Source organism: Chenopodium album, chromosome 8 (assembly GCF_948465745.1).
Source record: "Chenopodium album chromosome 8, dcCheAlbu1.1, whole genome shotgun sequence".
Classification (NCBI taxonomy): domain Eukaryota; kingdom Viridiplantae; phylum Streptophyta; class Magnoliopsida; order Caryophyllales; family Amaranthaceae; genus Chenopodium; species Chenopodium album.
In genome coordinates this window covers 10,244,056-10,388,234 of record NC_137841.1, presented here as the reverse complement: position 1 = coordinate 10,388,234, position 144,179 = coordinate 10,244,056, and positions in this window count along the sequence as shown.

The following is a 144,179-nucleotide window of genomic DNA, read 5'->3' as shown; positions in this document are numbered from 1 at the left end:
TCATAAAGTAGAGAATTTATCCAAAAAGTAGATTGGAGCCATAAATGCCACTAAATGGATCATATAGTCACACAACTCGTAGTTTTCAATGATGCTCCCTGTAGGGAATAATTCAAGCCTTTAAAATCCCACTAGCTTGAACCCCACTGTGATCATACACTAAAGTACGATGGCGTCCAAAAGGGAAGAAGATAGAGCAAAAGAGTCGCCAACAAGTTTTTTAAGGAACTTGTAAACCGTTCACGAGGTGAAGGTTACACCCCTTAACGATCCAAGAGATCGTCAACTCCATAAGGTCATGAACCAAATAAGGGTTCGGGGATGATGGTACAAATCCAACCTAAAAGAGATTGAACCTGCCCTAATAATAGGCCTCTACTTTATTCTGCTCGTATTCATGTGCGCTTTTTAATTAACATGCAATCAATAGGTTAACCCTAAACCTGTTTAATCTGTGTTGGTTGAATATTAATGCACAAATAAATCTATTATTGGCGATCACTTGAATTATAATCACATTAACCCTAAACAAGATTATTAATTATCTCATTAAGCGTGATTACAAGTACCAATTCCCTTTAACATGCATAAAAGGCGTGATCAAGCAATAAAGAAATAAATATCAAGCAACATAATAATAATCAATAATCAATCATTAGAATAAACATGAATAATAATGATCATCATAAAAATAATAATAATATTCATAATCATCATAAATTATAACAATTATAATCATAATCATGTTCATGTTAATATTAAAGCATAATAAAAATAACAAGATCCTAGGCATGATACTAACAAGATTAATAACAAACCCTAGCATGTCACTAAGCAATAAAAATCAAATCTTTGACCCTAACATGATACTAACAATCATAAATATTAGGAAGAAAATAAAAGACATCATAACAATCATATTTAATATTAAAATTAACCTAGACATGATACTAGGAATCATAATAACAATATAAACATGATTTCTACATCATAATATCAATAAATCAATTAAAGTACTTACTTTGATGCCTCGTACCTCTTTCTAATAACAAAATACACACGTTAGTAATTTCAAGGAAAATAATAAACAACAATTAAATTAAATAATTGAAATAGAGATTTGGGACCAAACCCTCAGAAATTAAAACCTTTCACGTTTAGGGCGAAGGCAACTTCGAATATGGCTAGGTGTTTCTAGATCTTGTGAATGCGGAATTTTGTATGAGAAAGCAAAGTTTAAAAAAGAGAGAGATGAATGATTAAGAGAGAATTAAAGAATTGGTGTAAATCGATGAATGATAGATGTAGATGATGAATGAAAACGGAGTTTTTAATACGATATTTATAGAGAAAATCAGCCAAAAAAGATAAATTAACAAAACAGAGTCTGACGCTCAAGAAACAGAGCTGGCGCCAACCCTGGCTAGCTGGCGCCAGGCACCAGCACTAGCGTTAGGCACCAATGGCTAGCGCCAGGCGCCAAGCCTGGTTCCAGGCGCCAAGGCCTGGGTTTGGACGCCAAGCTCGATTTTAACGCGTTTTCGAAAATCCGATAAGTTTACCATACTGGAGGATAAAATAATATAATTTCTTCGAAAATGCTATTTGATTTAAATAAAACTTTGAAAAGTCAACAAAAGTCAACTTATCAATGCTAATTGAATTAGGAATGAAAAGAACCTTCTAGAAGATTCTAGAAGACTAAAACCATTCCTTATTGCATTAGGAATGATAAATCATATTAGGCCCTCCCCTAGATCATTGGGCCGCATATAAAGCTCAAACCAGGCCCATTTTAGTAAATTGGCCATAACTTCCTCAATATTCATCGGAATTGGGCTTATAATATATCATTGGAAAGGTCTTTGCAATCCCCATCCAACTACACCACCATTGGACCCATATCATGGACCAACCAAACTGGATTGGCTATTTTCTTAAAATAAAGTTTTCAAAAACAGAGAGAAAAGAAAAGAAATAAAACTTTCCGCAACACTAGACCTTTCCACACTTTCGTTTCATTCGATTATGATTCGACGCAAAAGGTACTCATCACTGGGTTTGGTTTTGGGGAGACACAAATGGGTGTCTACAGAAGCCCCCACTTTGACTGAGTTTGGAGAAACGCAAGTTTCGAAAACAAAAGTCAAAGTAGCGATAGGGACGAAGAATGATTCAGAACGTTCTGCGATTCAGAATCAATCTTGTAACGTCGATACCTGCAAAACTAGCGTTAGTTAAACAAATAAAAGAGTTAAGAAACGCGTATCTTCCACCGTCGAGCACACGTCTCTGAAAGTAACCGATTTTCTGCCGCTTTACTGTTTCGATGACCTCCTGCAAGCTAGAGAATGCCATCCCGCTTGAAAACCGCTACACCTATAACTGCTTCCAAATTAGAAGATTGCTTCGCCTGAAACTATCCTCTCCGCAATGATAATATTCCACATCCTAGGGAACATTATCGAAGATTATTTCTCTTGAAACAATCCTCATCCGCATTGACAATATTCCACATCCTAGGGAATACTATCTGTAGACACCTATTTGTGTCTCCCCAAAACCAAACCCAGTGATGAGTGCCTTTCACGTCGAATCATAATCGAATGAAACGAAAGTGTGGAAAGGTCTAGTGTTGCGGAAAGTTTTATTTCTTTTCTCTTCTCTCTGTTTTTGAAAACTTTATTTTGAGAAAACAGCCAATCCAGTTTGGTTGGTCCATGATATGGGTCCAATAGTGGTGTAGTTGGATGGGGCTTGCAAAGACCTTTCCAGCGATATATTATAAGCCCAATTCCGATGAATATTGAGGAAGTTATGGCCAATTTACTAAACTGGGCCTGGTTTGAGCTTTAAGTACGGCCCAATGATCTAGGGGAGGGCCTAATATGATTTATCATTCCTAATGCAATTAGGAATGGTTTTAGTCTTCTAGAACATTCTAGAAGGTTCTTATCATTCTTAATTCAATTAGGACTCTTCAGAGTTTTAATCAGATCAAATAGCATTTTCGACTGAAATTATATTATTTTATCTTCCAGTACGGTAAAATTATCAGATTTTCGAAAACGCGTTGAAATCCGAATTGGCGTCCATCCCCAGGCCTTGGCGCCTGGAACCAGGATTGGCGCCAGACGCCAGCATTGGCGCCTGGCGCTAGCCACTGGTCCTGGCGCCAATGAGCCAGGGCTGGCGCCAATGTGTTTTTGTGGTCTTCAGACTCTGTTTTGATAAATTATCTTTTTTTGGATGATTTTCTCTATAAATATCGTATCAAAAACTCCGTTTTCATTCATCAACAAGCATCAATTATCATCAATTACCATTCATTAATTCTCTTCATCTACAAACAATTCATCTCTTTTCATCAATTTTCAATAACATTAATTCTTTAGAATTCTTTTCTAACTTTGCTTTTTTTAATACAAAATTCCGCATTCGCAAGATCTAGAACACCTAGCCATATTCGAAGTTGCCTTCGCCCTAGATGTGAAAGGTTTTTAATTTTTGAGGGTTTGGTCCCAAATCTCTATTTCAATTATTTAATTTAATTGTTTTGATTATTATTTTCCTTGAAGTTATTAACGTGTGTATTTTGTTATTAGAAAGAGGTAAGAGGCATCAAAGTAAGTACTTTAATTGATTAATTGATTTATGATGTAGATATCATGTTTAGATTGTTGTTATGATATTCCTAGTATCATGTCTAGGGTATTTTTAATATTAAATATGATTGCTATGATGCCTCCTATTTTCTTCCTAATATTAATTCATGTTAGTATCATGTTAGGGTTAAAAATTTTATTTTTAATGCTTAGTGACATGCTAGGGTTTGTTATTAATCTTGTTAGTATCATGCCTAGGATCTTGCTATGCTTTAACATGATTATGATTATTATGATTATGATTGATATTATTATTATTATGATTATTATTCATGATATTGATTATTTATTTATTATATTGCTTGATATGTATCATATTTTATATTGTTATTGCTTGATCACCTTTTATTGCATGTTAAAGGGAATTTGGTATCTGCAATCACGCTTAATAAGATAATTAATAATCTTGTTGGGTTAATTGTGATTATAATTTCAAGTGATCGCCAATAATAGTTTATTTGTGCATTATATTCAACTAACATAGATTAAACAGGTTTAGGGTTAAACCTATTGATTGTATGTTAATCCGAAAGCGCACATGAATACGAGCAGAATAAAGTAGAGGCCTATTATTAGGGCAGGTTCAATCTCTTTTAGGTTGGATTTGTACAATCATCCCCGAACCCTTATTACCACATGACCTTATGGAGTTGACGATCTCTTGGATCGTTAAGGGGTGTAACCTTCACCTCGTGAATGGTTTACAAGTTCCTTAAAAACTTGTTGGCGACTCTTTTGCTCTATCTTCTTCCCTTTTGGACGCCACCGTATTTTAGTGTATGATCACAGTGAGGTTCAAGCTAGTGGGATTTTAAAGGCTTGAAACTATTCCCTACAGTTTTTAGCGACTCCACTGGGGAGGATTTCTATTTTAATTCCTGAATTTGTTTCGGCAATGATTTAGAATGAGTGGATGAGACTCGAAAATTTCTAAGTATTTCATATGCGTAATTTTGATTAACATTGTGTCATATGCATAAAAAGGTTCTCATTGGAAAGACCATCCGTAATGAGTCAAAAACGTAGGATTTTAAACGTAGGAAATTTGAGAAATGTCTTTCACAACTAGGACTGAAATAACACCGCGCGAAACTGGATGATTTTATTGAGTACAGAAAGCTGCTGAGGCATGTGGGAAGTAGCGTCAGGGGCCAGAGCTTGGCGCCAAACTTTTAGCCGTAGCGCCAGACGCCAGTATTGGCGCCAGGCGCTACAGTTAAAAGTTGGCGCCAGTCTCTGTTTGCTGGCGCCAATTTCCCCCAATACCGAGCCAGAAATATGCGTTCTAATTTCGACTGGTTTTTCGTATTGTTTGCTCGATCCTGCTTCCTGATTGAATTTTTTCTCACTTTTCTGAAACCCATATGTGTTCTACATATGGACATAAACCTTTGGGAATTCATGCTCTATCTACCCGATTGAACGCTCCTGGCAACAAAGGGTACATCTGAGAGGTTGAATTCACCAAACCATGGAAGTGAGTTTTTTCTAAAACTCGCGGTGTTCTATCCACACGCGTTAACCCTTCACGGTTAGGCTTCTATGCGGTGCATTTGAACAATTAACCATGGACCCTGTTTGACTAAACCATATCCCGAACTTTAGAGAACTAGAGCCATGGTTAGGTTGCAAACTCATTGCATCATATTGTGCCTACTTGACTAATTGTGCATTATTTGTTGTGCATACTCTATGTGATTTTTCCTAACCGTTTGTTTGACTTGTGTTAAGACTAATAAACTGATTAATGACTAAAGAACTTTGTTTAATTAATTAATTAAATAATTTGAGCTAATAAATAAACATAAAATCGAGTCATAGTTCCTTTAAGTCAACCCGGATTTCTATTCCCGTATACTGCACAAGCGTCAACTTGTTTTGGTCATAGCCGGAGTTCTAGGAAGAACTACGAGTCGTAAAACCTATGGATCTGTAGCCCCGAGTTTTATCTTTAATTTAGCGTTGGTTTCATCTAAATCAAAGTCAGAGATCAATAGTTATGACAAAAATACCACAGTCTGTCCAGTTTAATGCATATACGTGAAGTCTTAATTTAGTCTTTGCTTGAGTCTAGTCTAGCCACATGGTCATGACACGAGTCTTAACATGTCACCTACACTCACTAGTCTTAGCACACACTTTGAGTACACATCACCATGACCATGTCGTAGGTCCATGCATGAGTCGGTCTTTCCGTCATTTGAGTTGGGGGGTACATTCTATTCCTAATTCTTCATATCCCTCTATCTAAATCTTTCTTCACATTCTTCCATCTTTCTTCACCTCCTCCATCCATTGCATTTTGAATAAAGTTTGAGTCAAATAATTAACAATAAGTATCCCCAAATTCCTTTCCCACAGTACTTGGTCGAGGAGAGAAGGGCGATTAATCAAGGACAACCTCTTTATTCAAGTCTCGCTTTTTGATAAACCGATTCGTCAAAAGAGGAAGGCTAAGAAGATAATGGCAACTCAAGAAGAAGTCAATGAGCTTAGGAATCAATTGGTTATCATGACTGAGACACTGAAACTCCTCACACTTAAGGTCGATGATTCCGTGAAGCAACAACGGATGGACCTCATGCAAGAGAGTCTGAGCAAGTTATCTAGTGACTATAAATTTCAGGGCATGAGCTCGCAAGGGGTCTCGCTGGATAAAGAACTTCTTCCGCATAAGTTCAATACCAACGACATCCCAAAATTCAAGGCAACAGATAATCCTTACTTCCATCTAAAAGCTTTCGAAACTATAATGACCATTAAGATCAGAGTATCGATAAGAAGGTGTTCCCCTCTCCGTTCCCACTATCTCTTGAAACCGTTTGCCAACAATGGTTCTTCTCCCTTGACAAGGAGAAAACCTCTACTTGGGAATCGATAGTAAACGCTTTCGTTGATAGGTATAAGTGCAATATCCAAGTTGAAACCGATCATAGACAACTTGAGATGCTAAGACAAAAAGAAAATGAAGGCTTTACTTCTTTCTTTAATAAGTGGAGGGAAACTTCCGCTAAGATGATTGAAGTCCCCACTGAAAAGGAATCTGTGAGGATGTTTTTCAAGAATCTCCAAGAAAAGTATTCGAAGCACCTAAAATATCAACACAATTTGAATACTTTCAAGGCCGTTTATGACATCGGAATTGAAATCGAAGATGACCTTGAAAAGCAAAAAGCTACTAATAATAGTAACCACGGTGGCTGGAAAGGAAAGAAGAACGACAATCCTTCTTCTTCCGAAAACGCCCACTCTAGTAACAATATTAGTACCTTTGATCTCAGTGAAGTTTTAGCCATGGATAACCAAGGATCTAAGAAGCAACTAAGGAAAGACTTCACCCCCATTGGGATGAGCTACGATACTGCCTTCGATCGACTCCATGCCAAAGGACTCATTACTCCCATTGGACCTATTCAAGATCCCGCACCTGAAAAGAGATTGCCTAGTTGGAATCCAGACGAACACTGCAGGTATCATCAAGGTAGGGGTCATACTACTGAGAGCTGTTGGAAGCTAAAGGAGGCTATCCAACATTTGATTGAAAATAACAAGCTTCCCATGCCTCCAGTTAACAAGAAGAGCGTGTGATGATAAAGGAAACAACACAAGACAAGAGGCGAGCTTCAACGACAAGATTTTATGACCTCTTTTTCTATTTCTTTTTCATTTTACCCCTTCCCCAATAAGTCTAGCATAGGCACCTTTTCTTTTCCTTTAGATTAATTTTGTAGATTTTTCCTTTTTCCCTTTTTTAATAAAATGAGCATTTAATTCCTTATATATGATCATTTCATTATATTGCATAAAAAAAAAAAAAAATTTTCGAATTAAGCACAAGGTATACTAATGATTTGAGGCACCCCTTGTAGCCACATCATATCTCCTTTCGCCTTTCTAAATTTACAAATCCTTTCTTCATAAACCACTTTGAGCCTTGTCTAATGATAGACCTTTATTTTTTCAACCTGCATCTACCTAACTTTGGGATGGGATGGTGTACAACTTATGCAATTTTCAAAGAACAAAGCTTGAGTGATTTCAGAAAATCAAAATAGCAAAAAATTAAAAATAGCAAAAAAAATGAAAAAAATTGTACAAAAGGGTAAGTGTTCCAATGTATTTGATATGAAAGTATCTTCGATAAGAACACGTCTCAGATTGCGTCTCTTATCGAGTGCTCGGTACCGTGCCTGAGAAACATGAATGCCAAGTGAATGATAGACCGCATGATCGAGATTGCTCACACTTATAAAAATGAAAAAAAATGCTAAAGCAAAAGATAAAAGAGAGCTAAACAAGAGTAGAAAACCTCAAGCATAAAAATACAAAGGTATACACACACTTGTGCGAGGTTCGGCTAGAGCTACGTTCGGCCTGATTCCTAACGGATACGTAGGCAATCTCACATTGAGGTGCGACCGTCATAAAAATGCATTCATATTCACATTCACATACTTACACCATGATCATATCAAGGGATCTCCAATGCTCATCCCTATTCATTTAGAGCTAGACTTGGGGGCTTGATCCCTACATTATTAGCTTACCTAGCCTAAGAGTCACCACCATTTGACTCTTTTTAATGATATATTTTCCACATACTTAGCTCTTGCGGCCTAACTTTAGTGTCACTATCACACACATCACAAATACATGACCGAATACATTTCCCTTAGGAACCCTTTGTCATGAAATCTTAACGCTGAAGCATGCTTCGTCAACATCACTCATCAATCGTAATCATCATTGCATCACGAAGTATGAAGTGCTTAGCCTCCGTGCCTAAGTTACCCAAATACTTTCATCATGGAGTCAACAGTTGAGATAGCCTAGGATGGATTAATCCTTGAATCTTGAGAGATAGTATCAAACAACATTTGACCAAGCTCATTCAACATGCATCTTCAAACTTTTGATTTTCTTTTTCACGTCTTTCTTTTTCAGGAGAAAGTCGGTACCCTCCACAAAATGACGGAAAATTTTTGTTTTTTCGCACGATCACATTACAATGCACACACGAGTCATGTACACATTGAGTTATGTCGTGTCATATCACTTTGATTTGAGTCTAACACATGTGTCATTACACTTCGAGTCGAGTCAACCTCGAGTCAGTCATATCGAGTCAAGTTTATGCCTTGAGTTGTGTTAAGTCAATGAATCAAGCAACGTTAAGCCTTAGGTCAACCCTAAGATAATTAAAAAGATTAGCAAAGTTCTATAGTCAAAATAAACACAGGTGCAGCAGAACAGGGAGGACCCTATCACAGCATTCGACGACAGAATCAATTCTTGGCTCTAGAGATATCTCAGCAACAACAGAGCTCGAAGCATCTCAGAAAGGTGATTTCGACTTCATACAGCAATTTCGGGTTCCTTGGTACGCCAGTTAGCCCCTATAAGAAATTTGACATGATTAAGTAGTCAGTTGGATTACAATTGCAATAAGTGATCGACCTGATAAAAGATCGTCTCACTTAGCTTAAAGCGTCTAGGCATTGGCTCAAAAGCAGAAAAGGCACCGACGTATAGGTTCAAAGCAACGAACGCGCCGACGTACAGGCATAGCGGAAGCAAAGTTCGAGCGAGCTTTAAAGATCGACAAGTGTTGGTCTTCGGTAATTTTCTTTGGAATATTATCGCAACAACTGAGGATGACTTCAAGTAAAGTTATTTTCGACGGCATTCGCTAAGATTGTGGAGGTTGTCACCCAAGATTTGAGAAGATAGCACGAGATGGGCGGTCTTCGACGGCATTCGCTAAGATTGTGGAGGTTGTCACCCAAGATTTGAGAAGATAGCACGAGATGGGCAGTCTTCGACGACTTTTGCTATGATTGGAAAGGTTGTCACTATGATTCAAGAAAAGGCTCAAGATGTAGCAACATTGATCGACGACGTTCCCTAGATTGCGGAAGATTGTCAAAACAAACAGCAAGATGGCGTTCCATAGATTGTGGAAAGTTGTCACAAACAACTGAAGGTAATTTCAGGGCGAAATTGTCTTCGATCATAATTCCTGAGGCATGGAAGATGATCATAATGCGGATGAGAATTATTTCTAAAGAAATAATTTTCAATGATATTCCCTTGGACGTGGAATATTATCACAGCGGAGGATAGTTTCAGGTGAAGCAATCTTCTAAGTGGAAGCAGTTACAAGGCGTAGCGGTTTTCAGGCGGGATGGCATTCTCTAGCTTGTAGGAGGTCATCAAAACAACAGCAGCAATAAATCGGTTACTTTCAGAGACGTGTGCTCGACGGTGCAAGATACGCGTTTCTTAACTCTTTTATCTGTTTAACTAATGCTAGTTTTGCAGGTATCGGCGTTACAAGATTGATTTAGGATTGCAGAACGTTCTGAATCATTCTCCGTCCCTATCGATACTTTGACTTTTGTTTTCGAAACTTGCGTTTCTCCAAACTCAGTCAAAGTGGAGGCTTCTGTAGACACCTATTTGTGTCTCCCCAAAACCAAACCCAGTGATGAGTGCCTTTCACGTCGAATCATAATCGAATGAAACGAAGTGTGGAAAGGTCTAGTGTTGCGGAAAGTTTTATTTCTTTTCTCTTCTCTCTGTTTTTGAAAACTTTATTTTGAGAAAACAGCCAATCCAGTTTGGTTGGTCCATGATATGGGTCCAATAGTGGTGTAGTTGGATGGGGCTTGCAAAGACCTTTCCAGCGATATATTATAAGCCCAATTCCGATGAATATTGAGGAAGTTATGGCCAATTTACTAAACTGGGCCTGGTTTGAGCTTTAAGTACGGCCCAATGATCTAGGGGAGGGCCTAATATGATTTATCATTCCTAATGCAATTAGGAATGGTTTTAGTCTTCTAGAACATTCTAGAAGGTTCTTATCATTCTTAATTCAATTAGGACTCTTCAGAGTTTTAATCAGATCAAATAGCATTTTCGACTGAAATTATATTATTTTATCTTCCAGTACGGTAAAATTATCAGATTTTCGAAAACGCGTTGAAATCCGAATTGGCGTCCATCCCCAGGCCTTGGCGCCTGGAACCAGGATTGGCGCCAGACGCCAGCATTGGCGCCTGGCGCTAGCCACTGGTCCTGGCGCCAATGAGCCAGGGCTGGCGCCAATGTGTTTTTGTGGTCTTCAGACTCTGTTTTGATAAATTATCTTTTTTTGGATGATTTTCTCTATAAATATCGTATCAAAAACTCCGTTTTCATTCATCAACAAGCATCAATTATCATCAATTACCATTCATTAATTCTCTTCATCTACAAACAATTCATCTCTTTTCATCAATTTTCAATAACATTAATTCTTTAGAATTCTTTTCTAACTTTGCTTTTTTTAATACAAAATTCCGCATTCGCAAGATCTAGAACACCTAGCCATATTCGAAGTTGCCTTCGCCCTAGATGTGAAAGGTTTTTAATTTTTGAGGGTTTGGTCCCAAATCTCTATTTCAATTATTTAATTTAATTGTTTTGATTATTATTTTCCTTGAAGTTATTAACGTGTGTATTTTGTTATTAGAAAGAGGTACGAGGCATCAAAGTAAGTACTTTAATTGATTAATTGATTTATGATGTAGATATCATGTTTAGATTGTTGTTATGATATTCCTAGTATCATGTCTAGGGTATTTTTAATATTAAATATGATTGCTATGATGCCTCCTATTTTCTTCCTAATATTAATTCATGTTAGTATCATGTTAGGGTTAAAAATTTTATTTTTAATGCTTAGTGACATGCTAGGGTTTGTTATTAATCTTGTTAGTATCATGCCTAGGATCTTGCTATGCTTTAACATGATTATGATTATTATGATTATGATTGATATTATTATTATTATGATTATTATTCATGATATTGATTATTTATTTATTATGTTGCTTGATATGTATCATATTTTATATTGTTATTGCTTGATCACCTTTTATTGCATGTTAAAGGGAATTTGGTATTTGCAATCACGCTTAATGGATTGAGGGTTTTGTTCTAGAGAGAGAAACTCTAGCTTCTCTTTAGCCCTTTGAAGAAGGGTCCTGGTGGTTGCCTTCATCGGATTCTTTCTTCAAAGGGTTAGATTGAGAAGCTTGTTTCTTGTTCTTCAATGTCAAAATACAAACCCTAAGGGCTTTTGGATCTTAGGTCTGTTTTTCGACCTTCATTCAAGGTTGAAGAAGTGGCGGCTGTTTTGGTCGGGTTGTGCTTAAAGGTTTAATTTTTCTCTTGCTGGGTTGTTTCTGGGTTTTTTGGTTTTGATTTCTAAATCAAACAAAGCTACTGGACGGTGCTGCGAAGTTTTTTTAGTTCCTTCTTCGATTTTCTGGGTTCTTTGCTCGAGATTGAAGAAGGGTCTAAGTTCGGTGTTCTGGTGGTTGTTCTTGTTGGCGCGGCGGCTGGGCGGTGTTTCATGCTGTTCTTTCCCAGCAGGCGGATTGTGTTTGAAAGTGGCGATTTTTTACTTTGCTAGGCTGATTCCGGTTGGCTGCTGGGCGGTGGTTTGAGTGGTATCTTTTTCCCAGTAGCTGGAGTTCGCTGGAAGCTCATTCGTGAGGCTGATTCTGGGTGTTTGGGGCTAATTTGAACCCTCGATTTTCTGGGTTCTTGCTCAACGAATGTTGTTGATTTTTGGACTAGTTCACCGGTGGCTAGGTCTGGTCTTTGTTGCTGGTGACGGGTCCAGTTCAGTGGTTGTCTTCAACCCTTGACTGGTGTTTGTCGACGGGGCTATGCTCTATTCTTTTTCGGTTGCTGGGCATCGCTGAAATGGGTGTTTATTTGACTGATTCAAGGCTGTTGGGGCTGCGATTCAGCCCTTGATTTTCTGTGTTTTGGTTTGTTTGCGGGTGGCTGGGTTTCCTACCTGGCTGGCGTGGTATTGCTAGGGGCTGCTATGTTTCCTGGGTTCTCTTTTTCGGGTTGGAGGGTGAACTCGAGGGTTGGTGGCAGCCTTCTTGAATTGCATATTTGTAGAGGTTGAGGTATTTCCTATTGTTCTCCATCTGTAAAAAGGAAGGTTGACTTTGTTTTCTACTTCCTTTTTTGTTATCTTTGTGTATTTTGGGAATGCTTCTTTGGTTGTAACTACTATCTAGGCATATTGTATTGCCTTTTCAGCTTAAGCTTCCTAGTGATTAGTATTGTTGGGTGATGGTCCATGGTAGCGATTCTTTGTCCTGGTTTATATTGTATGCTTGCCATGCCGTTGTCCTAGAAAACTAGTTTCTAGGTTATTATTTAGCTGTGATTTTATGATTATGCTTATTGATGGTGGATAGTTGCTGGAGGTTGGTTGTCATAGTTGAGTTTTGGTATTAGCTTGCTTGGTGTGGAGTGGGATGAGACCCTATTTTTATTGCTGTCCTAGCATGAGGTGCTAGCTGATGGCCTGTGTTGTATGTTGGGTGATTTTCCTATTGCTACCATGTTTCTTGCTTCTGCCTGGGCTCCTTTTCATGCCTCTTTCATTGTGGTAGTTGTTGCTCTTTTTTCTGTCTTGACATCCTATGCTTCATGCTTTGCTTGAGCCTCCTTGTGATTGTTTTGCTGGCTGATGGTTCATGGCTGCGATCCTTTGTCCTGGGCTATACTTCATGTATGCTATTGTTCTGTCCTAGCGGACTGTTTATGGGGTTGTTATCAAGCGGATTTTATGATGATGCAGGTGGAAATTGTTCCTTTGTTTTATTTGGTGGAGGTTGGTTGTATGGTTGAGTCTTGGTCATTTTAGCTTGCCTGGTGTTTGGTGGGTGAGGCCCATTTTTAGTGTTATCTCCTAGCATGAGGTGCTAGTTGATGGCTTGGATTGTATGGTGGGTAGTATCCCTCTCTCTACCTTGGTTTTGCTTTGTCCGGGCTTCTTCCCTGCCTCTCCTGCTCTGGTGGATGTTGTTCTATATCTATCTATGCATCTTTTGGTATTTTGTTGTACTTGAGCCTCCTTGTGTCTGTGTTGCTGGCTGATAGTTCATGGCTACGATCCTTTGTTCTGGTTTGTACTGCATGTATGCTATAGTTCTGTCCTGGCAGGGTGTCTACAGGGTTGGTATCAAGTTATGTTGATGCTATTGGATAGTATCTGCTTTGTTATTGCTTTGGTGTAGTGGAGGTTGGTCATCATGGGTGAATCTTGGTTTCTCTAGCTTGCTTGGTGTGTAGTGGGTTGAGGCCCTATTTTTTTAGTGTTGTTCTCTAGCATGAGGTGCTAATTGATAACCGGGATTGTATGGTGGGTGGTGTTCCTATTACTTCCTTGCTTGCTGCTTTTACCAGGTCTTCTTCTTATGCCTCCTCTATTATGGTAATGTTGCTTTACCATTGTCGTGGCATCTTATGTTTCTTTATTCTGCTTGAGCCTCCTTATGGTTGTGCTGCTGGATGATGGTTCATGGCTGCGATCTTTTGCTCTAGTTTGTACTGCATGTATGCTATTGTTTAATCCTGGCAGGCTGATTATGGGGTTGTTATCAAGCTATTCTTTATGGTGATGCTGGTGGTGGTGTGTTTTTCTGTTGTTGTCTTGGCATGGTGGAAGTTGGTTGTCATGGGTGAGTCTTGGATATTTAGCTTGCTTGGTGGGTAGTAGGTTGAGGCCTTATTTTTCGTGCTGTCTTCTAGCATGAGGTGCTAGTTGAGGGCCTGGATTGTATGGTGGGTGGTATTCCTATTGCTACCTTGTTTGCTGTTTCTCCCAGGACTCCTTCTCTTCCCTCTTCCATTGTGATAGCTGTTGATCTACCTTTGTCGTAGCATCGTATTCTCTGTCTTGCTTGAGCCTCCTTATGTTTGTGCTGCTGGATGATGGTTCATGGCTGCGATCTTTTATCCTGGTTTGTACTGCATGCATGCTGTTGTTCTGTCCTGGCAGGCTGACTGTGGTGTTGTTATCAAGCTGTTTTATGATGATGCTGGCGGATGGTGTATGCTTTCAAGCTAAGCTGATGCTTCTTTATATTTACCTTATTTGATATCTTTGGATGTATGGGTTGTTACCCACTTTTGGTTGTAGCTTTGGTTTTCTCTCCCTTTGGGAGTTAGAGGTTCTGTAGTTGTTATCTTTGTTTTGCCTTCGGGCTTTATTTTTGTTGCTTCTTTGGCCCAGAGGGCATGTACTGCACTTTCATTTCTTGTAGTTGCTACTTTTATGGGTAGTAACTCTTTACTTTTGGTAATAAAATTCTTTACTTACCAAAAAAAAAAAAAAAAATCACGCTTAATAAGATAATTAATAATCTTGTTGGGTTAATTGTGATTATAATTTCAAGTGATCGCCAATAATAGTTTATTTGTGCATTATATTCAACCAACATAGATTAAACAGGTTTAGGGTTAAACCTATTGATTGTATGTTAATCAGAAAGCGCAGATGAATACGAGCAGAATAAAGTAGAGGCCTATTATTAGGGCAGGTTCAATCTCTTTTAGGTTGGATTTGTACCATCATCCCCGAACCCTTATTTGGTTCATGACCTTATGGAGTTGACGATCTCTTGGATCGTTAAGGGGTGTAACCTTCACCTCGTGAATGGTTTACAAGTTCCTTAAAAACTTGTTGGCGACTCTTTTGCTTTATCTTCTTCCCTTTTGGACGCCACCGTATTTTAGTGTATGATCACAGTGGGGTTCAAGCTAGTGGGATTTTAAAGGCTTGAAACTATTCCCTACACTATCGAAGATTATTTCGCTTGAAATAATCCTCAGTTGTTCGTGACAACTCACCGCAAGCTAGGGAACGCTGTCAAAGATATCTTCTCTTGAAGCCATCCTCATTTGATGCGATAATTTTCCCAAAGGAAATTACCGAAGATCCACGCCTGTTGATCTTTAAAAGTTTGCCTGAACTTTGCTTCCGCTATGCCTGTACGTCGGCGCTCTTGTTCCTTTGAACCTGTATGTCGGTGCTCTTTGCTCTTGAACCTATATGTCGGTGCCTTTTGCTAATGAGCCAATGCATAGGCGCTTTAAGCTAAGTGAGACGATCTCTTATCAGGTCGATCACTTTATGTAATCAAGCCGATTACTAAATCATGTCAAATTGCTTAGAGGGGCTAACTGGCGTACCAAGGAACCCAAAATATGTTACAGAAGGCTAGCACAACCTCATCAGGTGGCTGGATGCTTTGGCGTCGCTGAAAAACCATCAACGCCAGCTTTTTGGCGTTAGCGCCAGGCGCTGATGTTGGCGCCAGGCGCCAAGCCCAACTTGTGACGCCAATGCATAGGGACTGGCGCCAGCACGGGAATCTCTTTAAATTCCCATTTTCTCTTCATTTCGCTGCTCTGTTCGTCGCGAAACTGCTCGAGGAAACCCGAAAGCTTCAATTGCTCATTGCTTGCTCGTTTTTCAACCGAATTCGCTTAAATTTGTTGCAAATCAAAGCTCTTCTCATCTATTTTCCCGATCTATGTAAGTTTTCCTCAAACTCACATTAGTTTTTATGAATTCTTAGCATGTTTATTCACGAATTTCATGAAAATTCGAATTTTATAATGCTCAATTTGCTTTGTTTGTCAAGTTTTATGCCATGAAATTGCTTGATTATGTTTGTATATTGCCTTGGGAGTAATTTGAGACTTGTTTGACTCAATTTGGTGAAGAAATGAGCAATTTGCCATTAATGGATCTCTTAAGGCCGTGAAGAACAATGTGACTCGTTCTTGATGTTTTTGCTAGCAATTCTTGTTCAATTTGTCACAATAATCACTATAGTGTTGCAAGAAATTGTTTGATTGCTTGAAAAAATGCTGTCATGCTCAATTTTAATTTGTGCTCTGTTTTAGTACTACGTACTCTATTTTTGCGAACATAGTATCATGCAGCTAGGCGAACCTTAGATACTATAGAACCTTAATTCATGATGATTCTGCACAATGTAGCATGGCTAGACAACGAGGTTCGGGTTCACGGTCCCGAAACACTAGACGGGAGCATGAGCCCGTGGAGGACGACACCACGCCGTCCACTTCGCTTGGTCGGCTTCCGGAGTAGGATGAGCGGACCTTGTTCTTCGCCCCTGTCCACCACATTTTTGAGAGGGTGAGACGGGGTACCGAGCCCGGGAGGACACGGCATCACGGCTCTGGCTGTGACGGTTTAGGCGATTTGTACAGGATGCACATCGCCAGGGATCTTGAGACGAGGCTCCTATGGGAGTCTTGCGGGCTAGCTACTTTGTTTGAGACCTCCGAGGCTATAGTCGCCTCCAGCGGGGGTCACCACATAGTGCGTGCTTTGGTGGAGTTCTTCTGGGACACCACCAACACCTTTCATTTCCCTTGGGGCGAGATGATGATCACCCCTACGGACTTCAGTCTCATCACAGGACTGGAGTTCACTTCTGTGTCACTGCCGTTTGACGGTGGGATCGACGTCTTCTCTTTAGAGGTCGAGGAGCTGTTGGGGCTGATCGCTATTCGGGCCCGAGCTGAGGTCGAGACGACTCAGTTCAGTGCTAGAGGGATTCGCCGCTCGACGTTGGCAGTGGCTCTTGATGACGATGCGACCACCCGAGAGCAGTGGGTGCGCATCTTTGTGCTGATGTTGTTGTCAGGGACATTCTCCCCTAACAAGGGTAGTAGGGCATTGCTTTACTATCTTCCTGCTGTCTGTGATCTCCAGCGGATCGGGACTTATGACTAGGCCAGCTTGGCCTATGCTGACTTCGTTCGTGCGCTGAGGGACTCGTGTCGTCACCGGTCCTTTAGGACGAACGTCGCTTTGTCTGCTTTCTGGAAGGTCGTAGAGGTAAACATCATTCCCTATAATGTTTAGCCCTACATATTAGTTAGCATTTATTCACACTTTCAACTCTTTGTAGATCTGGTTCTATGAGTACTTTCCTTCCGTTGCGCCGGCGAGACCATCGCCGAGGGGATTTCCGGTGAGCGCCTCTTGGGGCGGCCACCATGTGGACATGTCTACTGCACGTGTCCGGAGTTGGATCGTCTCGGTACGACTTTTAGTGTTTATCTTGCTTTTCCGCGGTGCTTTAGATATATGCTTGCCTGATTGATGCTTTCTATAGGGACCTGAGGTGGTATACCGACCGTGGGGCGGTTGGACAGTCCTTGGATTAGCCGCACAGTACTCTGCTGAGCGTCGCTATTTTCTGGGGACTTATGGAGCGGTCGCGTACTTAGGAGAGAGGGTCGCTAGACAGCACTCTTCTGATGTTTTCGTCGTTCCTGCCGCTCCACCACGTCATATGTTCGACGAGGCACGGTTGTCGAGCATGTCTGAGGGAGCTGGTACCCCTTGGCTGTCCCATGTGATCCTCGGGCGGTGTTATGCTGAGGAGCTACTACCTTTGTTAGCTCCAGCCCCTGTACCGGCTGAGGATGTGAGGGTAAGATTCTTAGCTTTATTTTTCACTACGTGGCCCCCAAGTAATGCTTTACTGATTTTTCTGCTTTATCAGGATGGTACTGCTGAGTTCGTGCCACCCCGTATGTCTATCCACTACCAGGGGATGTACGGGCCGATCAAGGAGATGATTTCTCCGGCTCCCGAGGGCGAGCGCTTCGTAGAGCGGTCGATTCCTCGCCACCAGACTCGAGTAAGCCTAGTTTTAATTTAGAATTTTGTGTTCATTTATCATGCATTTTCACTGACTTATTTTTCTTACAGTTTTCACGCAAGGTGGTTTCGGCTATGGCACGATGCATAGATGCCTTCCGGAGCCAGCTCGTCCGGATGAGGAACGCGGCCACCTGTCGTCGGGATGATGTCGTCCGAGAGGTAGTCTTTCTTTACTCATTATTTTTGCATTGCTTCTTCAATTTTACTTTGTTTCTGATTTAATTCTTTTTGCAGGGCCAGGCTATCGCTTCTCACACCCGCACGAGACCTGAGGGGCGGAGAGATCCGGCGAGGTCTAGCTCGAGACGTCGTCGTATCGTTAGGGGGTAGAGGCGGTCGCTCTGAGGATGCTCGAGCCGACGTTGCTGAGGGCTCGGGATCTTCTTCTGAGGGTGCTCCTGCTGCACCGGTAGGAGAGGCTACCTCGGCTTTCAGAGGTGGTGGGATGTACGAGGTCGGCTCGTCATCGCAAAAGCCTCCGCGGCCTCAGTCTCAGGTTGATCCTGGCTGAAGTGGTCCTATCTTGAGTCTTCCTCCTCCCACGGAGACTGGAGCTGGTGTTGACGCTGGAGCCGGTGGAGTGGTGACTCCTCGTACGGCACAATTTTATGGTATGATGGGCCTACGTCCTCTGGCGCCGTAGTTTGTTCCTGTATATATATATTTTATTTTGACTTTTTTATAGAACTTTGCCTTTGATTCATCATTTAGACACACATTTTGTATTTTTATGTTTATTATGAATTTATTATGAGTTTATTTGATTTATGTGTATGTTTGTGTGTGCAAGAAAAGTGTGTCAACAATTTTGCGCAAAAATTCCGTCATTTTTATTATTGATGGAGGGTATTATCCGACTCTCTCCCCCTAAAAGAAAAAATAAAAAGGAAAAGAAACGAATAAAAAAGTTGGTTTTTTGGAGTTTAAAATAAAGTCCAAAAAGAATAATATAAATTAAAAATAATAGCTATATTTAATTAATTAAGAAAAAAGGATAGAAAAGATGTTTAGGAAAATTAAACGGAGCCATAAAGTCATTAACCGACTCGAGTTTAATATTAAAAACGCAAGCTGAGCACGCGCGGCTGTCTTGGTGACTTGGCGCCAGCTGGCGCCACACTATGGCGCGTGGCGCCAGGCGCTACACTTAGCGTGTGGCGCCAAGCTCTGGCGGTTGGCGCCAATCTCGGGGGTTTGACGCCAATTGACGCTGACTCCGTGTTTCATTCTGATTAAAACTCTTCGCAATTTGTGCATAAATAGCCCCCTGCCCAGCCGATTCTTCTTATAATTCCAGCGAATAAAATTATTCTCTTCTTTAGAAAAAATAATAATCATGTATTTAGCCACTAAAACCGTCACCCAATACACTCATGAATGATGTCGATCTCTTAATGCTAGAGACAGAAAAAGAATTAGATTTATTTCACTTGGGGGGAATTTATGGCATCAAAGGGGTAGATCTAGACCTAGACTTCATACATACCGCTTTAGAATTTTGGAATGTTGATACACATTGTTTCAGAATAGGGTATGATGAGATTAGCCCTTTGCCAGAGGAATTTGGTGCTATCTTAGGCTTCCCTGCAATAGACCTCGTAGTAATCCCTAGAGTAGATGCATACTATTATAAGGATTTTGAGCGCTTCTTTAATTTAAAGGAAAGGGATTTATCAAAAATAGTAGATGGCAATATGGTTAATTTGAAAGAATTTGCACGCTATTATTTTGATAAACCTCTTTCTGAATCTTTTCATATATATAGAAGAAGGGCGTTCTTATTTTGCATGCTTCATCAATTTTTTCTTAGTAGTGGTAAAAATAATGAGGGTCAATCAATTATCACCACTGTACTAGAACAAATTGAATCAGGGAGGAATCCAATGCCATTAATAGTTGGAGAGACCATGATTAGTCTCGATGAATTGAAAAGGGACCCCAAAGCGCCTTTTCGCGGTTCTCCAATTTTATTACAGGTAGAAAAATAATATTTTTAATTACAAAAATCAAAAAATATATTTTTGTATTGTAATAATAATTTATTTGCATTCAATTTTTTTACAGATGTGGCTAATGGAGAGGCTAGGATTAATTAGCCCTCCGGATGACATTGAAAAATATACTCCCAATTGCTTCGTGAGAAGGAAGAAGCGCATCCCTAAAATTGGGCATCATGGGTGGAGAAAAGTATTTGAATCACGTGATTTTGCTATCAAGTGGGTCATCCCATGGTGGAAAATAGAAAGGATGGTTGGTGTTAACAAGCAACCTTTCCGCCGTCTTCCAAGCTTGTCTAGTGTAACCTATTATTATCCCTGCAGGGTGAAAAGACAATACGGCTTGCTTCAGAATATTCCTTCCGGGGATCTTCGTCCTCCCTATGAGTACCCTGTATCTCAAGAAGTAGATAGATTTGATGCTTATTGGAGCGGTAGACCTTTATGGGAAGTGATTACCCAAAAGGTTCCTCCTTCTTTGCCTAATGATGTGAAGAAGTGGTTGCTGAAGAAATCTTCGATTGATCAGGGTAGAATCGATGTGAAGAATCGTCTAGAAGACAGGGTGACTCATGCCAAAGAACGCTTAGGTGCAAGAGTAGAATTCAAAACACCTACAATGCCTAGGAAGAAAAATACTACCAAAGACAAAGGAAAAAGGAAAGCTAACACCACAGACAAAAAAGCATGGGTGGAAAAGAAGCATGGAGTGCTAGCTGAAGGAGAGACCATCTACTCCAAAATTGAATGTAGGTCCTCTAAAGGATACCTACTAGCTAAAGTAATGGATGAAGAGGAGGAAGCAGAAAAGAATTGGAAAAGAGCTAGAAAGGAAAAGAAAGATTAAAAGCATTGCTTAGCTTTAGATTTATTAGACTTAGATTGTTGTTTTTATTTAAAGTTAATTTATTTCAGCCTTATTTAAATTCCATCAATAGTGTAAATTTATTTTATTAATGAAATTTTAGCCTTCAATTAAATTGTTTACTTTAAATTTATTTTATTAAAGCAATGAAAATCGAAAAAATTAATTCTCCAGAAATTCTTCGAGTACGGAAGTCGAAAATTTTCCGAAAAACACCGAAATTCCCCCAGATTTTATTCCCAAATTGGCGCCAGTAATTGGCGTTTGGCGCCAACTTTGGGGTCTGGCGCCAGGCTCTGTTCTGCGACGCCAATAATTTGCCGATTTTCTGTTGACTTTTTTAATTGATCCTGGAACGCGGAGATGTCGAAAAAATAAAGTGGCCGCACCCGTAAAGGGTTGCCTACGTATCCTTTCTTAAGGAATCAGGCCGAACGTAGCTCTCTTGAGTATCCTACTCAAGTAATTATGGGTAGTATTTCTTAAGTTGGTCAAGATTGGTCATGTTTGAGAATTCATTGCCATCCATATCAGTTAGTTTTGCTGCAACTCCTGACAGGATTGTTTTGACAATGTAGGGGCCAGACCAATTAGGTCTAAATTTTCCCCTTGGGTCTAAAACATTTTTCCTTAGTGCTTTTAATACCAAATCCCCTACTTTGATATTTCTTGTCTTGACCTTCTTATTAAAATGTCTAGCCATACGAGTTTGGTAACACTGAGTGTGATGTAGAGCTTCTAGTCGTTTTTCGTTGAGTAGAATCAATTCTTCATATCTTGCCCTAGTCCATTCAACTTCATCGAGTTTACTTTCTAGCGCAATGCGTAGAGATGGTATTTCTAGTTCGACAGGTTGTACGACATCCATTTCATATACCAAGGAAAATGGCGTATTTCCCGTTGATGTACGGATTGACGTGCGATAACCCCACACTGCGAAGTGAAGCTTGTCAGGCCAATCCTTATAATTTTCTGTCATTTTCTCGATGATAGTCTTTAGATTTTTTATTAGCTGCCTCGACTGCTCCGTTTGCTTGAGGTCTATAAGGGGACGAATGATGATGTTGGATGCCATATTTTTGTAGCAATTCTTCACATTCGGCTTGAAAATGAGTTCCATTGTCACTTATCATTTCATGTGGGACTCCATATCGACAAATAATATTTCTTTCGATAAAGAGTGCTACATGTTTTGCAGTAAGTTTAGCGTATGATTGCGCTTCGACCCACTTCGTAAAGTAATCAATTGCTACTAGAATAAATTCGTGGCCTCCTGTTCCTGGGGGAGTGATTTTGCCAATTATGTCAATTCCTCATGTAGAGAATGGCCATGGCGATGTGTAGGTGTAGAGCAAAGATGGAGGGACATGTTGTAAATTGGCATAAATTTGGCACTTAGGGCATCTTTTTACGTATTGATGGCAATCCCTATTCATTGTAGTCTAATAATATCCTTCTCGCATTATTTTCTGGACTAACATTTTGCCATTTACATGAGTGCCACAGATTCCTTCGTGAACTATTCTCATTATTCTTTGTGCATCCACTTTTCCTACACATAGGAGAGCTCGACCTTTAGGTACCCTTTTATGTAGCTCGTTGTCTATGAGTACATATTGAGAAACCAAAAGTCTCAATGCTCGCTTTGCTCTTTTGTCAGCATGAGGAGGGTATTCTCCATTGGTGACATAGTTGAGTATGTCTGTGTACCATGGTTCTTCTTCTTGTTCTTCTTCTTCGCCTTGGACTAAGTCGTCGTCTTCTATAGCCTGGATATATGCTGGTTTGTGCCTTTTTCGATAGTTAGAGGCATTTGCTCGATTTCCGTGGGAATCCTAACCATTGAGGCTAATCTTGCCAAGGCATCAGCAAATTGGTTTTCTTCTCTAGGTAGATATGTGTATTCTACCTTCTCTAACTGATCGGTAAGAGTTTCCAGATAGGTTTTGTTTAGGGTATTTTTACCCTACCGCGTGGCCCAATCAGAGGGTGACACGTGGCAGCCTCGGGTTGGTCCAAAATGGACCAATCCCTACTTGACACGTGTCATTCCAGAAATAAAGGGGAAAAGGCGGCCTTCAGGCCCAAATCTCGAGAACACCGGAAAACGGCGCAGCCCACCAATGATTAGGGTTCAGTGACCTAATCAGGGGCAATTCCCAAAGACCCTATAAATAGGGAGATGTCTCTCATTTTGAGGGCACGTTTTTACCATTTAATATACCTGCATTCTCTTACATCAGAGAGACACCTGAGCTTGGAATCCGAGCAGATACCCACCTAAATTTCCGTACTCTTTATTCCTTTTCAAGTTACTAACTTGACCGTCGGAGGCGGAGCTCCAACCACCCGGAGTCTCCGTTATTTTGCAGGTGCAGCTCAAGCCGGATCAGTCTTCGTGACGTAACTCTCCCGAGGGATAAAAACACCCAAAACATTTGGCGCCGTCTGTGGGGAGAGTACCTCGAAGACGGTTCAAGAATCTGTACCTCCTAACCGTCTAGGCGAAGACCCAGAAGTCTTTACAGACCATGAGGAGGATGAGGATCCTCAGGTCGAAACCTCCACAGCCGAAGACGGCTTTCTCAGAGTCAAGCGCATCCGGCCCAGAGAGACTCTGGAGCGGGGCGCCTCCCAGGCGGGTCCGAGCAGACCCACTGGGCAGCCGGAAGGGGCAACCCAAACAGCAGCTGGATCAGCCCCTGTCACCCGAGACGAACTTATGAGGTTCATGACGAGTTTCAAGGGTCAAATTACAGAGCTGATCACCAAAAGCCGGGCTGGACCAAGTAAAGGTCAGTCGGCGAAGAAGACTCCTCTAGAGAAAGGGAAGTCAGTCAGAAACCGGCAGCCCACTCCTCATCCAAAGGAAAAGGCAGCCGGGACCATTGATTGGTTGAAAATTCTCCTTCCTGGGAGGAACACAAATAACACTCGCCAGACCAAACAGCCGGTGAGAAGTAAAAAATCAACTCTTGATGCCCGGGAGATTATTAACCGGAAGAGAACCCAATCGCTGTCTGAGTCGGCTTCAACGTCGAACTTTCCAGACAGTTTCAACAACATTTCTGCAGGGAGTGCACCCTCCTTGCATGAGAGCCAGACAGGCGGTAATACCGTCCACTCTGGCCCTCATATGATCGGAGCTATACCGTATGTGCCTACTCAGGCTTACGGATAGTATTCTCCTCACCTCATGCAGCCGGCCTTCTTTGGGGGTAAGGCGGCATACCCAAATGTCTAGCCACTGGACTGGCAGCTTCGTCTGCTGCGCCTGGGTGAACAACCTTCTGCGTTCACTTGGGAGATAACTGAGGCGGCTCAGCCGGCCAAGGTTAAGAACGTGTTGGTTGGTACCTATGATGGTACCACCAATTCGGAAGATCACCTCATGGCTTACACCAATCTCATGTACTTGCAGGGGTTGGATGATGCCACTTGGTGTCGGTGTTTCCCGGCTACATTGAAGGGCATTGCCCAACAATAGTTTGGCAATTTACCAGCAGGGTCCATCGATAGCTTAGCTTCAGGAAGCTCGCCTTCCTGTTTGCTTCTAACTTCTCAATGAATATCCCTGCTAAGAAAACGAGCCTTGATTTGAGCACTGTTAAGCAGGGAGAGAGAGAAGGGTTGCGCTCATATGTCAGGCGATTCAATCTGATAAGAATTCAGATTCAAGGACTGTCTGACGAGGTAGCTTTTACAGACTTTTTCAAGGGTCTGAGAGACGGGTCGACTTTTAAGTTCGACCTCGTCAGAAAAGGGGCTTTCACCTTACAGGCGGCCCTGAGGGAGGCGGAAAGCTACATTCAAGCTACCGACCTCTGCTCGCCTGGTAGCCAGTCGGACTCTAAGAAATCCGACAAACAGAAAGACAGCCGGTCAACTCAGCCGGCCAAAAACAAAGAAGAGAGTAAGAAAAGGAAAGAAGTCTGGGCGGTTACTGACTCTGACCAGCCGTCCAGAAGAAAAAGAAAGAATTTAAACCGTACGTCCCCAAGTACGAGTTTAATAAAGACTGCAACTCCATCCTCATGGAGGTAAAGGACCGGCTTTCCATTGAGAAGCCGAATCCTATGAAGAGTTATGTCCAGTCACGGAACAAGAATAAATTCTGTCAGTTCCATGAGGAGGTCGGCCATGACACCAACGACTGCTTCAGTCTTCAGCGTGCGTTGGACCATCTGGCTGATAAAGGGCTGTTAAAGTCCTACATTTCTAAGTCCCCAGCCGGGGCAAAAAAGAAAAACAAGGGTCAGTCCTCCATGACTACCCCCCAGCCTGCTAGTAGCTCGGATACCGACAAGGAGCCGGTCTACACTATAGCAGGCGGGTTCTCATGTGGTAGCCCTACCATCCGGGGCACCAAGAGCCATCTTCAAAAGATGGACAAAAATGATGATGAGTAGGCGTCTACCAGCTCCTCCTTCCCAAACGTCTTGATCACTGAGAAGGATAGGGGCAGCGTCCGCCGCCCATATGATGACCAGGTGGTCATTGAATGTAAGGTTGCCAACCAGCTGGTTGGACGGATCCTTATAGACACCGGCAGCTCATCAGACATCATCAACCTCCGGTGCCTGCAAAAGCTGAAATACAATGTCAGCAACATGCACCCGGTCACCCACCCCTTGGTTGGTTTTGGGGGTGGGATGGTCTACCCAGCCGGTAGAATTGACTTACCCATCCGGCTGGGGGAGAAAGGCCAGGGACGACACATTGTCGTCAGATTCTTGGTCGTTGAGGAGTTGACCGCCTACAACATCATTCTTGGCAGGCCCACCCTTAACGTAGCCAAGGCAGTAATCATCCCGTCCCTCACGCTCATCAAGTATGAGAGGGATGACGGCTCTGTTGGTTCCTTGAATGGGGATCAGAAGACGGCTCGAGAGTACTATCTCTCAGCCGTCCGAGATACTGTGGCCCCAGGCGGCCAGGAACCAATAGACCTTGACAGTGTCAAGGATGCCGACCCAGCTCCTGCCTCACCAGCAGCCGGAAAGAAAAGAAAGGCACCTCTGCTGGTGGAGGTGAAGAAAGAGAAAAAATAGCAATCACTGACCGGTGAATGGTCAGATGAGCTCCGTCTCCAACCGGCTGGCGAAAGCATTGATCTCGTTCTGGATGACATCCGTCCGGAACGTACTGTTAAGGTTGGGACGGTTGCTCATGCTACCTTGGGTGCAAGCTTGCACCTTTTGTTGAAGGAATTCAAAGACATTTTTGCCTTTGAAGTGGAGGAGATGCCAGGCGTCAGCTTGGATCTTGCCGTCCACAAACTCGCCGTGGACCCCAAAAAGAAGGCCATCCGGCAAAAGAAAAGAAACCACGGCGAGGAAAGAAGTTAGGCGGCAGCTGCCGAAGTCAAAAAGCTGCTAGACGCCAAGTTCATTCGGCCTTGCAATTTTCCCGACTGGGTGGCCAATGCGGTCCTTGTTAAGAAACCGAATGGGACCTGGCGCATGTGTGTTGATTACACAGACCTCAACAAGGCGTGTCCAAAGGACAGTTACCCGCTTCAAAAGATCGACAGTCTGGTCGATTCTACGGCCGGTCACGCCTTGATGAGCTTTATGGATGCCTACTCCGGCTTCCATCAGATACCCCTATGGAAGAAAGATCAAGAGAAGACGACCTTCGTCACTGATCAGGGGTTATTATGTTATATTGTGATGCCGTTTGGCTTGAAAAATGCGCCTGCGACTTTCCAACGGATGATTAATACGGTCTTCATTAATCAGATTGGAAGGAATGTGGAGGCGTACATTGATGACATGATAGTCAAATCCAAGCTACAGACGGATCACCTTGTTGGTCTCCGAGAAGTATTCACCACCCTCAGGCGGCATAAGGTTATTTTAAATCCTAAGAAATGCGTCTTTGGTGTTGAGTCTGGGAAGTTTCTCGGATTCCTGATTGATCAAAGGGGGATAGAGGCTAACCCCGAAAAGATACAGGCGGTGATTGACATGAAGTCACCCCGCTCTGTCAAGGAAGTTCAGAGACTCACCGGTTGTCTGGCCGCCTTGGGGAGGTTCCTCAGCCGGTCAGGCGACAAATGCCTCTACTTCTTCCAAGCAATCAGGAAGTAGACCAGATTTGAATGGTGGGATGATGCTGAGGCGGCGTTTCAGAGGTTGAAAGACCATTTACATTCTCTGCCTAGGCTGGTCAGTCCTTTGCCTAGGGAGACGTTGTACATGTGTTTAGCCGTCTCAGACCATGCCCTCAGTGCCGTTCTCCTTGCTGAGCGAGACGGCGTGCAGCTCCCGGTTTACTTCATTAGCCATGTTCTTAAAAATGATGAACTTCGGTACCCCATGGTTGAAAAATTTGGCCTCGCTTTGTATATGGCATTCAAAAAATTGAAGCCTTACTTTTTGGCACATCCGGTGGTGATCTACACGGACCAGCCACTCAAGCGGCCAATGTCTACCTTGGACTCATCTGGGAGAATGTTGAAATGAGCTATTGAAATGCAGAGCCTTGAAATCACTTACAAACCAAGAAAGGCAGTGAAAGGTCAGGCGTTTGCCGACTTCATTGTTGAAATGACTCGTCCGGTGGCTCCGGATAATCTTGATCAGATTTGGAAAGTGTACGTAGACGGGAGCTCTACAAAGAACGGCTGTGGTGCAGGCGTAATCTATGAGTCTCCTGAAGGAGACAGATTTGAATATGCACTACGCTTCAAGTTTTAGGCCTCTAATAATGAGGCGGAATATGAAGCCCTGCTAGCCGGCATACGCATGTGTAAGGCGGTAGGGGCCATGAAAATTGATGCCTACTCTGATTCTCAATTGGTCGTTAGCCAGTATGGGGGAAGTTATGAGGCTACCCATCCGGCTATGATCAAATATCTTCAGGCAGTCAAAGAAGAGGCCGGGGCACTTGAGGAATTCCGACTGAATCAGGTGCCTAGGTCTGAAAACAATCAGGCGGATGCGTTGTTAAAACTGGCATCTTCCGCCTGCCATGATACGCCTCGGTCTGTCTTTTGGGAAGTTTTGGAAAAGAGAAGCATCTATGAAGATCCCATTGGAGTTCTAGACCGAAGATCTACTTGGATGGATGGCATCCGGGCTTATCTTTCAAACGGCACCCTTCCTGATTCGCCACAAGAAGCAGCCGTCCTGAAGAAGCGAGCTGCAAGCTTTGAGTTGAGTAATGGAGAACTCTTTAAGGTGGGGTTTCTTAAACCTTTGTTGAAGTGTGTCACCCCAGAAAAGGGGAGGGAAGTCCTTCAAGACTTGCACTCGGGATTCTGCGCCTCTCACATAGGCGGCAGGTCCCTAGCCGTCAGAGCCAGACGACATTACTTTTGGCCCACTCTTGAGGCAGACGCCAAGGAATTGGTGAAAAAATGTGACAAGTGCCAAAAGTTTGGAAAACTTATTCATCATCCGGCTACTGATCTGACAGCCATCCACAGCCCAATCCCGTTTGCAAAATGGGGCATGGACATTCTAGGTCCTTACACGCCTGCTCCAGGCGGAAAGCGCTATATCTTAGTGGCTGATGATTATTTCACCAAGTGGGTTGAGGCTGAGGCGGTTAAAAATATCAAGACCTCAGACGTAATTTCCTTCATTTGGAAGAATGTTATCACCCGGTACGGGGTACCCATGTCTATGGTGTTTGATAATGGTCCTCAGTTTGAGACGCCTCAGCTAAAAACTTGGTTGGGAGATCAAGGGAACTCAAGCTATTTTGCATCTGTTGGCCAGCCCCAAGCAAATGGCCAAGTTGAAGCTTTCAACAAACTCATCTCAGACGGAATTAAAAAGAAAATAGAAAGAGCCGGTGGCTTATGGGCAAAAGAATTAATCCATGTCCTATGGGCCATCCGGACAACAGCGAAAGGGGCAACCGGTGAAACCCCATTTCTCATGGTTTACGGTGCTGAAGCCGTCTTGCCTATCAAACATTACGAGCCGACTCTCAGAGTCATGCTGTATGATGAGGAGGCAAACTGGGAAGCAATGCGCCTGGCATTGGATTCACTCCTAGAACGCAGGGGCAATGCCGCCTTGCGTCATGAGATTTACCGTCTGAGAATGACTAGAGCCTACAACAGAAAAGTACACAAGCGTCCTTTGAAAGTTGACGACTTAGTGTTACGAAAAATGGAGGCAACCGGTAGGGCCAATGAGTTAGGAAAGCTAACACCAAATTGGGAAGGCCCCTACCGGATCTATGAAGAAGTAAGGGACGGCACCTACCGCCTGGAAACCACAGACGGCAGGCGCCTACCTAGAACTTGGAATGTAGACAATCTGAAAAAGTACTACTTCTGAGAGAAAATTTTTGTAAACAAATGAACTAATCAATGAAATCAGGCTTTGTTTGCAAATTGTGTTATTTTTTGCAAATTGTGTTATTTTTTGCAAATCCGGGTAAGACCCAGGCGGGCTCCCTTTTACCCAACTAGGATTGATACTTAGTAAAGGTTACGTTAGTTGGACCGCCTGGGTAATACTCAGATCCCTTGTTTATTAGGTTTGATACCTCCTGGGTAATACCCAGACTCACCCGTTTGTCTAAAAAACTTAGTTCGATACTTAGTATAAATTCAATACTGATTAAAAACTAAGCACAAAAACGTTTAGTGGCTACACAACCGGTCTCAAACAAGACCAGAGGCTAAAATGGCCGGATGGTTTCTCTTTTTATAAAATCGCCTGTCCCAACATGGACAAAGGCGTCCGGCGACACCCCTCCGGGTCCAATCGTCGCAGAGAACAGATTATTTGTCGGTTTTATGTATCAATGCAGACGACAAAAATTGAACGACCAAATTGGTCAACTCATAGCCGTCTGACCAAAATAACCTACGAAGAACGAATAGTTCCTAAATACCGGATGAACATAGGCATCAGTCGGTCACCGGCTGAAGTACTCACTTAGGTTATTTATTCCAAAAATTGCACCTCACCCCAATTGGGGCAAAAGAGTTCAATGGCTATGAATTCACTATCAAGACGGGCATACGCCGTCTGTGTAGTGACCGAAACGCCTGTTGGTGTATGGCTGTGCACTTGGTTTGGGGAAATCACTACTGTGATTGATTGACTTAGAAACATATCATGCTCTTCGCAACATCAGACGTTTTCAAGTCAATCAACCAGCTCCACTTGAAACTAATCACACAGCCGTCCAGGGGCAAGGACAACAAGACTATTGACTAGTAAGGCAGGAAACCGCCGCATGCTTTTGACAAGTTAGGCAAAAATAAAAATTTGCAAAAAAAAAAAATTCAAATGCAAAATGATCAAAACCGACTTAGTCGGTGCAATTCATAAAGTCCACCCAACCAAACGGTTGTAGTGGATTAAATTGTTAACCGGACCCCGTTCGGGAGAGAAAGAAATTGTTAATTAACACGGCTCCACAGCCGGTAAATACAAGGATACTCGGCACGCAGGCCGGAAAAAGCAAGTTTTGGCATATAACCGCTGAATAAAAAGAATTAAAAGAAAGCAAAGATTGGCATACTGCCGCTGAGGGGTCACTTCTGGCCTGTAGACGGAGCTTCCTGGTCCTCCCTCTTCTCCTCATCATCTGAGAGAATTTGGTGCGCTTCACCGGGACCAGGAAGCTCAGGCGCGGTCGACTCATTGTTGTTGAGCCAGGCTTCAAAGGAGGCAGGCTCTGGCTCGCCTTGCTGTCTCAAGTACACCACGTACTCGGCATAACTGTGCGCCATTTCCCAGATGCTATAATCCGCGTCTGGGTACAAGGCAACCCAAGCAATCTTCATACGGGTGTCGTTGTCAGCATCACTCTCAGCAACAAGGCGGTTTTGCTCCGCCTCCAGGGTTGCTACAAAGTTTTTCTGAGCTTGAGCAGCATCCTTCTCCAGCCTCTCAACCTTTGTCTTCAGTTTGCCAAGGTCCGCCTGGGCTTCCTTAAGCGCCTCAGCAGCCTTTTTGGCGTCTTCGTCCGCCTTCTTCTGCGCCTCCTCCGCCCCCTTCTTGGTCGTCTCAGCGTCCGTAGCCCACTGGTCGGCCGCCTTCAGATCTAGCTCCAGCTGCTGGATTTGAGACGCCTGTGTCATAATTATTGCTTTAGTTTCAAGTTCATTTACGATAGTCGAGTGTAAAGCAATATTATCAGCGTCTATGGCGGACTTCTTGGCCCTTTTTACCTCTTCCTGTTTGCGGGAATAAGGACGTTTGAGCCCGTCCACCCGCAGCATAGCCTGCAAAAAAGCAGGCGGTATAAGAATTGCAGGCGGGATAAAACACTTGGAAAAATAAAATTGAATTGACAAGTTTCTTACCTCAGCCAGAAGGGATAGAATGCGTTCAAGATTGAACGTCTCTATCCCAGGGATATTGTCCTTATCCCTCTTCCGGACGGCTTCAAGCATGGCCTTGGCGTGCTTCTTGACGTCTGGCCAGCGGGGAGATTGATCTGCACCACAATCAATACGTGATGAGTGCGAAACTAAGGCAGCACCTATTTGTTGCCGACCGTCTGAGGATGACGTCTTTTGGGAGTGGGATTTCACCCGTATAGGCCACCCCAGCTCAAGCGGGGATTCAAAAGGGTTCTTACCTTCAGAGCCGGCCAAGAGGGAACCGCTTGCAGGCGTGGTGAACCCCGCGGCTGCTGATAAGGGCTTGACAAGATCAAGGCCCAGGTTGCCGCCTACCTTCTCGAGTCGCCCCGATACCCGTATCGTCTTAGACCCGGCTGAGGCGCCAGGAGTTGACGCAGAGGCGGACTTTTTTATTTTGTTGAGAACGGCTGGGGCCTCCTCTCTAGCCCGTTTGAGATTCTTCTCAAACGATTTCCCAACTTCTCCCCCCTGCGAAAATAAACAAGTCAAAGTTAGTATCCGGGCAAGATGGTTTTTAAAATAAACTTAAGAAAGGGTCAGGCGCTCAATACCTTGGCCCTGAGCTCGGCCGCAGCTTTCTCCGCAAGATCTTTGCGGATGGTCGCAGAAGACCGCTTGGGAGTTTTCTCCGACTGCAACATGTTTAGTGCTTCTTCTGCAAAAAGAAAGAGATTGGTCAAAATCATAAATCAATTCCGATAAGAAAATACTACAGACGATGTGAACTCAGGCGCATACGTTTATTAAACATGTGCCCTAGCCCACAGGCGGCCAGGAAACATTCATCCCTGAACCAGGCGCTCTTGGGGATTCAATTATTAGGGACTTTTATTGTTTCCCCGGTTGACAGAGTTGCGTCTGTGAGGCCGAAAAAGTCTGCCTCGATTATTTTGTCAAAATCTTCCTCTGGGACCCGGGGAAGAGCGCACTTCCTGCCCAACAAGTCAGGCTTCTTATTGTACAGACGGAATTCACAGTTTTCCCGTCTGGTTGGGGCTGACATCAGGTAGAACCTGTGCTTCCAGCCATCGAACTTGGAGACCTTGTCCAAGGTCATCATATATTGCGGCTACGTGGTTAGAGTGTACCACGCCCTCCAGCCGCCTGGGCTTCTGCTGAGGTAGTGCATGCTTGCAAAAGCCTCCCAGCCGGGGTTAAGCCCCTGGAACTCGCAGGCGGCAACATACCCCAGAATATTGGTCCAGGAGTTGGGGGTAAGTTGCCAGACCCCAAGGCCGTAGCCTCTCAAAATTGCCTTCATCGCTTGGTGAAGGGGGAAGCGAAGGCCGGCTTTGAACGCCGCCTCATAACAACCAAAATAGCTGTTGGCGTTCTGTTGATCATCCCCCCAGGCGATGGTGCCCAGCTCAGGCGGCACCTGGATCTTATACCCGTCTCCTAGCGGGTGCATTTTCTTAAAATTCTCTAAGTTCTCCCCCATTTGGATCCGGTCCTTGGAGGAGACGTGGATGCTGAAGGGATCGTCCTTCTCACTCCACTTTTTCTTTTCTTCCTCCTCGCTATCCGGAAGAGGGGGCAAGTCATCGCTGCTCTCAGAGGTAGAGGCGGAGCTGTCACTCTCCGTCTCCCCCTCACTTTGGTCCATGGGGGCAGAGACGGCCTCATCACCGCCTTGGTTGCACTCTTCCAAGAAAGAGTCAGCAGGGGTTGAAGGGGCACGCGGAGGGGATCTCTCTCCAGAGCCGTCTGGTCTCCCTGACCAGACGTTTCTCCCTCAGGCGTTTGGCCGCCAGAGCCTTCGCTTCTGTAATTTGGATCCGTGGCCGTCTGCATTATCCGAGCCATGGTGTCCTGCACAGACACATAACTGGTCGGAATCCATGGCAAAGGGTGGTCCCAACACCCCGAGTCGGCACTCCCAGTCCTAGACTCAGCCGACCCTGGTGACCGACTTGACTCTAACCTAGGCTGTGCCGTGTGTGTTGGTGATGCATCCATTTATTGCAAGAAACATGTACAAGCGGTGAAAAAAGAAAAGAGCTGAGAGAGACAGAGACGGTACCTTTTGATTTGGTATCTGAAAGTAGGCGCGACCGGCTGGGTCGTTGAAGAACAAATTTTCTTGCTCGCGTCTGACTCAAACGGATGACTTCTGCTCTCAAAGTTTTTCTCTCTAGGAAATTTTTGTAAACGTGCAAAATTATGAGGGTAAAACGGCTATATATAGAGGGTAAATTTAGGGGCATTTCCGTAATTTACCCGGAAGGTGAACGGTTACTCTGTAACGGTAAAATTATCGCCAACCAGAGCGTGACATGTGTCACAGATGCCACGTGGCGTGCCACGTCACATCTGTGAGGGGCAAATGTTTAGGGTATTTTTACCCTGCCGCGTGGCCCAATCAGAGGGTGACACGTGGCAGCCTCAGGTTGGTCCAAAATGGACCAATCCCTGCTTGACACGTGTCATTCCAGAAATAAAGGGAAAAAGGCGGCCTTCAGGCCCAAATCCCGAGAACGCCGGAAAACGGCGCAGCCCACCAATGATTAGGGTTCAGTGACCTAATCAAGGGAAATTCCCAAAGACCCTATAAATAGGGAGATGTCTCTCATTTTGAGGGCACGTTTTTACCATTTAATATACCTGCATTCTCTTACATCAGAGAGACACCTGAACTTGGAATCCGAGCAGATGCCCACCTAAATTTCCGTACTCTTTATTCCTTTTCAAGTTACTAACTTGACCGTCGGAGGCGGAGCTCCAACCACCCGGAGTCTCCGTTATTTTGAAGGTGCAGCTCAAGCCGGATCAGTCTTCGTGACGTAACTCTCCCGAGGGACAAAAACACCCAAAACAGGTTTGGTAAGGGGCTAGGCTTTCGCTCCTTACTTTCCACCTTTTAGATATCTGATTGACGATCAAGGAAGAGTCTCCGAATATCCTTAACTTCTTTACTCCGATATTTGTTGGATGCCATATTTTTGTAGCAATTCTTCACATTCGGCTTGAAAGTGAGTTCCATTGTCACTTATCATTTCATGTGGGACTCCATATCGACAAATAATATTTCTTTCGATAAAGAGTGCTACATGTTTTGCAGTAAGTTTAGCGTATGATTGCGCTTCGACCCACTTTGTAAAGTAATCAATTGCTACTAGAATAAATTCGTGGCCTCCTGTTCCTGGGGGAGTGATTTTGCCAATTATGTCAATTCCCCATGTAGAGAATGGCCATGGCGATGTGTAGGTGTAGAGAAAAGATGGAGGGACATGTTGTAAATTGGCATAAATTTGGCACTTAGGGCATCTTTTTACGTATTGATGGCAATCCCTATTCATTGTAGTCCAATAATATCCTTCTCGCATTATTTTCTGGACTAACATTTTGCCATTTACATGAGTGCCACAGATTCCTTCGTGAACTATTCTCATTATTCTTTGTGCATCCACTTTTCCTACACATAGGAGAGCTCGACCTTTAGGTACCCTTTTATGTAGCTCTTTGTCTATGAGTACATATTGAGAAACCAAAAGTCTCAATGCTCGCTTTGCTCTTTTGTCAGCATGAGGATGGTATTCTCCATTGGTGACATAGTTGAGTATGTCTGTGTACCATGGTTCTTCTTCTTGTTCTTCTTCTTCGCCTTGGACTAAGTCGTCGTCTTCTATAGCCTGGATATATGCTGGTTTGTGCCTTTTTCGATAGTTAGAGGCATTTGCTCGATTTCCGTGGGAATCCTAACCAGTGAGGCTAATCTTGCCAAGGCATCAGCAAATTGGTTTTCTTCTCTAGGTAGATATGTGTATTCTACCTTCTCTAACTGATCGGTAAGAGTTTCCAGATAGGTTTGGTAAAGGGCTAGGCTTTCGCTCCTTACTTTCCACCTTTTAGATATCTGATTGACGATCAAGGAAGAGTCTCCGAATATCCTTAACTTCTTTACTCCCAATGCCAAGGCTGTTTCAAGGCCTACCACGCATGCTTCATATTCAGCAGCGTTGTTGGTAACGTCGATATCAAGCTTTATTCAGATTGCAACGTGCTCTTCTTTAGGTGATACTAGTAGCACCCCAACACCACATCCCTTTTGGTTTGAGGGTCCGTCGAAATACAAGGTCCAAGTATCATCTTCAGTGACCATTAAGTCTTCATATGGAAATTCATTGTCTTGTATTGGCGTCGAGTCTTCTATTGGAAAGTCTGCTAGAAAGTCTGACACCACGGATCCTTTAATAGCTTTTTGTGGCATAAACCGTACATCAAACTGGGCTAGATTGACTATCCATCTTGAAATACGTCCATTGAGTGTAGATTTCTCAAACAGATACTTGAGTGGATCTAATTGGGAGACTACGAAAACGGTATGCACCAACATGTAATGTCTCAACTTAGTTGTGGCCCACACCAAGGCGAGGCACAATTTCTCGAGCGGTGTATAGCGTGTTTTGTATTCGAGCATCTTTTTACTTAGGTAATAGATTGCGTTCTCTTTGCCTTCTACCTCTTGTGCTAGCATGGCTCCCATTCTATCTTTAGTAACCGTCAAATATAACATAAGAGGTATTCCGAGAAGTGCTGGCGCTAATACGGGAGGATTTGCGAGATAGGCTTTGATCTTTTCAAAGGCTTTTTGACACTCGTCATCCCATATTACTGGTACATTCTTCTTGAGCTTCTTGAAGATTGGTTCACATATCGTTGTTAGTTTTGATATGAATCTACTTATGTATTGCAACCGGCCAATAAATCCTCGAATCTGTTTCTCAGTCTTGGGCGGTGGCATTGACATGATTGCTTTAATCTTGGTTGGATCTACCTTTATTCCTCTAGAGCTTATGACGTATCCCAAGAGCTTGCCTGAGGTGACTCTAAAAGCACATTTTGATGGATTCAACCTCATGTTATATTTTCTTAGCCTTTCGAAGAATTTCCTTAAGGCTACTTGATGGCCCGAACGGTCTTTTGATTTTACAATCATGTCGTCGACATATACCTCGACTTCTTTGTGCATCATGTCATGGAGTAAGGCAGTTGCCACACGTTGGTAAGTAGCACTCGCGTTTTTCAACCCGAATGGCATTACCGTGTAGCAGTAAGTGCCCCATGGTGTTATAAAGGTTGTTTTCTCCATGTCTTCTTCTGCCATGAGAATCTGATTGTACCCTGCGTATCCATCCATGAATGAGAGAAGCGCGTGATTTGCCGTGTTGTCGACCAGAATATCGATGTGTGGCAAAGGGAAGTCGTCCTTTGGACTTGCCTTATTTAGATCTCGATAGTCGACACACATCCTTACCCTTCCGTCTTTCTTTGGAATTGGGACGACGTTGGCGACCCATTCGGGGTATTTGGATACCTTGATGAAACCTGCAGTTATTTGTTTTTGAACTTCTTCTTTTATTTTAAGTGCTACGTCGGGTTTCATTCGACGCAACTTTTGTTTTACAGGTTTCATTCCTGGAATTAGTGGTATAGTGTGTTGAGCTATTTCTCTATTAATGCCTGGCAAATACATCGATAAATTCTTTAAGCAAGTTAATTAAATCGGTTCTTTCTTGTTTATTCAATGTTAGTTCGATTTTAACTTCTTTTTTATGAGTTGAATCATTCGAGATGTCAACTGTTTCAGTTTCTTCAATTACCAGTGTTTTCTTTTTGAGTGTTTCCATTGCTTTAATAATTTCTTTGTCTTTTTCATCGTTAGCTAAGCAATGCTCGTCATCTTGGGTTAGAGAAGAACACAAGAAGTAAGGAGAATGAGAAATGTTATTATACTCTGAGATCATTACATCAAAGAGTGATATGCCCTCAGGGACTGGATCACTAACTATCCTAGGAGAAGAAATAGGAGGGGGAGGTGTTACTACTAAAGACTTAGAAGAATCTAAAGGGGAAGACTCTGACTCAGACGACTCTTCGAACATCGGTCCTTGCCCTGTCGTAATTGATATCTTCCTTCCACTTGGAGTAGTTACTTTGATAGTCTTGCGCCACCCTTGTAGTGACCCTTCGACTGGAGTAATTAGCTTCGAGGGATCGCAGCTTACACTTTGTAGGACCGTTTGAATGAGCGAGGAGTTATCTTCTTCGTAAGTTGGCTCATTCTTTTCTCGCCCAAACAGTAATCCCATGACGTTAAAGTCAAAGCATGGGGGTGCTTTCTCCTTGTGGATGGGAGTTGGGATTTCATCAGTGAAGTACCAATCTAAGAAAATCTCAAATCCTGGTTGTCGTATGCCGTTTACAACAAATGGCTCGGGAAATTCATGGCATGGATAGTCCTCTCCTTCTTTTATGAACTGACCATTAAGCATAAGAGGGTACTGATCCATGGGAATTGCTTTCTTTTGAATGCGAGCGTCCCTACTTGCTTTCAACTTGTCCTGGGCTCGCTTGAGATATTTCCGAGTCGGTTTGAAACCAAGTCCAAAAGTATCTAGCTTAGGGAGGCCAGGTGACTCCAGCGATTTTGCTATCCCTTTCTTCTTTCCTAGGGTCATCCCAGGGAAGTGTCCTTGTTTCTTCAGCATGGTGTTGACAATCATGTTGGAATGGGGGTCATGGAAAAGAGATGTCCTTTCATCCTCCTGTATTAAGGAGACTTCTTCGTTAAAGCCCCATAGGTTTTCATCATCTTCGTCGTGCTCCACGTTAATGATTGGATTTTCTATTGATTTTATTCTCATTGGCGAAGCATCGATAGTGATTGGAATTCCTCCAACTATGGCTTTCACTTGTTGGTGGAGAGATGAAGGGACGACCTTTAGATCATGAAGCTAAGGGCGTCCCAACAACAAGTTGAATGAGGCTTTGATGTCTACTACTTGAAAAGTAGTAGCATGTTCTATTGCTCCTGTCGTCACATTTAGGGTTATTTTGCCAAGAGCTTGACGGCGAGTATTATCGTAGGCTCTTATTCCTTGTGTGGACGGAGTTAAATCTTCGTCCCTTATGCCGAGCATCCTCGCAGTTCTAAGTGGACAGACATAGATAGTCGATCCATTGTCTACAAGAGTCATGGGAACATTCATCCTTTTGCAGACTACCGTGAGGTTTAATGCCTTGTAATGTCTGTCACCTTCTGGGGGTAAATCTTTGTCAGAGAAGGTGATTAAATTAATCGGACTACGAAAATCACTTGTGAGGAAGTTGGCTAGTTCCTCAGGAGTAGTGTCAGAATCTATCCCGATTTTATCCAAGGCATTCATTACAGCCAACCTATGTTCTCGAGATGTTGCCAAGAGCTTCCGCACATTCATCTCAACTTTTGTCTTCTTAAACTGTTTAACAATGTCGTTGTCTTCGATGATAGGTATGGGAACTTGATGTACGGTGGGCATAGGTTGTGTTGAAACGGGAGGTTGCATCCTCCCGGATCTTGTGAGGACGTCTATTGATGAATCTTCTTCAGCCCAAATGTCATCTGTGGTGTATGATACAGAAGGTGAAGGTCCTACTATGTCCTTTAGATAGACATCTTCTTCATCACTGTCCCAAACTTCATTAACAGTTATATCCTCTTCTTGTTGAACTTGGACTAATTTCTTTTCATCAATCATTTTCTGTACCAAATCCTTGAACTTGAAACAGTTTTCTATGGTGTGCCCCCCTGATTGATGGTACTTACAGTAATATCTATCTGTCCTTTTTAATGACTCAAATGGTCTCGGTTCGAGAGGTTTGACCTTGCCACTCTCGGAGAGCATTTCGAACATTTGTGCATATGGGATCCCAATTGGAGTGTAGATTCTATTGCTCTTCTTGGGTTTTTCAGTGACTTGTAAGGGAAAATACTTTGCCTAATAAGTCGTTCTCACTGGTGTGAATTCTCTTTTAGGTTCTTCCTTTGGACATGGAAGCTCATCATATTTCTTGTGGAGTTCATTCATAACCTTAAGAGCTTCACGTAGTAGTTGCGATGCCTCCTTCATAGACAGTGTGAGCAATTGTATGTCTTCCTTATTTGCCGGTTCTGGAAGGTTATCTTTGACATCGAAAAAGTCAGAGTATGAGAGATGAGGGGTCAACCTCGTTTTCTTCATCGGAGATAGCCAGAGTATGAGCTAGAGGTGCATTGTCGATGCTTGGCTTCTTACTGGCAGGGGGCAACGGCAGTTTGTTGTTGTCGATTAGGTCTTGGATAGCTTCCTTAAGCTTCCAACAGCTTTCAGTAGAATGGCCCCTACCTTAGTGATACTTGCAGTGTGCGTTGAGGTTCTAGTTAACCGACCTCTTCTCAACTGGTGGGTCCCCAAATGGTCCAATGGGAGTTATAAGACCTTTTGCATTTAATCGATCAAATGCGGTGTCATAACTCATGCCAATAGGAGTGATGTTCCTCCTAAATGGTTTCTTCTGTCCTTGTTTGTTCATGGCAAGAACTTATCCTAAATTAAAGGTGCTAACATTATTTGAGTGGGCGGTTTTGGAAGAAGAAGGATTGTCGTTCTTCTTTCCTTTCCAGCCACTATTGGAGTTATTGTTGGCAGCTTTTGACTTAGCCAAGTCATCTTCAATATTGATCCCAATGTCATAAACAGCCTTAAAGGTATGGAGATTATTTTTATATTTAAGATGCTTGGAATATTTTTCTTGGAGATTCTTGATAAATAGTCTCACAGACTCTTTTTCGCTTGGCATCTCAATCATTTTAGCTGAGGTTTCTCTCCACTTGTTAAAGAAAGAGGTGAAGCCTTCATTCTCTTTCTGTTTGAGGATTTCAAGTTCTCTATGGTCAGTCTCGACTTGAATGTTGCACTTGTACCTATCAACGAAAGCGTTTGCTATAGACTCCTAGGTAGAGGTCTTTTCTTTCTCGAGAGAAAAGAACCATTGTTGGCAAACGGTCTCGAGAGATAGTGAGAAAAGAGAAGGGAAGACCTTCTTATCAATACCCTTGATACTCATTATTGTTTCAAATGCTCTTAAATGGAAGTAAGGGTTGTCAATTGCTCTGAATTTTGGGATGTCGTTGGCGTCGAACTTCTGCGGAAGAAGATCTTTGTCCACCGAGACCCCTTGTGATGTAAGCTCTTGAAACTTGTAGTCACTAGACAACTTACTTAAACTCTCTTGCATGAGGTCCATTTGTTGTTGCTTCACGGGATCGTCGATCCTAAGTGCGAGAAGCTTCAGTGTCTCAGTCACAGTAGCCAGTTGGTTCTTAAGATCATTCACTTCTTCTTGAGTTGCCATTATAACCCTTGCTTTCCTCTTGCGAGCTATAGGTTTGTCAAAAAGTTGGACTTGTACGAAGAGGTTATCTTTGATTAATCGTCCTTCTTTTCTTGACCACGCGCTGTAAATTAAACCATTTTGCGTTTTAATTACTTGACTCGAATCAACTTGACTTTTTGGTTTATTTTAAGGGAAAAAGAAAAAAAGGAAAAAAGGGGTGCATATTTTTGGAAAAAATAACGTACATATTTTTAGGGAACTAAGTATTATTATTTTTATGTTTGAGGATTAATATCCGACTTACCTCCCTAAAAAAAATGACGAAAAAACGCGCACACAAGACTCTCTTAATCATGGTCAAAGTATGTGTATTGGTGTGTACATTGAGTGTAAGTGACATGCTTGGACTCTTGTGTAAGACCATGGGACTTAGTGCCTAAACTCGATCATTGATTCAATTAAACATTATTGATAGCAAAATTAACCGAATTAAACAGAAAACTGATTAATTAGACCTTAGGTGATGACTCGACAAATAATATGAACTGTCGGCCAAGCGATAGGACTGGCGTCACACTGTGGAGGTTGGCGCCAGACAACATAGCTGTCGTCAGGCGCTACACTCCATAGTGTGGCGCTACAGCTCAGATCTTGGCGCCAATAGTGGAGCTTCGGTCTGGGACTGTTTTCGGTGTTATTAGTCAACTGGGGTATGCCTAAAGTCGTACTAGGTCAATTCCGATTGAAAAAATAGACTTTATTGACTCAAATTAAATAATTAATTAATTAATTAATTAGACAAAGTTCTTTAAGTCATTAATTTATTTAATCTCAACACAAGTCAACAAACGATTAAGAGAAACATATAATATATATGCACAACAAATAATGCACAATTAGTCAAGTAGGCACGATATGATGCAATGCGTTTGCAACCTAACCATGGCTCTAGTTCTCTAAAGTTCGGGATATGGTTTAGTCAAAGAGGGTCCATGGTTAATTGTCCGGATGCACCGTGCGGAAGCCTAACCGTGAAGGGTTGGCGCGAGTGGATGGGACACCGCGAGTTTTAGAAAAAATTCGCTTCCATGGTTTGGTGAATTCAACATCTCGGATGTACCCTTTGTTGCACGGAGCGTTCAATCGGGTAGATGGAGCATGAACTCCCAGAGGGTTATGTCCATATGTAGAACACATATGGGTTTCAGAAAAGTGAGAAAAAATTCAATCAGGAAGTAGGATCGAGCAAACAATACGAAAAACCGGTCGAAATTAGAACGCATATTTCTGGCTCGGTATTGGGGGAAATTGGCGCCAGCAATCAGAGACTGGCACCAACTTTTAACTGTAGCGCCTGGCGCCAATACTGGCGTCTGGCGCTACGGCTAAAAGTGTGGCGCCAAGCTTTGGCCCCTGACGCTACTTCCCACATGCCTCAGCAGCTTTCTGTGCTCGATAAAATCTTCCAGTTTCGCGCGGTGTTATTTCAGTCCTAGTTGTGAAAGACATTCCTCAAATTTCCTACGTGTAAAATCCTATGTTTTTGACTCATTACGGATGGTCTTTCCAATTAGATCCTTTTTATGCATATGACAATAATGTTAATCAAAATTACGCACATGAAATACTTAGAACTTTTCGAGTCTCATCCACTCATTCTAAATCATTGCCGAAACAAATTCAGGAATTAAAATAGAAATCCTCCCCAGCAGAGTCGCCAAAAACTGTAGGGAATAATTCAAGCCTTTAAAATCCCACTAGCTTGAACCCCACTGTGATCATACACTAAAGTACGATGGCTTCCAAAAGGGAAGAAGATAGAGCAAAAGAGTCACCAACAAGTTTTTTAAGGAACTTGTAAACCGTTCACGAGGTGAAGGTTACACCCCTTAACGATCCAAGAGATCGTCAACTCCATAAGGTCATGAACCAAATAAGGGTTCGGGGAACATGGTACAAATCCAACCTAAAAGAGATTGAACCTGCCCTAATAATAGGCCTCTACTTTATTCTGCTCGTATTCATGTGCGCTTTTTAATTAACATGCAATCAATAGGTTAACCCTAAACCTGTTTAATCTGTGTTGGTTGAATATTAATGCACAAATAAATCTATTATTGGCGATCACTTGAATTATAATCACATTAACCCTAAACAAGATTATTAATTATCTCATTAAGCGTGATTACAAGTACCAATTTCCTTTAACATGCATAAAAGGCGTGATCAAGCAATAAAGAAATAAATATCAAGCAACATAATAATAATCAATAATCAATCATTAGAATAAACATGAATAATAATGATCATCATAAAAATAATAATAATAATATTCACAATAATCATAAATTAAAACAATTATAATCATAATCATGTTCATGTTAATATTAAAGCATAATAAAAATAGCAAGATCCTAGGCATGATACTAACAAGATTAATAACAAACCCTAGCATGTCACTAAGCAATAAAAATCAAATCTTTGACCCTAACATGATACTAACAATCATAAATATTAGGAAGAAATTAAAAGGCATCATAACAATCATATTTAATATTAAAATTAACCTAGACATGATACTAGGAATCATAATAACAATATAAACATGATTTCTACATCATAATATCAATAAATCAATTAAAGTACTTACTTTGATGCCTCGTACCTCTTTCTATTAACAAAATACACACGTTAGTAACTTCAAGGAAAATAATAAACAACAATTAAATTAAATAATTGAAATAGAGATTTGGGACCAAACCCTCAGAAATTAAAACATTTCACGTCTAGGGCGAAGGCAACTTCGAATATGGCTAGGTGTTTCTAGATCTTGTGAATGCGGAATTTTGTATGAGAAAGCACAGTTTAAAAAAGAGAGATGAATGATTAAGAGAGAATTAAAGAATTGGTGTAAATCGGTGAATGATAGATGTAGATGATGAATGAAAACGGAGTTTTTAATACGATATTTATAGAGAAAATCAACCAAAAAAGATAAATTAACAAAACAGAGTCTGACGCTCAAGAAACAGAGTTGGCGCCAACCCTGGCTAGCTGGCGCCAGGCACCAGCACTAGCGTTAGGCGCCAATGGCTAGCGCCAGGCGCCAATGGCTAGCGCCAGACGCCAATGGCTAGCGCCAGGCGCCAAGGCCTAGGGTTGGACGCCAAGCTCGATTTTAATGCGTTTTCGAAAATCCGATAAGTTTACCGTACTGGAGGATAAAATAATATAATTTCTTCGAAAATGCTATTTGATTTTAATTAAAACTCTGAAAAGTCACCAAAAGTCAAGTTATCAATGCTAATTGAATTAGGAATGAAAAGAACCTTCTAGAAGATTCTAGAAGACTAAAACCATTCCTAATTGCATTAGGAATGATAAATCATATTAGGCCCTCCCCTAGATCATTGGGCCGCATATAAAGCTCAAACCGGGCCCAGTTTAGTAAATTGGCCATAACTTCCTCAATATTCATCAGAATTGGGTTTATAATATATCATTGGAAAGGTCTTTGCAATCCCCATCCAACTACACCACCATTGGACCCATATCATGGACCAAACAAACTGGATTGGCTATTTTCTTAAAATAAAGTTTTCAAAAACAGAGAGAAAAGAAAAGAAATAAAACTTTCCGCAACACTAGACCTTTCCACACTTTCGTTTCATTCGATTATGATTCGATGCGAAAGGTACTCATCACTGGGTTTGGTTTTGGGGAGACACAAATGGGTGTCTACATTCCCACATCAAACCCTCTCTCAAGGAATTGACCTCAATTCTTAGAGATGACATAAAACTCAAATTAAACCTTGGATAATGACTTCATTATTAAAAGAAATAAATCCTACTTGGCTTTACAAAGTTTATTCAACCGATGTATCTACCCGGATCAAACTTCAAGATGACGAACTTGAGAAAAATGAGGAGTAAAATCAAGTGAACCATTGTGTAAAGCAAGAGGAGAACAATAATATCACCATTCACATTATTGATTCTTTTACCCCAAGCACCCAAAACAAGAGCAATACGATAACCATGGGGGTTGGCCAACACATGATGACCCAACAAGTAGTGTAGAATCACATTGAAAAACATCATTGAAGGAATATCCAACACTAAATGTAGAACCAATGAAAGATGTACCAATCAACACACCATAGAATAAACAATTCCTTTCAAATTGTTGTCTTGCAATATTTTTACCAACATGAACATATGGTAAACAAGAATCTAGCTTAAGATGTTCATAAGAATTTGAAGTCATTGAACAACCACCATGCTCATTAAAAGAAGCTTTCACAACATCCAACTTAAGTTCTTCTTTAAAATTTCCTTGTGTATCAAAGGTTGAGACATACAAGCCTTTGCCAAATGATATGAAAAAACCAAGGAAAACAAGAAAAAGGGGGAATATTCAAATAAACACAACTTCAAAATAAAAAAACAAGATAAACCTACCTCAACAATCACCAAAATAAAAGAAATAGGGGATTCTTAATCAAGCTAACACAAAGTAAAGCTAGGATTAAGCTGTAACCACAAAGTTCCGGCTAGGCCTCCTTGATGAGCTTCTTTAACAAGTAACTGTCGATGAGAACATTTCGGAACACAAATCTTGTTTCCCTTGAAAAGGAAGCCTTCTTGCACCATGAAAGAGCCATTGACCCCTTCCATACACTTCTTCATCAACCCACCAAAATCCTCATCATCACCATTGTAGAAACCCAAATGTGTCTCCCTAAAGCCTAACCCAGTGATGAATACCTTTCACGTCATTTGATTATCGAACAAAGTGAAAGTGTGGAAAGTCTAGTGATGAGGATGTTTTTATTAAAATATTTCTCTTTCTGTTTTCAAAAATATTTCTTTTCTTACTCTAATTCATGGAAAATAGCCAGTCTAATTTGGTTTGGTTCATGATAAGGGTCCAATAATAGTGTAGTTGGATTGGGCTCGAAAAGAGCTTTCCAATGATATATTATAAGCCCAATTCCGATGAATTAGGAGGAAATTATGGATTAAATTAAATTAGGCCCAATGATCTAGAGGAGGGCCTATTAATTATTATTCCTAAAGTGATTATGATTGATTTTAGTCTTCTAGGAATATCTAGAAGGTTCTCTTTAATTCTAATGAGGTTAGGATTGATAATTACATTTTTGTAAAGATGTTTTATTTTGAATAAAATATATAAAATCTGAATTTAAAACTGCTTAGATGCATAATTACTTGTAATCGATTTTAAAGGTAATTACGCGTGTAAAAGCGCGTTGTACTTTTGAATCAACGCGAGACGACAGAGTTATCGCCAGGCGTTGACCTTTGTCGTCAGGCGACGAGCTTGTCGTCTGGCGTTGACTCCTGTCGTTTGCGAGAGGAGATATTTTATTCCAAATATGATTTTCTTTGATACGGTGCTATTCTTTCTATAAATAGGGGTCGTAGGTAACACCCCAATAATTCTCTCTTAAAAACCTGCGAATAACCTGAACAATTCCAAGAGAATTACTGACGTGCTACCGCCACGTGTTCAAACGTTAAGGCTTTTTCAGAAAATAGCAGCGGAAAAACTAAAACAAATATATATAAGTTTCAAAATCAATAACCAAAACCAAATTAAATATTACAACTTCGAACCCTTAAGGCCCTTATTCGAAACTTAAACCAATAGAAATAGTATGAAAGTAAAGTTGAGTTTAAGTAGCTTTAAATGTAAATAGCAACAAAAATAAGAAAAGTAACCAACTCTCCACTCAAGATCCCACCATCTAGAAATAGATGTTGCATGTGTAAGAACATGTGGTTAATCTGCTCCCCAATATTACAAGTGTAAAAATTGGATCGTCACTGGGTCATTGAAAGGCGAAGGCCATGACTAAAGAAAGACATGCACAAAAGCACCCAATCAGCAAAGCTGAGTACATAAAAGCTGCGAAATAAATTAAGAAATACTTAACATGCTACTAACAATCAAGCATACGCATCATTAAATTACAGACTCAACACATGACTCAACTATCAAATTTATTAAGACTTCACTTGTTAATATTAACTAACTCATTTATTTATTTCATTGGATTTTGCAATAGACAACGTTGTCCAACCTATGTTCCATTTGGAACATCAATAAAAGAAAAACCTCATGCCTCCTTTCGGAAACATCAATATGAAAGAAATGGTGTCCTTTGAACAAGTGTACTATTCCGTTAGCGGGTTCAGAATTATTAGAAAGCTAATATATTCAGTAAGGTCAAGTGATCGGAATGCCTGGGTGGAGGCCGCTTCCGATCAGTAATATTAATGTATAATTAATATTACAACTTAATCTTTACTGAACCCTTCGGGTCACACCCAAGCAAATATACGAACCGACTCGACGAATTGATTCGGAAGAAATTAATTCGTCGCTTGAGTGTTAAATATTTAGACGTCGGAAATTCGAGCTTGGAGCGTCAAAACCGAGCGTCGGAGAATCTCAAATGTCGAGCCAAAATTTATGAATTGGCGAGACGGGAAAATGCTTCAAGTAACAAGTAAAATCCTATCCATGCGAGAGGCTAGGAAAGTGCGCCCAATAGGTGTGTGCCATGAGGCAGCACACATGGCAAAACGCCAAGTGGAAGCCGCCACGTTGGCAGCTGATGTGTCCAATTTATATAGTGTTTTACCCCCGTCCCTTGGTCATAATTAGTAGTGTTTTTGGCTCTTTAGAGCCACTTTTATTACTAATTGTTGTTTTCTAGTGTTTTTGTAGTTTTGCTTGAGTTTTGTAGGAGATTGCACATTTGGAGCGTTTTCCAGGTTTTTCATGGAGCAACTACGAACATTGAGAGGACACGACCATCTTTGAAGCCCAGGACTAGTTACAGTCGGTGATTAAGGACTTGGTGTGTGATACCGGGGAATTTGGACAAAGTATTCAAGACCCAAAGAGGAAATCCAGATTGGGCTGAAGAATCAAGCCCAATCGAAGTCCAAGCCTCGAGGAAGAGACCGGGCCCGATCGGGCAAGCTTGCGCCCGATCGGGCGGGCGTGTAGAAGAGGGCACCAGCAATTAGCTCGACCGGGCGCGGCTGCCCTGGAAGACCTTGAGGAAAAAGGCGGGCCCGATCGAGCGGCCCTTTGCCCGATCGGGCGCGTGTTTTTGGAGGCATCTGATTGCCGAGATTTTTGTTTTCAATTAGGATTTGCTTTAGGGATGTTTAAGCTCTATCTCCTACTACCTTCTAGAAAGGGCACAGGAGAAAGAGACAAGAACATCCTGAGCACAAGCTTCCTGCCACCTTCTAGGAAGGGTTCTGGAAACAAGGCCCAAGAACATACAGACAAGCAAAGAGCAACAACACCACCCCCGTAAACTTTACAAAACAAACCTCCTCCTAGACTCAGTTGCAAAAGCAACAGGACTAGACAAAAGAGGGTTAAAACACCAAACTAGGGACAACAACAAAACAACACAAAAACCAGAACTCAAAACAGACAGCACTTTGCACCACAGACAGAAGCAGCAAAAAGCAGCAACACAGGCTTGCAGCACAAACAGCACAACACACAACAGCAACTCCAACAACAGCAGCAACACCTGCTGCCAGAACAGTAAAATCAGCAACAAGGTAAGCAACAACAACTGAGCAGCAGTAGCACATCAGTTCAGCAACATGCAGCTAGCAACAACAGACCAGCTACTGACCATCACAGCAGCTTAAAAGACAGGGTAAGCAAACAGCAACAGCAACAGCATCTGAGCAGCAGCAGCACAGGGCAACAACAACAACTGAGCAGCAGCAGCACAACAGGGCAGCATCAGCAGCAAAGCAGCAGAGCAACAGAGCAGCAGGGAAACAACAGCAGAAAAGTAGCAGCAGCCTGCAGCAAAGCAACAGAACAGCAGAGCAGCAGGCCAACAGAAACAGCAGAGCAGCGGCAGTCAGTAGCAGAGCATCAAAACAGCAGGGCAGTAGCAGTAGCAGAGTAGCAGCAGCCAGAACCTTTTTTTTTTTTTAGACTGAAACAAATAGCATCAAAGAGCAAACCAACAGCAACAACAAAGCACTCAATAACCCAAAAGAGCAATAAAAGCAAAACCAGCAAAAACAAATCCCAAAACTAGAAATCAGCACTCAGAAATTAGGAATCAGAAACATCAAGAACCAGCAACAACACCAGAAACCTAGAGAAGCAGAAGCAGCTCCTAAACAATAAAAAATTTGCTTCCCGCCGGGATTCTACAAACTGAATGAAAGACAATATCCCTAACTAGGGCATCAACAGATTTGCAGTACCCAGTAAACAAGATTGCATTCCTCTGAATCCATATACCATAAACTGTTTCAGTGAAGGCTACATGGATCACTTTGTTTTTCAATCTGGAACTTCTGCTGATTTTCTTCATCCAATCAATCTCCTCACTAAACTGCTGAACAGGCTTGGAAACATGTAAAATACCCAACACCTTGTTCCAAACCTGTCTAGAGTATTCACAATCAAAGAATAGATGTTGAAAACTTTCATTGCTATTCAAACACAAGAAGCACCTTGGATCACAAGAAATGTTCCATTGGAGCAACCTATCCTTAGTGACAAGCCTATTGCACAAAGCTAGCCACAAGATAAAAACACTTTTAGGAGTTGCCAAGTTATGACAAATGACTCTCTTCCAAGGAACCTTAGGGACTTGAGGTCTAATTGCAGCATAAAGCTTCTTGATCTTCACTTTGTTGCCCTGCATGAAACCATCCCATCCCCCTTGATCATTCACAACATCTTTACAGCTCAGAATCTTCTTCAAGAACCAAGAGCATTTAGCAGGGGTAGGGGTGGTCCAACAATCTCTATGCTTGAAGTAATAGATTTGGACCCACTTAACCCAAAGATTATCAGCCTTGTGAGCAATATCCCAAAGTAACTTAGTGACAGCTGCTTTATTCCATTCAGGAAGAGACAGCAAGTTCCAGCCACCACAGACATTATTCCAAGCCACCAAAGATTTTTTAGTAGGGGCAGAGGAACCAGTCCAAAGAAAGCATCTGAATCTAGCCTCAACCTCTTTCAAAATTTTCTTTGGTAAGATGAAAATTTGAGCCCAATATGTCTGAATTACCAAACAACACACTCTTCACCAACTGAAGCCTCCCAGCATAAGACAAGTGTTTAGCCATCCACCCTTGGATTCTAGCAGTCACCTTCTCCACCAAAGGCCTACACTGCGCAATAGTAAGTTTCTTGGAAGAAAGAGGGACCCCAAGATACCTAAAAGGGATAGTACCTTGAGAAACACCAAGAAGCTCCCTCAGCTCTGTCTGAACATCAATAGGAACTCCTCCAAAATAGACTTCACTTTTATCAAGATTAGCAGAAAGCCCAAAGGCACCTGAGAATTTCAAGAAGGCTTGGAAGAGGAGCTTAACAGAAACCATATCAGCTCTAGAAAACATCAGTAGATCATCAGCAAACATCATGTGAGTTAGGTTTAACTTTTCACATCTAGGATGAAAGTCGAAATCAGGAGTTAACTTAAGCTCATCAAGGCATCTGGAGAGGTATTCCATACCAATAGCAAAAAGAAAGGGAGACATAGGGTCACCTTGCCTTAAGCCTTTCTTAGCTTCAAAGGGAGGGGCAGGAAAACCATTAATAAGAATAGAATAGGAGACAGAAGTAAGACAAGTCCAGATCCAGCTAACAAATTTCTGAGGGAAACGAAGCTCCTGCATAACAGTGATCATGAATCCCCACTCAACTGAATCATAGGCTTTCTTCAAATCCACCTTAACCATGCACCTAAGAGAGATAAATTTGTGATCATAGCCTTTGATCAATTCAGTTGCAAGAAGGATATTGTCACCAATGTGCTTGCCTAGAATGAATCCTGCCTGAGCATCATTAATCACCTCGCCAATGATAGCAGCAAGTCTAGCAGTTATGATATTAGAAATGAGCTTATAAACCAATCCTTAACATGAGAAGCATTAGGGATTTTAGGAACAAGAGTAATAGTTGTACAATTCCATTGCTTAGGCAAGGTCCCTTTAGTGAAGAAATCAATAACACTAGCATAAATATCATCTTTCACAATATGCCAAGCTCTCTAAAAGAAAAGGGAGTTAAAGCCATCAATAACAGGAGATTTAGTGTTATCAATTCTCTTAAGGGCAGCATCAATTTCATCATGAGAAATAGGCCTAATGAGATATCTCTGAGCAGCAGAGCTAAGCTGCTTACCCCTCCTCATAGTGACAAGGTAAATAGCAGGGAGCCAAGGAGCCTGAGTCCCTAAAAGAGACTTATAGAAAGAAATAATTTCATGAGAAATAGCATCCGGATCCTTGAGCAACACCTAATTAGAATCAAAGATGGAGTCAATTCTATTCCTTGCTTGTCTACTCTTCATCACAGAGAAGAAATAATGAGAATTGCCATCTCCAAGCTTAATCCAATTGATCCTAGATTTTTGTTTGAAGATGCTTTCCTGAATATCATTCCAGTGTTTGACAACCTTAATAGCATCAGATTCTTTAGCATAAAGATCCAAATCATCAGGATTCTGAGCCATTAAGTTCTGAATTCCAGAAAGCTCAATATTAGCTTGATCAATCTTTTCCTCAATGTTGCTAAACTGCTTGCTATTAAGAGACTTAATACTAGACATCACAAAATTAAGCTTCTGCCAAACAGAATTACCAGAACCCCAAGCTTGAGAAACAGTATCAAGAAAATCAGGGTGATCAGCAATACAGTTTAGAAACCTGAATGGTCTACCACTCCCAGCAGGGGCAGAACATACATCCAACAGAACTAGACTATGATTAGATAAAGAGGGGGGGAGATAGACAGTCTCAACATGCCCATGAGAGGCCAGCCAAGCTTGGTTACCAAAGACTCTATTAATCCTAGAAAGAGTTCTAGGACCAGTGTGAGCCTTATTTGACCAAGAGTAGATGGCTCCTTTGCTCTTGATCTCAGTGAGGTCCAAATCATCAACCAGACTCTAGAAATCTCTAGTCTCATAATCAGTAACATCAGTACCATGAAGCCTATCTGAAGTATGAAGAACAGAGTTATAGTCACCAGCACAAAGCCAAGGAGAATGCTGAATAGAGATGCTTCTAAGACCTTCCCACAAAGGAAGCGTATCATGAATGGAGTGAAGCCCATAAACAACAGTGAGATGAATTTGAGTAGAGAGGTCCTTAGAAGAGACACTACAATGAATGAACTGTTCATGAACCTTCAAGACATTAACAGTTACTCTATCTGCATTCTAACCAAGCCAAATCCTCCCTTTGGGAGAATGGTCATAATTACACAACCAAAGCCAAGAAGAGCCAAACTTCCTCTGATAAGTGAGAACATTTTTCAATTTGATTTTTGTTTCAAGCAAACCAACAACATCAATTGAATGAGAATGAAGCAACCTCTTTACAGAGGCAACTTTGCCAGGGTCATTTAGGCCCCTGACATTCCAAATAGAGTAAATCATGACACCAAAGGGGGATTAACCTCACCCCCGCTTGGATTTATAGTGAAGCCACCTGCACCATCCATTTCATTTGCAAATAGAGCAACAAAAGCATTAGAGGTAGAGGCAGGCTGATGAAGTCTAGTTTGTTGGCTTTTTGTCTTCCTTCCAACTATTCTCCACCCCTCATCTGAATTTTGAGAAGTATGAACCTGTGGAGTAATGATAGATTGTCCATGAACAGAAGCACCAACATCAACAGCAGGAGCAGGAGCAGGAGCTTGGCTAGGCTTAGGAACCCAGACCTGCTTTTGCTTAGGAGGAACAGGAGCCGGCTGCTTAGGAACCTGTTTAGGCATAGCAGGCTTAACAGAGAAATCATGGCCAACCTTGTTGCACTTAGAACAAAAAAGTGGGGCCCACTCATACACTACCTTGAGCTCCAATAGTTCCTTTGAAGGACTCTCAACCAATACAGAATTAGGCATAGGCTTTGTAACATCAATTTCAATTAGAACCCTAGCAAAAGACACTCTAAGTTGTCTAGTAGTACACTCATCAGCACAAATTGGCACTCCAAGCAAACTACCAATGCGGCTAAGAGTGTCAGATCCCCAACAATTAAGTGGGAGATTAGGGAACTTAACCCAGAGAGGAACAGTTCTAAGAATTTCAGCATTAAAATCAAAATTAGGACACCAAGGCTTCACTATTGCTGGTTTTCCAAGGAACATATGAGGACCAGAACAAAGTATAGTATCTTTATCATCATTAGAACAAAGATTAACGATAAATAATATGAAGGGGTAATTTGTGATTGTTGATTATCAATGCTTGATTATCAATGTTTTGATTAGTTTAGGTTTAATTATGTGTGAGTAGTTTTATTTCTATGGTTTATGGGGATCTAATAAATAATATGAAGGGGTAATTTGTGATTGTTGATTATCAATGTTTGATTATTTTCCTATTGATTGATTTAATGCTATGCAATTAGGTTTGACCAGATTTAATTGTATGAGTTTAGCAATATTGATTCGAGATTCGAGAGATGAGAATTGATGTTCAGGCTTAATTTCAATAGGCGGACTAATTTATAAATGGTTAAGTCGAGATTCGAGAGATGAGATTTAATACCGGTAAATTAACTCTATGATTGTAATACGTAGCGAAAGCCCTTTATAATCTGATGAATTGATGCATTGATGATTGCTTATTATGATTTACCCTGGAATATTGTTTATTAGTGAACCTATGCCCTAGGTTTTTCCTTCATTGATTTACCTCTTATTTTACTCCCTTCCTACTCTTACCTTTAGTAGTTTAATTACCTTTTTACAATAATTTGGTTACTTGATAATTTAGATTGCTTCTAATTAATTAGGAATAAATTGACTTGTTTCCTTCTGGTTCGACCCTTTTTCCCTATCTAACAAAATGCAAATTGATAATGCCGTATGTGACTTAGGAGCTAGTGTAATCCTAATGCCATATTCGGTTTATCAAAGACTTAATCTAGGGGAACTCTTACCTTCCAACATTACCTTGCAACTAGCCGATAGGTCAATCAAGTTTCCAAAAGGTAAAGTGGAAGATGTTCCATTGAAGGTTGGGAAGTTTGTGTTCCCGGTGGGTTTTGTTGTACTTGAAATGGATAAAGATGCTACCATTCCTATCATTCTAGGTAGACCCTTTATTGCTACGTAGGGTGTTATGATAGATGTCAAGAGTGCAAAGATTTTGCTTAACGTAGAAGATGAGGTTATAGAATTCAATCTGAATGAAAGCATGAAATATCCATGTTCTTCTCTAGAAAATTGCATGATGATTTACTCTCTTGATCATGTTGTGTCTTCCATGCATGAGCACTTGCTCACCTCTAACGATGCTCTTGAGAATGTTTTGTTGAAGAAAGATAAGCTAGGTGCACCATGCAAGGAGATGGCATTGTGTGAGGAATTGCTTAATGGAAGCATGAAAGAAGTGGCTGAACAAATGTGCTTGAAGATCTCAAGCCATGAAGCTTTGCAAGCGGCCGTGACAAAAGAAGGTAAAGGTGTGCCTATGGTAGAGCTCAAACCTCTACCATCACACCTTAGGTATGAATTCTTAGGCCTAAATTCCATTTACCCCGTAATTGTTAGTGCATCCTTGAGTGAGAGCCAAGCTCAAGCGTTATGTTGTGTCCTGAGAAAGCACCAAGGTGCTTTGGGCTATACTATTGATGATCTTAAGGGTATAAGCACTGCTTTGTGTACACACCACATAACGCTTGAGGAAGACACCCTTTCTTCTATTGAACGAAAAAGAAAGCTACATCCTCAAATGGGAGAGGTGGTGAAAAAATAGATCACCAAGCTTTTGGATGCGGGAATCATATTCCCCATCTCAAGCTCTAGGTGGGTCTCTCCCGTTCATGTCGTTCCTAAGAAGGGGGGTATGACTGTGGTCAAGAATGAGAGAGGTGAGCTCATTCCGACTAGGATGGTCACCGGTTGGAGGATGTGTATAGACTATAGACGTCTAAATACATCCACCAAGAAGGATCACTTTCCCCTTCCATTCATTGATTAAATGCTTGAGACAGTAACAAGGCACAAGTTCTATTGCTTCCTTGATGGCTATTCGGGATTTTTCCAAATCCCAATCCACCCCGATGATCAAGAGAAGACAACATTTACATGCCCCCATGGGACCTTTGCTTATAGGAGAATGCCTTTTGGCCTTTGTAATGCCCCCGCAACTTTTCGAAGGTGCATGATGAGCATTTTTGTAGTCATGTTGGAGGAATAAATGGAGGTGTTTATGGATGACTTCTCCGTAGGTGGGGTTTCATTTGAAGAGTGCCTTGTGAATCTTGAGAAATGTTTGGAAAGGTGTGTGAAGGTTAATCTTGTCTTGAATTGGGAGAAGTGCCACTTCATGGTGGAGGAAGGAATAGTGCTTGGACAACAAAATCTCTCATAAAGGAATAGAGGTGGATAAGGCCAAGATCGAGGTTATTGAGAAGCTTCCACCTCCGGTGAATGTCAAGGGAGTGAGATCATTTTTGGGACATGCGGGGTTCTGTAGAAGATTCATCAAGGATTTCTCACTCATTTCCAAGCCCTTTAATAATCTTCTTCGAAAAGATGTAGAATTTGTGTTTGATGGTGAATGCTTGGAGGCATTTAATAGGTTGGAGAAGGCCCTAATCTCTACCCCCATTATTCAAGCCCCAAGATGGGATCTACCCTTTGAGTTAATGTGGGACACTAGTTATTAGGCTATTGGAGGTGTTTTGGGACAACGTGTGGACAAGAAGCTTTATGTGATTTACTATATGTCCAAGATGGTAAATGAGGCTCAAAATAATTACACAACAACGGAAAAGGAATTCTTGGCCATTGTTCACTCTTTTGAGAAATACCGGTGTTATTTGTTTGGTTACAAGACCATTGTCTTCACGGATCATGCGGCTCTCAAGTATCTCTTTGCCAAGAAGGAGTCCAAACAAGGTTGATTCGTTGGGTGCTTGAACTACAACCTTTTGAAATAGAGATTAGGGATAAGAAGGGTGCGGAAAATGTTGTGGCAGACCATCTTTCTCGCCTTGAGGGTGATCAAATTCATGATGACGGTTCACCAATTGAAGATAGAATGTTGATGTTGTCTTGTATGCCATTAAGGTAAGGAACTCCCATGGTATGCCTATTTGGTTAAATTTCTAGCATGTGGGGAGTTTCCACCTTCTTTCTCCAAGAACAAACGAAAGAAACTCAAGAGGGAGGCAAGACATTACTTGTGGGATGATCCCATCTTTTATAAACGAGGGGTTGATGGCTTGCTTAGGCGTTGTTTTCCGAATGAAGAGGTGCCTAGTGTTCTAAAGATGTGCCATTCGGATCCTAGTGGTGGCCATATGGGTGTTTCCAAAACCGCTACTAAGGTTCTTCAAAATTGTTTATGGTGGCCACATCTCTTTAAGGATTCATGGGGCTGTGTCAAGTCATGTGACTGATGTCAAAGAGTTGGGAATATCTCCAAGCGGAATGAGATGCCTCAACAACCTATTCTTGAGTTGGAGGTGTTCGATGTATGAGGGATTGACTTCATGGGACCATTCCTATCTTCATATGGGAATCAATTCATACTTGTGGTTGTGGACTATGTTTCTAAGTGGGTTGAGGCCATTACTTCCCCAACAAATGACCACAAAGTAGTGTTTAAGTTGTTCAAATAAATCATCTTCCCAAGGTTTGGTGTGCCTAAGGAGGTGATAAGCGATAATGGTTCTCATTTTGTTCACAATGCCTTTCAAAAGATGTTGAGAAAACATGGAGTTCATCAACTCTTTGGCCTTCCATATCATACTCAAACGAGTGGCCAAGTCAAGGTCTCCAATCATCAAATAAAGCTTATTCTTGAGAAGACGGTTGCAAGGAATAGAAAAGATTGGTCGGACAAGTTGCATGATGCTCTTTGGGCCTATAAAACGACTTTCAAGACACCTATTGGCACCACTCCATATCGCCTTGTCTATGGCAAATCATGCCATCTCCCGGTAGAGCTTGAACACCGTGCTTTGTGGGCAATCAAGAAGATAAATTTTGATTTAGAAAGTGCGGGGGAGAAAAGGTGGTTGGATCTTCATGAGCTAGAGGAGCTTAGACTTGATGCTTACAATTGTGCTAGCACCGGCAAAGCTCGTTCCAAGGAAGCTCACGACAAGCTTATTGAGAAGAAAGAGTTTTGTGTTGGTGATAAAGTCCTCTTCTACAATTCAAGAATGACGTTGTTTCCCGGAAATCTCATGTCAAGATGGAGTGGCTCTTTCTTGGTGAAAGAAGTTTTTGCTAATGGTGACGTGGAGATTTCTCCTTTGGATTCCTTATCTTCTTTCAAGTTTAATGGTCATCGGCTCAAGAAATATTTTGATGGAGTGTTCGTTGGTCTTAGTCATAAAATGATTCTATTCAAGCCACCTTGAATGGGTGGTAAACGTCGAGCTAACAACGTTAAACAAAAGTGCTTACGGGAGGCAACCCGATTTCTCACCTCTATTATTCTCTTTTCTTTCATTTCTTTTATTTTTATTTGTTAATTTTTGTTCTTAACTTTCCTTTTGTTTTTAGTTTCTTTTGTAGGCTACCTTCATTTATCAACTATGGACTTAATGTGTTTGATGAAGATGGCAAAAGGAGAATTTGGAGTGCGGGGGAGAGGGCACCCCGCGGGCTTGGAGAGGCCTCGGGTGCCCTTGCTTTAAAAAAGGGCAAAGCCGATCAGGAACTCTCCGCGGTTGCCCCGCGGGCGCGACAACTTTGGAGAGGGCGCGGCTTATTTTTGTCAAAAAAAGATGAGGAACTCTCCGCGGTTGCCCCGCGGGCGCGACAATCATGGAGAGGGCGCAGCAAAGTCGGGAGAGGGCGCGGCCCCAGTTAAAGGTAAAAATCAAATTTTTTTCCAGATTAGGCGCGTGATTGCCCCGCGGTCTCTGATGCGGGAGAGGGCGCGGCCAGCTGGGTTACATAGTAGGCCGGTTTGCTCCTCTCTCTCTCTCCTCTCTTATTTTTCAATCTCCTTTTGATTTACCCCTTTCTCTCTCTTCCTCCTCTCAAACCCTAACCCCCAAATCATCATTCTCACACAAATTCACACAATCCAATCTAACTTCCATCACATTTTTTATTTTATTCCATTTTCATCAACATTAAGTCTCTTTTCTCATGGTTTTTTTGGGAAATTCGAGTCCTTAAAGCAATTCTAAGCTTTGTTTGAGTCTTCAATCTTGGTATACTTCTAACCTTTGTTTTATTTTTGTCAATTTCAATTGATTATTATACAATGGTTTTGGTTTGCCTTGATTAAGCATGACTATGATGTTTATGGTTGTTAGTATGGTGGTTTAGGAATTGTTTTGAGTGATTTATGCTTATTTTTGAGATAAATTGTTAATGTTGTTGGTTGTTGTTTGGATTTTTGGTTGTTTTGTTGCTTATAACAGGTACTTTGTAGTTTGTGGTGGTTTTGGGTGGTATTGTGAAGGTGGTTTGAAAAATTGGTGGTAGTGTTGGTGTTTATTTTGGGTGATTGTGTAGTTTCTGGTGTTGGTTGCACTTGTGACTATGGATTTGTTAAGGAAGGTTAAGAGTAGCAAGAAACGTTCTAACCAATCCCCCGGCCAATCCTCCCAAGGCTAATCCTCTCAAGGCCAACCTTCAAACACCGAACCTCCTCACAACCAAACTCCTCAAGATGATTCCCCACCTCCTCCTTTACCTCCTCTCAAATTTCACAATCGGTCTAAACATGTCCCAATCTATAACAAAATGAAAACCCGGAAATTTAGACCTACCCGCAACTATCTTCCCGATGATATGGTCACATTAGGAGTTGATGCCGATCTTGACATCCTACTCCGTAACCTTTGTTTGGATGAGTTTGTAAAGTCATCTCCAAGAACCTATTTGGAACCGTGCATTGAGTTTTTCTCTACTTTTGAGTATAATAGGGCGGGGGATACCGACTATATCATCTCTTTCCAACTATTCAATGCCAAGCATACCATGAACCTTACCGAATTCAATAAAGCCCTTGGCTTCAATCCCAATGCCAACATCTATGTGTCCTTGGTTTCCCTTCTCAAGTCCGATTACAATGAGTTTGCATGGTGGAGACAAATTGCTCAAAAGAAGGTGTTTGACTCTAAAAATTTGCTTGCTAGTTAGATCATTCACCCAGCTCTTAGAATTCTTCATCGAGTTCTTGGCTATGCCGTGTTTAATAAGCAAGATCTTGGGAAGCTTTCGAGGGAGGAGATTTTAGTTCTTTGGATTGCTACAAGGCCGGATTTGGGGCCGAGGTTGAATTTTGGGTACATTTTTATGGATTGTTGCAAGGAAATAATTAATGGGAAGAAAACGGGTGAGATACATTGTGGAGGTATGGTTACGAGATTGGTGTATCATTTCAAGGAAGAACGTTTCTTGAAGTCTTGCACTCCGCTTGGAGGGAGTGAAGACATGTATCTAGATTTGAAGCAACATAACACTTTGCGCTTCAGTACTAAAGCTAAGAGAGACGGTGTTTTTTTTTTGGTAGTGCGTAATGTGCACCATTGTTTACTCCCAAACCCGGCCGCCACCTCAATTATTCGAGATGCTAAGATTGTTTGGAGGATTCCTATGGACAATGGAAGAGTTGAGGATGATATGGAGGAGGATGATGATGATGTGAATGATGGTGACAATGATGAGGAGGATGATGAGGGTGGAGAAGGTGGAGAAGGAGGAGAAGAACATGAACAACAACAACAACAATTTCAACATGAACAATAACAACAACAGCAACAAAGAAGAAGAAGAAGACAACAACATCAACAACATCAGTACCAAGGAGATGCCTATCTCCGTGAGATGGAGGCTATGCGAGAGCATATGGAGCGCATGCAATTGAGCATGCAAGGTTTGTATTCCAACCATCAAACATTGTCTTTTCAAACTAGCGCCCTATATGACGCTAGTTTGCGTAGGGGGGAGGTCACTCCTCCGGTGAACTACCCATATGTGCCGCCCCAACAAGGGTCTGTGCCATCTTGGGGTGGTAGAAACCTCCCCACATACCCCTATTGGCCCGGGGTTACACACCCCGATGAGCCAAGGCGCGACTTCCTAGATGATTCTGGTCATTATGACGATCGGGTTTCGGGGAGGAGTGATTATCGGGGTGACCCTGACTACTACTATGTTCATCTCACTCACCCCGACCTCTGTATGCAGCCCGAGCCATTTGATCAATTGTCCACATCCCAACTTGACCTTTTCAAGGGTCGTTATGGGCTCCATCCCGGTTTTACCGGAGGTTAGGATGTGGGTGATGGTGGTGCCGGCCCTAGTGGCCAATAGTTCCCCCTTGGTTGTTTGATTCCCTTTTTGTTTCCTTCCTTTTTAGCTTTGCATGTTCTTGAGCATCGCGGTTGATGTCCTTATTTTGTGAGGGGGGAGAATAAAAAAGGATGTTTTAGGGTAGGTTTTGGGGGAGGCGCCTTGGACTCATGGGGATGTGTTTGAAAAGGCTTTGGTGGATTTTTCTTGCTTCGCTCTTGGTAGTCTAGTTAGTATGATGTTTGTCTTGTTGTCTTGATTTTGATGATGATGTTTTGAGGTTTCTTTTAATCATGATGATGATGATGGTTTCTTTAGGTTTTTGTACATAGTTTTCAAGTAAGCTTTCTTTTGTTTGCTTTTGTTTGGAAGTTACTAACAATTTCATTTTGTATATAGTCCTTTTCTTTTTCTCACCTTGCTCGTAGCTTTTGCTTTAGTCTTTGAAGCTTCTTGAAGGAGGTCGTTCTTTCCCCTTGGTTATTGTAGCATAGCTTAGACGCTTGGTGAGACCTTTCTTGTTTTATCTTTTTACTTTTATTCCTTAACTTTTCTTGGCTTCTTAGATTAGGGTTAGTTTTAGGGGAGTTGAATGGTTCGAGGATGTATGATTATAACACCTAGTGTGTTTGGGGTCTTTGGCGATGTGGCCATTTGACCGCTTATATGTCGATTGGGAAATACGTGTTATGATTGCATCTTTGTCCTTTATTTGTTCTCCTACTTTTCCTTTATCTTTGCTTTTCAACTTTTATTCTCTTTTCTTTTCTTTTCTTTTCTTTTTGTTCTTTGTTTTGTACATAGCTTTCTGAGGCTTTATTTTTCACTCTTTCTATTTTGAATTGGACTTGTAAACAATGGACTCTTGCTTTTGAATAATAATCTTACTAGGTGGTAATGGTATGCATAGTTTGAGAATACGTTTGGTTGATTCTAGGATAAAGCATGCTTAGAACTAGGGGGATCAAGAAGCCGGATTCTACTTGTTTTTGGCTTGTTTGGTAGTTGCTCCCTATCTTCAATTTGACAACCTTAGTGAGTTTTTTCTACAACCATGTGAGATTCATACTTTTTCAAGCTTTCAACACAATCTTGCATGAGCGGCGTGGATCCTTGACTTTCGCAAACCTAATCTAGAATCTTAACATATGATTCCTAAGACCGAGACCGAACCACCTAGGGAGGACAAAGACATGTTTTTGGGGAGGTATTTTTCCTTTTTCTAGGATAGTGTCCTTCTTTTTACTTTTGGTTTTTGGGATACATTTGCCTACTTGCTAGCCCTTTGAGCCTTTTTCCCTTCTTTTCAAGCCACATGATTAGATCTTGAACCTTTTGTTTCATTTTCATTTTCATTTTTGGTTTTTGTGAAGCAATGGTCACTGTTGTTGGAGATTGTGGTCTATAAGTTTGGAACTTGGTTCAAGTTTTTGAGCAAGTTTGTGTTGTATATACATTGTGAACAATGGCAAATGTCTAGTAAAAAGCCGTCCCAATTCAAAAAGGCAAGGACGAAATAAATGCAAGTTTGAAAATAAAAGCAGTCCAAAGTTAAAAGAGGCGAGGACAAGCACTACGAAAGAAAAAAAAAATAAAAGAGAAAACAAAAAAAAAGTGAAAAATGCAAAAATATTTTTGTGTGAGTACTCATCCTTTTTTAGCATTGAGGACAATGCTCCATTTAAGCTTGGGGTGGGGGGGGGGGGAAGTGTTCTCATGCTTTTTGTGTATATGTTTGTGATCTTAGCTTTGAATAAGCTTAGGGGTTTGGTATTTTTGTTTGGTGATTTCTTGGTTATAGTGTAAAGAAATGCGCAATCTTTGCTTCATAATTTAGGTTAACCACCAAAGTTTAAATTTAGCCTACCTTTACCCTTTTTGCCTTACGTTACAAACTTTGGGAAGACCTTTTAACCTAGGGGTTGAGTCACTCATCGGTGGAGGGAATCATGGGTTATAGCCTAAGGAAAGGGGATGCGAAGTCAAGATGTCGAGTAGCCCAAAAATTTAATCTTTTTCTGGTTCCTTCGCGGAATCTATGAGATGCTCACTAAGGGGAGATATGAGATTAGTAGGGGAACTTTGTAAGATCGTTTGGCATGAAAGTGGAGTGTGACAACTAGTTCCTATGCTTAACATATTTATGTTTCAATCAACCTTAGGTATCTTATAACGTGCATACCATGATTAACTTTAGAAAGGTTGTTATTCATTTGAATTATAGTCACTTTGTAAATTCCATTTCACAAAGATTTTTGATTAATTGTTTTTCAAACTTTGCTCTTTATTCTTGTATTTTGCCTCGTTTTTTATTCTTTTGTTTTGCTTTATAAGAGTTATAGGTTATCTCAAGGAAACCTTTACGAGAGCATCACTCGTCTTCTAGGGTAATCTAGGGGTTTAAATGGCTTGTCTTTTGTTGCTAAAATTGACCGTGATTCCTACGAAAGTGAGTTAGTGTATATTCTCACCTCCTTCTTTTTCTTTTTATTTTGAATAAGCCCTTCTTTTTCCTTTTTAGCCTTTGTTTTGCTCGGGACGAGCAAAAGTCTAGCTTGGGGGAATTTGATGAGTGTCATTTATGGCACACATAGGGTAGTCCTTAGGATGATTTCATCCCTTTTTCATGCTTTCTTCTCTTATTTTTGGTCCTTTTTCCTTTAGTTCCTCTCTTTCCTTCATTCTTTGTGTTTTTTGTGTTTTCTTCGTGTTTTCCTTTTATTTGGCCCTTTTTCCCTTTTATTCCCCTCCTTTGTTTGCTCTTGTAGGTACCTAGGAGTTGTCTTTGCAAACGGATCAAGATGAGCTATTAACTAAGCAAGGAGGAAGCAATCTGCTCAGAGTGGGCTTGGAGAGAGCTTGGAGAGGCCTTGGAGAGGGCGTCAGCCTTTGCCAGGTTGCCACGGGCGCGGTCCTGAAGGTCGCGGGCGCGGGTTGTGTTGCACCAAATTAGCCTAAATCGACCAGGAAATCACCGTGGTCTGGCCGCAGACTTCCCGCGGGCGCGGTTAGACTAGAGAGAGCGCTCCATATTAGAGAGATCGCGACCCTCTGATTACTCTTTGGGAGCAGGGGATTCGCCGCGCCCTTGCCACGGATGCAGGCTAGAAGACCCGCGGGCGCGGGTGTTGCCCCAAACAGCCCGCATAGTTTGTTATGGGTTCCGTACCCATTTCCCCGCGGGCGCGGGATTTCTTAGAGAGGGCGCGGGGATCCTGTTTTCCTTCTTTTCTTATAAATACACTTGTAATTCCTTTTGAAAACGAACTTTTAGATAATTTTCATTAGCTTAGTTTTAGAGAGAGAAGTTAGAGAGAAGTTGGAGAGAAGTTCTTGGATTTGGATTTGTATTTCAACATTGGTTCAATTGTGCTTGGATGTCTTCATCTTCAATCATTAATATTAGTGAGAATCTCTTATTTTAGTTCATCTCTTTACTTGTTTGTTTTAGATTCATGTTTCATTGTTTGATTTCCTTGGATTTGAATTTGATATTGTAGTTGATATTGTTTTCTCTTGATTTTGATTTAGAATGATGATCAATGCAATTTCTAGTGATTTGTTCTTGAGTTACACCATGATTAGTGAGTAGATTAGTAGCTAGGGAGAAGGGGAAGCATGCTTGATTGATAATTTGTGCTAGTTGATGATCATTGATTGATTGAATTGTTGCAATTAAATTGGTTGACATAGTTTTGCATGTGATTAATTAGATGAGGAGTGATCAACCTATAAGATTAATCTAGATTGCATTGCAATTCTTAATGACATGAACCATCAATTTGAGAATTGTTTTGATTGATTGAGTTTGATTGTGATTTTCCTTGATTAGCCATTCATAGTGACCCCTAGCTTGGCCCCTAGGAGATAGCTCTTGAATTCTTTTGATTGCTACTATTGTTTTTCCTTTGCAATGCTTGAATCAATTGAATGAACTATCAATTAGCATGATTATTGAACTTGCATGTGGAACCTATATCCCTAGTGTTTAGTTTCTTGAATTACTTGATTAATCTAGCTTTGTTACCATAGTACCAACCATTTCTCACTACAATCTTCGAAGTAGCTTGACTTAGGCTATAGTTAATACCAACTCACTCCTTTGGGTTCAACCCTCAACTTGCCTTATACTCATATTAGGTTGGTTTAGGTTGTATAAATTGTATTTGATCTAGGGATAGACAATTGACGACACATTTATTCCTTTATCACCTACATAAAGGGACAACAATACAATATTAATTACCCTTGTATACACAATTTCTAGCAACTTGAACTCACTTTAAACAACTTATAATAGTCTTAAAATTATTTAAAAACTCCTAATTAGCCTCTCTTTTAATGGCTAATTAAACTCTTTCATTAAAATCACAATTTTACTACTTTAAATATAATTTCAGCAACATTATTTGATTAAAACTCCCTTACAACTTTATTAAAACATACTTTTATGCCCAATAAATCAATATAATCATCAGGTATACAAAAGCCCCAAATCAAATTGTTTAAGAACCCTAAAAATCACATCTTTAATATATTAAAACCCCAACTTTAATCATATCAAAATCTGAAAATAATAATCCTAATAATAATTTGAAAATATAGCATAAAACCCTTAAAACATAATTTTGATACTAATTAAACAAAATTTAAACAATAAAAAATAAAAGTGAAACTAATAAATAAAATATGAAAACCAAGAGGAGGGAGGAAGGAAGAAAGACCAAGTGGAAGCAAGGCTGCCTGGGCGGCTGCAATACCGGTGGTTAGAGGCAGCAGTGGCGGGGTCCGATCAGCAGTGGTAGTGGGTGGCTGCGGTATGTGGGTTTGCTCGCACGTAAAAAAAGAAAGAAAGGAAAAAGAATAAGGAAGGGAAAGGAAAGAAAAGGCAAAAAAAAAAAAAAAAAAAAGAAAAGGAGTTGTACTCCTACGTGAAACCTAGGAAAAAGAAATGAGGAGGAAAGAGAAAATAAGGGAAAAGAAAATAAAAGAGAAGAAAACTTACCCTTTTTTTTGTGTGTGTGGCAAATTTAGGGATAAATAGAGTATTTATATTGTAGCATGGGTTAGGGTAGGTTTGGGCTTATAAAAATTATGGAGTTGAATAATAAAATAGTTGGCCTAAATATTAAAATAAGATGATTGGGTTTATTAAGAAGATGGGTTACATGATTAAATACTTATTGACCCAAATATTAATACTTGTTTTATTTATAAACCAACAATTATAATTATTTGATCCAAAATATACTTTTTTAATTAAATAAATAATATATAGAATACATTAAAAATACGGGGTATTGCATCGTATCTCCATGTTTTTAATCATCAACACCTAGATTTCTCTAATTCTCTCTCTCTATCTAAAAGCTAGAAGCTTTCTCTCTCTCTATTCTTTTTTTTTTATCCTTCCCTTTTACAAAATTCCTCACTCGTTAGTTTTATAAATTCCTAGCCAAGTTCGAAGTTGTCTTCGCCCTAGACGTGAAAGGTTTGATATTTCTGAAGGTTTGGTCCCAAATCTCTATTTCAATTATTTAATTTAATTATTTTTATTATTTTCCTTGAAGTTACTAACGCGTGTATTTTGTTATTAGAAAGAGGTACGAGGCATCGAAATAACTACTTTAATTTCTTTATTAATCTTTTGATAAAGAAATTATGCTTAAATTATTTTGTTGATTCCTAGTATCATGTTAGGGTGTTCTATTGCTTCCGAGTATCATGTTTAGGGTTAACTAAATTTCTAATATCATGTATATTATTACGATGCTTCCTATTTATTCATAATATCATGTTAGTATCATGTTAGGGCTAAAGCTTTGATTTTAATTGTTTAGTGACATGCTAGGGTTTGTTATTAATCTTGATAGTATCATGCCTAGGATCTTGTTATTATTATTAAAGTTTAATATGATTATGATTATGAATATGATTATGATGATGATTGTTGTTATGTTGCTTGATATATTATTGTTATTGCTTGATCACACCTTTTATGCATGTTTAAAGGGAATTTATACTTGTACGCACGCTTAATAAGATAATTAATAATCTTGTTTAGGTTAATTTGATTATAATTCAAGTTATCGTCAATAATAGATTTTTTTGTGCATTAATGTTCAACTAACATAGATTAAACATAGTTAAGGTTAATATATTGATTGCATGTTAGTCAGAAAGCGCACATGAATACGAGAAGAATAAAGTAGATGCCTATTATTAGGGCAGGTTCAATCTCTTTTAGTTTAGATTTGTACCTTCATCCCCGAACTTTCAGTCGTGGTTCCAGACCTATTGGAGTTAACGATCTCCTGGATCGTTAAGGGGTGTAACCATCACCATGTGAACGGTTTACAAGTTCCTAAAATTTGTTGGCGACTCTTTTACTCTAGGTTCCCTCCCTTTGGACGTCATCATGCTTAAGTGTATGATCACAGTGGGGCTCAAGTGTGGGATGACTTGAAATATTCCCTATAGTTTTTTACGACTCCACTGGGGAGGATTTCTATTTTAATTCCTTAAATTTATTTTGGCAATGATTTAGAATGAATGGATGAGACTCGAAAAGTTCTAAGTATTTCTTGGGCGTAATTTTGATTGACATTATTGGCATAACCATATAAAGGATCTCATTGGAAAGACCATCCATAATGAGTAAAAAAACATAGGATTTTTACACGTAGGAATCTAGGGAAACATCTTTCACAACTAAAGTCAAAATAATGCTATGAAAGAACTGGAAAATCAAGAACAAAAAGCTCCTGAGGCATGTATGTATTAGGGCTGAGAAAACAGCGTCAGCGCTAAACGATGGCGCTGTCGCCTGGTGACAATCTTGTCGTCTGGCGACAGTGCTAGCGTCTGGAGACGACGCTATTTTCTCGTGCCTAATTCTTCCACCAACAAGCCAGAAATCTACCTTCTTGTTTCGACTAGTTTTCTAGTACTGTTTACTCGGTTTTACTTCCTGATTGAGTTTTTCCCTTTTTTCTGAAACCCATATGTGTTCTATATATGGCCATAAACCTCTAGGAATCACACTCCATCTACCCAATCGAACGCTCCTGGCAACGAAGGGTATATCCGAGTTTGTTGAATTCACCAAGCCATGTAAACGAGTTTAACTAGCGGGGTCCCATCGACACGCGCCAATACTTCCAAAGGTAAGGCTTCCGTGCGGTGCATCCGGACTCATAACATGGACACTCTTGGACTAACCCATATCCTGAACTTTAGAGAACTAGAGCCATGGTTAGGTTGCAAACTCATTGCATCATATCGTGACTATATGTCTACATGTGCATTATTTGTTGTGCATATTTTATGTTTTTTTCCTAACCGTTTGTTTGACTTGTGAATGAGTTAAATAAATAAATTAATGACTAAAGGACTTTGCTAATTTAATTAATTAATTAATTAATTAATGATTAAAGTCAAATGAATTGATCAAATTAAACTTGACTTAGTATGACTTTTACGCTTGTCCCTTTAGAGCAAAATACTTGAAACAGTCCCAGATCGATGTTTCAGAATGGCGCAAAGATTTGGACTGTGGTGCCACATGCTAGTGATTGGCCCCAGGCGACGATCTCGTCGTCTGGCGCTGACCCTTAGCGTCTAGCGACAGTACTGTCGTCTGACGACAACCTTTATTTTTGATCGAGTCTTCATGACGAATCAGTCTAATAAATTTGCTAAAACAGTTAAATCGATTCATTAATGACAGTAATCATGTTAAGTCCTTAATTTAATCTAGGCACATAGTCTCATGGTCTCACACAAGAGTCAAAGTATGTCACTCACATTCACCATTAAAGCACACACATAATATGTCATCTTTTGACCATGTCTAGAGAGTGTCGTATGCATGTATTTTCCATCATTTGAGTTGGGGGTCCACTCTATTCCTAAATTCTTCTGTATATTCCCATATATAACATTTTTTCCATTTTCTACATACTTTGTCCATACCTATCATTCTCTCCTTTCTTTCATGATTTCTTTCCATCCATCGCATTTTGAATAGAGCTTGAGCCAAAAATGAAAAACTTACCCCTAATTTCCCTTTCCACAGCACTAGGTCAAGGAGGGAAGGGCGATTAATCAAGGACAACACCTTTGTTCAGGTGCTACTTTTTGACAAACCAATTAGTCGGAAAAGAGAGGCTAAGAAGATAATGGCGTCTTAGGAAGAAGTTAATGAACTCAAGAAGGATGTGGCCAACCTAACTGAATTAATGAAGAGTATAGCCCTTCAAGTCAATGGCCCTGTGAAGCAACAACAAATGGAGCTCATGCAAGAAAGCTTGAAAAAAATATCCAATGACTATAGATTTCAGGGCATTATCTCACAAGGGATCTTAGTGGACAAGGAACTTCTTCCGCAGAAGTTCAATGCCAGTGACATCCCTAAGTTCAAGGAAACAGATAATCCTTAATTCCACTTTAGATCGTTCGAGACAATAATGAATATTAAGGGGATAGATAAGAAATTTTTTAATACATTGTTTTCTTTATCACTTGAAACCGTTTGTCAACAATGGTTCTTTTCTCTTGATAAAGAGAAAACCTCTACTTGGGATGCAATTGTGAACGCTTTCATTGATAGATATAAATGTAATATTCAAGTCAAAACCAACTATAGACAACTTGTGATGCTAAGACAAAAAGAGAATGAAGGCTTTACTTCTTTCTTTAATAAGTGGAGGGAAACTTCCGCTAAGATGATTGAGGTGCCCATCGAAAAAGAATCTGTAAGGATGTTCATCAAGAACCTTCAAGACAAGTATTCGAAGAATTTGAAATATCAACACAACTTGAATACTTTTAAAACCGTTTATGACATAGGAATTGAAATAGAAGATGACCTTGCAAAGCAAACAGCTACTTACAATAGCAACAACAGTGGCTGGAAAGGAAAGAAGAACGACAATCCTTCTTCTTCCAAAAATGCCCACTTTAGTAGCAATGTTAGTACCTTTGATCTCAATGAAGTCTTAGCTATGGATAATCAAGGGTCTAAAAAGTCACCAAGGAAAGATTTCACTACTATTGGGATGAGGTATGATACTGCGTTCAATCGACTCCATGCCAAGGGACTCATTACTCCCATTGGACCTATTCAAGATCCCGCACCTGAGAAGAGAAAGCCTAGTTGGAACCCAGATGCACATTGCAAGTACCATCAAGGTAGGGGTCATACTATAGAGAGCTGATGCAAGCTAAAAGAGGCCATTTAATACTTGATTGATAATAACAAGCTTCCCATACCTCCAGCTAGCAAGAAGACCGAGTGATAATATGGCATAAGACAAGAGGCGAGCTTCAACGACAAGATTTTGTGACCTTTTTTTTTTTTTCTATTTCTTTTATTCAGCCTTTCCCCAATAAGTCTAGAATAGGCACCTTTTATTTTCCTTAGATCTTATTTTGTAGGTTTTTTCCCTTTTTATCTTTTAATAAAAACGAGCATTTCTTTTCTTACATATGATTATTTCATTAAAAAAAAAATCCATGTCGAACTAAGTACAAGGTATACCAATGATTTGAGGCACCCTTTGTAGCCTATCATATCATCTTCACCCTTTCATATATACAATCTTATTTTGATAAAACCACTTTGAACCTCACCTAACGATAGACCTTCATTTTTTCTAACCACATCTGACTAACCTTGGGATGGGATGGTGTGCAACTTATGCAAATTCCAATTTTACAAAAGCTTGATTGATTTCAAAGGAATAAAATAAAAATATAAAAAATAAATAAAAGTGTATAAAGGGCAAGTGGTTGGTACCGTGCTTGAGAAATATGTCTTTGATATAAACATGTCTTTGATATGAACACGTCTCAGATTGCGTTTCTTATTGAGTGCTTAGTACCGTGCCTGAGAAACATGAATGCCAAGTGAGTGATAGAACGCATGATCGGGATTGCCCACACTTATAAAAAAAAGGTTCAAGATAAAAAAAATTGCAAAAGCAAAAAACAGAGAGCAAAAATAAAAAATAAAAGAGAATTCAAAAATATGAAAACCTCAAGCATACAATACAAAGATTTAAATGCTAGGTTGCACACCTTGAGGGCTTATCCAAGGTTTTAATCCTTTATCCCCTTCTTCTTTAACCTTTAGCCTAACCACGTTACAACCCTTAAAAGACCTTTTTGAGGTATACACATACTTGTGCGAGGTTTGGCTAGAGCTACGGTTGGCCTGATTCCTAACGGATACGTAGGCAACCTCACATTGGGGTGCAACCGTAATAAAAAATGCATAATTGATTATATCAAGGGATATCCAATGCTCATCCATATCAATTTATTGCTAGAATTGGGGGCTTGATCCCCATATCATTAGCTTACATATCCTAAAGAGTCACCATTATTTGGCTCTTCTCATAATACATTTCCATACACTTAGCCTTTGCAGCCTAGCTTTAGTGTCACTTTCACACAGTACACAGATACATGACCAAATAGTACTTCCTTTAGGAACCCTTTGTCTTGAAAGCTTAATATAATATTGAAGCACTCCTTGCCATATTAAGATCATATTTGTCATTATATCGCAAAGTATGAAGTGCTTAGCCTCCGTGCCTAAGCTACCAAAATATTATCAAGATAGCCTAGGATATTGCACCCCAAAGTTGTTTAAGCTCATTCGACAAGTATTATAACACTTTACTCTTGTCTTTTGGGTCTTTATTTTTCGGGAGAAAGTCAGTACCCTCCATAAAAATGACATAAATTTTTTGTTTTTCTCTGTTTTCGAGTCAAATGCACACATAAGTCATGTACACATCGAGTCTCATGAGTCAACACTTTGCACACACAAGTCACAATCGAGTTGAGTCGACCTCAATTCGGTTAATCATATTAAGTCAAGTTTATACCTTAAGTCGTGTCGAGCCATGTGTCTCAAAACGCTTTGAGTCGAGTCATGCCAAGTCATATGTGTTAAAAACACATTAAGTATTATGCAATGAGTCAAGCAACACTGAGCCTTAGGTCAACCCCTAAAGAAAAGATGAGCAAAGTCCTATAGTCCAAAATATAAATGCAGGTACAAAAGATTTGAAGCAAAAGGACGCAAGTGGCTTAGCAAATCAACTAGATTCGGCCTGATCGTAGTTATATTGACGATCGGCCTTATTGATCGAGCACATCCCGATTTTGATCAAGAACCTCGGACTCGGTAAAATCCTGAAGAATAGAGTTTTCAATAGAGTTTCAAAGCATAGGAAGCTATCACTTCCAAAGAGCAAGCGAGCAAGAATGTTCCTGATCGCGGGTAAAAGTAGGTCGTTGGTCTACTAGCCCTAACCAAATTAGAAATTTATAATACCTAAACTTACACTAAACTAGTTAGTGGCAAGTAAAGGGTCGAACCCAAAAGGAGTAAGTGTATTAATTTGTGCCAACTAGACTACTAGGAAAGGTTGTGAGATATAGAGAGATTCAACCAAATACTACTAAGAGCAAATAACTAAAACTAGGCAAAGTGGAATCCAATTACATGAATGCATTCAACAACATCATACAAATAGATGAAAATGACCTCGATTAGGAACATCAACACATTGAACTCACTCTCGCACAATTAAGCATGTTAATTATCCTACTAAACTTATTCACTCTCGTGCAACTAGCCTAGCAAAGGTATGGAAGAATTTAGGACTCTCAACAAACTCACTCTCGCACAATTGTTTGAAAGCACAAATAAGAGCATAGAATCGATTAGCTAGAAAGATTCTAATCCATAAAAGCATCACCCATACACAATAATCAAGAAACAATTTCATACTAATCACAATCAATCATTCAATTCATTAATATAACCTTCATCCAATTCCCTAGAACAAGACCTAAGCTAACATAATGAAGAGGGACATGGAAAACAAGGTAAAATAAGAATAAAAACAAGATTAAACAAACAAACTAATTAATCTACTCAAATCAACATACAAAAAGCAAAAACTAAGAATTAAGCAAGAAATAAAGACGAGAGAAAGTTAGAAAATGCTCATTGAATAGATGAGAAGAAGTTCCACAAAGTTGCTTCTTCAACCTCTCAAAAACTCCATGGAAATCCAAGTTTTCTCTCTCTACACTACTCCTAAACTAGAGAGAGAAATCCTAATCTAACCCTAAGAGAGAGAAAATATAGGCTAAACTAATCTAAACTATCTAAAATAAAATGTTGATTGAAAGTAGTGAGAAAATAACCCCAATGGGGTATTTATAATACAAGTTCAATAAAAATAAAATAAAATGAAAGAAACTAAAAAGAAATAAAACTAAATAAAACAATTAAAATAACTAAACTAAAAACAAAAAAAAAACAAAACTACAATAAAATAAAATAAAAGAAAAGGGAAAGGAAAAAGAAAACCCCAAAATTCCCACCAAACCCACGAATCATCAGACCCCTCTTCTTCTTCCCTTTCGAATTTGGCTGCTTTCATTCCATCATCAACCATCATCCAAAAAACATCATCACCGTTCATCAACATTATCATCATCTAGCATCACCAAATTCTCGACCTTTGGATTAATCGAAGGAATCGTGGTCGTCCTATTTTAATTAAAATCACGTGAAAAGCTCGTGATTGACCTACATTTGCGCGCCCGCACAGAAGTCGCGCACAGGTCGCGCAAAGCTACTGCCTCAACTCTGATTTTGGACTCCAATTTGTGCGCTTTCTGACAGGGCTGCGCGGCCGCGAATTGGTTGCTTTGTGAGTTTGGGTGTTGGGCGAATTGCGGCTGCAATTGTTGTTGTTGTTTTGGGGCTGACGGTGGTCTTAATTGGTGGCTGACGGAGGTAGATTGGAGGTGAGTTAGGGTGGTTGTTGATGGTGATTTGCTGCTGTGAGTTGAGGGGTTTAATTGGTGAGTGGTTTGGTGGTGATTTGGGTGGTTGTTGTTGCGTGAAGTGAGGGAGCAGGGCAATCGGTTGTTACGGTGGTGTTGGTGTTGGTTGATATGGGTTTTAATGGACGGTGGTTCAGGGGGTGTGAAATGGTGGTTAATTGGTTGTTGTGGGAGCGATGGTTGGGAATTGGTTGTTGATTTGGTGTTGCTAGGTGCGTGAGGTTGCAATTGGTGGTTTAGTGAGGGTGGCGGCAGATGTTGCGTGGCTGGGCAGTGCTGCTGTAGGAGGCTGGTTGTTTGCGTGGTGGTGATTGGAGGTGTGGGAATACGTGAGGAAGCTGGGAGCAGGGGAAGTGAGGTGAAGAGAGTGTGGTGTAGGTTTAGGTGATGGTGGGGTTTATGATAAGCTGGCAGCAGTAGGTTGGTTAGGGGCAGCAGCTTGTGAATGATGTTTGGCTTGAATTCGAGACTCCATTTATGACTTAAAACTTGAGACACGTATATTGAACCTCGAACCTTGGACCTCCGAGCACAGTCCTACACAAACCAAGAAAATCGAGAGAAATAGGGACAAAAACTAAAATAAAATAAAATAGAACAAGATAAATAAAGTAAAATGAAATGCTAAAACTAAAGAAATAATAAAATAAAATGGAATAAATTAAAATAAAATAAAATAAATAGAAACTAAATCGGAAAATAAGGATAAAAATACCCTAAAAGTGACATAAAAGTCACTTATCAAACTCCCCCAAGCTAACCTTTTGCTCGTCCTCGAGCAAATTAACATGAAACACAAGATAAGGAGAATGAATTATCCAAGAAAATCTAAGACACTAAAGGAGACAAGAATGTACACTAACTCACTTTCGTAGGAATCACGGTAAATTTTAGCAACTAAAGACAAGCCCTTTAAACCCCTAGATTGCCCTAGAGGACGAGTGTGCTCTCGTGAGGGTGTCCTAAGAGTTTAACCCACAACTCTAAACAAAAACAAAGGCAAGGCAATAAAAAGAAAAGAAAAAGAAACATAAAAAGAGAAATAAAACACAAAGTTAATATTTGGACGAGAGATAGGAACAAGCACCAATGAATGCAAACCTTTCTAAATAGACAGATGTATGCACGTTCCAAGATGTCAATGGTTGATTGAAACATAACATATGCTAAACATAGAGAACTAATGGGGACACAATCGACCCTAGCCCCAACCAATCGGGCCGCGTTCTCTCCACTAGCTTAAAATCAACCCTTAACCTAGTTTCTCATGATTCCACGAAGGAGCCGAAAAAAAGGTAAAGAAATGAAAAACTTTGAGAAGGTAATCCCGACATGTCAACTATGCATACTCTCTCCATAGGTTTGAAGTCTATCTGCCTCCACCGTTCTTTGACCTAACCCCACTAAAGTCTAAGGGTCTTTTATTGGGTTGTAACGTAAGGCTAAGGGTTAAGGCGGGGTAAAAATTTGAAAATTTTGGTGATATTTCCTAAGTGAAGCAAAAGAGTGGCCTACTCTCAAAAACAAACTCAAGAAGTCACAAAATATCAAACAAAAATACCAATAATGCCATCTCCCCCAAGCTTATTCAACACTAACACAATATGTACCAAAAACGAAGTAACGCTCCCCCCCCTCCCCAAGCTTGAACGAAGCATTGTCCTCAATGCTTTAACTAGGGAAGAAAACGAAACCAAACTAATTTTTTTATTTTATTTATTTATTTTTTAAGATCTTATTTGATGTCCTTGCCTTTTTTTTTTTTTAACTATGGACGGCTTTTTCTTGAAACTTCATTTGATTTTCTTGAATTGCATTTTTCTTCTCAAACTTTTTTGCATTTTCTTTTCTAGCTCAAATTTCAATACTGTACTTAAACCAATGCACAAAATGTCTTGTTAAATTTCAACACTCTCAAAACTCAAACCTCACATGCCAATGCTTCACTAACTAAAAGGGTTGGTAATCATAGGCCATTAGGTTTGTAACGCGGTTTAAACAAGAGCGGGAAACATTAGGCTCAAATTGGTTAATAAGTAGGTCGATGCAAAATAGAAAACCAAATTTGCAACAAAATAAAAAGAAGATAAAGAAAAATGAGAAAAGGTGCCCTTTTCCTCCCCTAGAGTGGCTCGGTCACGATCTTGGGAGCTAGAGGTCAAAACAAGGATTAAGACATGCATAGTCAAGGATCCTAAATAGCTGCTCAACAAGGTAATGAAGGCTAGAATAAATGAAGCTCACAAAGGATTATAACCAAACAAAAACCAACCAAGGGTTTCAAATCCACTATAGAGAGCAACTTAATCTTACCACATTCCCGTGAACTAAGGCTTCATGGACCCCTAGCTAAAAGTTCTTAACCCGACTACCTTAGCATATAGTATCCTAGAGTCAACCAATGACACTCTCAAACCGTGCATACATTTACCACTTAGGAAGAAAAACATTCAAGGATTCAAGTCCCAAAACAAAATGTCTAAAATAAGAACAAACAAAACACATTTTACCAAAATTACCTTGAAAGGAAACAAAAATCTTTTTGGATTTTTCAAAATAAAAGAAAAGACATGGAAATGCATATACTCAAGTGCATGGCATAAATGAATCAACATCCCACCAAACATGATAGAATACCCTCCCCCTAAGCTTGAGTGAGACAATATACTCAAATATAAACAAAATAATCCATGGGAGGGGAAAAGAAAAAAATCAATCCAACAAACCAACACAAGTCCAACGAGTCACCAACCATTAGAGAAAGAGCTAGGAAAGATATTACCGGATATTGGTGGGTGTAATCACCCGCAAATGAACCAATTTAACCTTTCAAAGCCGATTTCTTCTTGAATTGAATCTCGATTTCCATATCCTAGCAAAAATAGGCATGAAACTTCCTTAATTCTTGAACCAAACAATGCATAAGTGTATATCAAGTTATGTACCTAGGAAAAGGCACACAAACATTTCCATGAGAGAAAATCTAATCTAAAAATAAAAGAAAATGAAAGCAATAAAAACCTCGGGTTACTTCCCGAGAAAGGCTTGTTTAACGTCCAAGCGAGACCACTCTAGTTAATAATATTGCAACGAACGCAAGAGCTTATCAAATGAACTACTACACATTTCATATGATAACAAGTAGGCAAATGACGGGAGGAGGACGTACAACAAGATTATTGCACGTAAGTGAGGAGGAAGATGCCAAAAGAAGGAAGAAAAATCAAAAGAAAAATCAAGAAAATAAGAAGAGAAAGAAGAAGAAAAATAAGGAAAAGAATAAAATGGAAAAACCTCCTCAAAATGTTTTTGGGTGGCACAATCACCCATTTCCTCAATAATAGGAGGATGAAAAGGAAAAGTCTCATCAAACAAGATAAGGTCCTCAATAGGCTCTTTGACAAAAGAAGGGAGGAACATGGAATAGTAGGAGATGTGGTCAAATTTCCTTGAGAAAGGGACATGAGGAAGGGGAGGAGAAACAATGGTCTCACAAAGCCTCACATCACCAATGAGGACATGAAAATCAATCATAGAATTCTCAAAAGAACACTCATGACTCACATCTCCCTCAAACAATAACTCTCCAATAGAAACAACCTCATCCTCCTCTCTATCATAACGATGAACAACAACTCCCTCAAGATCCTCAAAGCCTAGAGTCTCTAAACCATGCATGAAAGGATAAAGGTTTCTCTCAAACTCATCCCTTTCCCACAAAGCATTTCCAATGAACTCTCTCAAAAGGCTATAATGATTTGTTACTCCTTCAATGAACATACTAGCCATAACCTCAAATGAGTCCAAAGACTCATGGATAGAAAGGTCACAAACATGCAAGGTAGACTCATCAAGATGGGGAAGGGGGTTGGAAACCTTAAAATCGACATTTTCTTCATTCACAACTCCGCCTCCACCACTCAAGGGACTCTCAATCTCTCTTGATTTCTCAAACTCACCATCATCATCCTCATGAACTCCATCATTCAAACATGAAGATGGCTCACTCACATCCTCACCAAGGGAAGCTCTCAAAGGGGGTGAATAAGGGGAAGGATGGCAATTAAGCTCAAATGGGGAATGAAAAGGATCAAAATCCTAAAAAATCCTCTCATCACAAGAAAATCTCCCCTCACCTTCACACCCTTTCCCTACATCATCCTCAACAACACTTTCACACTCCAAGTGAGGTGCCTCACGTCCATCAAAATCAAACATAGCACTCATCACTTGGGCAAGCCTCACTTCTCTCAATTTTTGTTCCTCTTGAAGCTCTTGGAGTTGTTGGGTGAGATATTGCATTTGAGAGAGAATTTGGCATCAATGATATTGGGTTGAGGTTCATGATCAAAGTCAAATTGCACATCAACAAAATTAGCACAAACCTCATCAAAATGAGCATAAGGGGGAAAGGTGTCAATTTGCATACTTGGATCATCACAAGGCACATAAGAAGTATAAAGAGAATTCATGCAAAAATTAAAAGAATATTGGCATTGAGAATCAAAATAAGAAACATGAGATTCTCTATCTAAAGAATCCCTAGCAAGCCATGTGAAGAAATCCCAAGAATCATGCATAGACAAATGACAAAATCTACCATTATTCATGTCCTCAACCATTCCCCTAGTATACTCATTCATGCCCCAATAAGCTATACCATAAGCATCACTAAGAGAACACCCATGGTAACTAAGAAAACCATCTAGTCTTTCAAAGTAAGCATAGAAGGGCTCACCATCAAATTGAGGAAAAGATAAGCATGCCATTTTTTTACAAAGAACAAAGAAAAGCAAACAAAATCAAATAATATACAAGAACCTAGCTAATCTAATCAACACAAACTAATGAACGCCTTAGTTCCCGCCAATGGTGCCAAAATTTGATTGCGGGTAAAAGTAGGTCGTTGGTCTACTAGTCCTAATCAAATTAGAAATTTATAATACCTAAACTTATACTAAACTAGTTAGTGGCAAGTAAAGGGTCGAACCCAAAAGGACTAAGTGTATTAATTTGTGCCAACTAGACTAGTAGGAAAGGTTGTGAGATATAGAAAGACTAAACCAAATACTATTAAGAGCAAATAACTAAAACTAGGGAAAGTGGAATCCAATTACATCAATGCATTCAACAACATCATACAAATAGATGAAAATGACCTTGATTAGGAACATCAACACATTTAACTCACTCTCGCACAATTAAGCATGTTAACTATCCTACTAAACTTATTCACTCTCGTGCAACTAGCGTAGCAAAGGTAAGAAAGAATTTAGGGCTTTCAACCAACGCACTCTCGCACAATTGATTAAAAGCACAATTAAGAGCATATAATTGATTAGCTAGAAAGGTTATTCTAATCCATAAAAGCATCACCCATACACAATAATCAAGAAACAATTTCATATTAATCACAATCAATCATTTAATTCATTAATATAACCTTCATCCAATTCCCTAGAACAAGACCTAAGCTAACATAATGAAGAAAAACATGGAAAACAAGGTAAAATAAGAATAAAAACAAGATTAAACAAACAAACTAATTAATCTACTCAAATCAACAAACAAAAAGCAAAAACTAAGAATTAAGCAAGAAATAAAGATGAGAGAAAGTTAGAAAATGCTCATTGAATAGATGAGAAGAAGTTCCACAAAGTTGCTTCTTCAACCTCTCAAAAACTCCATGGAAATCAAAGCTTTCTCTCTCTACACTACTCCTAAACTAGAGAGAGAAAATCCTAATCTAACCCTAAGAGAGAGAAAATATAGGCTAAACTAATCTAAACTATCTAAAATAAAATGTTGATTGAAAGTTGTCAGAAAATAACCCCAATGGGGTATTTATAATACAAGTTAAATAAAAATAAAATAAAATGAAAGAAACTAAAAAGAAATAAAACTAAATAAAACAATTAAAATAACTAAACTAAAAACCAAAAAAAAACAAAACTACAATAAAATAAAATAAAAGAAAAGGAAAAGGAAAAAGAAAACTCAAAACCCCTAAAATTCCCACCAAACCCACGAATCATCAGACCCCTCTTCTTCTTCCCTTTCGAATTTGGCTGCTTTCATTCCATCATCAACCATCATCCAAACGTCATCATCACCGTTCATCAACATTATCATCATCTAGCATCACCAAATTCTCGGCCTTTGGATTAATCGAAGGAATCGTGCCGTCCGATTTTCATTAAAATAACGTAAAAAGCTCGTGATTAACCCACTTTTGCGCGCCCACACAGAAGTCGCGCACAGGTCGCGCAAAGCTACTGCCTCAAATCTGATTTTGGACTCCAATTTGGGCGCTTTTTGACAGGGTTGCACGGCCGCGAATTGGTTGCTTTGTGAGTTTGGGTGTTGGGCGAATTGCGGCTGCAATTGTTGTTGTTGTTTTGGTGGTTGACGGTGGTCTTAATTGGTGGCTGACAGAGGTAGATTGGAGGTGAGTTCGGGTGGTTGTTGATGGTGGTTTGCTGCTGTAAGTTGAGGGGTTTAATTGGTGAGTGGTTTGGTGGTGATTTGAGTGGTTGTTGTTGTTGCGTGAAGTGAGGGAGCAAGGGAATCGGCTATTGCGGTGGTGTTGGTTGATACGGGTTTTAATGGACGGTGGTTTAGGGGGTGTGAAATGGTGTTTAATTGGTTGTTGTTGGAGTGATGGTTGGGAATTGGTTGTTGATTTAGTTTTGCTAGGTGCGTGAGGTTTCAAATGGTGGTTTAATGAGGGTGGCGGCAAATGTTGCGTGGCTGGGCAGTGCTGCTGTAGGAGGCTGGTGGTTTGCGTGGTGGTGATTGGAGGTGTGGGAATACGTGAGGAAGCTGGGAGCAGGGGAAGTGAGGTGAAGAAAGTGTGGTGTAGGTTTAAGTGATGGTGGGGTGTATGATAAGCTGGCAGCAGTAGGTTAGTTAGGGGCAGCAGCTTGTGAATGATGTTTGGCTTGAATTCGAGACTTCATTTAGGACTCAAAACTTGAGACACGTATATTGAACCTAGAACCTTGGACCTCCGAGGACAATCCTACACAAACCAAGAAAACCGAGAGAAATAGGGACAAAAACTAAAATAAAATAAAACAAGATAAATAAAGTAAAATAAAATGCTAAAACTAAAGAAATAATAAAATAAAATAAAATAAAATAAAATAAAATAAATAGAAACTAAACCGGAAAATAAGGATAAAAATACCCTAAATGTGACATAAAAGTCACTTATTAGTTCCCAAATTTTTTGAAAAACCGTAAATATAAATGCATGAAATTCTTCCAAGATAAGAGAAGTTTAAGCAAAACATACATGGATCAATAGATTAGAGATGAAGATCTTTAATTTACAAAAGACTTGAGCAGATTTGGTTCAAAGGAAACGACCAAGTTAAAGGTTTAGAGTGAAACCGAGCAACGAACAGCCGTAACAGCGGAAATGGAGAAGAAAGGAGTTTTTAGTTCAAAAACTAACTCTATCGCCATACAAATTTTTTTTCGTCTGGCGCTAGTCTTTGTCGCCTGGTGACAAAGCTAAATCCTGGCGACAGTGCGTTTCGGCGTGCGTTGGTGCGGCGACGGGATATATGGCCATCATAAATGACTATGCGTACCTTATGCAGCACTTTGGGGTTCCTTGGTACGCTAGTTAGCCCCTATAAGATGTTTGACATGATTAAATAATCGGCTTGATTACAATCACAGTAGGTGATCGAACTGATAAAAGATCGTCTCACTTAGCTTAAAGCGCCTAAACATTGACTCATTGCAAAATAGCACCGACGTAATGGTTCGCAAGCAGCAAAAAGCATTGACGTAATGGTTCACCAACAGCAAAATGCGCCGACGTACTGGCGCTGCGGAAATTTCTGCGAATATCACTAAGGATGACTTCAAGCAAAGTTATCTTTAACAGCGTTCCCTAGGATATGGAAAGTTGTCAGAAAGCCGAGGATGACTTCAAGCAAAGTTATCTTTGATGATGTTCCCTAGCTTGCAGAGGGTTGTCACGGAAAACTGAGGATGGCTTCAAGAGAAGTTATCTTCGACGACGTTCGCTAAGATTGAGGAGGTTGTCACCTAGATTTGAGAATATAGCACGAGATGGGCAGTCTTTGACGAAGTTCGCTAAGATTGATGAGTTTGTCATCTAGATTTGAGAAGATAACACAAAATGCGCAGTCTTCGACGACGTTCGCTATGATTGTGGAGGTTGTCACCTAGATTTGAGAAGAACGATTCGTGAAGAGGTGGTCTTTGACGACTTTCACTATGATTGGGAAAATTGTCACCACGATTCAAGAAAAAAGCCTGAGATGTAGCAGCATTGATCGACGGCGTTCCCTAGCTTGTGGAGAGTTGTCACAAATAACTGAGGATGACTTCAAGTGAAGTTATCTTCGACAGCGTTCCCTAGGATGTGGAAAGTTGTCAGAAAACTGAGAATGGCTTCAAGCGAAGTGATCTTCGACGGCGTTCCCTAGGATGAGGAAGGTTGTCAAAAGCAGGAGGTGATTTCAAGCGAAGTTATCTTGATCATATTCCCTAGGATGTGGAAGATGGTCATAAAACAACGGAAATTAAAGGCAGTTTCAAGCATGGTAGTCTTCAAGCGGTATCCCCTAGCTTGAGGAAGATCGTCACAAATCAGTTACTCTAGACACGTGTGCTCGATAGTGCAAGATACGCGTTTCTTTAATCTTTTATCTGTTTTAACTAACGCTAGTTTACAGGTATAGGCGTTGCAAGAATGATTTAGGATCGTAGAACGTTCTGAATCATTCTACGTCCCTATCGTTACATTGACTTTTGTTTTCAAAACTTGCATTTCTCCAAACTCAGTCAAAGTGGGGGCTTCTATAGACACCCAAATGTGTCTCCCCAAAGCCAAACCCAATGATGAATACCTTTCACGTCATTTGATTATCGAACGAAGTGAAAGTGTGGAAAGTCTAGTGATGAGGATGTTTTTATTAAAATATTTCTCTTTCTGTTTTCAAAAATATTTCTTTTCTTACTCTATTTTATGGAAAAGAGCCAGTCCAATTTGGTTTGGTTCATGATAAGGGTCCTATAAATGTGTAGTTAGATTGGGCTCAAAAAGAGCTTTCCAATGATATATTATAGGCCCAATTACGATGAATTATGAGAAAATTAAGGATTAAATTAAATTAGACCCAATAATTTTTAATGTGGCCCAATGATATAGAGGAGGGCCTATTAATTATTATTCATCAAGTGATTAGGATTGATTTTAGTTTTCTAGGAATATCTATGAAGGTTCTCTTTAATTCTAATGAGGTTAGGATTGATAATTATATTTTTTTAAAGATGTTTTATTTTGAATAAAATATATTAAATTTGATTTTAAAACTGCTTAGACGTATAATTACTTGTAACCGGTTTTAAAGGTTATTACGCGTGTAAAAGCACGTTGTACTTTTAAACCAGCGTGAGACGACAGAGTCGTCGCTAAGCCCTGACTTTCGTCGCCTGGCACTGACCTTCGTTGTCTGGCAACAAGCTTGTCGTTTGGCGCTGACTCCTATTGTTTGCGACAGGAGATATTGTATTTTGAATATGATTTTCTTTGATCCCGTGCTATTTTTCCTGATAAATAGGGGTAGTATCTCCCTGTTTTTAATCATCAACACCCAAAATTCTCTAATTCTCTCTCTATCTAAAAGCTATAAGCTTTCTCTCTCTCTATTCTTTTTCTAAACCTTCCCTTTTACAAAATTCCTCACTCATTAGTTTTAGAAACACCTAGCCAAGTTTGAAGTTTTCTTCGCCCTAGACGTGAAAGGTTTGATATTTCTGAGGGTTTGGTCCCAAATCTATATTTCAATAATTTAATTTAATTGTTTTTAGTATTTTCCTTGAAGTTACTAACATGTGTATTTTGTTATTAGAAAGAGGTATGAGGCATCAAAGTAAGTACTTTAATGATTTTATTGATCTTTTAATATAGAAATCATGCTTAAATTATTTTGTTGATTCTTATTATCATGTTAGGATGTTATATTGCTTCCTAGTATCATTTTTAGGGTTAACTAAATTTCTAATATCATGTATATTATTATGATGCTTCCTATTTCTTTCCTAATATCATGTTAGTATCAAGTTAGGGCTAAAGCTTTGATTTTAATTGTTTAGTGACATGCTAGGGTTTGTTATTAATCTTGTTAGTATCATGCCTAGGATCTTGCTATTATTATTAAGCTTTAATATTATTATGATTATGAATATTATTATGATTATGATGATGATTGTTGTTCTGTTGCTTGCTATATTATTGTTATTGCTTGATCACACCCTTTATGGATGTTTAAAGGGAATTTGTACTTGTAATCACAATTAATAAGATAATTAATATTCTTGTTTAGGTTAATTTGATTATAATTCAAGTGATTGCCAATAATAGATTTGTTTGTGCATTAATATTAAATCAACATAGATTAAACCGGTTTAGGGTTAATCTATTGATTGCATGTTAGTTAGAAAGCGCACATGAATACGAGAAGAATAAAGTAGAGGCCTATTATTAGGGCATGTTCAATCTCTTGTAGGTTGGATTTGTACCTTCATCCTCGAACTTCCAATCATGGTTCCAGACCTATTGGGAGTGTTTGGGTTTGGTGAGTCTGACTCACCGTGGAAACAAACCCAAAAACAAGACCGCACTCGCAATAAATAAAACCATAAACATAATTATATTAATCACAAGATTAAGATAAGCTAATTACCTTTGACGCGTGCTTCGCTCCAAAATGAGCTCTTACTTGAAAGCTTCAAGTCCCGCTCACACGGAGACCTCCAACGAAGTCCACTGATGAGTGACATTTATGTCACTCTTAGAGAGTAGTTCTAGAGTCATTTTCGTGTTTATTTTATCTTACTTTCCCCTTTCTTTCTCTTGTTTTCTCTTAATAATATTTCTAGTTTATTTTGGTAATTTTGGTGCGTTTTAGTTTATTTTCTTTATTTTATTAGTTTTAGTCTATTTTCGTATTTTATTTTTACTTTCTTTGCTTGTATAGTTTTTGTTTAGTTTTTATTAGTTTTAAGTTTATTTTGTTATTTATTTGATTTTATTTACTTGTATAGTTTTATTTAATCTTTATTAGTTTAGTGTTATTTCTCTTTTTCTATTTTACTTTATTTTACCTTTATTTTATTTTATTTTATTTTATTTTATCTCTTAGTAATCCCCTCGTGTTTTTGGTTATAGGTGTTTCGGGTTTTATGTCAAGTGGGTTCGGGTTCCAAGTTGAGTCAAACGCCAAACAAAGCTGCTGCCCAACCTTATCCATCACCGCACCCTTCATTATCCTACACCACACCAAAACACAACACTCTTCCCCTGATCCCTCACGCACACAGCAGCCTGCCAAACCCCAACATCGCAAACCACCACACACACCTGCTCAACCACACCAACAACACAAGCATATCGCTGCCCCTGCCTCACTTCCAGTTGCCAGCAACAACAACCACAATCGCCCACCAATTCACGCACATCCCCTGCTCCACCAACACCAACAGCAGCAACATTGCACAACCTAACACCACTAGCAACATCCCTTGCTCCACCAACAGCAACACAACCTGACCACGCAAACCACCAGTCACAACAGCTCACCTGCCACCACACACACCTGCTCAACCACACCAACAACACAAGCATTTCGCTGCCCCTGCCTCACTTCCAGTTGCCAGCAACAACAACCACAATCGCCCACCAATTCACGCACATCCCCTGCTCCACCAACACCAACAGCAACGCAACCAACACAACTCCCCTGCACCAATCGACTCAACCAACAACAGCCACCAGTCGCCAATCCCCAACCCATCCAATTACCACCAGCCGCGCCACCGTTCTCAACCACCAACCAACCGGCAACATCAATCCACCAATTTACACAAGCATTTCGGCCCCGCAATTAAGCAATTCAGAACGAATTGAAAATCAATCAAGTTCGAGCATACCGTTTGTGGTTCGATCGAACTTCGAGTCAGAGACTTTGTGGGTTTTGTTATTCGAAGAGGAGTGGCCGAACATACCCATGGTTCGACCGAACCAACCCCGTAGTTCGGCCGCACCAACCCACGCTTCGACCGAACCGCTTCACGAGACTCGCGCATGGTTTTTAAAGAGGGTCGAACGGCCACGATTTGATGATGATAGTTGATGAACGGTGGTGATGGTGGTGCGTTTCAATCGAATCAGAGCAGCCAAGAAGAAAGAAAAAAAACCGTTTGATGGTGATGAATGGAAATCGGGGAGCTGATGTTTGGATGGTTTTTGTTTTCTTTTTCTTTTATTTTTACTTTCTTTTCCTTTTTCCTTTTCTTATTTTCTTTTCTCTTTTATTTTCTTTTTCTATTTTGATTTTCTTTTTATTTCCTTTTCTTTCTTTATTTTATTTTCCTTCTTTTATTTTTCTATTTTTCCTAGTTTTATTAGCTTAGTATAAATACCCAATTTTGGGGTAATTAGAAAGGAGGGAATAACTATCTATTCTTCTCTCTAATTAGTTTTAGGTTAGATTAGGATTAGTCTTCTTTGGTAGAGAGAGAAAGTGAGGTTTTCTTCATTAATGAACTTGGATTTTGAAGAAGGAGCTTGTTCAATCCTTTGTAGACCTTCATCTTCAATTAATGAGCAATTTCTTACTCTCTCTCCTCTATTTTTATTTGTTTATTTTGATTATTATTTTAGTTGTTGGTATTGCTTGTTGATCATGTTGATTCTTGATTATTTGTTGATTAATCTTGTTATTATCATGATTAGTGAGTAATTTCCCCATTAAGGGGATGGTTGTGGTGTAGTTGGACCTTGAGCATGTTCTAGGGTTTAGAATTGATTTATTTGTGATTAAAGTCTTTATATGCTTGATATTCTTTAATCTTCTTGCAAGTGCACATTGTTGGTTGATTAAAGGTGAATCTTCGCTAACAAGAAACGGAAGTTGACTTAGTTAAGGTTCATTACTATCGATTGTTATTTAATAGTACCTCCTAGTATATGGTTCTAATGTGGAAACATAGAGGCTATGTTAGGAGAAGCCAATTGACCCCGGAAGGCGGCTAGATTGGATTCTTAATTTCGATATTCGAGCATGTTTAGTTCATAATTAATTCAATTTCTATGCCTTTGTTTATGTTCAAGTGAATGCTATACCTAAACCATTTCCCTTAATGTTTTATTTCTTGTTTTAGCATTTTTAGACTTTAGTTTATTTATCCCCTATTCCGGACTAGCTTAATTGTTGATAACATTTGGTGGTGTTTACCGTTCTCTGTGGTTCGACCCCTATGCTTGCCTTATACTCGTATTAGGTTTGTTTAGGTTGTATAAATTGTATTTGATCTAGGGATAGACAATTGACGACGCGTTTATTCCCTTACCAAATTGGCGCCGTTGCCGGGGAACGGCTTCCATTACCGTCATGTTATCTTATTGAGACTAGTCCATTGTTTATATTTTCTTTTGATTTGTTTTTGTTCTCTTTGTTTTGTTTGAGAAAAAATGGCTTATATTTCTATTCCTCAATTTGATAATGAACCGTTTTGGGTGTATTTCAATAGACTTGAGGATTTCCTAGATGGTGTTAAAGGTTTAACCAAGGGTGATTATTGTGAAATCATCAATTTGGGATTAAATGAGAATTTTAGAGGAGTAGTTGATAATATGTTAAATGGTAAATTTCAAGACATGTCTTCGGATGAAGCTTGGGATTTCTATTCATGGTTAGCTAGGGATAATTATGATTGGGAGAGGGCCAATCATGAGACTTATGTTCGGGATTCTCATGCTTTTAATGTTGATGCTAATTGTGATGATTTGTCTAATATGAATTCCCATGATGTGCTTGATGCTCCCCATAGTGACCATGTAATGCATGATTTCAACTCCCCTCCCTCTATAGCTCAATGTAATGAGGTACATTCTAATGATGATGAAGTGCATGTTCTTTCTCATTTTGCATCCAATTTTTGCATGAATTCTAAAGGTGTGCCCCATAGTCCCCTAGATGATTCCAATGAGCAAGCTTTTGACTCGTCTATCCATGATGATTTGGACTCATTTGAGATTATGGCCCAAATATTTCTTGAGTTTCAAACGGTAGCCCATAACCTTATGAGTGAGTTCATTGATAAGGCTTCATTAGAAAGAGATGAGTTTGAGAGAAATTTGCCCCCATTCACTCTTGATTTTGAGAAATTTAAGGGAGATGTTGTTCAAGGTTGTGAAGAGGAGGTTGAGATTGAATCATTTGGAGTTTTTGAGCTTGAGGGAGATGTAGAACATGAGTGTTCTTCATTTGAGGATTCCATGATTGATTTTCATTCCCTAAATAGTGATGTGAGATCTTGTGATGTGGGATTAGCTACCCCTTTTTGCCTTTCTCATACACCTTTTTCCCAAAGGTTTAACCATATCTCCTACTATCCTATGTTCCTCCCTTCTTTTCTCAAAGAACCTCTTAGGGATCCTCTTCCTTTTCAAGCTTCCAAAGCCCCTAACCCTTTCATTGTTGATGAGGAAAAGAGTTATAATGCCAAACAAAAAGATTTTTGTGAGGATTTTTTTTTTCTTCTTCTACTTTTTCTTCTTATTTTCTTGATTTTTCTTTTGATTCTTTTACTTTTTCTTTTCTCCCTTCTCTCAAGCATAAAGTCTCCTTGTACTTTATGTTTGCTTGTCATATGAGCATCGCGTATGCTCTATTTCTTGATATGTTTGCCGGTGCATATGACAAGTTATTGCGTTCTTTGTCGGGTTATTTACTAGATTGGTCATGCTTGGACGTTAAGCAAGCCTTTGCGGGAAGTAACCCGTGTTTTATTGCTTTCTTTTTCTTTCTTTTGTGTTTCTCATTTTTGTTTACTCTCTTGTCTATGTGTATAGGTACTCGATGCATATACTCATGTGCAAAGATTTTGGATTGAGCTCCTTGAGACGAAGCACACCAATGATTGCTTGCATTTGGAAAAGCAACAAAGACGAGGAATTAGATGAAATTGTGGACAATGTGCTCAATTGCGGGTTTCAACACCCACCTCACATTTGGTTTACTCTTTCCTTCTTCCCTCATCTTGGATTTGCTTTCTTAATTACATTTGGATTGTGTGATTATGAATTGTTGTGTGAATGAGTTTTCTTCCTTCCCCTCCCACCCACCCTTTGTGCCTTTATTTTGAGCATTGAGGACAATGCTCCATTCAAGCTTGGGGGAGTAGCTATTCGCTAGCTTGGGGGGGTTATCTATATCTCTTGGTGGTTTCTTAATCCATAGTCTCATGATTGCTTGATTTATTTCTCTCATACTTGCCAAAATCTATTATTGAGATTGGTTTTCTATGTTTGGATGGCCATGAGCGCCTTATTGAGTTGACTTTTGGTATATGTAGTTTTGGATTGATCATGCTTTCATATTGCACTATTGTATATGCATTCTTGAGTATTGTTGGTTTTGTGAATATTTGTGTGTATAGTGTCTTTCCATGGCATTCAAGGCAAGTTTCAAAATGTTTTGTTTTAAACTTGGACATAATTGGGCTTTAGCACCTAGAATACCCTCTTTGCTAGTTGTTAGAGGTTTTCGTGCACTTGAATGTCGAGGTTGGTTCACACATATAACATTGCCAAGGTAGTAGAACTTAAGGGCTATGAGACCTTAGCTCACTTGGTTTGTGGTAAGATGGTTGCCGCTCTCTAGCTAGTTGAAGCTTTAAAGGTGATTTTTGCTACTCCACTACCGTCATTTTTGTGAGGATGTGTCTATTTTGTTCTAGCCTTCTACATTTCTTGCATGTGTGGCGTTTGGATCCTTGGCATTGCTAGCTTATATCGAGAATTTGGCTTAATCTACCCAAGATCGAGACCGAACCAACCTAGGGGAAGACGAAGGCAATTAGGATTTTTGTTTTGTTTTATTATTTTCTTTTCTTTTATTTTTCTTTTGCATTTGCTCATTTAGTAACCCAATTTGAGCCATTTTCCCTTCTTTGGCATAACCACATTACAAACCAATGGACCTTTGCTTTATTTTCACCTTTATTAGTTCTTGTGAAGCATTCTTGGGACTTGATTTGTATTTTTGGTTAATGAAAGTGAGAAAAAGAATGAAAAAGAAGTGAAAAAACTCAAATTTTGGTACTTGTGTTTATATTTGTTATGTTGAATGGGTTGAGTAAATGAGAAGAAAATAAAGTAAATTAAAGAAAAAGCCGCTCAAAGTTAAAAGAGGCGAGAGCAAAGAATAAAAAGAAATGAAAAAAAAAAGGAGAAAATATTGAGAAAATACAAAAATATTTGTTGTTTGGTTGAAAAAAGAATAAGCTTGGGGGAAGAGTTGCTAGAATTTTTGATTTGAAATTTGGTAGTTTATTGAGTTTGAATTAAGGAATGATCAACCTTGCTTCACTTCTAAGTTTACCACCAATTTCCAAATTTATTTCCACACCCTTTACCCTAGCCTAAATGTTTCAACCCTTTTAAGACCTTTTGACCTTAGTGAGGTTTAGTTACTACCGATGGAGGGTAATCAAGCCAAGCCTATTGAGCGAGCTATCAATGCCAAGATGTCGGGTAGCCTAAATGTTTTTCATTGATTATTTCTTCCGATTCCTTCGAGGAATCTTGAGATATCGCCTTAAAAGTGGACGCAAAACTAGTGAGGATGCGGGAGTTTGGTCGGAGATAAGGAGGAGTGTAAGTCCCTCTAAGTTCTCTACCCCTTTGCATGATTTATGTGTGCATTAACCTTAGCTATTCTTTTGCTTGGCTACCTTTAATGTCTAGAAAGGATTGTATTCTTGTGCATTTAGCCCATTGTTTGTGTTTGGTTTGAAATATCAAAACTCGAGTTTTCTTGATTTCACCTTTGCCTTGAATGTTATGTGTTGTCGAGAGTTGTGGGTTAAACCTCTTAGGAAACCCTCACGAGAGCTTACTCGTCCTCTTTGGCGACATAGGGGTTTAAAGGGCTTGATGCATACGCTAAATGCATCCGTGATTCCTACGACAGTGAGTTAGTGTACATTCTTTTTCTTTGTTTCTATTTTGTTTCTTTTGCCTTTAATAATTCCATCTTGTTCTCTTTTGCCTTAGCTTTGCTCGAGGACGAGCAAAGGTTTAGTTTGGGGGAATTTGATGAGTGACATTTATGTCACTCTTAGGGAGTAGTTCTAGAGTCATTTTCGTGTTTATTTTATCTTACTTTCCCCTTTCTTTCTCTTGTTTTCTCTTAATAATATTTCTAGTTTATTTTGGTAATTTTGGTGCGTTTTAGTTTATTTTCTTTATTTTATTAGTTTTAGTCTATTTTCGTATTTTATTTTTACTTTCTTTGCTTGTATAGTTTTTGTTTAGTTTTTATTAGTTTTAAGTTTATTTTGTTATTTATTTGATTTTATTTACTTGTATAGTTTTATTTAATCTTTATTAGTTTAGTGTTATTTCTCTTTTTCTATTTTACTTTATTTTACCTTTATTTTATTTTATTTTATTTTATCTCTTAGTAATCCCCTCGTGTTTTTGGTTATAGGTGTTTCGGGTTTTATGTCAAGTGGGTTCGGGTTCCAAGTTGAGTCAAACGCCAAACAAAGCTGCTGCCCAACCTTATCCATCACCGCACCCTTCATTATCCTACACCACACCAAAACACAACACTCTTCCCCTGATCCCTCACGCACACAGCAGCCTGCCAAACCCCAACATCGCAAACCACCACACACACCTGCTCAACCACACCAACAACACAAGCATTTCGCTGCCCCTGCCTCACTTCCAGTTGCCAGCAACAACAACCACAATCGCCCACCAATTCACGCACATCCCCTGCTCCACCAACACCAACAGCAGCAACATTGCACAACCTAACACCACTAGCAACATCCCTTGCTCCACCAACAGCAACACAACCTGACCACGCAAACCACCAGTCACAACAGCTCACCTGCCACCACACACACCTGCTCAACCACACCAACAACACAAGCATTTCGCTGCCCCTGCCTCACTTCCAGTTGCCAGCAACAACAACCACAATCGCCCACCAATTCACGCACATCCCCTGCTCCACCAACACCAACAGCAACGCAACCAACACAACTCCCCTGCACCAATCGACTCAACCAACAACAGCCACCAGTCGCCAATCCCCAACCCATCCAATTACAACCAGCCGCGCCACCGTTCTCAACCACCAACCAACCGGCAACATCAATCCACCAATTCACACAAGCATTTCGGCCCCGCAATTAAGCAATTCAGAACGAATTGAAAATCAATCAAGTTCGAGCATACCGTTTGTGGTTCGATCGAACTTCGAGTCAGAGACTTTGTGGGTTTTGTTATGTGAAGAGGAGTGGCCGAACATACCCATGGTTCGACCGAACCAACCCCGTAGTTCGGCCGCACCAACCCACGGTTCGACCGAACCGCTTCACGAGACTCGCGCATGGTTTTTAAAGAGGGTCGAACGGCCACGATTTGATGATGATAGTTGATGAACGGTGGTGATGGTGGTGCGTTTCAATCGAATCAGAGCAGCCAAGAAGAAAGAAAAAAAACCGTTTGATGGTGATGAATGGAAATCGGGGAGCTGATGTTTGGATGGTTTTGGTTTTCTTTTTCTTTTTCTTTTATTTTTACTTTCTTTTCCTTTTTCCTTTTCTTATTTTCTTTTATCTTTTATTTTCTTTTTCTATTTTGATTTTCTTTTTATTTCCTTTTCTTTCTTTATTTTATTTTCCTTCTTTTATTTTTCTATTTTTCCTAGTTTTATTAGCTTAGTATAAATACCCAATTTTGGGGTAATTAGAAAGGAGGGAATAACTATCTATTCTTCTCTCTAATTAGTTTTAGGTATGATTAGGATTAGTCTTCTTTGGCAGAGAGAGAAAGTGAGGTTTTCTTCATTAATGAACTTGGATTTTGAAGAAGGAGCTTGTTCAATCCTTTGTAGACCTTCATCTTCAATTAATGAGCAATTTCTTACTCTCTCTCCTCTATTTTTATTTGTTTATTTTGATTATTATTTTAGTTGTTGGTATTGCTTGTTGATCATGTTGATTCTTGATTATTTGTTGATTAATCTTGTTATTATCATGATTAGTGAGTAATTTCCCCATTAAGGGGATGGTTGTGGTGTAGTTGGACCTTGAGCATGTTCTAGGGTTTAGAATTGATTTATTTGTGATTAAAGTCTTTATATGCTTGATATTCTTTAATCTTCTTGCAAGTGCACATTGTTGGTTGATTAAAGGTGAATCTTTGCTAACAAGAAACGGAAGTTGACTTAGTTAAGGTTCATTACTATCGATTGTTATTTAATAGTACCTCCTAGTATATGGTTCTAATGTCTTTGGGTTAGCAATACCCGACCAATAAAACCCAAGTAATTATATTGAGTTCAAAGGTTTTCACTAATTGTGATGCCTTTTTCAACTCTTACTCAAGCATCATTCCCAATGCCCATACTTGGGTATTTATAGGAAATGATGGGAGTATCATTTACTCTCCCATTAATATGGGATAATATGATTTTTCCATTTTATTTTAAAGCTAAAACAAAATTAATAATCAAGCTAGTAATAAATCAACAAGTGGCAAGCTCATGTGAGTGGTTAGGTGAGGACCACTTGGAAAAGGGGGGGACCAAACTTGCTCCCCACTCCCTCTCCCAAAACCGGCCACCTCACTCCACACACACTCAAGGACCACAAGCCACATGGCACCCACCCTTGGGCACCAAGGCAGCCAAGGTGGGCTGCCATGTGCTGTTGTCCGTGGCAGCCACGCCCAGCAAGCCCAGCACTCGCATGCGGACTGCCTGGCGCTGCTGGCCAGCAAGCCCAGCATGCTTCTGCGGGCTGCTGCTGGCCTTGTGCCTTGGCCACCGCTGCTAGGCAGCAAGCAATGGCCTAGCCATGCTGCTGCTAGCTGTGGCGAGCTGGCGCGCCTAGCGTGCTAGCTGCTGCAGCTTGTTGCGGCATGGCTTGCTAGCCATTACGCGCACAAGGCTGCGCCTAGCATGCTAGCACGCACTAGGCAGCGCCTAGCCTTGTGATGCTAGCATGGGTGCGCTAGCACGCACCAGCCAGCCTTGGCTCGGCTTGGTGCGCATGCTACCACCATGCTAGGCCATACGCCCTTAGCACTCGGTTTGCTTGGGCATTCCGATGCTAGGGGTATTTTGGTCTTTTGTTGATTTATTACTATTTCTCGTCTCGTCTTTCACTATTTTTCGACTCGACTTCCGACGCTCGGTTTCAACGCTCTAAGCTCGAATTTCCGACTTCTAAATAAATATTACTTGGTCGACTCATTAATTGCTTCCAAATAAATTCGTCGGTTCGGTTTGTTGAATGCTTGGTTGTGATTTGAAGGGTTCAGTCAAGATTAAGCTGTAATATTAATTATTCATTAATATTACTGATCGGAAGCGGCCTCCACCCAGGCATTCCGATCACTTGACCTCACTCAATATATTAGCTTTCTAATAATTCAGAACCCACTAACGGAATAGTACACTTGTTCGAAGGACACCATTCCTTTCAATCTCCCACTTGTGCTTCCGGACAAGTTCGCATTTTGTGTACAACCTTTGTCCTATGTCGCTTAATGTCTCTTCATGAACTATAAGGTAAGATTTTTTTTCTCATCCTTATTACGTCCAGAAGTGTTTCCCGGTTCCGAGTCCGACTGTCAATAAACAGACGATTTCTAAAATCCATCTGAGCACAGCCATGCATTTTACAGTCTCGCTCTACGAGAGGCCTTGTATACAACAAAGACATCTTCCCTATTTTAGTAAGGGGACATTCCCAGTCTTGTAATGTAGCTCCTCTTACTGAGAGGACCTAGTCGCCCGAGTGTTGCCGTTATAATTCCCTATTACGGCAGACGTTTGAAAACATCAAAGCGAACTAGTACTCAAACAAGAGAACTCACAATACTCATGGTCGAGGAAATAGGTTCCGATAGCCATAATGAGAAGTATACTTATGACAAATTTTTAATTTCTTAAAGTATTCTCATAGGTCGATCCAGTATGGTTCTAAACCAATACCTGTGCAAATGATTTATGACAATCATGTCCTTGTAGCACATGAAACGGTGCTATAAATCAAACTACACACTAATCTCAATCGGTCATTAATCGTCCATCGTTTAGATGACCTTGATTAGGGATAATTTTCGATTATAATATTCAATGTTCACTTAATAGGTGTTTCCTTACCAAGACTGGTCTAGATACCCTATTTTGAATATTCTCAGAATCGAATGGACTCATTATTTAATCCTAAACCACAATTAAATAGCATAACGGAGTAATAAAATATTGCATGAAATTTTACATTACTCCAAAACATGAATGGTTTTCCTTAGCGTCTTACATTAATTTTTCTCAAAATTAACTAAAACACTAAACAAGGAAATCAAAGCCAGTCTCCTACATGCTTGACTCCCATTGCCTCAACATGCTTGTTGTGCTTCACTTGAGGCAAAGGTTTTGTAAGTGGATCGGCTACATTGTCATCCGTTCCAACTTTGCAAATTTTGATTTCACCCTCTGATTTCCATTCTCGAATCATGTGAAATCGCCGCTTGACCTGTTTGACCTTCTGATGTTCCCTAGGCTCTCTGGCCTGAGCAATAGCTCCATTGTTGTCACAATAGAGGGCTATTGGATTCTTTATAGAGGGTACAACATCAAGTTCACCAACGAACTTACGAATCCAAACAGCCTCCTTAGCTGCTTCAGCAGCTGCTAAGTATTCGGCTTCAGTTGTAGAATCTGCAGTTGTACTCTGCTTTGCGCTCTTCCAACTAAACGCCCTCCATTTAGACAGAACACATATCCAGATTGCGATTTGAAATCGTCTCTGTCTATCTGGAAGCTTGCGTCGGTATAACCTTCCACAACTAAATCCTCTGCACCACCATACACCAGGAATTTATCCTTGTTCCTTTTCAGGTACTTTAGGATATTTTTGGCCGCAGTCCAATGCGCCTCTCCTGGGTCTGATTGGTAATGGCTCGTAGCACTCAAGGCATACGATACATCTGGCCTAGTACATATCATGGCATACATGATCGATCCAATAAGCGAAGCATATGAAATCTGATTCATTCTTACCCGCTCATCAGGTGTCTGTGGACACTGCTTCTTGCTTAGGGTTATGCCATGTGACATTGACAGGTGACCTCTCTTGGCCTCCTCCATGCCAAATCGAGCAAGTACCTTATCAATATAAGTACTTTAACTCAATCCAATCATCCTTTTCGATCTATTCCTATAGATCTTGATGCCTAGTATGTACTGAGCCTCTCCCAAGTCTTTCATTGAGAAGCACTTTCCAAGCGAGGCCTTTACAGACTCTAACAACGGAATGCTGTTTCCAATGAGCAATATGTCATCGACATATAAGACTAGGATGGCGATGTCACTCCCACTGACCTTCTTGTAAACACAAGATTCATTTGGATTCTAGATAAAACCAAACTTACTGATGGCTTCATCGAATCGCAGATTCCAACTTCTGCTTGCTTGCTTTAATCCATAAATGGACTTCTTAAGCTTACAAACTTTCCTAGCATTGTTTTGGTCGACAAAACCTTCAGGTTGTGACATATACACAGTTTCTTCCAAATAACCATTAAGGAAGGCGGTTTTGACGTCCATCTGCCATATTTCATAATTGTAATATGCAGCAATCGCTAGGAGGATCCGAACGGATTTAAGCATTGCGACTGGTGAAAAGGTTTCATCGTAATCAATACCATGAACTTGCCTGTAACCTTTTGCCACCAATCTAGCTTTGTAAATGAATACATTTCCATCTTTCTCGGTTTTCAACTTGAAAATCCACTTACTTCCGATAGGTGTATAACCTTCGGGTAAGTCAACCAAGTCCCAGACTTGATTTTCAAACATGGAATCCATTTCAGATCTCATGGCCTCTTGCCATTTAGCAGAGTCGGTGCTTGCCATCGCTTGCTTGTAGGTTGCCGGTTCATCTCCATCCATAATCAGGATGTCCTGATTCTCGGTTAATACTAAACCAAGATATCTATTAGGTTGAGATCTCGGCCTCTGAGACCTACGTAGGGTAATGGATTGAGCATTTGCATTGTCGGTTCGACTTTGCACATTTTGATCATTTTGACTTGCGTCAACTAATGCTGTTTGAGCACTTTGACTGTCATTATGATTTTGTTGCTCATCCTCACGAACTTCGTCGAGTTCGATTTTCCTCCCACTTGTCATTTTGGAAAGGTGCTCCTTCTCCAAAAAGACACCATCGCGAGAAACAAACACATTGTTCTCCGATTTGTTGTAGAAGTAATACCCTTTGGTTTCTTTTGGGTAGCCCACAAAGTAAACCTTGTCAAATTTGGGATGAAGTTTGTCAGAAATCAATTTCTTGACATATGCTTCGCATCCCCATATCTTTAGAAAAGATAACCTGGGAGGTTTCTTCGTCCATAATTCATATGGAGTCTTTTCTACAGCTTTTGATGGAGCACGGTTCAGTGTTAGTGCCGCAGTTAGAAGTGCGTGTCCCCAGAAAGAGATAGGAAGATCACTAAGACCCATTGTTGATCGTACCATGTCTAACAAGGTCCGATTTCTCCTTTCGGATATTCCGTTCCATTGAGGAGTTCCTGGAGGTGTCAATTCTGAAAGTATACCCTTTTCTTTCAGATGGTCATCGAATTCTTGGCTCAAGTATTCACAACCTCGATCCGATCAAAGGGCTTTGATTTTCTTGCCAAGCTGATTTTCAACTTCACTCTGAAATTATTTTAACTTTTCAAATGATTCAGATTTATGCGACATGAGGTAGACATAGCCATATCTACTATAGTCGTCTGTGAAAGTGATGAAATATCGATGTCCATTTCTTGTGGTTGAGCTCATTGGTCCACATACATCGGTATGTATAAGACCTAATAAGTCACTTTCTCCCAACTTGGAGAATGGTTGTTTAATCATCTTGCCTAATAGACATCCCTCGCAATTCTCAAACGATTCTAAATCGAAAGAGTCAAGAACACCTTCTTGTAGAAGTTTCTTGATGCGTTTGATGTTGATGTGGCCAAGACGACAATGCCACAAGTAAGTCTGAGTTGACTCTATGGTCTTAGATCTTTTGGTATCATTATAAACAATTTGTCCAAATACACAAACGTGTCATTCCATAAATATAAACAAGATGATATGTCTTGTGATCAAGTTCAAAATGACGTCCAACGCCACAAGATCAAAATATGGTAGATAAAACTAAACAAGTTTTAAATCTAGACAAAATATGAGATTACAAGCTTTCTTTGAAAGATTATCTTGTTCTTCCACTTGTGTACTCATATCCACTTGAAAAGCATCGCTCACTTTGTTCCTGAAACGGGAGCATATAGTGAGCCAATTTTCCGGTATCTAATACCTTATAAATGGATTATGTTCAAGTGTAAAGATGATACCTGAGATTGAGGTTACTTTTATTTTTGCCTCATCTTCTAGATACATGCTACATTCTCTTTTGTAGTGTCCGAGTCTACTACAATAGAAGCAGCGCATCTTAGCTTTGTTCTTGAACTCCTTCTTTGGTCTCAGAGCAACCTTAGCCTTCTTGCAAGAATAAGTTTTCTGGAGCTCTTGAACAACTTCCATCAAGGACAGTTTGTTCCGCTTGGCCGTAAGTCGCATCTTTAATGCAACATACCCCAAATGGAGTGAGCTTAGTAGCATGAGAGCCGCTTTCTCATCGTCCACTGGTTTGCCAATTAGCTCCAGATGGGTGAATAGCCTTGTCATGTTGAGCACATGAGCTTGAAGTGGCATCCCGGGTCTAAGTCTTGCATTATAGACCTTAGCCCATACTTCTTGTCTCTCTTTCGTGAGACACCCATCTTGCGGTGGCTTGATCCTCATGTTCGAGAGTGACCTAGTCACATCTTCCACAAGTCCATCATAGTTGCCTCTGGTACTTTTGGTGACTCTCAAATTGACTACATCTTCTAGAGCTTTGAGCATCATGTCCGGAAAATAGTTGGAGAACTTCCTCTTCCATTGTACCGGGATGGAGTTTGCCATGAGTCTGGAAACTCTTTTACAATCCACACTCCATACCTCATGTGCCTCATCACTCATAATCCCCTTTGAGTAGAAACTCGGGATTTGAGTGTCCAGAATGTGCTCTAGGTAGCAATTTCAGAGGGTCTTTCGGAGTTCCTCTTCCCATTCCTTAAATTTTACCAAGTTCAGAGAAATTGGCAACTTTTCGGGCAATTCCGGGAGCATAAGGTTGTTGACATTAGTTGAAGACATGATTCTACAATTGAAAGAATTTGAAATAAAAAACCATTCATTATACTTAAATAAGATTGAATTCATGCATTTTAATCAAACTTATTTAAAACGTCTTATTCACACATTAAAGATTGTCCCCATTTTAGGTGAGAATAAGTCGATTCCAAGATTCAAAGAAACAAAGAGTGGTTAAGCATGCTTTGGCTTGTCTTAACACTCAATCTCCTAAGGTAAGCAATGCTTTGCTAATGGCTCCAAGCCACTCTTGGTTGAATAAATCGTCGCATCCAATGCTATCTAAACAATTTATTCACTTTGCCACGACATGTTAGGACTCCATCACTCATATCGTTGAGTATAACCAAAACCACCTTGCATACCCGGTATGCCTTACGTTCCTTGGAGAAGTAGTGATGCCTCGCTTTGGCGTAGCCCACCACTACCCTCGTTCGGTTGGTAAGTGTGTTTTGGAATGGCAAGTTTTACTCAATATTTTAGGGATCTAGGGTTTCTATGTTGGTTGATTTAAGTGAACTTAATTAATCATCTCAACATTCGAAATCCTAAACATGCATCTAACATATAATTCATATATATATAAACATAAATATATATCGAAAACATAAATAGAGATGCATTTGGCAACTAGCATGACCCCTTGAGATCTTCAAGTCTTCAAAAGGTCTTCATTTGCAACTTCATGGCTTTGTCTTCTAAGAACCCCGTCTTCAAGACTTGACCAAAATATTACAATTGCTAGTATCTACGATTAGGACTAATCTAAATATTAAGGTACAAAAATACTCAACGGTTCGCAGACCGTATTTAGATTTACAAAAATACATCACGGATCACAGTCCGTATTTTCTATCCTAATCGGGCCCCACTAGTTGCCATTTCATAAAACCTGTGAGAGAATTTACATTCCATTCATCCATTCACTATATGTGAATGGCCCATGCATTTTACAACGATAAAAAGTAACAATGCATAAAACGCGCGAGAACTAGTAACTAATCTAGGTGGTTAATCCAATTAACACGTCTAATTAAACTAGTCAAAGTTGTTTTAACCGGTTATGGAAATAACTAAGAGACGCTCCCACTAAATTCCGCATCCAACTTAACTAATCCAATTAATTAAGTCGGTGAACCCAAATATTTGCCAAAATTAATTTTTTGCAAATGTCGCTCAAAAACCGAGGCCTAGCCACCAAAAATTCTAATTAAATAAACAAAATAATTAAAACGACAATTTAAGCAAAATTACGAATTCCAAAATGTCTAAGTGCCTAGCACTAAGACTTGGAGTCGAAAAAAAAAAAAATACCCTTATTTACATATTAAGCAACGCTAAAATTAACTTTAAAATAGCATCGCCATAATAACCCGGGGTTATTGTGCCAATTATGGGATTGTACGTACCGTACAACAAGCACGTAGTATGCCCATGCGCACCCCTGCAACACCAAGCATGCATGTGGGCTGCTTGTGCTCGCATGCGCTATGCCCAGCCCAGCCAAGCGTAGCAGCACGCACAGCGCGCACAACCTTATGCTCCTGCTGCGCCATGCTGCTGTTTGCTGCTGGCTGGCGCGCTATGCTGCTGGCAGCGAGCAACAGCCCACGCCCTTCCTCGCACACACAGACGTACAGCACCACGCACCTAAGAACGAAGCGCCCAGCAGCTTCGGCAGCCACATATGGGTTGCGTGAGCAACCCAGCTGGCCGAGAGCTAGCTCGGGGCTCTTAGGCCTCGTGTTGCGTGCTAATGTTTCAAAAATTATCGATTTTGTGTGTGACATTATAAATCAATTCTAAATTAATTTTAGAATCAATTTTGAGGAAAAATGAAAAATTACAAGTCCAACTTAAATAATTCATCCAAAAGCAATGAACCAAATTTATTTCCAAGAACCATTCTTTAATAAAATTTGTTTAACTTGGTGTAATGAAATAAATTAGGGCAATTCTCACTATTAATTTAATCATTTTAAATTAATCTTGAGATTTTGACAAAATAAAAGGGAGTTGGAAAAAATGAACATAATTTCAATAAAGACTCCAACTTTAATACTTGTGACTCCATGAAAAAATTATATCTTCCAATATGAAGATAAACCAATTTCAATCACAAGTTTTAAACTTTATGATTCCAATCAACTAAAAAATGATTAAATCAACAAAGTTTAACCAAAATTCATGGAATTTAATAAATCAAAGTTTCAATCACTTATCATAAATAAAGATTGAATCTTTAGTACTTGGAAGCAACAAAGAATAACAATTTCACACTTAATGCAATCAATTTGCAATTATGTGAAAAATAAAACCGAACTTTCAAGAACCAATTACTACCAAGTAATCATACTTAAAGTGGTCTAAAATTGCATATAAATTAAGGAAAGAACCAAATACATAACCACCATAAATATGCAATCAATTTTCAAGGTTAGAAAGACTTAAAATTTTTCGTCAAAACGAAAAATCCCTCGAAAAATGCATTTTTGGTCGTTTTTTGGCTAAAATCCGAGTCCTGGAAGGGTAAAACCATTTCCAGAACGCCTTTTCCACCCAAAATTCACTATTTTTGGGTCGAAATCTAGGTTCGGGAGCTGAAGACAGCTCTAATACGAGGTAAAAATTGGAAAAACGAGTTACTAATCTAATTAGCAACTTAAAACCAGAAAAATTAAGCCATAAAAACACCTTGAAAATATTATGATTTTAAAAATAAACGAGCGAGGCTCCGATACCGCTGTTGGGGTTTGGTGAGTCCGACTCACCGCGGAAACAAACCCAAAAACAAGACCGCACTCGCAATAAATAAAACCATAAACATAATTATATTAATCACAAGATTAAGATAAGCTAATTACCTTTGACGCGTGCTTTGCTCCAAAATGAGCTCTTACTTGAAAGCTTCAAGTCCCGCTCACACGTAGACCTCCAACAAAGTCCACCCGCACCAACAAAACCGACTAGGTCCAATGTCTTGGGGTTAGCAAGACCCGACCAATAAAACCCGAGTAATTATATTGAGTTCAAAGGTTTTCACTAATTGTGATGCCTTTTTCAACTCTTACTCAAGCATTATTCCCAATGCCCATACTTGGGTATTTATAGGAAATGATGGGAGTATCATTTACTCTCCCATCAATGTGGGATAATATGATTTTTCCATTTTATTTTAAAGCTAAAATAAAATTAATAATCATGCTAGTAATAAATCAACAAGTAGCAAGCTCATGTGAGTGGTTAGGTGAGGACCACTTGGAAAAGGGGGGGACCAAACTTGCTCCCCACTCCCTCTCCCATAACCGGCCACCTCACTCCACACACACTCAAGGACCACAAGCCACATGGCACCCACCCTTGGGCACCAAGGCAGCCAAGGTGGGCTGCCATGTGCTGCTGTCCGTGGCAGCCACGCCCAGCAAGCCCAGCAGGCCCAGCACTCGCATGCGGGCTGCCTGGCGTTGCTGGCCAGCAAGCCCAGCATGCTTGTGCGGGCTGCTGCTGGCCTTGTGCCTTGGCCAGCGCTGCTAGGCAGCAAGCAATGGCCTAGCCATGCTGTGGCGAGCTGGCGCGCCTAGCGTGCTAGCTGTGGCGAGCTGGCGCGCCTAGCGTGCTAGCTGCTGCAGCTTGTGCGGCATGGCTTGCTAGCCATTGCACGCACAAGGCTGCGCCTAGCATGCTAGCACGCACTAGGCAGCTCCTAGCCTTGCGATGCTAGCATGGGTGCGCTAGCACGCACCAGCCAGCCTAGGCTCGGCTTGGTGCGCATGCTAGCCACCATGCTAGGCCATACGCCCTTAGCACTCGGTTTGCTTGGGCATTCCGATGCTAGGGGTATTTTGGTCTTTTGTTGATTTATTACTATTTCTCGTCTCGTCTTTCACTATTTTTCGACTCGACTTCCGACGCTCGGTTTCAACGCTCTAAGCTCGAATTTCCGACGTCTAATTAAATATTACTCGGTCGACTCATTAATTCCTTCTGAATTAATTCGTCGGTTCGGTTTGTTGAATGCTTGGGTGTGACCCGAAGGGTTAGGTCAAGATTAAGCTGTAATATTAATTATTCATTAATATTACTGATCGGAAGCGGCCTCCACCCAGGCATTCCGATCACTTGACCTCACTGAATATATTAGCTTTCTAATAATTCTGAACCCACTAACGGAATAGTACACTTGTTCGAAGGACACCGTTCCTTTGAGGGAGATCGTTAAGGGATGTAACCTTCACCTTGTGAATGGTTTACAATGTGAACGGTTTACAAGTTCCTAAAACTTGTTGGCGACTCTTTTACCCTATCTTCCTTCCCTTTGTATGCCACCATGCTTAATTGTATGATCACAGTGGGGCTCAAGTGTGGGATGGCTTGAAATATTCCCTACAACCATACAACTCTTTGAGCAACTTAAACCCCAAAATTTCGCATCGAGAATAGTGATCATACAATGCCTCATAGAAAGAGCATCGGCTACGACATTGCTCTTATCCTCTTTGTACTTAGAAGAGAAAGTGAATGATTGGAGGAATTCAACCCATTTGGCATGTCTTGCATTGAGTTTATGAGAACCATTGATGTACTTAAGAGATTCTTGATCGAAATGTTGTACAAATGGACTAGGTCTCAAGTAATGTGACCAATGATCAAGAGCCCTCACAATGGCATAGAACTCCTTGTCATAGGTGCTATATCTCATTCTTGCCCAACCAAGCTTCTCACTAAAATAAACAACCAGCCTCCCTTCTTGAACAAGAACCTCCCCTACTCCAACCTCACTAGCATCACATTCAACCTCAAAGGCTTGATCATAATTTGGGAGAGCCAAGATTGGAGCCTCACACAACTTCTTCTTGAGAATTTCAAAAGCCTTTTGAGCCGATGGTGTCCACTCAAAAGTACCTTTTTCATGCATTTGGTTACCAGAGCCAAAATAGTGCTAAAATTTTTCATAAATCTTTGATAGAAAGAACCTAAACCATGGAAATTTTTAACTTGGGTGAGTGTGGTAGGAGTTGGCCAAGATTGAATGGCTTCCACCTTACTAGGGTTCATTGAGATCCCTACATTAGAAAACACATAGTCAAGAAAAAGAACACTATCCACCATAAAATTACATTTTTTGAACTTGGAAAAAAGCCGCATACTTCTTAATGTTTCAAATACTTGCTTCAAATGTTTAACATGATCAAGTTCACATTTTCCATAAACTAGTATATCATCAAAATACACAACAACAAATTTACCAATGAAGGGACGAAGTACCTCATTCATGAGTCTCATGAAAGTGCTAGGAGCATTTGAGAACCCAAATGGCATCACAAGCCACGCATACAAGCCTTGCTTTGTCTTGAAAGCGGTCTTCCATTCATCTCCTTCACGCATGTAAATTTGATGATACCCCGTCCTCAAGTCAATCTTTAAAAACACCTTGGAACCATGTAACTCATCAAGCATATCATCAAGTTGAGGAATAGGGAAGCTATACTTGATGGTAATGTTATTGATGGCTCTACTATCCACACACATTCTCCATATGGCATCTTTTTTTGGAACCAAAAGAGCCAGAACTGAACAAATGGCTAAGGGATTCCCTCATAAATCCTTTTTCCATCAACTCACCAACTTGTATCTTAATCTCTCTAGCTTAATCGGGGGTACACCCATAAGCTAGTCTATTAGGAAGTTGTGACCCTAGAATAAGCTCAATTTGATGCTCAATTCCTTTAAAAGGTGGCAAACCGGGTGGGAGATCATGGGGAAAACATCATGGTACTAAACCAATACTTCCTTGACAAGGGGCTGGATTGGGTTCACTCGCTTACTCTCTTATGCTTCCCTAAGAAGACAAATAAAGACAATTTGTCCTTGATTTATCTCCTTTCCCATCTCATTTCCCCAATGAGAAGGTTCTATTTTATTGTGTTTCGCGTACCCAAGGGTTCTTTGTGTTTAATTGTGGGGGACAAGGGGTGGAGTACAATATTTTTCTTATCCATCATGAATGAATAAGTGTTCTTTCTTCCATCATGGACTACATGTCTATCAAATTGCCAAGGCCTTCCAAGTAAAACATGACAAGCATCCATACGCAACACATCACAAAGCACCTCATCCTTATATAATTTGCTAGTTGAAAAAGAAAGAAGAGTTTATTTTGTTACCTTCACCTCATTGTGATTATTAAGCCATTGAAGTTTATAGAGAGTAGGATGATCGATATTTTCAAGATTGAGCTAGCTTACTAGTGTTGTTAAAGCCACATTAGTGCAAGAGCCACTATCAATGATAAGATTGCAAACTCGATCCTTGATGATGCAACGAGTTTGGAAAACGTTTTACCTTCCTCTTCCTCTAAAGGAGTGGAAATGGAGTGAAGTGCCCTTCTAACAACAAGAATTTGACCCTCATCGGCTTCAACTAAAATCTCATCCTCCTCATCATATATAGGGTCTCAAAAATCCTTCTTCTCATCTTTATACTTATCATAATCTATTTCACGAATCATCATAGCTCTACTATTTGGACACTCATTAGCAAAATGTCCATAGCCTCTACACTTGTAGCAAGTCTTCCTATTGCTCATCTTGTTATGGTCATCCTTGCTAGAAGAATGCATGGGAGCCTTGCCTTTATCATCCTTGGCAATGGGATTACTTGTTTCACCATTTGGAGTAAAATAATTCTTAAAGGTAGGTTTAGAATACCCACTAGCACTACTCCTCTTGTCATACTTCTCAAACTTCAAAGCCTTTTTCACAACTTGATCAATCTATGGGAATGTACATCATCCTTTTGCCCAAGCTTTCCCTCAATACCACCAATGTACCTAGCAATCTTATGCTCCGGTGCTTCTTCAATTCCACTCATAATAGAGAGTTTTTCAAACTCCGTAGTATACTTCTCTACCGACATAGTTCCTTGTTCAAGATAATTCAATTTAAGATAAACATCTTGCAAATAATCTCTAGGCACTAAAGCCTTATTCATATGTTTTTTTAATTACTCCCAAGAAGTGATTTTTGATTTTTCATCTTTCTTCCTACGATTCTTTAAGTTCTCATAACACAAAGAAGCATGTTTTTTAAGCTTAAGGATAGCCAATTTGAAACGTTTTTCATCATTATAATGCTTATATTCAAATACATTCTCCATACTCCTAACCCAATCAACAAATTTGTTAAGATCAAGATTACCTTCAAAATCCAGAAATTCCAACTTGATATCTTGGTCACGGTTGTCCTCATGGTGTCGTTGGTGGTGTTCCCTACTTCGGTGAGGAGAGTTAGAACCATCTTCTTCACTTGGGCTTCTCATCCTTCTAGGACTATTTCTATTCTCCAAGACCTCAAGAAGTCTATCAAACTTCCTTTCTAGAGCATCCAATCTAGAGTCTTCATTGTAACCTTCATCATCTTCATAATAGTACCTATCACCCATGTTACTAGATAGAAAGCTTGTATCTTTGAGAGAAAAATTTAAAATTTTTATGGGAAAAGATAAGATTTTTTGAGAGGGGGAAAGAAAAATTCAAAAGGTAGGATCTTTCTAGGCTAATAACCTGGCTGTAATACCAAATGATATGAAAAAACCAAGGTAAACAAGAAAAAGGGGAATATTCAAGTAACTACAACTTTAAAATCAACAAAACAAGATAAACCTATCTCTACAATCACCAAGACAAATGAAATAGGGGATTATTAATCAAGCTAACACAGAGTAAAGCTAGGATTAAGGTGTAACCACTAATATTACAAAGTAGCAATCACAAAGAAAGCCAAATAATCACAAAGATTATGGTAGAGAGAGAAAGTCTCTTTGATTACAAAATCAAGTAAAAAGTTCATCAAAAATTAAGTGCAAAAAGTTCTAAAAAGGAACTTAAATAGTCCATATAAAGCTGACTGAAAACGGGAAAAGGTCCAGCCGAACAATGGGTAGGTTTGGTCGGATTACTGGGTAGGTTTGGCCGAACCAAGGGGTAGGTTCGGTCGAACTTCCCTGCTCCTAGTTCTGTTGAACTTTTGGAGTTCGACCTCTCCTGCAAAAATGCTGAAATATGGTTTGCTACTGCCTTGGAGATTCGGTCAGACTCGCCTCGGTTCTTTCGAACTTCCTTGCTCCTCGCGACTGCCTGAACAACTCACCTTCAAACGTTCATTACTTCTTCGTTTCTTGCTCAAATTTTGCATGTGACCTTTCGTTGGAAAGCTCTTGAACTCTACTTTCACCTCCAACTTGAATAATCTAAAAATTCCTTATAATGAAGGAGATATGGTTGAATGAAGTAGTTGCATCATATATTGATAAGCTTCTTCCCTCTCATCCTTGTTCCCATTCTTTATCTTCAACCATCAATTGTTAAATGAAGACACAAGGATTACTTTTATTCACCTCAGTCACATCATCACATAGAGAATTTATCCAAAAAGTAGATTGGAGCCATAAATGCCAGTAAATGGATCATGTAGTCGCACAACTCTTAGTTTTCAATGATGCTCCCGCATCATAAATACTTTGCTAATTTTGATTTTTCATTTCTTATACTTTTACCTTGCTAAAATTAACTCAAGAAATATTTGCATATAAGCATCTCCTTAAACCTTTCCACTCATATGACCTGATGACTTCTGGTGACTACTAGAAGTTTGAGTTCTTCCATTTTTAGACCCATATTCAACTACCAATTCACTTAGCATATTTCTAATTCTTTCAATTCCCTCCTTATTAACATTCAAATCATCATATATTTTCCCAAAATAAAAGCGAATAAGATCCATCTTATATCTCGGGTCAAGTATTGTTGCCACTCCCATTAGAGCATTGCAACCAATCCAAAACTTGTCATATTTTTCAAGTATTACTTGTGCCAGAACTTTCACAGTCATAAGGAGATGAAAGCCAGCTACTTAAAGCAAGTCTAAGAGCACACACCTTTGGAAAATAAATGTTTGTAGTTGGATACTTTGATGCAGAAAAGTCATGAGAAAGATTACTAAACACTTTCAATTTTTTCACATATTTTTTTTGATAAGTATCTTTTATGTCACTTTTAAAGTATATTTATGCTTATTTTTTGGTTTAGTTTTTAAATAATTTCCCTAGTTTTACGCTTTATTTCTCTCTTTTTATTATTTTCCTATTTGATCTTTATTTTGTGTATTTTAGTAGTTTTTAATAGTTTTTAGTTTATTTTCTTAATTTATTTTATAATTCGTAATTTATAATGTTCTTAGTCTAGGTTCTTATTAATAGTTTTCTTTTCGTTTTCCTGCTTTTATTTTCTTTTATTTCCTTGTTTGTTTTCTTTATTTTATTTAATATCATTTGATTTTATTATTTCTTTTAGTTTTAATATTTTATTTCTTTAAATTTATCCTTATTTTATTTTAGCTGAACCTTTTATTTTACTTCATTTTATTTTATTATTTTATATCCTACCGTCGTGTTTGTTCTTGGTTGTAGGCGTGTTCGGGCCGATGCTCAATTTTCAAGTTGAAGTCCGTTTCGGATTCTCGATTCTGAGTCATATGTAAAGCATCAAGTAGCTACCACCTAAACCTTCACCACACCACATCCTAACCTCCCCCACACGAAATTCTCAACCCATCTCCCCTGTTTCCTCAACAGCACCAACAACTAAAAGCCCATTTCCCATGTTTACACCACCGTCAAATAACAGCAGCAAAACCAACTCCTAGCCACCGCAATCACCCATACCACCTCCAATAAACCACCTCCAATTAACCACCTCTTCCAACACCCAAAAGCCACGCACCAACTCCCCACCAAACAACAGCAACAACCACCCAAAACAAAACCCCTGCTTCAATCTCTCACGCATCCCACACCCCCAAATTCGTACCTCCCTCCACACTAACACCACCATCTCACCCATTCCAGCCACGCAAACCCACAATAGACCCACCGAATAAACCAGCACCGCAGCCACTAATCACGACTGCCGCACACCGCCTCTGCCTCGCAACCAACAAATCACAGCAACAAAGCACCCTTTAGAGCGGGCGCTCTGCTATATCAAAGCGGTCGCTCCTCTTTTATTCACTTTCTCGAATATGACGCAGAATGCAAGAGCGGACTGTCACAGGTCATCTCCCACACCAAGGATGGGCGTCAAGAGGGTCACTAGGCAGCAAGGCAACAATCGGGGCTAGGGGGTCTACCTTGGTGCTCAGGTAAGCACTTCCCCCTAAAGAGCTTTATATTGCACTTGCCTTGTATTACTAGTGAACACCCACTTGACCTTAACACAATAATGGACCATTTTGACGGGCTAATGGGCTCCAAATAGGCTCAAATTTTGGGGTCCACCATATTGTGGGCTAAGGAAGACCATGGAGGTGTCGGTTTTCCAAACGGAGGTCCCGAAGTATGAGTTTGGGCAGCAGGCAGCCCGGAATACGTGAGATGCTTCTAGAAGGTTCCGGGCTACTTTGGAGTGATCTTTTGGTGGAGTATTATAGAGAGGATGTCTCTAGAATATTCAAGGGTCTTCATGTACAAAGTAGAAGGGTCTAGGCACTTCTTTGTATGTATATAAGTGTTTTACGTTCTAGAAGGTTCTAGGGTGGTCTTGGGCATTCTAGACTAGGAAGGATGTAGAAACCTCCTTGTATGTATGTTCCTTTGGATGTGGGAACGTTCTAGAGTCATGTACAGAGTTGTAGTCTAGAACCCTCCATTTGAGAAGGTTAGGAACTCTCTAGATACTTAGGAGGTAGCTTGGATGCCTATAAATAGGCCATCCCCATTCATTTGTACATGAAGCCAACACATAACACAATTGTAAAGTTCTCTAAAGTAATCAAAGCATTCCTTTGAAAACTCTTAGGAGCATCTTTCTTATCTTGCTTAGCCAAATTCGTAGCACACTTAGCCTAGCAAAACAAGGAGAGTCTTGACTAGGAGACTAACGAGTGTTGTCGACTAGTGGACCGCGTGCATGGGGACTTAGGAAAATTAGTCTACACGTGACAGGACGCTCCGATTGGGTTGCGCAGCCGCTCCTCATTTCCATTTAAAAATCACGTGACTTTCTCGTGAATGCTTAAGCAATCCTCAATCAATGGCCGTGATTTGAGGTCGGCTGGAGGTGAGCTTTGAGCCGTTTGATGGTGTTGATTGAAGTTGATGATGAGCGTTGATGATGTTCGAAGATCAGAGAAGCCATGAGAAAGGGGAATTTGAGGGGTCTAATTTGTGAAAATTCTAAGGTGAATAAATAGTTTTTGACCACCTTAAGCCATATGATACGACTTCATATGAGCCACACATAAGAAAAATGAGGTAAAAAAGTGGGTCCACATAATTTTTATCCAAAAATTATTTAAATCATTTTAGAAAATTAGAAAATTAATTTCTATAATTTAGAAAAATCAGAAAATAGAATTTTTGAAAATCATAAAATAGATTGATTAAAAATTGTTACATATTAGTTAAGTAAATTAAGGTGAGAAATACTAATTATTCTCTCTCTTAGGGTTTTCTTAACACCATTTCTCTCTCCTCTGAATCTGTCTTCTCACGGTCACCGAAATCTTGTATTAACCTACCACTGCTTCCCGGAAACAGCTGTCCTGAACATCTCCATAGCCTTTATAAATGAAGAACATGAAGTACGTACTCATGGAGTGAGCAACGGATTTTTGGAATCTCTCTTTTTAGGGTTTGTTTAACCCTCTCTCTCTTTTAAAAATCCCATTTCATGGAGTCCTCCACAGAGATTATAGTGATGATGGAGTCACTTTATTTGTATTTATTGAAATTCTGGCAAGTTCAGACTTCAGAGATTGCCGTGACGATGGTCGAATAAGTTGAAGAAGATGATGAACAATAACTGTTGTAATTGGTTATTGCCACATAAACACTTGTACATCACCAACGAAAAAATTGGTCTATGTGATTTGGTGGGTGGGAAGGGGAATATATAAATTACGTGGATATATCCAATGGCGTACAAGATTTTTTCCAATACACAATATGTAGGTACTATCCACAAACAAAAGTGGTAGTTACCAGAATATATTAGTGGTAGTGGTCATTCAAATGAGAATGACATCAGTGACTTATATTTTATCACCGTAACAAAATTAATGACACGCATATTTTGGATAAACTTGAACTTTATATTACTGTAGGCGTCGTTTGCAGTGCGCCTACATTAAGAATGTTGTGAATATGGTTAGCACTCTTAGGAAGTGGGAATTAACATATACGATTAGGGACAACGATTAGGGACAACGAAAGTAGGGAGCTGCCAACAAGTTTATAAGGAACTTGTAAACCATTCACGGATCATAAAAGGCAACCACGATAAGGGAAAACGAAAGGCAACAACGATTGACCCATGAAGGATACACCCCATTCATAATCCATGAGATTACTAACTCCATATGGTTCGGAACCACGAAAGGAGGATCGGGGATGATGGTACGAAGTGAGTCATGGAGTCACATTCGCCGCCTCTACTCGATTCTTATAATGAAAAGTGAATCCTGCGATCTCAAAGGCATACAAACTACGATTCAATTCGTTCCAAACTATTATTAAGCTAAATTGGTTGAATATTAATGTAACACTCAGTTAATTATACCTTAATAACAAATATAAATCAAATGGAAATTAAATAAAATAAATAGTAGAGTTGATTTAGTCCAAACCCTCAGTTAATTATACCTTTCCCGCCTTGGTTTAAGTATAGAAATTTGGGAATTGTATGAACTCCTTGGAATGCTTAAGGAAGGAATGATGTAGTTAGGAATATAAGTTTAAGGCTTAGAATATGAGAGAGAGAGAGAGAAGAGAATGATTTTTGGTGTAGAAGAGAGGAAGAGAGAAGGATTTGGTGATCAAGCTTATTGATGATTGAAAAAGGGGAGATATGACCTCTGTTAATAAGGAAAAAGATGGGTCGAAGAATTGAGAAAAAATAAAAATTCCAATTGGAATAATACTCTTGCGATAGACAACAGTTTTTGCGGCTTTTGTTTTTATCATATATTTTGATCAATAAATTGGGATAAGATAAATAATATGTCGTTGGAAAGATGTTTAAGTCTACTTTCTAACACAATGAAAATCAGATTCAAATATTTTGTAGAATGAAAGATGTGGCTGAAATAGTGAGATGGTGTCAGTTTTGGATAGAGTTTGGTATTTCAATCATATCTTTTTCGTTATAGCTCGGAATTAATATTATAATATATCATTGGAAAGATAATTTTAAGAGCTATCCAATCATCTAAGATTTGGATAAAAACTATGAGTAAAGAAATTAATATCTGACTATCTTTGAATGTCTTTCAAATCGAATAGAATTAAGACTTTCAAAAAGAAAAGTTTTATTCAATTTCAAACTCTTTTAATCTTATCTTTTTCAAAAAGGATAATTAAGATCTTTTAGAAACTTATAGAAGCTTTCAATTAATCCTAATTGGTTTAGGAATGAGATTAAATTATCTGGACCCTCCACATGATCATTGGGTCGTAGGTAAGGTGCGCTTAGGTCCGGTTTGGACTTAGTTTAGTATTTTAGTCATAACTTATTCGTTATAACTCGAATTTGGGCTTATAATATATCGTTGGAAAGCTCTTTTAAATCCCCGTCAAATTATTAAATCTTTGGACCCAGATTATGGACCAAAATAACTAGCCTAAATGTTTTTATAAAAAGAACACGAAATAAATGATTTTAAATGACACGAAATGAATTATTTTTTGTTTAAAGGACTGAAAAGAGGAAAATAATTTATGGTTTGGGGAGATGGGCTAGGAATTGGGTTGGTTTATGAAATGAAAATATGAATTTAAGCACTCCAAGATTAAATACTCAACTCGACCAATAATGGCGGTGAAAAGGTATTCATCATCGGGTTTAATTTAAGGGAGACATTTTTAGGTGTCTACAAAAGCCTCCACTTTGACTGAGTATGTAGAAATGTCTGTATCGAAAACAATAATCAAAGTATTTGGTAGGGACGGAGAATGATTTAAGACTTTCTTCGATCCTAAATCACTCTTTATACACTGATACCTGCAGAAAAATGTTAAATCTACATATAAAAGAGTAAAGGGATAGAATGCTTATCTGACATCAGTGTATCGGTGTAAAATGAGTTTGGTAGTTTAGACACCCAAATGTGTCTCCCCAAAACCAAATCCGGTGATGAATACCTTTCGCTACATTTGATTATCGAACGAAGTGAAAAGTGTTGAAGGTCTAATGATGAGGATATTTTTATTAAAATATTTCTCTTTCTGTTTTCAAAAATATTTCTTTTTTCTTACTCTTATTTATGAAAAATAGCCAGTCCAATTTGGTATGGTCCATAATAAAAGTCTAATAACAGTGTAGTTGGATTGGGCTCAAAAAGAGTTTTCCAATGATATATTATAGGCCTAATTCCGATGACTTATGAGGAAGTTATGAATTAAATTAGATTAGGCGCAATGATTTTAAAAGGTGGCCCGATGATCTAGAGGATGGCCTATTAACTATTATTTCAAAAGAATGTTTTATTGAGAATAAAACATATTAAATATGATTTCAAAAACTACTCGGACGCTTAATTACCTGCAACCGGTGTTGAAGGTAATTACGCATGGAAAAGCGCGTTGACTTTTGGACCAGCGCGAGACGACGGATGTTGGGGTTTGGTAAGTACAACTTACCACGGAAACAACCCCGACCCAAAGAACCACTCGCAATTAATAATACCATAAAGCATAACAAATAAACATAAAAGGATAAAATCGGAATTTACCTTAGTAGCATGCTTCGCCCTCAAATTTAGTCTCTTACTTGAAAGCTTTAAGCCCTGACAATACGCGAGCCTCCTGCGGAAGTCCACCCGTAAAAACTACTAGCGACTTTTAGGTCCGTTCCCTCGAGATTAGCGAGGTCCGACCAAAACCCGAGTATTATATGAGTTTAAGAGTTTTTGCTAATGCAATGCTCTATTGAACTCCTACTCAAGCACTCTTCCCAAAAACCCAAGATGGGTATTTATAGGCAAGAGGGAGAGTGGGAGTTTATATCCCATCAATGTGGGAGTCATGAAATTCCAAAATTTATTTTAAAGCTAAATTAAAATAAATAAGCAAACTAATAACAAATCTACAAGCGGCACTATCATATGTAAAGGGTGGTGAGGACCACATGGAGAGTAGGGCACCATACTTGCTCCCCACTCAATACTCTCCTTGTGACACATGTCCCTCACCCCACTTGCTTCCATATGCTCCCACTTGCTTCCCCTAGTACTCGACCCTATGGCCTAGCCACAGCTTGGCCGAGAGCCTATCCCCTTGCGTGCGCTGCTAGCTGCTGCTAGCACGCAAGGCTTGCATCAGCTAGCTGCTGCTAGCACGCATGCTTGCGGCTGCTAGATACTGCTAGCATGCGTTGCTTGCGGTTGCTAGCATGCTGCTAGCTATGGTGCGCTAGCACGCACCATCCGGCCATGCATGGCTTGGCTTGGTGCGCTTGCTAGCCACCAATGCTAGGACAATTTTTCCCCTAGCACTCCGATGCTTGGAGCACTCCGATGATAGGGGTATTTTGGTAAATATTGGCGATTTATTATTATTTGCGCGTCACGTCATTTACTATTTTTGACTCGACTTCTGACGCTCGGTTTTGACGCTCTAAGCTCGAATTTTTGACGTCTAAATATTAAATACTCGGGCGACGAATTAATTTCTTCCTAATTAATTCGTCGATTCGGTTCGTTTATTGCTAAGGGTGTGACCCGAAGGGTTCAGTCAAGATGAAGCTGTAATATTAATTATGCATTAATATTACTGATCGGAAGCGACCTTCACCAAGGCATTCAAATCAATTCACCTTACTGAATATATTAGCTTTCTAATAATTCTAAACCCACTAACGGAATAATACACTTGTTCGAAGGACACCATTCCTTTCAACGGAGTTGTCGCCAGGCTCTGACCTTCGTCGCATGGCATTGGCCTCTTCGCCTGGCGACGAGGTTCGGTATCTGGCGCTGGCTCCTGTCGTTTGCGATAGGAGGATTTTTATTCCGAATGCGATTTTCTTAGATCCCGTGCTATTTTTCTTATAAATAGGGGTCGTTTCTACCTGTTTTGAAATCATCAATAATCATCTACAATCATCAATCTTCTCTCTCTCTAAAAGCTCGAAGCTTTCTTTCTCTCTTCTTTTTCTAAACCTTCCCTCTTTCAAAATTCCTCATACCTAGCCAAGTTCGAAGTTACCTTTGCCCTAGACGTTAAAGGTTTGATAATTTTTTGAGGGTTTTGTCCTAAATCCCTATTTTAGTTATTTAATTTAATTGTATTGATTTTATTACCTTTTCCTTGAAGTTAATAACGCGTGTATTTTGTTATTAGAAAGAGATAGAGGCATCGAAGTAAGTACTTTAATTGTTTTATTGATCTTTTAATTTAGAAATCATGCTTAGATTATTTTGTTGATTCCTAGTATCATGTTAGGTTATTTTATTGATTCCTAATATCATGTTAGGATGTTTTATTGATCTTTAATGTTTAGTGACATGCTAAGGTTTGTTATCAATCTTAGTTGTATCATGCTTAGGATCTTATTAACATTAGGCTTTAACATGATATTTCAATTACGATTATAATTTTAATTATGATTATTGTTATGATTGTTATGTTTATATTGCTTGATAATATTTATTGTTATTTCTTTATCACACACTTTATGCATGCTTAAAGGGAATTTGTACTTGTAATCAAGCTTAATAAGATAATTAATAATTTTATTCAGGTAAATTTGATTATAATTCAAGTGATCGCCAATAATAGTCTTATTTGTGCATAAAATATTCAACCAACATAGATTAAACAGGTTTAGGGTAAACCTATTGATTGTATGTTAGTTAAAAAGCGCACATGAATACGAGAAGAATAAACTAGAGGCCTATTATTAGGGCAAGTTCAATCTCATTTAGATTGGATTTGTACCTTCATCCCCGAACTTCTAGTCATGGTGCCAGACCAATTGGAGTTCGATCACCTGGATCGTTAAGGGGTGTAATCTTCACCCTTTGAACAGTTTAAAAGTTCCTAAAACTTGTTGGCGACTCTTTTGCTTTAGCTTCCTTCCCTTTGGACGCCACCATGCTTAAGTCTATGATCACAGTGGGGATCAAGTGTGGGATGGCTTGATATATTCCCTACATTTTTTTGGTGACTCCGCTGGGGAGGATTTCTATTTTAATTCCTAATTAATTTATTTTGGAAATGATTTAGAATGAATTGATGAGACTTGGAATGTTCTAAGTATTGCATATGCGAAATTTTGATTGACATTATTGGCATAAGCATAAAAAAGGTTCTCATTGAAAAGACCATCCGTAATGAGTAAAAAACATAGGATTTTTACACGTAGAAATTGTGGGTTTATCTTTCACAACTAGGATCGAAATAATGCTACGAAAAAAACTGGAAAATTTAAGAACAGAAAGCTGCTGAGTCATGTAGGAATTAGCGCTGATAAAATAGCGTCGACGCCTAACGTTGGCGTCGTCTCCAGGTTACAAGCTTGTCATCTGGCGACTGGGCCTACTTCTAGCGACAAAATTGTTTTCTCTCTGAAAAATCTTCCAATACCGAGCGAGAAATCTACCTTCTTGTTTCGACTAGTTTTCTAGTACTATTTGCTCAGTTCTACATCTTGATTGAGTTTTTCCTTATTTTCTGAAACCCATATGTGTTCTACATATGGACATAATCCTTTGGAATTTCATGCTCCATCTACCCAATTGAACGTTCCTGGCAACGAAGGGTACATCCGAGAATGTTAAATTCACCGAACCATGGAAGCGAGTCTAACTCGTGGGGTCCCATCCACACGCGCCAACCCTTCCAAAGGTAAGGCTTCTAAGCGGTGCATCCAGACTCATAACCATGGACCCTCTTTGACTAACCCATATTTTGAACTTTGGAGAACTAGAGCCATGGTTAGGTTGCAAACTCATTGCACTATATCGTGACTATATGACTATTTGTGCATTATTTACTATGTATACTCTATGTGTTTTTTCCTAACCGTTTATTTGACTTGTGTATGAGTTAAATAAATAAAAAAAATGACTAAAAGGAATTTTCTAGTTTAATTAATTAATTAATTAATTAATTATGATTAGAGTCTAATAAATTGATAAAACTGGACTGAGCACGACTTTTTAGGCAATTCCCTTTAGAACAAAATACTGGAAACAGTCCCAGATCGATATACCATAACGGCGCAAAGATCTGGACTGTGGCACCACACACTAGTGTCTGGCGCCAGGTGACGATCCTGTGGTTTAGCGTTGGCTGCCAGAGTCTGGCGACGGTACTTTCCTATGACGACAGCTAGTAATCTTGCTCGAGTCTTCACGATGTGTCAGTCTAATTAATTTGCTATACAGTTTAATTAGTTTATTAATGGAAGTAATTATATTCAGTCCTTAATTGAGTCTAGGCACATAGTCCCATGGTCTCACAAAAGAGTCAAAGTATGTCACCTATACTCACTAGTTTAGCACACACTTTGTGAATATGTCACCATGACCATGTCTTAGGTTCATTCATGAGTCGTCCTTTCCGTCATTTTAGTTGGGGGTACATTTTATTCCTAATTCTTCTATATATCCTCATCTACATCATCTTTCCATCCTCTACATGCTTTCTCCATATAACAATATTGATTCTTCCAACCTCCTTCCATCTGTTGTATGTTGAATAGAGTTTGAATCAAATAATTAACAGTAATTATCCCCAATTTCCTCCCTACAACACTTGGTCAAGGAGGGAAGGGCGATTAATCAATGACAACACCTTTATTCAAGTGCTACTCTTTGACAAACCAATTAGTCGAAAAAGAAAGGGTAAGAAGATAATGACGTCTCGGGAAGAAGTTAATGAACTCAAGAAGGATGTGCCCAACCTAACTGACTTGATGAAGAACATAACCCTTCAAGTCAATAACCCTGTAAGGCAACAAAAAATAGAGCTCATGCAAGAAAGCTTGAGCAAAATAACCAATGACTATAGATTCCAGGCATTAGCTCACAAGGGGTCTTAGTGGACAAGGAGCTTCTTCCGCAGAAGTTCAATGCCAATGACATCCCTAAGTTCATGCCAACGGATAATCCTTACTTTCACTTAAGGGCCTTTGAAACTATAATGAACATTAAGGGGATTAATAAGAATATATTTCACTCTTTATTCTCAATGTCTTTAGAAACCGTTTGTCAACATTGGTTCTTTTCGCTTGTTAAAGAAAAACCTCTACTTGTGATGGAATAAAAAATCCTTTCATTGATAGATATAAGTGTAATATTCAAGTTGAAACCGAGTATAGACAACTTGAAATGTTAAGAAAAAACGAGAATGAAGGCTTTACTTCTTTCTTTAATAAGTTGAGGGAAACTTCCGCTAAGATGATTGAGGTGCCCACCGAAAAAGAATCTGTAAGGATGTTTATCAAGAATCTATAAGAGAAGTATTCGAAGCATTTAAAATATCAACATAATTTGAATACTTTCAAGGCCATCTATTACATAGGTATTGAAATTGAAGATGACCTCGCAAAGAAAAAAGCTACTAACAATAGTGACAACAGTGGCTGGAAAGGAAAGAAGAACGACAATCCTTCTTCTTCCGAAAACACCCACTCTAGTAACAATGTTGGTACCTTTGATCTCAATGATGTCTTAGCCATGGATAATCAGGGATCTAAAAAGAAACCCAGAAGAGAGTTCACACCCGTTTGAATGACCTATGATGTTGCTTTTGATCGTCTCTATGATCGAGGATTATTAGCCCTACCGAGGATCCAACGCCGGAGAAGCGATATTCAAGATGGGATCCCAATTCTTATTGCAAGTACCATCAAGGAAATGGTGATACCACCGATGAATGCTACTAATTTTAAATTCTCATTCAAGATCTCATAGTAGCAAACAAGATCCCATTGCCTCTAGCTAGCAAGAAGACTGGGTGATGATAAGCACAAGACACAAGGCAGGCTTCAATGAAAAGATATCACAACCAGTTTTTCTATTTCTTTTTCATTTTTTCCTTTCCCCAATAAGTGTAGCATAGGCACCCTGTATTTCCTTAGATTTACTTTGTAAAAATCTTCTTTCTCTCTTTAATAAAAATGAGCATTTGTTTTCTTGCATATGATCATTGCATTGCATTGCCAAAAAAAAAAAAAATCCATTTCGAACTAAGCACAAGGTATACCCATGATTAGAGGCACCTCTTGTAGCCATTCTATACCTTTCACCCTTCAAATATACATCATTATTTGATAACCCACTTTGAGCCTCATCTAACGATAGACCTTTCTTTCTTTGACCCACATCCACCTAACCTTGGGATGGGATGGTGTGCAACTTATAAAATTTTCAAAGAACAAAAAGATTGAATGAATAAAAAGATTAAAATAGAAAAAAAAAAAGTGTACAAAAGGGCAAGTGTTCCAATGTCTTTGACATGAACATGTCTTTGATATGAACATGTCTCAGATTGCATCTCTTATCGTGTGCTCGGTACCGTGCCTGAGAAACATGAATGCCAAGTGAGTGATAGACCACATGATCGGGATCGCCAACACTTATCCAAATGAAAAATGCAAAAGCAAAAAGAAAAAGAGAGAGCAAAAATAATAATGAAAAGAGTTCAAAAGTGAGGAAACTTCAAGCATACAAATACAAAGATTCAAAAGCAAGGTTGCACACTTTGGGGGCTTATCCAGGGCTTTGAGCCTTTATCCCTTTCTTCTTCAACCTTTATCCTAACCACGTTACAACCCTTAAGATACCTCTTTGAGGTATATACATACTTGTGTGAGGTTCGGCTAGAGCTACGTTCGTCCTGATTCCTAACGGATACGTAGGCAACCTCACATCGAGGTGCAACCGTAATAAAAATGCATTCATTCATAATTGGTCATATCAAAAGATCTCTAATGCTCATCTCTATTCATTTAGAGCTAGACTTGGGGGCTTGATCCTTACATTATTAGCCTACCTAGCCTAAGAGTCACCACCATTTGACTCTTTTTAATATATTTTTTCACACATTTAGCACTTACGGCCTAACTATCACATACATCACAGATACATGACTAAATATACTTCCCTTAGGAACCCTTTGTCGTGAAATCTTAAACACAATGCTAAAGCATGCCTTGTCATATCAACATCAATCATCATTGCATCACAAAGTATGAAGTGCTTAGCTTTCGCGCTTACATTACTGTAGGCGTCGTTCGAAGTGCCCTACGTTAAAGCATGTGGTGAATATGCTTGGCACTCATAGGAAGTGGGAATTGACATATACGATTAGGGACAAGGAAAGTAGGGAGCCGCCAACAAGTTTATAAGGAACTTGTAAACCGTTCACGGATCATAAAAGGCAACCACGATAAGGGACAACGATAGGCAACAACGATTGACCCGTGAAGGTTACACCCCATTCATAATCCATGAGATTACTAACTCCATATGGTTCGGAACCACGAAAGGAGGATCGGGGATGATGGTACGAAGTGAGTCATGGAGTCACATTCGCCCGTATTGGCCTCTACTCGATTCTTATAGTGAAAAGTATTCCTATGATCTCAAAGGCATACAAACAATAATTCAATTCGCTCCAAACTATTATTTAATAAATTGATGGAACATTAATGCACAAATAATTCTAAAATATTTGTGATCACTTCAATTAATAATAAGATTAAAAGGACCCTAAACCGGTTGTCCAAATTATCTTATTAGGCGTGATTTTCAATTACATATTCCCTTTAAACATGCAATATGGTGATCATAAATAGAATAACATTAATATTAAAACCCATTTAATCACAATTCCAACAACATAAAATCGTTAGAAAAATAATAAAAATAAAAGGAGCATGATCCTTACTTTGATTCTGTTTGTTTGCAACTACAAAATAATAAACGAGTTATTAACTTCAAGGAAATAATAAAACGATGATTAAATTAAATAAAATAAAATAAAGTTGATTTTGGGGCCAAACCCTCAAACAGTTCTACCTTTCACGCCTTGGTTTAAGGACAGAACCTCGAGTAAAATATGGACTCCTTTGAGTGCTTGAAGAAGGAATTTTGAAGTGAAAAGGGTAGGCTAGTGTTTAGGCTAAATCATAGAAGAGAGAAAATAAAATTAGAGAATTCCTTGGTGCCCCGTTCATCAGAAATGAGGGGGTATTTATAGGAAAAATGTGCCGAGGGAGCACACGGAACCCTAAAATGATAAAACCCTAAAAAAGTATCCCGTGGCACGGTCAAACTGTACCGTGTCACGGGAAGCTCCACCGTCAGACGGTACACTTTCCCGTGACACGGTACATTTTTTGTGTGACGCGGGAATTTTTCAGAAAACGGGATAAAAAACGCGTTAAGGGTTTACACGGAAAAGACACGGAATGTCCCGTGTCACGGCAGACCTCCCGTGTCACGGAAAATCCCACCGTCAGACGGGAAGGATTCCCGTGACACGGTAGGTACCTGCCGTGGCGCGGGAAATTCCAGCCTGTTTTTCCGTCTAAATACATTTTTAACCCTAATTTCCTCCGGCATTTTAAGTGTCGATTGATAATTTCGTGCCTTTTCTGACTTTTTATTATTCGGGCTAAAATAAAAAAATAATTAAATAAAAATAAATAAAGGGTTTGGGCCAAAAATAAATAATAAAAGAATAAAATAAAAAAGGTTTGGGCTAAAAATTAATTAATAAGTTTGGGTTGAAATTAAAACTATGCTTTTACCAAACATCAAGACTAATCCATGGACTGTTCAAAAATATGAATTTAATAAAATACGATTTTTTAAGCACTCTCGGGATTAAATACTAAACCCGACCAATAGTGGCGGTGAAAGGCGTTGTTCATCATCGGGTTTGGTTTTGGGGAGACATTTTTAGGTGTCTACATTTACCTAAATACTTTCATTATCAAATCAACTAGGATTGTCTAATATGTTACAATCCTTGTAATGTGAGAGATAACGTTAGCGGATTAAGCTCATTCAACATGCACCTTTAAAAACTTTGCTTCTTTCCTTTTTCGCGTCTTCATTTTTCGGGAGAAAGTCAGTACCCTAGACAAAAATCACGGAAATTTTTTTTTTCTGTATTTCGATTCATGTACATATCGAGCTTCATGAGTCAACACTATGCACACACGAGTCACACGAAGTGAGTCATCATTAAGTCAAGTTTATACCTTTAGTCATGTCAAGTCAATGAGTCAAGCAACACTAAGTCTTAGGTCAACCCTAATTACATGAGCAAAGTCCTATAGTCCAAATGTAATTGCAGTAACACTAAGTCCCAGACAGACAGGTAAGCTCTATAAAAAGGTTTGAAGTAAAAGGACACAAACAACTTAGAAAATGATCTAGAGTCAACTTGATTGCAATCATATTTGGTTGACGATTGGCCTGACGGCGGTCATATTAATTGATTGGGTTCCTTGGTACGCTAGCTTTACCCTATAAGAAAATTGACATGATTAGTAGTCGGCTTAATTACAATCGCAGTAAGTGATTGACCTAATGACGATCGTCTCACTTAGCTTAAGTGCCTAAGCATTGGCTCATTACAAGCACCAAGGCATCGGTTCTAAAGCAAGCACTTATACGACAATTTTTCCAAGATTAGATTGTCATCCCCAACCGACATTATTTCAAAATATGGATTGTCGCGCATTCTTCTAAAACGACAATTTTTCCAAGATTGGATAATCATTTCAAGCAAATTTTCTAAGCCTGGATTGCCGTGCTTCTACTTCGTTTGGCAATTTTTTCCAAGTCCGGATTGTCATCGCTGGCAAGTTTTCTGAGATTGGATTGTCATACACATAGTTCCCTATGGAAAAATTTCCCAAAGGATTGTCGCAGGTCTCTATTCATCTTAATATTTCGGCAAAGGCTTCTCAATGTTGATTGTCATTCATTTTAGTTAGTGGAAAATTTTCCCGAAGTGGATTGTCGATTGACTCTTTTTTGCAAAAGTACCAAGACGCGGATTGTTAATTGTGGAAAAATTTTCCTAAAAGGATTGTCGCATAGCATTGGCAAATTTCCAAGGTGGATTGTTTTCAAGAGTTATGTTCCAAGATGTGGATTGTCGATCGTAGCAAGGTTCTCATGAGAGATTGTAACGAAGCATTGGTACCTTTTCCCAAAAATGGATTTTGGCAAAATTTCTGAGATACGGATTGTTGCTTCATTGCGGAAAAATTTCCATGGATGGATTGTTATGTAGCATCGACAATTTTCCTTAAATCGGATTGTCTAAATTATTCAACAGTTGTGTTGACAATTGTTCCTAAAGAAGAGAGGATTGTCACCAAAGTTTAAACAAGCTTTAAGGATCGACGAACGTTGATCTTTGGTAATTTTCTTCGAAATATTATCACAACAACTGATGATGGCTTCAGGTGGAGTAATCTTCGATCATGTTCCCTGGCTTGCGGAAGATGGTCACAAGGTGGTAGAAGATCGTTTCGGGCAAAGCAATTTTCGATAATGTTCTCTGGCTTGTAGAAGACTATCATAGCAGAAATTGGAGGCAGTTACGGGCGTAGCAGTCTTCAGGCGGTATGAGGAAGATCGTTAAACAAAGAAGAAGCTCTTTTGCTCAGAGACGCGTAGGCATATCCTATCAAAGCTGTGTTTCTCAGAAATGCGTGGACATAACAAAAAAGCTCCATTTTTCAGAGAGATGAGTGAACATCAACAGAGGCAAAGCAGCAAGATGGCATTCCATAACTTGTGGAAGGTTGTCACAACAACAAATGCAGCCACAAATCGATTACCCTCAGAGACGTGTGCTCGATGATGCAAGATACGCATTTTTTAACTCTCTCATCTGTTTTAACTAATGCTAGTTTGCAGATATCGGCGTTATAAGAATGATTTGGGATTGCATAACGTTCTGAATCATTCTCCGTCCGTATCGTTACTTTGAATTTTGTTTTCTAAACATAAGTTTCTCCAAACTCATTCAAAGTGGGGGCTTCTATAGACACCCAAATGTGTCTCCCCAAAACATATCCCGGTGATGAATACCTTCGCGTCATTTGATTATCTAACAAAGTGAAAGTGTTGAAGGTCTATTGATGAGGATGTTTTTATTAAAATATTTTTATTAAAAATATTGAAAAATAGCAAGTCCGATTTGGTGTGGTCCATAATAAAAATCCAATAATTGTGTAGGTTGATTGGGCTGGAAAAGAGTTTATAAATGATATATTTTAGGCCCGATTTCGATGACTTATGAGGAAGTTATGGATTAAATTAGATTAGGCCCAATTATTTTCAATGGTGGCCTAATGATCTGGAGGAGGGCCTATTAGCTATTATTTTAAAAGAATGTTTTATTTAGAATAAAATATATTAAATCTGATTTGGAAAACTACTCGGACGCTTAATTACCTGCAACCGATGATGAAGTTAATTACGCGTGGAAAAGCGCGTTGACTTTTGGACCAGCGCGAGACGACGGAGTTGTCGCCAAGCGCTGACCTTCGCCGCCTGGCGTTGGCCTCGTTGTCTGGCAACGAGGTTCGTCGTCTAGCGCTGGCTCTTATTGTTTGCGATAGGAGGAGTTTTATTCTGAATGTGATTTTCTTTGATCCTGTGCTATTTTTCTTATAAATAGGTGTTGTTTTTCCCTGTTTTGAAATAATCAATAATCATCTACAATTATCAATCTTCTCTCTTTCTGAAAGCTAGAAGCTTTCTCTCTCTCTTCTTTTTCTAAATCTTCCCTCTCTCAAAATTCCTCATACATTAGCTTTAGAAACATCTAGCCAACTTCGAAGTTGCTTTCGCCCTAGACGTGAAAGTTTGATAATTTATGAGGGTTTGGTCCTAAATCCCTATTTCAATTATTTAATTTAATTGTATTGATTTTATTACCTTTTTCTTGAAGTTACTAACGCGTGTATTTTGTTATTAGAAAGATATGATTTTTATCAGCTTAACACGGAATTAACTGCTTAATCATATTAAGAAGATGATTCCGCGTATAAAGCGCGTTTTAATTCTGACTTAGCGCAAGACGACAAGGATGTCGCCTGGCGCTGCTCCCGTCGTCTGGAGCTAACTCGTGTCGTTGGCGACAAAAGGTATTTTATTCCGAATATGACTTGATTTGATTCCAAGCTATTTTTTTTCCCTATAAATAGGGGTTGTATCTCCCTATTTTTATTCATTCACAATCAATATTTCTCTTCATCTTTCTCTCTAAAAGCTAGAAGCTTTCTCTCTCTCTATTCTTTTTCTAAACCTTCGCTCTCACAAAATTTCACATACATTAGTTCTAGACACATCTAGCCAATTTTGAAGTTATCTTCTCCCTAAATGAAAAAGGTTGATACTTTTTTAGTAGTTGGTCCCTAATCCCTATTTCTATTATTTAATTTAATTGTTTGATTTAATATTTTCCTTGAAGTTACTAAACCGTGTATTTTGTTATTAGAAAGAAACACGAAGCATCAAAGTAATTAATTTCTTTATTTTTATATATGAATCATGCTTAGATTATTTTGTTAATTACTAGTATCATGTTAGGATGTTTTATTGCTTCCCAGTATCATGTTTAGGGTTAAGTAATATTTCTGATATTATTATTATCCTTCCTATTTCTTTCCTAATATCATGTTAGTGTCATTTTAGGAATAAATCTTTGATTTTTAATTCTTAGTGATATGCTAGGGTTTGTTATTAAGCTTTTTAGTATCATGCCTTGGATCTTGCTATTATTATTAAGTTTTAATATGATTATGATCATGATTGTGACAATTATGTTGCTTGATATATAGTATTTGTAATTGCTTGATCATGCCTTTTATGAATGTTAAAGGGAATTTGTACTTGCAATCACACTTAATAAGATAATTAATAATCTTGTTTAGATTAATATGATTATAATTCAAGTGATCGCCAATAATAGATTTACTTGTGCATTAATATTCAACCAACATAGATTAAACAGGTTTAGGGTTAATCTATTAATTGTATGTTAGTAAAAAAGCGCACATGAATACGAGAAGAATAAAGTTTAGGCCTATTTTTAGGGCAAGTTCAATCTCTTTTAGGTTGGATTTGTACCTTCATACCCGAACTTCCAGTCATGGTTCCAGACCTATTGGAGATAACGGTTTACAAGTTCCTAAAACTTGTTGACAACTCTTTTACTCTAGCTTCCTTCCCTTTGGACACTACAATGCTTAAGTGTATGATCACAGTGGGGCTCATGTGTAGGATGGCTTGAAATATTCCCTACATTTTTTAACGACTCCACTAAGGAGGATTTCTATTTTAAATCCTAAATTATATTTTGGCAATAATTTAAATTGAGTGGATAAGAATAATAAAGTTCTAATTATTTCATGTGCGTAATTTTGTTTAACATTATTGGCATAAGCATAAAAAGGTTCGCATTGGAAAGACCATCCGTAATGCATCTAAAACATAGGATTTTTACATGTAGGAAATTACGGAAATATCTTTCACAAATAAAGTCGAAATAACGCTACGAAAAAAACTGGAAAATTAAAGAACAGAAAGCTGCCGAGGCATGTAGGAATTAGCGCTAAGAAATGATGAGTGTCATTTATGACCCTCATAGGGTAGTCTTTTAGATGGTTTCACCGTATTTTCATATCTTTCTTTTATTATTTTGGTCTTTTCTCCTTTAGTTTCTCTATTTCCTTCTTTCTTCGTGTTTGGCTTTCCTTTATGTTGTTTTATTCGTGTTTCCCTTTTACTTGGCTAATTTTCTCTTCTATTTTCTCTCTTTTTTTATTGTTGTAGGTGCTTAAAGAGTTGGCTTTGAAAAGGGATCAAGAAAAGCCAAAAGGACTAAGCAAAGAAGAAGCAAGCTCCTTGGAGAGGGCACAAAGTTTTTGCCAAAGGCCGCGTGCGTGGTAAAAATGCACAAAATGGAGATTTTTTTGTAGAAACTCTCCGCGGGCGTGAAAGATTTGGAGAGATAGCGGGCCCCTGATTACACTTGGGAGCAGGGCATTTGCCGCGCTTTTAGCCGTGGGCGTAGGGGTCTTCGCTGCGGGCATGGGCTATAGTACCCGCGAGCGCGAGGGTTCCGTACCCAAATTTTCTGGGACCGCGGGAATTCATAGAGAGGGCGCGACAGATCAATTTTTCTTCTTTGTCTATATATACTTTTATATTTCCTTTTGAAAAGACAACTTTTAGATAATTTCATTTGCTTAGTTTTTAGAGAGAGAAACTAGAGAGAAAGTAGAGATAGAATTTCTTGGATTTTAATTTGTATTACAATATTGCTTCAATCAAGTTTTGATTTCTTCTTCATATCAATGAAAGTTTGTGAGATTTCTTCCCTTTGAATGTACTTTTATTGCAATTTTATTTAATACTTGAATGTTTGAATTGAATTTTGGTTTAGGTTTGAGAAATCGTTGATTGATTGAATTCCTTCTTGATTAAACTTGAAATGAATATGTTTGTGATTGAATATTTTTTGTCTTTTAATCTCACCATGATAAGTGAGTAGATTAGTCGCTAGGGAGAAGGGGAAGCATGCTTGATTGATGATTTTCGCTAGTTGATGATCATTGATTGATTAAATTGTTGCAATTAAATTGGTTGACATAGTTGCGCATGTGATTAATTAGACTAGGAGTGATCAACCTATAATATTAATCTAGATTGCATTGCAAATTTCAATGACATGAACCCTTGATTTGAGAAATGCTTTAATTGATTGAATTTGATTGTGATTTTCATTGTTAGCCATTCATAGTGAACCCTAGCTTGGCTTATAGAAGATAGCTTTTAGATTCCTTTGACTGCAATTGTTGTTTGTCCTTTGTAATGTTTGAATCGATTGAGTGATCTATTAATTAGCATAATCATTGAGCTTGCCTGTGGAACCTATATCCCTAGTGTTTAGCATATTAAATTTCTCTATTTATCTAGTTTTTTGATACCTTAGTGTAGACACCCATTTGTGTCTCCCCAAAACCAAACCCTGTGATGAGTACCTTTCATGTCGAATCATAATCGAATGAAGTGAAAGTGTGGAAAGTTTAGTGTTGCGGATAGTTTTAATTTCTTTTCCCTTCTCTCTGTTTTTAAAAACCTATTTTAAGAAAATCCAGTTAGGTTGGTCCATGATATGGGTCTAATAATAGTGTAGTTGTAAGGGGTTTGAAAAGAGCTTTCCAACGATATATTATAAGCCCAGTTCTGATGAATATTGAGGAAGTTATGGCCAAATTACTGAACTGGGCCTTGTTTGAGCCTTATATGCGGCCCAATAATCTAGAGGAGGGCCTAATATAAATTGGTCATTTCTAATGCAATTTGGAATGGTTTTAGTCATCTAGATTCTTCTAGAAGGTTCTTTTCATTCCTAATTCAATTAGCATTGATAAATTGACTTTTGTTGACTTTTTAGAGTTTTAATCAGAATCAAAGAACGTTTTTGAGGAAAATACGATTTTATCCTCCTGTACGGCAATTTCTATCTGATTTTAAGAAAACGCGTCGATTTCTTAGTCAGCGCCAAACGCCACCTGTAGCGCCTGACGCTACGCTTGGCGCCTGGTACTAGCCTTAGCGCCTGGCGCTAAGGTCAACGTTTGGCGCTAATCTGGCTTTTTTGCGTCATAACTCTGTTTTTGATGTTTTTATCGTTTTGGCTGATTTTCTCTATAAATAGCCTCCTAAAAACTCCATTTTCAGTCACCAACTCTCATCAAGATCTTCTTGATTACTCTCTCTCTCTCTCTCTTTTCTAAACTAGTCTTCTCTCAAATATAAAAATTCCGCATTCATTTGATCTGGATACACCTAGCCATATTCGAAGTTGCCTTCGCCCTAGACGTGAAAAGTTTAATTTCCGAGGGTTTGGTGCCAAATCTGTCTTCCAATTATTTAATTTAATTGTCTTGTTTATTATTTTACTTGAAGTTACTAACGTGTGTATTTTGTTATTAGAAAGAGGTACGAGGCATCCTAGTAAGTGCTTTAATGGTTTTTATTGATATTATGATATAGAGATCATGTCTAGGTTGTTATTATGATTCCAAGTATTATGTTAGGATGTTTTCCTTAATTTGATGTTTAGGGTGACAACAATAAATTCCTAGTATCAAGTCTAGGGTAACTCTAATATTAAGTATGATTGTTATGATGCCTTTTATTTTCTTTCCTAATATTCAGGTTAGTATCATGTTAGGGTTAAAGCTTTGATTTTTATTGTTTAGTGACATGCTAGGGTTTGTTATTAATCTTGTTAGTATCATGCCTAGGATCTTGCTATTATTATGCTTTAACGTGATTATTTTAATTATTATTTTGATTATTATTATTATTATTATGATGATGATTAAGTATTATGTTGCTTGATTATTTATTGTTATTTCTTGATCACACCTTTTATGCATGTTTAAAGGGAATTGGTATTTGTAATCACGCTTAATAAGATAATTAATAATCTTGTTTAGGGTTAATTTGATTATAATTCAAGTGATCGCCAATAATAGTTTGTTTCTGCATTAATATTCAACCAACATAGATAAACAGGTTTAGGGTTAATTCTATTGATTGCATGTTAGTCAGAAAGCGCACATGAATACGATTAGAATAAAGTAGAGGCCTATTATTAGGGCTGGTTCAATCTCTTTTAGGTTGGATTTGTACCTTCATCCCCGAACCCTATTTGGTTCAAGACCTTATGGATTTGACGATCTCTTGGATCGTTAAGCGGTGTAACCTTCACCTCGTGAACGGTTTACAAGTTCCTAAAAAAAACTTGTTGGCGACTCTTTTGATCTATCTTCTTTCCCTTTGGACGCCACCGTACTTTAGTGTATGATCATAGTGGGGTTCAAGCAAGGGGATTAACGCTTGAAATATTCTCTACAGTTTTTGGCGACTCCACTTGGGAGGATTTCTATTTTAATTCCTGAAATTTATTACGGTAATGATTTAGAATGTGTGGATGAGACTCGAAACGTTCTAAGTATTTTATGTGCGTAATTTTGATTAACATCATTGTCATATGCATAAAAAAGATCTCATTGAAAAGACCATTCGTAATGAGTTAAAACATAGGATTTTACACGTAGGAAATTTGAGGAATATCTTTCACAACTAGGACCGAAATAACACTGCGTGAAACTGTAAAATTTTATCGAGCATAGAAAGCTGCTGAGGCATGTAGGAATTAGCGTCAGCGAACAGAATATTAGCGCTAGACTTTTAACTGTAGTGCCAGACGACAATTTTGTCGCCAGGCGCTACAGCTAAAATCCGGCGCCAATCTATGTTTGCTGGCGCCAAATTCTTCCAATACCGAGCCAGAAATATGCGTTCTAATTTCGACCAGTTTTTCGTATTGTTTGCTCGATCCTACTTCCTGATTGAGTTTTTCTCATTTTTCTGAAACCCATATGTGTTCTACATATGAACCCTCTGGGAATTCATGCTCCATCTACCTGATTGAACGCTCCGAGCAACAAAGGGTACATCTGAGATTGTTGAATTCACCAAACCATGGAAGCGAGTTTTTTCTAAAACTCGAGGTGTCCCATCCACTCGCGCCAACCCTTCACGGTTAGGCTTCCGCGCGGTGCATCCGGACAATTAACCATGGACCCTCTATTGACTAACCCATATCCCGAACTTTAGAGAACTAGAGCCATGGTTAGGTTGCAAACTCATTGCATCATATTGTGCCTACTTGACTAATTGTGCATTATTTGTTGTGCACATACTATGTTTTTCTTAACCGTTTGTTTTACTTGTGTTAATATTAAATAAATTAATGACTAAAAGAAGTTTGCCTAATTAATTAATTAATTAATTTAAGTAAATAAAGTCTAATATTTTAATCAGAATTGACTTAGTGCGACTTTAGGCAAACCCTTGTTGATTAATAACACCGAGAACAGTTCCAGATTGAAGCTCTAGCAATGGCGCCAAAGTCTGAACTGTAGCACCACTCCGTGGAGTGTGGCGCCTGGGGACAGCTCTGTCGTCTGGCGCTACACTACAAAGAGAGGCGCCAGTCCTGCCGTTTTGACGATAGTTCGGATTATTGATCGAGTCATCACCTAGTGTCTAATTAACCAGTTTGCTAATTAATTCAGTTAAATTTCACTGTCAATTATACCTTGTTAAGTCATTAATTAAGTCTAGGCACTAAGTCCCATTGTCTTACACAAGAGTCCAAACATGTCACTTACACTCAACGCACACACCAATACACACACTTTAAACATGTCTAAGAGAGTCTTGTATGCGTGTTTTTTCCGTCATTTTTTTTAGGGGGGTAAGTTGGATATTAATCCTCCAATTTAAATACCATACTTAGTTCCCTAAAAAATATATATACATTATTTTTGCCAAAAATAAAGTCGAGGTCGATTTGAGTCAAGTAATTAAAACGCAAAATGGTTTAAATTACAGCGCTTGGTCAAGAAAGGAAGGACGGTTAATCAAAGACAACCTTTTCGTACAAGTCCAACTTTTCGACAAACCCATAGCTCGTAAGAGGAAAGCTAGGACAGTAATGGCAACACAAGAAGAAGTCAATGAGCTTAGGAACTAATTGGTTACCGTGACTGAGGCACTGAAGCTCCTAACACTCAAGATCGATGATCCCGTGAAACAACAACAGATGGACCTCATGCAAGAGAGTCTAAGCAAGCTATATAGCGACTACAAGTTTCAAGGGATTAGTTCACAAGGGGTCTCGGTGGACAAAGATCTTCTTCCGTAGAAGTTCAATGACAACGACATCCCGAAATTCAAAGAAACCGATAACCCTTATTTTCATTTAAGAGCCTTCGAGAAAATAATGAGTATTAAGGGTATCGATAAGAAAGTGTTCCCCTCTCTGTTCTCACTATCTCTCGAGACCGTTTGCCAGCAATGGTTCTTTTGTCTCGAGAAAGAAAAGACCTCTACTTGGGAGTCCACAGAAAACACTTTCGTTGATAGATACAAATGCAACATTCAAGTTGAGACTGACCATAGGGAGCTTGAAATCCTCAAGCAGAAAGAGAACGAAGGCTTCACCTCCTTCTTTAACAAATGGAGAGAAACCTCAGCTAAAATGATTGAGGTGCCAAGTGAAAAAGAGTCTGTAAGGTTGTTCATCAAAAACCTTCAAGAAAAGTACTCCAAGCATCTCAAGTATCAAAATAATCTCAATACATTCAAGGCCGTCTACGACATTGGAATTAATATTGAAGACGACCTGGCTAAGTTGAAAGCTGCCAATAATAACTCCAATAGTGGCTGGAAAGGAAAGAAGAATGACAATCCTTCTTCATCCAAAACCACCCACTCAAAAAACGTTAGCTCTTTTAACCAAGGAGAAGTCCTTGCTATGAATAATCAAGGACAAAAAAAACCATTTAGGAGGAACTTTACTCCAATTGGCATGAGTTCTGACACCGCATTTGATCGATTAAATGCAAATGGTCTTATAACTCCTATTGGACCATTTGGGGACGCACTAGTCGAAAAGAGGTCGACTAATTGGAACCCCAATGCACACTGCAAGTACCACCAAGGTAGGCGCCATCTCACCGAGAATTGTTGGAAGCTTAAGGAAGCTATCCAAGACTTAATCGACAACAACAAGCTACCATTGCCCCCTGCCAGTAAGAAGCCGAGTATTAATAATGCGCCTCTCGCTCATACCTTGGCTATCTCTGATGAGGAAAACGAGGTTGACCCCTCGTCTCTCATTAAACCTATTAAAGAAATCCAGACCATCAAAGAAGAGGAGGAGATCTTTTTCGACGCCATGGATAGCCTTCCAGAACCAGCAAGTAAAGAGGACATACAATCGCTCACACTGTCTATGATGGAAGGATCACATTTGCTACGTGAAACTCTCAAGGCTATAAAGGAAGTTCAGAAGAAATGTGACGAGGTTCCACTCTCGAAAGATGAACGTAAGAGAGAATTCACACCCATGGGAACAACTTATGAGGCGAAGTGTTTTCCTTTACGAGTCACCGAAAAACCCAAGAAGAGTAATAGACTCTACACTCCAATTGGGATCCCATATGTACAAATGTTTGAAATGCTCTCCGAGAGTGGCGAGATCAAACCTCTCGAACCGAGACCATTCGAATCATTGAAAGGGACAGATAGATAGTACTGTCAGTATCATTAATCAGGGGGTCACACCATCGAAAACTGTTTTAAATTTAAGGATTTAATTCAGAAAATGAATGATGAAAAGACACTAGTCAAAGTTCCACAAGAAGAGGATGAAAATATTAATGGAGTTTGGGATAGTGATGAAGAAGACGTCTACTTAAAAGACGTGGTAGGACCTGCACCTTCGGTGTCATACGCCATGGACGACTTTTGGGTTGAAGAAGATTCATCAATAGACGTCCTCACAAGATCCGGGAGAATGCAACCTCCCGTATCAACACAACCCATGCCAACCACACAACTAGTTCCCATCCCTATCATTGAAGACAATGATATCTTTAAGGAGTTTAAGAAGACAAAAGTTGAAATGAACGTATGGAAACTTCTGGCGACATCCCGAGAACATAGGTTGGCTGTAATGAATGCCTTTGACAAAATAGGGGTTGATTCTGACACCACTCCTGAGGGGTTGGCTAACTTCCTCACGAGTGATCTTCCTAGTCCAATCAATTTGATAACCTTTTCTGACAAGGATTTACCTCCAGAAGGTGACAAACATTACAAGACATTAAACCTCACGGTAGTTTGCAAGAGAATGAAAGTCCCTATGACTCTTGTAGACAATGGATTGGCCATCAACGGCTGTCCACTTAAAACTGCGAGGATGCAAGGCATAAGGGATGAAGATTTAACTCCTTCAACACAAGGAATAAGAGCCTACGACAACACTCGTCGACAAGCTCTTGGTAAAACTACCATGAAAATATCGGCGGGAGAAATAAAACATGCTACTACTTTCCAAGTAGTAGACATTAATGCTTCATTCAATCTACTGTTGGGACGCCCTTGGCTTCATGACCTAAAGTTCGTCCCCTCATCTCACCACCAACAAGTAAAAGCCATAGTTGGGGGAATTCCTATCACCATCGACGCTTCACCTATGAGGATCAAGTCTATAGAAAATCCAATAATTAATGTGGAGCACGATGAGGATGATGAAGATTTTTGGGGCTTTAACGAAGAGGTCTCCTTAATCCAGGAGGATGAAAGGACCCCTCTTTGCCATGACCCTCATTCCAACATGATTGTAAATGCTATTCTGAAGAAACAAGGACATTATACTGGGATGACCCTAGGAAATAAGAAGGGAATAGCAAAACCGCTGGAGTCACCTGGCCTCCCTAAGTTAGACACTTTCGGACTTGGTTTCGAACCGACTCGGAAAGATCTCAAGCGAGCCCAGGAAAAATCAAAAGCACGTAGAGACGCTCGCACTCAAAAGAAGGCAATCCCAATGGATTAGTACCCTCTTACACTTAATGGTCAATTTATAAAAGAAGGAGAGGACTATCCATGCCATGAATTTCCCGAGCCATTTGTTGTAAACGGCATAAGGCAACCGGGATTTGAGATTTTCTTGGATTGTTATTTCACAGATGAAATCCCAACTCCTGTCCATAAGGAGAAAGCACCCCCATGCTTTGACTTTAACGTCATGGGATTATTATTTGGGCGAGAAAAGAATGACCCAACTTACAAAGAGGATAACTCCTCGCTCATTCAAACAGTCCTACAAAGCGAAAGTTTCGATCCCTCGAAGCTAATCACTCCAGCGGAAGGATCACTACAAGGGTGGCGCAAGACCGTCAAGGTGACTACTCCAAGTGGAAGAAAGATATCTATCATGACAGGGTAAGGACCGATGTTCGAAGAGTCGTCTGAGTCTGAGTCTGAGTCTGAGTCGGAGTCTCTCCCTATAGAGTCATCTAGGTCTTTAGTAGTAGCACCTTCCCCTTTTATCTCCTCTCCTAGAATAGTTATTGATCAAGTCCCTGAGGACATATTACTCTTTGATGTAATGATCTCAGAGTATAATAATATATCTTTTTCTCCTTATTTCTTGTGTTCTTCTCTAACCCAAGATGACGAGCATTGCTTAACTAACGATGAAAAAGACAAAGAACTTATTAAAGCAATGGAAATACTCGAAAAGAAAACACCGGTAATTAAAGAAACTGAAACGATTGATATCTCAAATGATTCAACCAATAAAAGAGAAGTTAAAATCGGACTAACCCTTAACGAACAAGATAAAACCGATTTAATTAACTTACTTACAGAATTTATCAATGTATTTGCTTGGTCATACAAGGATATGCCAGGCATTAATAGAGAAATAGCTCAACACAGTATACCACTAATTCCAGGAATGAAACCTGTAAAACAAAAGTTACGTCGAATGAAACCCGACATAGCTCTTAAAATTAAAGAAGAGGTCCAAAAACAAATAACTACAGGTTTTATGAAGGTATATAAATACCCTGAATGGGTCGCCAATGTCGTCCCAGTTCCAAAAAAAGATGGAAGGGTAAGAATGTGTGTCGACTATCGAGATCTAAACAAGGCAAGTCCAAAGGACGACTTCCCTTTACCACACATCGATATTCTGGTAGATAACACGGCAAATCACTCGCTTATCTCGTTCATGGACGGATACCCAGGTTATAATCAGATCCTCATGGCAGAAGAAGACATGGAGAAAACAACCTTCATAACACCATGGGGCACTTACTGCTACACGGTAATGCCATTCGGGTTGAAAAACGCGGGTGCTACTTACCAACGTGCAGCAACTGCCTTACTCCATGACATGATGCATAAAGAAGTCAAAGTATATGTCGACGACATGATTGTAAAATCAAAAGACCGTCCAGGCCATCAAGTAGCCTTAAGGAAATTTTTCGAAAGGCTAAGAAAATACAATATGAGGTTGAACCCATCTAAGTGTGCTTTTGGAGTCACCTCAGGCAAGCTTTTGGGTTATGTCATAAGCTTTAGAGGAATAGAGATAAACCCAACCAAGATCAAAGCACTCATGTCAATGCCACCGTCCAAAACCGAGAAACAGATTCGAGGATTTATTGGCCGGTTGCAATACATAAGTAGGTTCATATCAAAATTGACGACGATATGTGAACCAATCTTCAAAAAGCTTAAGAAGAATGTACCAGTGATATGGGATGATGAGTGTCAAAAAGACTTTGAAAATATCAAAGCTTATCTCGCAAATCCTCCCGTATTAGCACCAGCACTTCCCGGAATACCTCTTAGGTTGTACTTAACAATTACCAAAGAGAAAATGGGAGCTATGCTAGCACAAGAAGTAGAAGGCAAAGGAAACGCGATCTACTATCTAAGCAAGAAAATGCTCGAATATGAAGCACGTTACACACCACTTGAGAAGTTGTGCCTCGCCTTGGTGTGGGCCACAACCAAGCTAAGACATTACATACTAGTGCATACCTTCTTCGTAGTCTCCCGATTAGATCCACTCAAGTATCTATTCGAGAAATCTACACTCAATGGACGCATATCGATATGGATAGTGAATTTAGCCCAGTTTGATGCAAGGTTTATGCCGCAAAAATCTATCAAAGGATCTGTGGTGTCAAACTTTCTAGCGGACTTTCCAATAGAAGACTTGGCGCCAATACAAGACAATGAATTTCCAGATGAAGACTTGATGGTTACTGTAGATGATACTTGGACCTTATACTTCGACGGAGCCTCAAACAAAAAGGGATGTGGCGTCGAAGTTTTACTAGTATCACCTAAAGAAGAGCATGTCCCAATGTCCATAAAGCTTGACTTTGACGTTATCAACAACGCTGCTAAATACGAAGCATGCGTGGTAGGCCTTGAAACAGCTTTGGCATTAGGAGTAAAAAAGTTACGGATATTCGGAGACTCTTCATTAATCATCAATCAAATATCTAAAAGGTGGAAAGTAACGAGTGAAAGTCTATCCCCTTACCAAACCTATCTGGAAACTCTTACTAATCAGTTAGAGAAGTTAGAATACACATATCTACCTTGAGAAGAAAATCAATTTGCTGATGCCTTGGCAAGACTAGTCTTGATGGTTAGGATTTCCACGGAAATCGAGGAAATTCCTCTAACTTTAGAAAAAAGGCACAAACCAGCATACATTCAGGCTATAGAAGATGACGAAGTAGTCCAAGACGAAGAAGAAGAAGAAGAAGAAGAACCGTGCTACACGGATATACTCAATTATGTCACCAAAAGAGAATACCCTCCCCATGCTGACAAAAGAGCAAAACGAGCTTTAAGACTCTTCGCTTCACAATATGTAATCATAGACAACGAGCTACGTAAAAGGGTACCTAAGGGTCGAGCTCTCTTATGTGTAGGGTCGAGCTCTCTTATGTGGGGTTACCGCACGTCAATTCACACATCAACAGGAAATACGCCATTTTCCTTGGTATATAGAATGGATGTCGTACAACCTGTCAAACTAGAAATTCCATCTCAACGCATCGCGTTAGAGAGAAAACTCGATGAAGTCGAATGGACTAGGGCAAGATATGAAGAGCTAATTCAACTCGATGAAAAACGACTAGAAGCTCTACATCACACTCAGTGTTACCAAAATCGTATGGCTAGGCATTTTAATAAGAAGGTCAAGACAAGAAACATCAAAGTAGGAGACTTGGTGTTAAAAGCACTAAGGAAAATGGTTTTATATCCAAGGGGAAAATTTAGACCTAATTGGTCTGGACCCTACATTGTTAAAACAATCCTGTCAGGAGGTGCAACAAAATTAACTGATATGGATGGCAATGAGTTCTCGAACATGAAAAATCTTGACCAACTTATGAAATACTACCCATAATTACTTGAGTAGATACTCAAGAGAGCTACGTTTGGCCTGATTCCTTAAGAAAAGATACGTTGGCAACCCTTTACGGGTGCGGCCACTTTATTTTTTAAAAATCTCGCATCCCAGAAATAATTAAAAATTCGACAGAAGATCGACGGAACATGACGCCTGACTGCCGCGGCCGGCGCTAGTCTCGAAATCGTGGCGCCAATTCACAATTAACAGTCAGGGAATATTTCGGTGTTTTTCGTAAAATTAATTTTTTTTTGGGTTTTCATTGCTTTAATAAAATAAATTTAAAGTAAATAATTTAATTAAAAAGCTGAAATTTCATTAATAAAATAAATTACATTATTGATGGAATTTAAATAAAGTAACTTTAAATTAAAAAAATAAACTAAGTCTAATAATTGGAAATTAAGCAATGCTCTTAATCTTCTTTCTCTTTCTTAGCCCTTTTCCAATTTTTGTCTGCTTCCTCATCCTCATCCATAATCCTAGCTAGTAGGCATCCTTTAGAGGACCTACATTCAATCTTGGAGTAGATAGTTTCCCTTTCAGCTAGGACTCCATGCTTCTTTTCTACCTAAGCTTTCTTTTATGTGGTGTCAGCTTTCCTTTTTCCCTTATTTTTTACAGTGCTTTTCTTCCTAGGCATTATAGGTGTTTTGAATTCAATTCTTTCACCAAAGCATTCCCTAACAGGAACCACCTTGTAACCTAGACAACTCTTCACATCAGTTTTACTCTGATTTTTCTTCAAGTCCTTTGAAGGTTTCTTCAAGCAGCCACTTTTTCACATCATTGGTCAAGGAAGGAGGAACCTTTTGGGTAATTACTTCCCATAAAGGTCTGGCACTCCAATAAGCATCAAACTTGTCTACTTCCTGGGAGACAGGGAACTCGTAGGGAGGACGAAGATCTCCGGAAGGAATAGTCTGAAGTAGGTCGTATTGTCTTTTTACCCTGCAGAGATAATAAAAAGTCATACGAGACAAGCTTGGAAGACGGCAGAAAGGTTGCTTGTTAACACCAACCATCCTTTCTATTTTCCAGCAAGGGATGACCAACTTGATGGAAAAATTGCAGGATTCGAAGACCCTCTTCTATTCGTGGCACCCCATCTTAGAGAAGCGTTTCTTCCTCTTCACGAAGCAATTCGGAGTGTACTTCTCAATTTTGTCTGGAGGGCTAATTAATTCCAGCCTTTCCATTAGCCACATCTGTAAAAAAAAAAAAAAAAAAAAAAAGTTGCAATGCAAATAAATTATTATTACTATACAAAAAAATATTTTTGAATTCTGTAATTAAAAATATTTTTCTTCTACCTGTAATAAAATTGGAGAGCCCCGAAAAGGCGCTTTTGGATTCCTCTTTAATTCATCTAGACTAATCATAGTCTCTTCAACTATTAAAGGCATTGGATTTCTCCCTGATTCAATTTGTTCTAATACAATTGTTATAATTGATTGACCCTCATTATTTTTACCACTAGTAAGAAAAAATTGATTAAGCATACATAATAAGAAAGCCCTTCTTCTATAAACATGAAAAGATTCGGAATAAGGTTTATCAAAATAATGGCGAGCAAATTCTTTCAAATTAACTATGTTACCATCCACTATTTTTGATAGATCCCTGTCTTTTAAATTGAATAAGCGTTCAAAATCCTTATAATAATATGCATCTATTCTAGAGATTACTACAAGATCTATTACATGGAAACCTAAAATAGCACCAAATTCTTCCGGCAAAGGGCAAATTTCATCACACCCTATTCTAAAGCAATGAGTATCTACATCCCAATATTCTAGTGCGGTATGAATAAAATCTAAGTCAAGATCTACCCCGTTGATACCATAAATACCCCCAAGTGAAATACATCTAATTCTTTTCTTTCTTTGGCATTAATAGACCGACACCATTCATGGGTGTTATTGGTAAAAGTTTTGGTGACTAGAGACATGATATTATTTTTCTAAAGCTAAGAATTATTTTATTTGCTGAAATTATGAAAAGAATCGGCTGGGTAGGGGGCTATTTATGCACGAAATCGGAGCAGTTTTAATCTGGGAAGGATTCGGAGTCAACGCTATTTAGCGCCAGACGCTACTATTGGCGCCTAACGCCAGAGCTTGGCGCCAAATGCTATGTGTAGCGCCTGGCGCTACACCAAAACGCGTGGCGCCACCTAGCGCCAATTTGCCTCATCGTACGCGCTTTCTAAAAACCGCGTTTTTTACTTAATTCGAGTCTGCTAATGACTTTACGGCTTCCTTATCTTTTTCTAAATATTCATTTATTCCTTTTTTTTAATTAATATAGCTATTATATTAATTATATTATTTTTTTTGGATTTTATTAGACTAATTTCCAAGTTTCAATAAATCCAATATTTTATTTGACTTTTCCTTTTTTTCATTTTTTTTCTTTTTTGGGGGAGAAAGTCGGATACCCTCCATCAATTATAAAAATGACGGAATTTTTGAGCAAAATTATTTGTCACATTTCCTTGCACACACAAACATGTACATAATAATAATAATAAAAAATGAAAAAAATGATAAATAAAATAAAATCATAATAGTATATATATATACAAAATATGTCTAAAAAATGAGTCTAACTAAAAGGCTAAGTTCTATACAAAGTCAAATAAATAATAAAAAGCACAGGTATAAGCTACAGCGCCGGGGGACGTAAACCCATCATCGCAAAAACTCCGCTGTACGAGGAGTAATCTCTCCACCAGCTCCGGCTCCAGCTCCAGCATCAGCTCCAGTCTCCGCGGGAGGAGGAAAGCTCAACATAGGACCCATCCACCCGAGATCAACCTGAGGCTGAGGCTACGGAGGCTGCTGCGATGACGAGCCGACCTCGTACATCCCACCACCTCTAAGAGCCGAGGTAGCCTCTCCCTGGCCTACCGCCTCGGTACGAGCAGCCTCAGAACGACCACCCCTACCTCCCGAAGTAGTGCGGCGACGTCTCGAGCTAGACCTCGCCGAAACCCTCCGCACCTCATGTCTCGTGCGGGTACGTGAAGGAATGGGCTAACCCTGCAAAAGGTGTTTAAAATCAGAAACAGGCAAAATCGAAGCAGTAATGTAAAACATATGAAGGCAAGACTATCTCCTGAACGGCGTCGTCCCGACGGCACGTAGCCACGTTCCTCATCCGGACAATCTGGCTCCGGAAGGCATCTATACATCGTGCCATCGCCAAAACCAGCTCGCGCGAGAACTTTCAAAGAAATCAGTCAGTAAACATGCATAATATATATCGACAAAATTTGCAAATAAACAAGCTTACCCGAGTCTGGTGGCGAGGAATCGACCGCTCTACGAAGCGCTCGTCCTCAGGAGCCGGAGGAATCATCTCCTCAATCGGCCCATATGTCCCCTAGTAATGGATAGATATACGGGGTGGCACGAACTCAGCAGCGCCGTCCTGACAAGGCAAAACGAAATCAGTAAAGCATTACTTGGGGGCTACTTAACGAAGGGTAAAAGCTGAAAAATCGTACCGCCACATCCTCAGCCGGTACAGGAACTGGAGCTAACAACGACAATAGCTCCTCCGCATAGCATTGCCCAGGGATCATGTAAGATTGCCAAGGGGTACCAGCTCCCTCTGACATGCTCAACAACCTAGTGGCGTTAAACATGTGGCGTGGTGGAGGAGCAGGAACGACAAGTGTATCGGAGGAATGCTGAATAGCAATCCTCTTTCCGAGATACGCGACCGCTCCATAGGTCCCTAAGAAATAGCGACGCTCAACTGAATACTGGGCGGCTAACCCAGGGACTGCCAGGTCGCCCCATTGTCGGTTCAGCACCTCAGGCTCCTACAAAGAAAGTCAATCAGGCAAGAATCTATCTAAAGCATCTCAAAATGTCAAATAAGAAAAGAATCATACCGAGATGATCCAATATCGGACATATGCAGTGGACATCCCTACACGGCGGCTGCTACAGGAAGCACTAACGGGAAACCTGCGCGGCGACGGTCTGGCCGGTGAAGCTGAGGGGAAATACTCGTAGAACCAAATTTACAATAAACTAAAGTTATCAGTAAATGCTAACTAAAATGTAGAGCTAAACTTTATAGGGAATAAGGTTTACCTCTACGACCCTCCAAAAGCTGGACAAAGCAACATTCGACCCAAAGGACCGATGTCGACACGAGTCCCTCATCGCTCAAATGAAATCAGCGTAGGCCAAGCTGACCCAGTCATAAGTCCCGATCCGGTGTAGATCGCGGACGGCAGGAAGGTAGTAAAGCAGCACCATACTACCCTTGTCGGGGAGAATGTCCCTGACAACAAGATGAGTGCAAAGATGTGCACCCGTTGCTCTCAGGTGGTCGCACCATCATCAAGAGCCGCTGCTAGAGTCAAGCGGCGAATCCCCCTAGCGCTGAATTGAGTCGACTCTACCTCAGCTCGAGCCCGAAAAGCAATCGGACCCAATAGCTCCTCGACCTTAGGGGAAAAGACGTCGATCCTGCTGTCGAACGCCAGTGGCACAGAACTAAACTCCAGTCCTGTGATGAGACTGAAGTCAGTAGGAGTGACCATCATCTCACCCCAGGGAAAGTGGAAAGTGTTGGTGGTGTCCCAAAAGAACTCCACCAAAGCACAAACTACATGGTGACCCCCGCTGGAGGCAACCATTGCCTCAGAGGTCTCGTACAGCGCAGTAAGACTGCAAGACTCCCATAGAAGTCTCGTCTGATCATCTCTGGTGATGTACATCTTGTACAGATCTCCCAAGCTGTCACAGCCGGAACCATGACAGCGCGTTCTCCCAACAGTGATGCCCCGTCTCACCCTCTCAGAAATGTGGTAGACGGGAGAAAAGTATAAGGTCCGCTCATCCCACTCGGGGAGTCGACCAAGCGAAGTAGACGGCTCGGCATCGTCCTCTGCGGGCTCATGCTACCGTCGGACGTCTCGGGACCGTGAACCGGAACCTCGCTGTCTAGCCATGCTACATTGTGCAGAATTATCATAAATTACGGTTTTATAGTATCTAAGGTTCGCCTAGCTGCATGATACTATGCTAAAAAAAAAAACAGAGTACGTAGTACTAAAACAGAGCACAAATTCAATTTGAGCATAACGGCATATTTCAAGCAGTCAAACAATTTCTTGCAATACAATAGTAAATATTGTGACAAATTGGACAAGAATTGCTAGCAAAAACATCAAGAACGAGCCACATTGTATTCCCGACCTTAAGAGGTTCAACAATGGCAATTTGTTCATCTCTTCACCAAATTGAGTCAAACAAGTCTCAAATTACTCCCAAGGCAATATATAAACATAATCAAGCAATTTCATGGCATAAAATTTGATAAACGAAGAATATTGAGCATTCTAAGTTTCGAATTTTCATGAAATTCAAGAATATATACATGAAAAATTCATAAAAACCGTTGTGAGTTTGAAGAAAACTTACATAGAACGGGAAAATGGATGGAATAAGCTTTGATTTGCAACAAATTTGAGCGAATTTGGTTGAGAAACGAGCAAGAACGAAGCAAATGAAGTTCTGGAAATTTTCGAAGCCAAAATGCGAAGAACAGTAGCGGAACTGAGGAAGAGAAGGGTATTTAAGGAAAACCCGACTCTAGCGCCAAGCACCAGACCTTAGCATCAGCAGATAGGCTTAGCGCCTGGCGCTAGCTCCAGCGTCTGGCACTACAGTCAGTTAATTGGCGCTGATGTTTTTTCAGCGGCGCCAGAACATTCATCCACTCAGTACGGTTGTTCTAATCTTATGCAATGTAATTTGGGTTCCTTGGTACGCCAGTTAGCCCCTCTAAGAAATTTGACACGATTTTTAGTAATCGGCTTGATTGGCTCATTAACAAAAGGCAGCGACATACCGGTTCATTTGCAAAAGGAACCGACGTACTGGTTCATTCATTCAGCAAAGGTCACCGACATATAGGTTCAAAGCAGCAAAAGCGCCGATGTACAGGCATAGCAGAAGAAAAGTTCAAGCGAACTTTTAAAGATCGATAAGCGGAGATCTTCGGTAATTTCCTTGGAAAATTATCGCAACAAATGAGGATAGCTTCAAGCGAGGATATCTTCGACAACATTCCTTAGATTGTGGAGAGTTGTCAAAAACAACTGAAGATGATTTCAAGCGAAGTTGTCTTCAATCATGTTCCCTTAGACGTGGAAGATGGTCACAAAGCGGAAGAAGATTGTTTCAAGCGAAGCAATCTTTGATAGTGTTCCCTGGTTTGTGGAATATTATCAAAGCGGAAGAAGGTCGTTTCAAGGGAAGCAATTTTCTATATTTGAAGCAGTTACAAGCGTAATGGTTTTCAAGCAGGATGGCATTCTCTTGGCAGGAGGTCATCAAAACAGTAAAGCGGCCAAAAATCGGTTACTTTCAGAGACGTGTGCTCGATGGTGCAAGATACGCGTTTCTTAACTCTTTTATTTGTGTAACTAACGCTAGTTTGCAGGTATCGGCGTTACAAGAGTGACTAAGGATCGCATAACGTTCTGAATCATTCTCCGTCCCTATCGATACTTTGACTTTTGTTTTCAAACTTGTGTTTCTCCAAACTCAGTCAAAGTAGGGGCTTCTGTAGACACCCATTTGTGTCTCCCAAAAACCAAACCCAGTGATGAGTACCTTTCACGTCGAATAATAATCGAATGAAGTGAAAGTGTGGAAAGTTTAGTGTTGTGGATAGTTTTAATTTCTTTTCTCTTCTCTCTGTTTTTGAAAACCTATTTTAATAAAATAGCCAATCCAGTTTGGTTGGTCCATGATACTGGTCTAAAATAGTGTAGTTGGATGGGGATTGAAAAGAGCTTTCCAACGATATATTATAAGCCCAGTTCCGATGAATATTGAGGAAGTTATGGCCAAATTACTGAACTGGGCCTGGTTTGAGCCTTATATGCGGCCCAATGATCTAGAGGAGGGCCTAATATAGATTTATCATTTCTAATGCAATTTGGAATGGTTTTAGTCTTCTAGATTCTTCTAGAAGGTTCTTTTCATTCCTAATTCAATTCGCATTGATAAATTGACTTTTTAGAGTTTTAAACAGAACCAAAGGACGTTTTTTAGGAAAATACGATTTTATCCTCCTGTACGGCAATTTCTATTTGATTTTAAGAAAACGCG